Source organism: Fringilla coelebs (genome assembly GCF_963513975.1).
Source record: "Fringilla coelebs genome assembly, chromosome: 20".
Classification (NCBI taxonomy): domain Eukaryota; kingdom Metazoa; phylum Chordata; class Aves; order Passeriformes; family Fringillidae; genus Fringilla; species Fringilla coelebs.
The window spans coordinates 9910706-10053731 of NC_140046.1; the positions used below are offsets into that span (position 1 = coordinate 9910706).

Below are 143026 nucleotides of genomic sequence, written 5' to 3' on the forward strand. Positions count from 1 at the left end.
AGGGAAGCTCTTGGACAAGAGCAGCTGTGCTGTCCAGTGTTTCAAACCTGTCTCTAGAGCAAGTCACCCTCATCACTGCATAGGTATAAACAGTAGGTATTGTGACACAAACACTTTATATTTCATATTGAGTCTTTTAAATTCACTCCTATTTTTAAATTCTTTTCTTTTAAAGGGTCACCATTGTCTAGTGTGCTGTAGGGATGAATGACAGGAACAGTTAACTCAATAGACTTGGATATTTAAGGCACTTGGGAGGTGGGTGTGAGCCAAGGCAATGTGACACTGATGTATTCCCTGAAATCTGGCTTAGGGAGAGGAACCTGGCTTCAAGGACAAATCCCACACTTGGAATGTTTCTTTCCACTCTGTGGCTGACTCTGGTGAGCTGCAAGGCCTCATCAGCCCTGCCAACAAGCCCAGGCACAGAGGCATTGGGCTGCTGCAGCTTTGGTGGACACAGGGTGACCTCAGCATGTCCTGGCCATGTGGGATGGGGATCCTGGCTCCACCAAGGCATTTGGAATTGTCTGACACCAGTGGTGTAGAAGAAATGGGGTGAGTTAGTACTAATGAGAAAGATTTAATTTCACCTGGGCTTTAGACAGGAGAGGATTGGGCTCTGTTGTCAATAGTGACACATTTGAGGAGGGTGATTGTGCCTGCTCTGTCCAAAATCTGACTTACTGCTCTTTGAGTGACTCTGGCCTGATCACCAGATCCTTGGATGTGCTGAGCTTTCTTCATTTCCATGACTCCAAGTGCACAGTGTGGGACTTGGATACTCTCCAGGGAGGTCCAAGCAGTAATTTAGGGCTGCTGTATCTGTAGCATGGTCAAAAGCAAGATGTGTTCAAAAGCCCAGGAGTAAAGCCAGTATTGTGGTGCTTTTGCCCTAGGCAGGTGCACAAAGAATGAGAAGTTTCTTGCTGAGTGTTTATTCCCCCAAGCAGGATTTTGCAGATGTGGGTAAACTGAATCCCTTCTTTCATCTGCTTAAAAGACCTATAAAAGAGCTGTCTGGTGTTTTACAGAATTGCAGTGTAATTCCAAATCTGCTGCAGACATGCTGCATCCTCTCAGAAGAGTTTTATCTGGTGGTTTAATGCTGGTTTACACCCAAGTGTGATTTATTTCTAGAATCAGAGTCACAGGATGGTTTGGGTTGGAAGGATCCCATCCCACCCCTGCCATGGCAGGGACACCTCCCACTGTCCCAGGTGCTCCCAGCCCCGTCCAGCCTGGCCTTGGGCACTGCCAGGGATCCAGGGGCAGCCACAGCTGCTCTGGGCACCCTGTGCCAGGGCCTGCCCACCCTGCCAGGGAACAATTCCTCATTCCCAACATCCCAGCCAGCCCTCTGGCAGTGGGAGCCATTCCCTGGGTCCTGTCCCTCCATCCCTTGTCCCCAGTCCCTCTGCAGCTCTCCTGGAGCCCCTTTAGGTCCTGCAAAGGGCTCTGAGCTCTCCCTGGAGCCTTCTCCTCTCCAGGTGAGCACCCCCAGCTCTCCAGCCTGGCTCCAGGGCAGAGGGGCTCCAGCCCTCAGAGCAGCTCTGTGGCCTCTTCTGACACCTATTTGATGCATATCCAAGTTTATAATGGCATTCACATACACACACAGATGAATATCAACGAGATCTAAAGGCACAGAGCAAATCCAACCCCAGCTCAGCTGTAGCCTGCTGGAAATTGTTGAACTTTTATAGAAAATCAGTCACAGCTCTGCAATTTCATGCTTTATCATTTTTGTTACTTGTATGAGGGAAATTATAAACCTTGTAATTTCTCTCTTACTATATAAAAAGCTTTAGATAACATCAAGATATGGAAGTAATACAAAGTAAGATGCCTCGATACATTAATGAACAAGATCTAAAATAGACACTGTTCACCTCAATGACATGGAAAGGAAAAGAGAAGAATTCAGCTCTGAATGAGAAGATTAAAAAACCTGGGTGAGGGGAGAAAAAATAGTATAAGGAAGAGGCTTGGAAAAGAGGCTTGGAAATGTAAGGCAAAGCAAAATATGCTTCAAATACAAGACTTCGTTCCCATCGTATTTTAAAAAATGTAACAATTGGTAGGTGGTTTGTGGCAGGGGGGATCCTGCCTTCAGCCACCTGCAGAACTGTGTGCCAGGGCTGAGGTCTGACCCCAGCCAGGGCATCTGTGTGTCCCTGTCCCCACTGCCACCACCACCAGCTCCAGAGTGTCCTACCAGCCAAACCCGAGCCCTCTTCTTGTATCCATCTCATCCAAAAAAAATGGGTTTATTTTTCCAACCCTCCTATTGGAGATCTAAGCCTCATACAGGAATATTTACATGTGTGGAATATGTGCCTGGAGCAGCTCTGTGCTGCCATGTCCTTCTGGAGCCATGCCCATGGTGATGCTCCAGAGGCTTGGCTGCTGCAGGGTGGGATGTGCCTTCCCTGGCTTGTGTGTTCTCATCTGCCCCTCCCTTCTCAAAATGGGAGTCCAGTATTTGAAGACCAGGCTTTTAAAACTGGCATCTAATTCAGTTTTACCTGCCTAAATTAAACCACCAGATCAAAGCCATTGAGCAAATCAGGACATATATTTGATTCTTTAAGATATGGATTATCTGTTATCAATCTTTGAAGTACAGTGATGTTTTGGTCTTTTCCAATGTTAATGATCCTGTCATTCTATGTTTTGCCTGGTTTATGTGCAAGACTTTCTGTGCTTAAATTCAGCGTGTGAGTTTCTAGCACAAGGCCTGTAGATTCATTTCAACTGCTGTTTTTTCAAAAGTAATGTCTAAACTTTACCTGTGGTAATTCATTAGCTCAAGCTGTACCTTTCACTGGCTAAACTTCCCTTTTCAGTCACGTTTTAAAGATGCATTGTTTAATCACAAAACAATTGATCCTGTTTGTATTTCTGGTTCTTTCTGACTACTGTTCCCTCTGATGGGCTAAGCAAAGAGATGCTTCTTCCCAGAACACCAAATTATTGGAGTGGGCAGCATAAACTGTGTGTTAGCACACATGGGAAGCTAGGATGAGGGAGAAGGAATAATATTTTCAAATACCTGCAGCCTACAGGAAAGCTGGAGAGGGACTTTTTACAGTGATAACACAAAGTGGAATGGCTTTAAAATGAAGAAGCAGAGGTTTGAATTGGATATTAGGAAGAAATTGTTCCCTGGGAGGGTGGGCAGGCCCTGGCACAGGGTGCCCAGAGCGGCTGTGGCTGCCCCTGGATCCCTGGCAGTGCCCAAAGCCAGGCTGGACAGGGCTGGGAGCAGCCTGGGACAGTGGGAGGTGTCCCTGCCATGGCAGGGGTGGCTCTGGATGGAATTTAAGGTGCCTTCCAACCTTCCAAAATCTTAGGGATGGTGGAAATGCAGGAGAAGAGAAAAAGCAAAGAGAGTTTTTAATTAATTAGCTTTAGCCCTGTGGGTCTAAGCTGGTAGCAAAGCTGAGGGTACATCCCTGGGAAGTACCAAATCCTCAGGTGCCCAGTTCTCCTCCTCTGCAGAGCTGGGAGCTGTACACACAGCAAAGCCTATTCTGTGAAGGCTCCACTGCCAAAAATAAACCTCATTGGGATTCCTGAGATGGCTGCTGTCAAGGAAAGTCAAATTTGGAGCTTTAAGCATGTGAACAGTGTCATTTTAAAAAGTCTGTTCAGCAAGGAGATAAACAGGGATTAGCCTCACAAGCTGCTCTGAGTCCCCACGTGCAGGGGGGCAGTGCTGGGGCAGCTGGGGCTGGGCTGTGGCCACTTGGCCAAATCCCAGAGGAGCTCCTGGAGCAGCAGGAGAGGGCACAGTCCCAGGCACGGCCACCCTGGCAGCGTGCAGGCTCTGCTGTGCTGGTGGCCCTGAGGACAGACCCTCCCCAGAGTGCTCCTGAGCCATTTCCCCCAGTCTGGCTGTGCTGAGGTTCCTGGGGGCAGGGTGGGAAGGGGAAGCTGTGCTGGGCTGGGATGAGCATCTCCAGCCCAGGGGTTGTGCCAGAGCCATGGCACTGACTGGTGCACCCTGAGTGCTAGGAACTGCCTGTGGCCTGTTACCTCACACCAGCTGAAAAGGCAAAACCAAACCAGCCAAGCCAGAAAACTGCCATGCAATTTATCCTTGCCATAACAACCTTATTCTTTACAATTCTATCACCTGAAAAACTCCCTCTCTTCAGAAGTACTTTGTCTTACACTATGCAGGTTCCTCTTTTTGTAATTCCTTCCATCATTATTTGCTCCAAGTTTGCTTTGTGGGTGCAAACCCTAAGATTTTGGTGTAGTTCTTGGATAAATTGTTGGAACCTGAAAGAACTCTCTGAAAATGCTTCAACAGAGACAGTAAATCAGCAGCAGCCTCTTGCCACTGCAAAGAATTGCCAGGTACATCCTGAAAGCAGTTCCTTCCTCTTGTACAGTTCCAACAACATCATTAAGGAAAAAATCTTGTCCTTTGTACTTCCTCCCCCCTTCATACATGCACATATCTTGTAGTAAATTCATTTTTCAGTCTTGACTTTGTGCAAACACAATGTTGTGCTGCAAGCATTAAAAGGCAATTTAGTACTCAAAGGATTAAAAGCTCATGTTAAATTGAAGACTACACTTGGCATAAACATTAAAAATTGACAGAACACCCTACACATTAACTGCACCAGGGCTCCATAATTAGCATTTAAAAGTAAAACATCATTTCCTTACTGTTTCCTACTTACTCATTTATAATGCATTTATTATAATTCAGATGTGAATATGAGGCTTTCCACTATTGTCAGTTAGTAAATAAATAAAAAACCCCTACTCCTTTTGGAAACAGGGGCCTGCACACAAGGACTGGGGGATGAATGGTTTGTTAATCCAAATCTCAAATGCCTGATGAATCAGCAGTGACTAACTAACCTCATTCCAGGCCTAATTCTCTTCCTGAGCATCCATGGAGAAAGCTCAGGCTCAGCAGCACCAGCTTCCACTGGCACCAGCACAGGAAACATGGGATAAACTCTACTTCTTGGGATTTGGATGTATTGTGTTGGATCTAGTGCTGTGCAATGTGGGAAAATAGATATATGGTTCATCCTGTAATGTGGAAAATTCAGTGCAGATTGAAATTTGAATGCAAAAGGAAAAGAATAAGGAAGCCAATCTCGTTAGGGAAGCGGAAAAGAGGAAATATCAGACATGAAAGGGATAGCACTTTGTTGACTTGTGTTATTTTGGGATGAGATGGTGTTTTGTTCATCCATACTAGTCCAGACCTTTTTTGCTCTTTTGGGTTGTTTGGAAGGCAAGGTGCCCAAGTGCTGGGTTCCAGTGGACTTCTGTGCTTGATTTAAATCGTGCTCCATCTCTGGCTGACCTGGCGCTCCTGTGGAACACACCCTGAGGCTTTCTTCTCATCCCACATCCCCTGAAACCACTTTCCTGTACTTCCAACAAATCTATCTGGCTTCAGCCAAACCTTCTCTTCCATAGCTCTGGAAGAGAAAGAATTTCAGTTAGGCTGTTTAAATCAGCCTGGGCACTGTTTGGTCAAGATCCCAATTTGCCAAAGAGAGTCTCCAGCTGCAGGCCTGGCTCAGTGGACAGAGGCTCTTCCTCTCCAGCCCAAAGGAGGTCTCTGCTCTGCTGTTCACAGCAGCCACCCTCAGCTGGGTCTGGCTTTCCACTGGTGCTGCAGATCAGGTCCAACCCTGCCCCAGGTCTTGGGTTTGCAGCTGTCCCACGTTCAAAGCCACGAGGAGGGGGCCGGCCACACTGCTGCTGTGAAAGCCCACCACCGCCTGCTCACCTCCAGAAACGTGCCAACATGCAAATGATCTCGCAGAAGCCTCAGCACTGCCTCTGCATGGCCTGCTGACATGATGAATCTCTTTTTGTTCCTGCTCTGAAGCCTCACATCATCTCCACGTCCTCCGGGGTCGCTGCTGTGTGGAAGACAAGGCCGCGTTTTGTTCAGGCCTTGTGAAATGCAATTAGAAGCCCCTCCAGAGCCAGCAGGAGCTGAAGTTAAAAGGAGAGAGAGGGGAAGAAAGGGACCTCCCCGCTGGCCAGCAGTGTGCTGGCTTTGAAGTCCTGGGCCATCTTTTGTGTCCCCGCTCCGAGGGCCTTTAATCAGGACCTTTGCCTCGTCATTCGGGGGGGACAAACCCCACGCAGTCGGTGGGGCTGGCCCTGTGTGTGCCAGGAAGAAAAGTCTTTGTCAGAAATTTCCACTGACCCAAGCACTTTGTTTCTTTGTCTCTCCCAGACGACGTTTGAACTAAAAAGAAGACCAAAACTCTTGGCTGTGCTAACAGTATTTTAATGGGGAGCCCCAGTGACTTCTCGGAGCCTCCCTGCCAGGCCCAAGGCGGAGACCAGGCCTTTGGTCTGAAGGCCTCTTAAAATAAAACCAGCTCAGGCAGCTTTTTATAACCTTCTTCTCTGTCTATGTCCTGGGTGATACAAAGAGGCTCACACCGTAATATTGCTGCTAAGGAAAAATACTTCATTCTCATATTATGTAATGTTGTATAGACAGAACCCGGAATGGTGAACATCTTATTTTTTGTTGTTCGCACAGCAGCGAGTTACAGATCAGCTAAAACTCCCAAAATAAATGGCCATAACCCCAAGCATGAGGGACATTCTATAAATCTGACAGAGCTGGAGGCACTAAGGTGGCCAGGCCCACGTTGCAGCCCCAGTGATGGACGGCACAGCCCCGGGGCAGCTGAGCTGCTGCAGCTGAGATGACACAGGGCTGAGTAGGAATGATCTATACTCTGTTTTCTGTAGCACTTTACAGATGAACAAAATGCACCGCTGAAATGCTGAGAATCGTACTAAAATTCAGGTTGCCAGTGTTTTACTCATGAAGAATCTATTTGAGCTACTTTTTAAAGAGATTTTTATGTATCTGTAGCAGTCTCACTTTACTATTGAAATATGTACACCCGGACTCATAACTATGACTTTTATTCCTCAGGAAGAGGCATAAAATAGTACTCAGTGCTTTTTAAATGATATAAAATATTTCTAAAATAACTCTTCCTTCCCAGTTAAACATTATCTCCTTACCTATTTTCCCATGCACTTTTTGATATGCTGCAGCTTTTTTCCTACCTGAAATCAGTTCCACTTTAGAAAAAGTAAACTCCTGAAAAAGGAGGGGGAAATGAGGAAGTTTTAGAGGAACAAATAGATTAATAACTAATGGTGATGAGATCTGGCAGCCTTTTTCACAGGTGTGTGTGGAGTAGAACGTTACTGCATTATCAAAGCAGGTTAAAGTTTTATCACAGCTCTCGTGTGTTTTATTAGATTCTCAGAGCACACCTCCTCCAGTAATGCCTGGAATAATCCAGGCTGATCCCATAGATCAGCTGATTAGCTGAACCTCAGCAACAATAGCTCAGCTTTGCTATTTTTTTTACTCTTTCAGCTTCCTCTTCATGAGCTCCCCATCATTCATTTGGATTTGTTTGTTTTGTGTTTGTCCCTTCCTTCTTGTAGGATTGAACGGTGATTTTGAAGCAAAGGCCAAGCCTTTATCCCTGCAGATCCTGCAGGTGTTCCATCCCAGGGATGGAATGTTACCTTAGAGCAGGAATAACCCTGCCTGCTCCTGCTAACACAGGAGCAACAACACAGGGATACCTGCAACTGTAATTCCACTGCTGAGATGTTAATTACTGATGGAGAGACTCCCCAGTTCCCCTGTGGCTCAGCTGTACTGCCTCTCACCTGGTCACCTGTGTGTTTCTGGCTGGTTTTGCTCTCTCAGTAACTGAGCCTTGCAGAGGTTCTGTCCCTCATCCAGCCAGATTTATACCATGGTGCTGAAGTCTGAATGCCAGAGCAGCCCCATTAGCTTCAAAAGGACTTATTTTTGTTAAAAGTTAAGCAGATGTTTAAGTGCTTTGCTAGCTTAGGGTCAAAGTGTTCAGCACCTTGTTGGACTGTGTCTTACCTACCTCCTCATTAAAGATACATCAGACCAGTTGGCTTGTCTTCATCAAGCAGAGAGGTGCAGCCAATGGACTTTATGTGACAGCTAAAAGTGAAGGAGATCAAGGAAGCCTGAGAGACAAAGAAGTTAGGTTTTGTTAGAATCTTAAATGAAAGAAAAATAGCATTTGGCCAGCTGCTGAAAATTGTTTCTTACTGAAAATTGTGTCAGAAGGATTTTATTTTCCATGGACTTTTGACCAGGACTTTTGGAGAGATTTGGGTTTGTGGAGATTGGACTGGACAGAATCGACCTGCTGCCTTTTTTGTTGTGAGTGTGGTGGCCTTGCTCAGAGCTTGGAGTGCAGACTCCTGCAACCCAAGGTGAGGATGCACAGAAGAACTGGTGTGTTAGTGAGGCTTTGCATCATTCTTACAAGGGATTAGAAACAGCAAAGTGCCTGGTGGACTTAATACTGAGTGCAGCTAGGCAGGCAATTTACAGGAGATCAGCTCTATGGCCTGAGTCATCTCCAGAGATGACCAGGGAGGGATTTTCTCCTTTAGCTGCAGCATTAGCTTGATATTTCTCACAATACAAATTATAAGGTCATTTGCATTTATATGCCTGCTAATGATTATATGAGGAAATCATTTGTTTTCAACACAACACTGTGCCTGTGCTTTCCCTCATGCTGTTAGGTCAGCACCTGTGTGTGATGGTTCCACAGCTGTGAGGTCCTGGATGGGGTTCTGCTCTCACCAGAGGTTTGCACAGGGAGCTGCCCAGGTTCCTCCCATCACTTTTCCCCAGAGGAGGTGACTTTTCCTTCCTATGCCTTCTTTTCTACATCCCGAAGCTGAAATGCAACCAGAAATTTCTTTTTTTAAATAAAAACCCAGCAGGAATCTAAACTGTGCAGGGTCAGGTTTACATTTTCCCTTCTAAGGCCCATCAGCAGTAGATGGGTGTTTCTAGCAGCCCTAGCTATCAAAGTGTTCTGCAAGGAAATATCCCTGGTGTTAATTTCAGGCTCAATGAACTCCAGCATATATTTGTGATTTTCCCTGTTATGATGACATCAGGGTGGAAACACGAGGCTGGGGACTCAGTGACAGCAGGCAGCTTTCCTGCCACTGCTCATTTACTGCCTTTTTGAGAGCCAGATCCTAAACACTCGAGTATTAACATGATTTCAGCTCTTAAGTAAAACTAAAGAAGTCTTTTCATCTTCCCATTGAGTGACGAGCTCCTTAAGTAGATCACAAGCTTACTGCTGCTTTGTCTGAGTGAGGAGAAAAACTTTAATTGTTCCCATCTTCTAGTGCAGGTATTGATTAATTAAATGTATTAGCAAAGATCTTGGCCTACTTTTTTGCACCATCAAACAAGTACTTAATGACTATATTACTATGAAAATGGCATTGCTTTAAAGCATTGCATTGGAGCCCCTTTGTACTTTGCTTTCATTTCTTTTTTTTTTTTTTTTCCTTATCCCATTATGAACAATAAAGTTTCTCCTGTTAGTACAACACAGAGGAAGGGAAGGGAAGGGAGGTGGAGAGGAGCTCTCAGTTGAGGGATCCCATCTGGACCAGGCTGGAGCTGTGGCTTTGGGATGTCCCCAGGCAGGAGGATGTGCTGCCAGCTGGGGAGGCTCTCTGCAAGTGCAGGCAGGTCAGGGAGCAAATGCTGGATGGTAAATCTGTATAATTTACTCTAATTTAGCATTTGGTGGGTAGAAATATGAATATGACTCACATGCTAAGGGGGAGAAGGCAGGCTTATGAGGAGCAGAACTAATAGGTCTGTGTGAGATAAAGAACACTGCCTCCCACCTCACTTAATCGCTTTCTTCCTTTGGGTCCCATTTGGAGAATCTCATTTATTTGCACTTTTATACCTACCTGTAGGTCTGCCTCCTTCCATCTCACAGCCCTGTGCTCACCAATGTGTATCACAGAATCCCAGAATGGTCCAGGTTGGAAAGGAGCTTAAAGCCCATCCAGTGCCACCCCTGCCATGGCAGGGACACCTCCCACTGTCCCAGGCTGCTCCCAGCCCTGTCCAGCCTGGCCTTGGGCACTGCCAGGGATCCAGGGGCAGCCCCAGCTGCTCTGGGCCATCCATTCAGCCCCTCACCACCTTCACAGGGAAGAATTTCTTCCTAATTTCCTGTCTAAACCTACCCTCTTCCAGTAAAGCCATCCCCTCAGCACATCCTACATCCTGCACAAAGGCTCTGCATTTTGCACACTTGCTGAATGGCAAATCCCCATCAATCTGCCCCAGTTCACACTCACTGTCAGGACTCCATAATGCCACCAGGTTTGAAATGCATCTTCTCCTATTCTAGGAGAATCCAGGAGTTCTTGGCAATCCTACCTTTTCCTGGTCTCCAAGTGCACCTGGAGTTGGTGTTGCCCAGCCTCTCCAGTTTGCACCTAGCCAGGCTGTGAGGTTGTATGAAATGCTTTCATTTTACAGCACTCTGAGCATTTGTACAAAGTTGTTAAGATCTGACACCAATCTGACTCTTTCAATCTTAATGCTTTTATCCCACCTGTCTCTGCCTGTACCTGCCAACATGTGCCAGCCAGGCCAGCAACCAAAGCCAGGCAGGGCTTCACTGCCTGCAATGACAAAGCATTTCTTGCTGCAAAAAAAGTGTTATTGCAGAACACTTCATAAACTGTAAATTTGGAATTAAGGCTTAACATTTTATAGTACCAGCATTGGGAAGTCCCATGTCTATAACTAAAATATGTGCCATGGTGACAATAACACTTGGATTTTATGCAACGCTGAAAGTTGAGGCACAGAGAAATGAAATGAGAGCCCAACTGCCTTCAACACCAGGGGAAACCTGAAAATACACCCACAGCTGGCTGCCAGCCCACAGCTGCTGGGCCACACTCATACCTGGAATAAAATGCATATTAGCAACCTCTGCAGGCAGGTAGGTTGAGGGGTGTGCTGCACAGGAGTGACTCGGGTCCCATGTTTGGGTAGGAGGAGTGGAGAAACACAGCTGAGTTGCTTAAAATAGCCAGAAAAGGACCCTTAGTCCTTTCTTGCCTTGTTCCCTTCACATTCACAAATGTTCATCTCTGTCTCTCCTTTTTTTCCATCCTTCCTAGGGGCGATGACTGACAGATTAATATATGTCTAGCTACGTGTCTTAGAAATCAAAAGGAAGGTGCTGTCAGAATCGCTTGTCAGAAAATGAGATTAGGCACACTTGTCATTTGCTGAGGATTGCAGTCTTTCAGAGATAAGGTTGCATTTAATGAGTGTAAAAAGCCTCCTTGTGAAAAAGGGGGTGGTGCAGGAGAGAGAGAATGATTATTTTTCTGGTGTCAGCTGAGTGCTTTATCATATAACTTGATAGCGTGGCACCCTGGCAGGCACTGATAATGGCTGCTGGGGCTATTGCACCTCTTCAGCTGCTCTGCAGCTTCAAAAGTGATGACTTGTTACCTGCTTTTAAACTCCTCTTGGATGTCGAAACCCACTATCCTGGGGGAAAGAAGCAAAAGCATGTACAGTGTGTTTTAAAGAAAGACCTGTGAAAACACACAGCATAAAGGGAACGTGCTAAATGTATAGCCACTTTCCCCAGCAAACTAGAAAGAATACTCAGCGGGTTTCGGTGAAATATGGAACTTGTCTGACAAGTGAAGGATAACTAATGAGAAACAGAGCTGTATCCCACTGAAACCAATTGTGTTTTGTTATGGAAAATATTTATCAAGCCTTTTTTTTTTGCATTTGTTGGTTCTCCTAACAGTGCAATAATAACTCCTCTTATGTATGTGATTCGGTTTCTCTCATATGCATCTCAGTTATTTAAATCTGCAGTGGGGTGGGTGTTTTTTGGTTATCAATTGGATATTATCATCTTGTACATGAATATTTTAGGTGAATGTTTCATTCATCAAAGTAATGGTCATTCTTTTGCCAAGTTAATGTCTTTGCATGGTTTAGAAGCTGGCTAAAGGTACAGATTTATTGTTCATGGTCTACTTTCTAAATATGAGCTGACAGTCAAAAATGGAATTTATCTGTTCAGCAGAAGAGCCCCTACATTAGCTATGTTTTTGAAACACTATTTCTTGCCTTGGCACACCTCTTTGAAAATTATCCTTGGAAGAGGAGATTTCTGTTGTATATTCTTCTCATCAAATGAGATGTGATTTTCATTATTTTGCTTGAATGTTAGAAAATGAAAGAAATTACTTGATTGGTTTATGGTGCTGATTCAGCATTTTCTGGACTAAAAAATGACCTGGACGACAGAATGGGATTACAGCACGCAATAATGGATGCTTTATTTGGTGATAAGAAAGTCTTTTCTTCTGACTGAGAAGAAGAGAATGAAAAATATTTCTCTTATTAGGTGATTCAGTACCCAGATATTGACAGACAAATTAATTTTAAATACTTCTTCAGTTGAACGTGCTAGCAGGCAGAAATTAGGGGAGGATAATGGCCACAGCTTGAAAGTGGTGCATTTATGAAGTGCACAACAGAAGTGCTGCTGGATGGGGAAGAATTTATATTTTATCCTCTTACCCAGAGACAGGATCTTATGTTCCTGGTTAGACTGCAGGGTGGATAGCAGCTCAGAGCCCAGAGAGGTCTCCAGGAGCTACATCCAGCCAACCCATGCTCCCTGGTCTCTTTAGTAACTCGGAATTCAAGCCCCAGGAAGGGTTTTAGAGGAAGAGATAAAATGCAGGCATTTTCTGATGGAAAAGTTACAGCCAGGATTCTCACTCCTTGTGGTGGTTGAAGGGAAGGAAAGATGGCTGTGGTGTTCATCTGAAGGATTTCATGTTGTTTGGAGAAGCCTGGGGGAGAAATGGCTTCACACACGTAGGGCAGTTAGGATTTGTCTTTGGTACAGTGCCTGGGTTCAGAAAATTATCCACCCTCCCCAGGTGTGCAAATCTGGGCTAAATTCTGCCCTCGGAAGCAGTGGAGACCACTTAGTATTTTATAGGGCCAAGCTGTAAGGATAGGGAAGAGAGAGCAGCCCTATTGTTCCCCAAGCCCCAGTTTTTATCTTTGTTTCCATTTGAAACCCTAATCATAAAACTGCCTGCAGAGCGGTTGCCTTGCTGTTCCTCTAAATGAGAATTCCAGCTTTTATGCTAATTCAGTTTCAGGTTTCTTTGAACCTGCAGTTTATGGGCCTCTGCTTAAAACTGCAATCTGTTCTGCATAAAAGAAGGGATTACAAAGGGGTTTAGTTTTGCAAATGCTGCAGAAAAATAAAAATAATAAAAAAGTTGCACTGTCATTAATATGTTCCTGCAGAAGTTTTCTGCTTTGTCAAATGAAAAGCATTACTTACACGGGGATTTACCCAGGGATGTTCTACATCCAGAGCTCTGCTCCCTCAGAAAGAGACACTTGCTGATTGTGTCCCCCTCTCCCCGGTGCCCTGTCCCTGCCGGAGGGGACACTGAGGGAGCAGCGCTGTCATGTCATGTGTTGGTGCTTGCCCCGGGGCCAGGCTGCTCCCAGACATCTCCCCAGATCCAGCAGAACCTGCTCTCACCACCAGTTCCTTCTCCTGGCATCTCTCATGACCTTTTTACGGCCACACCAGCGGTGATTTTGCTGTTGGTGAGGAGAACAGGTCCTTCTCCTGCACCTCTCACAGTGCTGGAGTTTAAGCACCTTCTGCGTGGGACATCATGCCGTGGCTTGCTGTTCACAGCCATGAAACTCTGCTGATAACTCCATAAATTCTTTTCTTGGGGAAAGGATCCTGCATCTCTTATCCAGTAATAGGCAAAATCTTGTATGTTTTCAAAGCATTATGGAGGCCTTTATAAGGCACCATAATCACGCTCCAAAGTCAGATATCTTGGTGTCTTCTGGGAAGGTTTGCAACTTAATGGAAACATAAATGTTTCCAGGCTTTGACAGAATACCAAAGAATTGGAATATCCACTTTTCATGTTGCCAGGAAAAAAGCTGCAGAACCTTCCAGGTGAGGTGAGCTTTGCCATAAATAATTTAATCCAATATAATCTACTGTAATTTCAATATTCGTTTGCTTCTTGTGCCAGAGATGGATAATTCTTCTTTGGAATTACTCTATGACTTGGAAACGAATGTCTGCTTCCCTGCCTGCTGTCTGGGCAGCTTTAGGTCATTTTAATAAAATACTTGGATCTGAAAACCTCTTCCAGAGAGTGAAAGATCTTGAAATTACTTTTGATCCAAGTTCAATGCACTTCATTTGGCTGTTGTTGTGGCAGAAACAAATGTCGACGCTGACAGAGACCACAGACAGATGAAAAAAATTCTGGCGAGGTCCCACATAGATAAGAGACAGAAGGTTTCAAAAACCTATCCAGGCATAACCTAAAGCACAGGAAAGTATTGTCAGGAGGGGGGGAAGCTTGATCCAAAGGCATTCAAATCACTGCGGGGAGGAGGGGTCCCTTTGATTTAATTTGGCTTTGAGTGAATTTCTGAACTCCAAATTTCTCATTCAGAATTGAGGAGGGGTCCCTTTGATTTAATTTGGCTTTGAGGGAATTTCTGAACTCCAAATTTCTCATTCAGAATTGCACAATGCATTTTGTCCATGTGTAATTTTGTAGCAGGAAAACAGAGGTCCTCAATTTATCTCTAAGGTGCGAATAATGAACATAATGAGGCCCAGAGCCCTGCCAATAAACCCTCACAGCCCCAGGGAGATGAGCAGGTAAATGCATTTCTGATTCTGTGTGTGCTGAGATTTCAGGTGTGGCATGTGGTTAACATTGGAAAAATCCAGTACAGACAAGCCTGTTGTTTAATCCAGGCTAAATGTATCAAATTAAAGTCTTGTGAGGAACCTGGGCTTTAATTAGATCCCTTCTTACCATGTCAGGATGTGGAAAGTCTTGACCAAGGTGCTCATAGAATACATGAGCTGCCACACCTTGGTACTGTGCATTTAATTGCTCGTTCAGGTACAGCCTCACCTCGGTCCACGGAGTCCCCAAGTGCTGATTGTACAGAGAACACTCTGCCAGCTTAATGCCTTTATCAATTTAATCTTGGTGGGGACTGGAATCTGCACTCAAGCAACATCCATGGCCAATAGGCTGCAATGGCTTTTGGCCACTGCCCACTCTCGATTCCAGATACCAGACCTGAAGCCATTTCTGTTTTGTTTCTAAGAGGAGATGAAAACCCTGCAGTCTAACCAGGAACATAGGATGCTTTCTTTGTCTCTGATAGCACAGGATTATCTTTGCAGTATATATTTATTGGATGCAAATGCATATTTATTAGATGTAAAAACCTGTGAAAGTTTAACAGCCAAAATCCATGCGTGGTTCTGATGTGGAAATGTGGGGATAACCTACTCAGCTGGACAGTCCTGGAGAACTTATTTTACCAGGATCTGAGGTTGGCCACAATTCTTTAATTTTCCAGTAGAGACCACTTGTCCCAGTTTCACCAAAGTGTTCCCACCCTGCACCAGCCGTGGCACAAAAGCACTGTGGTGTCTGTGGCCACGGTCTGACTCTGGAGCTGTGCTGGGTGTGTTCATCTCCTGTGAGGAATTATTGCCATTTGTACATCTTCCCACCCCCCTGTCCCAGCAGAAACCACCAGAGTCGGTGGGGCTGCACCTCAGATAAGAATCTTGGAGAAGCCACTGAAGGGGAAAACTTAAATGGATTCCTCAGTGGATCATATGGTGATGGAATGAGGAATCAAGGGGAAATACTTCCATAGAATTGTGTTGTTCTACACGGGTAACTGGCAGGCGTTCTTTCTTAGTTATGGCACTTGTGCTAGTGTGGACAGTCAGGTCCTGATTCCCCCTTCCCCTCACATGCTGTGGGATTTGCTCAGGGCCACCAGAGCCACTGCAGCCCCCTGCACCCTGTCACTGCTAGGGAGAGCCCAGAGCACCCTGGGTGCCCTGGGGCCAGGAGAAGGGCAGTCCCTCATCACCCCGAGGTGAGCTTGGAGCTGAGCCAGGACATACGTGAGTCTTTCCAAGCTGCCATTGGATTCTGGGCACATAACTAGAATCCTGGCTCAGGTGGGGCCAAGCAGGCATACACAGCTCTTGCTCTGCACTTGTTTTCTGGCTGGTACGTGTAGTTCCCATCTTTTCCTTAGGAGAATCACCTCTTCCAGGCTGAGCTCTGCCACAGGAGTTGGAGTGAATAGGACTTGTCAACCTTGTTTCTGAGGATTTAGCTCAAATTCAAGTGGAACCCACGGGAGTTTAATTCCATTAGCACTCCTAGCCCGGTATGGGACTGAAACCCATTTCCAGGTTTGAAATCTTGAACGCACTCCCTGGGCATGGGCTTGGAAGCCTGTAAATCTCCTCTTAGCACCTATCTCTTTCCCAAGAAACATCACACTGTATGCAGCTACCGTGCCAATGTGCATAACTGCCTCTCATCTTCCCAGGAAACATCATTTGGCTCCGAGTGCTGTGCTTCAGAGAATAATCATTTATATCATCACGTATCTGTGCGTTTATTTTTCGCGGTGGCCATTACTAATGGTGTGCTGCACTTAAGGAAAACCTGCAGCGAGCGGGAAATCCACTGCCCGCTGACAATAATGTTCAGTGCTGGAAGTAGTCAGGCGAGTCTCTGCACGGGGGGCTCAGAGAGAAGGCACAGCTCAGCGAGCAGCCGGGGTCCCCGGCAGGCCACCCTGCCTGCAGCTGGGGACACCGGCTTTTCCCGCTTTAAAGAAAGAAAATAAATAAATAAAAAGAAAATTAAATTTCCGTTAAAACCAAAAAATTGCTAAATGCAATGCGATGTTTTCGATCGTGTTTTCATCCCGCGGAGCTCTAGAGAGTGATGTTCGTGTAGCTATCGCGACCGATGCTCGTGAGCGTGTGCCGCCATCCCGGGGCAGGGGGGGCTGTCCGGCTCCGCGGCTCCCTCGCACCGCACCGAGGAGCCGCTGGCGGAGGCTCCGCGCAGCTCGGCGGGCTGCTCGGGGCCGGCCGCCGGCGGATCCCGCGGAGCCTCCCCCGCCCGGCCGGGCCGCCCCCGCCGCGGGGACCCCGGCGGAGCGCGGGGCGGGGCCGGCGGAGGGCGGAGCCGGCGGGCGGCGGCGGCGGCTCCGGGAGCGCCGCGCAGTGCGGAGCGGAGCCGGGCGGGAGAGGGGTCCGGCCGGCGCCTGCAGCCGGGCCGGGCGGAGCGGAGCGGAGCGGAGCGGAGCGGAGCAGAGCAGAGCGGAGCAGAGCGGAGCGGCCGCCCCGCGGGGATTACAGGCTTACGAGGCTGTTTCGGCGGGGCCGGAGGAGCCGGGGCCGGGCCGCTGCCTCTCCCCCATGGAATTCACCTGAGCGCGGCCGCGACGGGAGGGACGGCGCCCGGCGGGAGCCCGCTTTGGCTCGGGAGAGGACGGGCATGACTTTTTAACCAAAACAAAAACAATCAGCCCCTCAAACGCCCCGGCAAACAGCGGAAGAGAACCCAAAAAGCCGCCCGAAGGAAGGGACGCGCAGCCGCCGGCGCTGGAGCCGCGGAGGGAGGGAGGAGGCGCCGCGGCCGCACCGCCCCGCACCGCCCCGCACCCGGAGGTGCCGCCGCTGTCCCCGGCCGCCGCCGCACATGGTTTTCTTTGTCCTGCTGCCGCTTCTGTAGCGCCCGCTCCGCGCCCGCCGCGCTCCCCGCACGCCGCGCTCCGCTCGCTCCTGCCGGGAACCATCTTGCGGGAGCGGGGAAGGGGTCGGCGGCCCGGGAAGGATGCCCGCCCGGCGGCCCGCGCGGCCGGCCCGCGGAGTCGGTTCCCCGCGGAGGATTAGTTGGGGTTTGGCCGCGGGACGCTGAGAGCCGCGCTGGATCGGAGTTGCCGCACACGCCCGTCCCTCCCGCACCGCCATGAGCCGCGGGCCGGCCGCTCCGCGGAGCCCCCGGCCAGCAGGTAACCACGGGGCGGGGGTCGGTGCGGCTCCTGGGGGCCCCGCGGCCGGAGGGAGCGGCCGCCGCGCCGGGGCAGCCCGGGACGGGCCGGGCAGAGGGGGCGGCGGGGCCGCGCTGGCTCCGCGGGCAGGTGCGGGGCCGGTGCAAGTGCCGCGGCGGGGCCGGGCCGTGCCAGCAGTGAGTCAGGCTGCGCTGTCTGGACAGGAAATGTTTTAGTCATACATCCCCTCGAACGGCAGCATATTCCTTGGTGAGGGAAAAATACTCTTTAGGTCATTTTTTTCTGTGTGGTTTGTTGGGGTTTTTTTCTTTAAGCCCAGGGATTGCTGGCTTGTTTCATTTCGCGGTGAAAAGGATTAAGCTGCGCTTGGTAACAAGGGGATTTGGAAGGGAAAACGGGCAAAGTGCGAGGAAGGGAACTGTGTGTCACCAGCTCCGGCTCCGGCAGGAGGAACCGAGGGGGCTCCTCGGGCAGCGCACCTCGGGTAACCCGGTGCTGTCCCTAAATGTCACGGTGCCAGCAGACCTTGCTCATCGGCTGCTCAAGTGAGACCTGGGAAGATCGGGATAAAGGGGAGCCAAGGAAGAGTTGTTGGTGGAAGGGAAGGGAGAGCCGGGCTCCTCTCCGCCGCTGGAGCATCCAGGTTCGGTCACATCGCACCCACCGTGCACATAAAGGCACTTTGTTGTCTGCGCCGGTTCCTGTCAGTACGGAGCGGGGTTTAGTCAGCGCTGCACAGGCACCGAATTTCATCCTTCTGGGGTTGTGCTGAGTTGTTGCGGGTTTTTGACTCAGTTGGGCTTTTTGTTCCTCTAGTGTTGTTGCGTGATGTGACTGCCTAGCTGTGGAAAAATAATAGTTGTATGGAAATTGGTACACTGCGTGTGTGCTGGCAGAGATTGTGTTCGCCTCTCTATCACCGGTACATCGCCTTAGTTGCTATTTTGTATTTAAATCCCAATTTTTGTGTAAGGAAACAGGCAGGCCAAGTTCATCTCTCCGCTCCAGCCAGCATTTGGGATATTTTCACAGTAACGCGGGCAGTGTGTTTATTTCAAGTTGCTCTTCCATTCGGTTGTGTGTGGTCAGTAATGCAAAATGAGCTTCACTCTTGGACGAGCTTTGTCTTTGTAAAAGAATTCCTCTTATAGATGTATGTTAGGTGGATAATCATCTGCCAGGTTGCTCCGGAGCAGTCCTCGGGCAGGCTGCGTTTTGATCGAGGTGTGCCACTTCCAGGCGGCACAGCCCTGTTTGTGACTCGGGTGTGCGATAGCACAGGAAAAGATTGCACCTGAAAAACCATGGCTTCAAAAAACATCTCTTGGTTTACGCTTGGCATTAAAGCAAACTTCTTAAAAAAAGATGTTTTCCTCTTTGTAGTGCTTGGGAAAATCAAGCGAATAGGAAACGTGGAGCTTCCCTGTGCTGTTCAGTTCTGAAACAGTAAAATAAAGTAATAGCTGAAACTGTAAGAAGTTTGTTTGGGTTTTAAAATTGGATTTTCTTTCCAAAAAGAAGGACTGGTTCAGAGAGTTTTGACTTCAGAGAAAAGCTGCATTTGAGAAGACAACAACAGCTGAAAATCACTGGGAAAGATTATTTTTAAGCAGGCTGATTGGCAAGGGTAGGAAAGCATTAAGCCTCTTGTTGGAGTAACATTGGGCTGCTCTTTAAAGCACATGGCCTTCTTGATCTCTTCAATTTGTGCATTATTCACGTATTTTCATTAATTTAGAGAAAGTCGTCACTGCATAATAAATCCATCATTGGGTAATAAATCCAGTGTTTACAAGGTATTTAGTTGAGGCGAAATTGCACCAGCTCGGCTTTCAAAAAAGCCAGCAGTAATCTTATAAAATTTGTCTAGAAGTCTGAAAAAGAATACAGCTTATTTTTAATAATTAATCCTAGAAATCTTGTCTGTCGCTAACTTGAGGGCAAATTTTTTCAGTGTATTCCTACACTGTGATGCACGGTCTGAGCCATGTCTCACTCATTTATCTGGAGTTTCAAATCCAAGTTTTTAGTGCAGTCGAGATAGCGACGTATTTGTTGATTGTCTGGTGATTTTTATCTGGTTTTGAATTGAGAAATTCCTCCCCTTTAACCAAAAACCCCCACAGCCCGTTTTCCAGTGTTTTCAATTATTGTTCCTGAATCCAGCAAGAAAGCAGTTTCTAGGGAGAAATTAAAATCTTTCTCAAGTGTTACATTTTGACCCTGTTTGCAGTGTTCTGCTCCTGAGCACGTTTTCCCTGTATTTTCCAGGAGCAGCCTGGTTCTCAGCGGGGCTGGCTTCGGAATGGAACAGCTCTGTGCTTTTTGTGGGTGCTTTTTGTGGGTGCTTTTTGTGGGAGAAGTTTGAGCTGTAGCTGCCTGTGTGTGTTTTGTGTGTGTGTGCCCAAACACAGCAGCACACAGCTGGCAGAACCTGAGTGTTTGGTGCTTTTGGGCGAGGGGTGTTTGCAAAATGAACATTTTCAGTGTTCCTTCCCTGCCTGGTTTTGTGCCGTTGGAATTTCTGAAAGGGGGAGATCACTGGTTTTGTGTGAAACTGAAATGAAGCTTTTTAAATGGGTAGAGCTGGGCTGGCACCCTGGCATAGAAACAGCAGGAATAGACAAGCTACTAACACAATATTAAGGGGAAAAACCTCCCTGGATAAAGGTGGCTTGATGAAAAAGAGAAGGTTTATTAGTTTACACAGCGAGGTGTCAAGAAGCAGTTATTCTGAGGGAGGCAAAGCTGACGTGGAAATATTCACTGATCCTGACGCTCTCTTTCTTTTTCAAAGAGTTTGCAACAGCAATTTATGAAATTACTAACCTAAGTTATCAACGCTGCTTTGAAGGTGGTAAAAATCGAATGTTCACACAGCAGGGATCCCAAAAATACTTTAAACATTAATTAAGAAATCTGCAGTTCTGGAAATTCCTGAGACTGGGCTGTCTGGTTCGAAATCGTGACTCTTCTGCATCGCAGAATCAATGTCGGAATGTATTGGATAATGGCAGTACAAAGATACACTGTCTGTGCAGCTAATGTTGAAGAAAAACCCCATTTCTTTATGAAATAGAATCTTTCCAAAGAAATATCTGCACTGCAGGGCGGCGAAGCACAGCCAAACAGCACCACCTCATGGACACGGCCTCTGGAGCCGCCGCTTCCAGCGCCCCTGGTTTTGTCTCCTGATTTGTTTCCCTAAAATATACACACCTCTCCCTGTGCATAAATACCCCGTGCCTTGGAAATCTATCACTGCTAGAAAATGTAACTTCTTTTTTTTTTTCTTCTTCTTTTTTATTGGTCTTTCAGGCATCTGATGCCAGCTCTGAGAAACTGTTCAACGCTGTCACAAATAAAGGTAAGGCTGCAATTCACATCCCAAACAGATTTATTTTCCTTTTTTCCCCGCACGTTTCTTTTCATGGCAATTTCAATGGGAGATGAAATGTAACTTGTCTTGCAGAAATGTCGCAATCAGCTTGTTAGTGCTTTTTATGTTTCTCTGGGTTTCAGACGTTTTCTGTATGCTTGGTAATTGCTTTGCTTAATATAAAATATAGGCTTTAAATAATGCATTGCCTGCCAGGTCAGAATTAATTTAAATAACAATATTAGGGAATAGTTTATTTTACAAATGGCTTTAATTTAAGCTCATTTAAATAACTGTAAGAGTTTTCAAAATGTTTTAACTTGATTGTTACTCATCAGCTCCATGATAGACGTGGAATTATGAATAGCCAATTTGCACTGCTGACAGTAATAACCAGCCAACGTTTAGTATTCACAGGATAATAGTCATAAACCATGGCTTACTGTGCTGTGTGCTTTCTGTAGAGTTAATAAATGATAGAGAGGGCCACATTTAAATATTCAGTATCCCATTAATTTCTTCCAAACAGCAATCCAAAGACAGAGCTGCTAATGATATAACAGCACATTAAGGGAAAGCTTGCCCTAAATCAGCGCCCGTGAGCTGCCGTGTGGAGCTGGGCCCTTGTTAGAAACCTTTGGGGATCTTTTCCATGTAATTCTCCTTTTTGGTCTGGTTGGTGTTTTTGCAAAGAGGGTGGAGGGAGCAGCTCCAGGCGTGAGTTGCACAAACAAGTATCATTCAAATCCTTGGAAACGTGGCTGGTTTTTACCCCAGTGTCCTGCTTTTCTCCGGCAGCACATGGGGAGTGCCTGGAGCAGGGTGAGCTTCTGGCTGTAAACCTGGGTTTTATCTGATGGGGTTTGGAACACTCTTGGCCTTACAAGAGGCAGATTTGACTGGTTTGAAATTCAGGTGTGTTCTATTGGCCGGGTGTGGGTTTGCTCAGAGTTTGCCCTGTGTGCTTCTCCCCGTGTTTGGTTTGTGTCTCCGGTGAGTCATTCCAGTGTTTCTCTGTGCTTTTCAATTCTACAAAGCTGGGATGGTTGAACTGGGGACAGAATGTGACCCTGTTACCTTTGGGATTCCCATGCTGATCCGCTGCTGCTTCTGAAGGCTTCTGCTGCATATTGAATTATACCTGGATTTAATTGCATTACGGATCCATAGTCCTGTTTTTCATGTATTAGCATCCTCTGGAAGTACGGTCTGGATTATTTCTGTGGTCTAACCAGGTTATCTCAGTTGGCAAGCTGATTTATCCTTCGTGATTAATGGCATTTACAGGTTCCCCAGGCCCCTCCGGAGGCTGAGAATAGGTGGCACAGCCATAAGAAGGGAAGAGCTTCGTGTCTGGAGTGACCCCAGGCCCCCAAACCACACGTGACTGCATCTTTATTTTGCTAATTTGCTGTAAAAAGCTTTGGCATTTGAGCAGCCCTTTCTTGGGGCTGGGCCAGGGCAGGAGAAGCCGGGTGAATCCACATTCCTGGCGCAGGCCTGTAACCAGGGTGAGGGGCTGCTCTCCTCCCCGGGAGGTGGCTGATGAAGAGTAGGCCCCTCTTCCTCTTCCTTTGGTTTTCTTTTTTGACTCAAACACATTTCCCACATTCTTATTGCTGTTTACTTACGGAGCTTGATTCGTGGCATCCCTTTGGATGTGAATACCCATGCTTGACAGGGAGCCTTTTCTTCAGAGGTACTTTTCTTTGGTGATTTAGTTCCCTTGAAAGGATTAGGGTTTCTTTGTGTAGCCTAAAATCAACATGGGCTTTTCGAAGCTTTGCTTGGGAAACCGTACACAAATAAGCTTTTTAGTTGATGGTAGATTATTCCTTTGCCCCTTATTTCCATCAAAATGGCATCTTTCTTTTCTCCTCCTGAGTTTCCCCTTAAAGCCATATGCTAATTCCTGTTGGTAACATGAATGACAAGGGAGGAATCAATGCAAATCCAGGTGCGGCCAAACTAGGCTGGCTGGTATTTTCTTTTTTTTATTTTTTTTTTCCTTACCCTCTTTTTTTTTTTCCTTTTTCCCCTGGGAGAAAGAGATTAAGGGGAAAGAGAACGGAAAAAGCATAGGGGACAGTTTTGTCAAAAGGATTAGCATTCAGACTACAAAATATCAGGAAAAGAAGCTCAGAAAAGCTCCCCTGTTTGGAGATAATGTCAGTAATTGCTGGCAGGCAGGTGCTGGGCTCTCTGCCGGGCTGGGGGGGCTGTTCCTGCTCTGAGTGCAGCCCTGGGGAGCTCTGAGTGCCCAGGGGCTGTCAGTTTGATAAATTCCGAGTTCAAGTTCCCTCTCCACAGCTCAGGCTTTCCTTCCAAGCCAGCTCTTCCCCACTGTGTTGTCCACGGCTGCTTTTGCCAAAAGCAATAAAAGTCACTTGTAAGAAAGGTCAGATTTGCATTGGGTAAATCATGATGAAACCTGCCAGGCTGGGAGGGCTGGGCAGGCTGACAGCATCCAGCCCTCGGTGTCCATGGCCACCCCTCCTGGGTGTCCCTCAGCCACCCATGTCTCACACACTGCTTGGGTTTTTCTTGCCTTTTAAAAAAAATTTTTTAATATTATTCCTAACTGAAATAGCAGAAGTTACAGAAGTAATGTATTTACAGAGCAGGTTCAAATCCTGAAGCATTTTACATCTCATGTATACATTTTGTCCCCTTTCTGTCATTTCGTTGTGGACTTCAAGGCTTAAGATGTACTCAGGCTCAAGGAGTGATGGATTAGTGTGGATGTGCAATGTGGAACAGTTCCTTCCTCAGAAACACTAAGAATTTAAAAAATCCAGAGCCAAGTGAAATCCCCCTCAGCCCTCTCTAGAAGAGCTGGTAAAACCCCTTGAGGAGAAGCCTCAGCTCCCATTTAGGACTTGGCTGCCCTTGGAGCTGAATGGAAAGGTGCATCACAGAATCCAGAAGGGTCCTGTGAGCTGTGGGGGGCAGCCAGGGGATGTTGGTGTCCCAGGGCTGTGGGGTCACCCCTGTCACCTCCGTGCTGCCACCACTCCAGAGGTCTGCAGCAGGGCTGGGAATGTGGGAGGGATGGAGCTCGGTCCCCAGAGCAGGAGTTGCTGGAGGAGTGGTCCCTGTTTGTGGATCAGAGCCCTGCGTTCCTTGGCTCTGGCAGGAGCACCCTGTAAGGCTGAAATTTCCCAGGGAGATGGCTCCCTTGGGAACCCAGGTGGCTGTGCTGGAAGCTGAGCACCCCGGGGTCTGGCCCTTGGTGATGCTTGACAAAGGAGCTGTCAGTGTCTGAATAAATGAGCTGGGGAAGAGCTGGCAGAGGAGAGCATCCCCCACCTGCAGCTCCTGCTCTCCCTCCCTCGCTCCCTGTGGGATGGCCCTTTCAGTCAGGACTGCTGTTGTGGTCTGTGTGTCACTGAAGGAGCAGGGCTGCCCCACACCCTCTGAGAGTTTCACCTCAGCACCATTAATCCCAGCCAAAGTACAGGGTTTGTTCATGAATTTTTGTAACATGACTTCTCAGCGTAATTAAATTCCATTATCTCTCAATAATTTAAATACACACATCTGAAGCTGCAGAGCAGGCAGCTCTTACTACGACTGTGTGGTTCATTTATGTTAACTCCCTCCTACATACCCTTGGAAAACAGCTTTTCCTGAAGGGAGAAATGAGTCCCAGAGTGGTGAAGTTTTCATTTGTGCTGTATATTGAAGTTTGCCTTTGATCAGAAGCACAATTGGGCTGTTAGAGCTTTTTATGTTCAAATTGTTTACAGGATGTTCATGTAAACTTTATGAATCCTTCTGCTGCGTGGCACCACCAGCTGTCAGGGAAATATTTATACTCTCAGCTGGAGGTAGATCAAGGCATCTGGGTTAGGAGGCTGCACTGGTGGCTGAAATACCAGTCAGATCAAGGCCTGGCTTTTTAGGTGCTTCTACAGCAATATCCTGCCCTAAAAAAAACCCAGGCATGTTGATGTTTCTCCCCTTGGCTTCTGTGGTGAAGCATTTCTTGAGGATCCTCTACAACATCTGTTTCTGTAAACAAGCAGGGAGCTAAAGCTGGCAATTCCTTCCCTGCTGATCCCTTCACGGGAGATCCTTGGCTGTGGAGAGGTGCTCTCACTGGTGAATAAACCATCCCCACGGCTTCTCAGGGGGATGTAAGTGGATCCAGCACTCTGCAGGCAGCACATGTGCACTGTTAATGTGGCCAGTGTGCCAGAGGGCTGGCTGGGGCTGCCTCCCTCCTTTCCAGGGTCTGGAGGAATCCACAGAACATCCTCACTCACCTTTGGGGAGTGTTCTCAGCCTCACCTGCAGTTTTTGGGGTGACTGCTCACTGAAATGCCTCTTCCTGCCCTGCTCCCGGAGCTCTGGAGCAACCCCAGCGCTGCAGGGAACTGGCCCCGGGCCAGCCAAGCTCAGGGACTGCTGAATCATCCCTGGTTTTGTGGCAGTTCTGATGTGAGCCCACAAGTGACACCCTGGCAGTGGCATCTCCTCCCCTTTCTGGTGGAGGCTTCCCTGGTGGCTTTGAATCACTGGTTTGCTGGTGTTTTGTGGGTTTCCAATGCCTATTCAGTATTTTCCATGGGGAAGTCCAGTGTCTCATTAGGGAGAGGCTGAGCACTGGAAAAAAGCTGTGGGTTTGGAGAGCCTGGGTTTAGGGTACCCCTGAGTTAGATGAGAAGAGCTACTGGGTCACTTCACTCTTGACTTGTGAGTGAAGCAGAGAAAAAGGTCAATAAATGTCTTGCAATGGTGCTTTGTTCTGCTGCACAAAAGAGCAAGGCAGCTGTTCTGTGCCAGGGAGGCTTCATCTGAGCAAGGAATTGGTTCATAACACCCCTTATGGCTGCACCTCCTAAGCACAAACCACCCCTCTCCAGTCCTACAGCTTCCATGCCCTCTCCTCCATGTGCTCGAGGTTTTTTGGCTGGACTCTGGCTGCCAGCTGAGCTGGGGGTCCCAGTGCTGTCCTGAGCTGCAGGAAAAGGTCACTGGATAATGGGATGTGCCCAGAGGGGCAGGTGAAAATCTGAACCTTAAGTTGTTAAACTTTCAAAACTGGAGCCTGTCAAGGCTTCCCAAGGAACCTGTAGGTCAGCAATTCAAAACAAAAGCAGAAAGCATCCAGCATGGGACAAGCCCCTGAAGGTGTTGGCTTTTCCTGACCAAAACAGCAGAGGAGAAGTTGCAGGTGTTGTTCTGGGCATCCCTGCCCCCTCGGGCTGGTGTCAGGTACCCTTTGTGCTCTGTTAGTGATCACATGCACCCAAGAGTTCATTTAAGGCTGTGGGTTTTTGCAAAGTCAAGCTATTCCAGGCCAGGGAGCAAAATGGCAATATTTGCCAACACAATTGTATCTAATATGGAGGGAGTATTTGTTTTGTAGATTAGCCTGTACTTGATTTTCTCAAAAAAGTCATCAGTGTTGGGCTGTAAAATTGTGCTAATTGGCTCAAAAGAAGGTGGAAAAATTCTGGAGATAGGAGTGTTTTGGTGACAGAGATCCTGCCTTGCCATACCTGTGGTTGGGGGGTCCAGCCTGGAGGCTGCTGTGGGATTTGGGGAATGGAGCATCCTGCAGACCTCCCCTATCTGGCCTGCTGTTAGTCTCTCCCTTGTAATAAAATGTTATTTTCTCTGAAAATGTATGTTTATTTAACTAGGTCTCTTTTTGCTTCACAATCTGGATTCCATTCAGTCAGTTACCACTCCAATTAACTAACAATTATTTAACATTAACAGTAATTACAGACGCCAGTTAAGCGCCTACAGATGTCAACTGTTAGCTTTGTACCTAATCACTCAATGAAATGGAGAAAGTTCAACAAACATCAATTAGCCAAGCAATTAGTATGAGGTAGGAAAGAGCATGTTATCGTGTGTGAGCTGATTCAATTTATTTTATTTTGTCAGTAAAACACACACAGGCAGACAAGCAGCAGTAAGTTGCTGAGATTAGATAAAGCTGTATTGTTTTGCTGCTTATACAAGGGTTTTTTTCCCCCCTCCTGTTCTCTCCCTTACATAGCTTCACTGTGCTTTGCCAGGCATTTGTTATCTTATCAAATGCATTTCATTCCCATTGGAAAAGCACAGCAATGTCACAGCAGAGGGGCCATGGGGTGTCACCTGAGCAGAGCCACTCCTGCTCAGCCCTGCAGTGGGTTTAACCCAGGAGTTGGGCCAAGGACAGCACACAATGGATCTGTGGTTGTAGGTCAGCTCCTTCACTGCATTTGGCATTTAATGTTGGTTCTGGATGGACTCTGGTTCCACAGCCCCTTGCTTGGGTTGTGAGGGGACCACAGGGCTTTCCCAAAATGTGCCACTGTCACCCCCAGCCCTCCAGGGGGGCAGTGCTGCCTTCAGGGGGATTGTGTGCCCTGCCTGGCTCAAAAGAAAATAAAATTAAAAAAAAAAAAAAAGAGAGAGAAGGAATGGGATAAATTAACTTTAACTTTTACCCAGGGAAAAGAGGTTGATTCCCAGCCACCAACCAAGTTGCAGCACCAGCCTCTCTTCTAAGATGAAGTCAGGAGAGCAGTGCAGAACCTGCTCAGGGTGTGGCCATGGGGTGCTCAGGGTGTGGTGACTCAGGCAGTGGCCGTGGGTGCTCAGGATGTGGCTGTGGTGACAGTGGCTGTGGGTACCCAGATTGCCCAGGCTTCCCAAACACCCAGCCGTGCCACCAAGCCCCCAGGTCACCTCCCAAGCCCTTCTCCCTTAGGATCTGATGCCTCCTCACTTGGCACAATTACACAGCCTGAGCAAGGGCTGTTAGACAGCCACTGTAGCTTAAAAAAGAAAAAGCAGCCCAGAATATTCCACATCCTACAGGCTTGACACTCTGGATGTCAGTAGGAGTTTTGCAGGGACGTCTACAGGAATTGTGGGTGGGGTTTTTTGTTTCTTTGTTGTTTTTTTTTTAATAAAGTCTTAAAAGGTGCTTAAAACCAAAGCAAAAACCAGTTCTCAGCTGTCCCAAACAAGAATTCCTTTTGCCTTCAAATATGTTGGACAGGGTTTGGAGCACCCAGGTGTGGTGGAAGTGTCCCTGTCCACAGCAGGGCTGGAATGAATGAGCACTTTAGGGTCCCTTCCAGCCCAAACCATTCCATGATTAATCACCACCCTGACGTATTTTAAATGTTTCCCCACACAAAAGGATCCCACAAAGTCAGATGTTATTTTATCATGCAGCCTGCCCACAAAAACCCATGGAGTTCTATGAATTAGTCCTTGTTTTCCAAAGTGTGGGAACAGGAGTGGAGAACCACAGGCAGATCTCACTATTGCTATCCAAAATCTCAGCTCTTTTTTCCTAGAAAAACACAGAATCTGAACATGGGAAGGAACTCTTCAGTGTGTGACCTGTATGCAATAATATTTGTCTGAGTAGGCAGAAAAACTGAAATCAAGGTTCCCAGTGAGAGCTGCCACATTGCTTCTGGTGGCAAAGAAGACTTTGTGAAGGATGACACTTTAGTCTGGTGAATTTTTAGCTTTCTCAGGGCTCAGCACAGATTATCCAAAGGAAAAGGCAGGGGCTGATTATGAAGGGGTGCTATGAGCCTCAAGAGATGGAGGGGGTTGTGAGAGAGCATTTCTGGGCCCAGGGGGCAGGATAAAAAGGCTCTGATTTGTCCTTGTTTAGGCTCTAGCTCTGTCTTGTGCTTCCTTGCTCCACTGGCTTCAAACCCTTGTTAACACCCAGCATTTACCTGAGTGCTCTTCTGGACGAGAGTCACAGGAATAAATCCTGGGGCACCCTGGGGACTCAGCCCCCCAGGATCCCTGAGATGTCCTTTTTCCTTATCCCTACTGGATGTTGGTCAGTGAGGGGCACTCAAGCCCCTTTTGCTGTCCCTGTCCCCAGCAGGTCCCATTCTCTTCCCCCACCTGGCTGCTGAGTTGAGCAGTGTGAGCTGAGTGATTGCTCACTAGAAACCCAAACACAGAAAGGAACACAAAAATAAAAGTAGGGTGATTTTGCAGCTGAGTTGCTCAAAGGGAAGATGGGTGGGAGGAGGCAGAGCCTGGGCTGCCCCACCAAGGTGCAGAAGGATCAGGACAGGGCTTCAGCTGCCTTCAGCACTTGTCCTGCTGGTGTCCAAGGCATTCATTATTCAGTGGAACAGAAGCTGTTTTCCAAGCTGGATGTGACTGACTGAGAGAAGCCTCAAGTGTGTCTTGCACAATGTTCAAGTGGTTTAAAAAAGCCAATGTCAGTGTATACTTAGAAAGTGGCAAACAGAGGAGCAGATAAACTGCGTGCTCTTAGAGCAGTTAATGGCCTTGACTTACACGTGCTGGGAGAGGGAGGTGGGAGCTAGGAGGGAGCTCCTTCTGTAATTATCATAGAATTGCACAGTCCAAGAATGGATTGGGTTGGAAGGGACCTCAAAGCCCATCCAGTGCCACCCCTCCATGGTAGGGACACCTCCCACTGTCCCAGGCTGCTCCCAGCCCTGTCCAGCCTGGCCTTGGGCACTGCCAGGGATCCAGGGGCAGCCCCAGCTGCTCTGGGCACCCTGTGCCAGGGCCTGCCCACCCTCACAGGGAACAATTTCTAAGCCAAAAATGTTGTTCCCAGGAAACCTTTTTATTTTCTCTTTTCTTTTGGAGCTGAAGACCTCAGCTTTTGCTGAGGCTGCTCAGAGTGGGGCCAGGAGAGAGGGCACAAGTCCAGCAGCACAAGCCCCAAACCCCACCAGAGCTGGAGTCTTCTAATGCAGCAGGATTCCCCCTGGCACATGAAATCCTGGCTCAAGGCACACTCACAGCTTGCCCCGAGCCCTCCAGAGCCACCTGATTTATTCCAATCTCCTGTTCACAGTCAGAGGAGCTGCCCAGACCTCCTGTTCCCCCCAGCCTGTACTGATTCAAAAGTCATGCATGGCATGGGCCAGTCCACCTTCTCCTCCAGCCCCCTTGGGAACCTTTCCTGGGTCACTTTGTTCTTCATGGGGTTTCACAAACACTGGGGGTCTGGAGAGCTGGGCCAGCTCAGGCCTTGGTGAGGGAGATAGGGAAGAAGCTGGGAAGAGGGATGAGGTGAAAGTGCTGCTGAGCTCCCACAGCCATTTGCTGTACTTTCCAAATACTTCAAGTTCGTGGGTACTTTTGGAAATTAGAGGCAAAGGAATTTGAGTGGCTGGTAAGAGAAAACAGCTGTTGTAGAGCAAGCTGGGTCCTAAGGAAAAATGACTCCATGGAAATGGGTCTGCCAAGTAATAAAGCCACAAATAAATACTTAGTTCATTTACTAGGTTGTTGGTCCCATAAGCACTGAAACTTCATTTGTTAAGAGAAGTGGCATTTAAAAATCAAAAGCAGATGAGCAAGGTCCTGGTTTGCTGCTGGCTGGGTTTATTGCTGGAGTTGTGTGCCTGGGCCTGTGTAGCTTTCAGCAGGTGTGGGAGCTGCCTGGGGACCTTAGCACCAGTTTGTTTTGTCCTGTAATAATAACTGCTGGGTTTTTTCTCTTCTCCTTGCCCATGTTGCTGAGATAAATGGTTATTAAAGTCTGACTTTGGCAGTTTTTCAGCACCAGGCAGGACCTGCTGCCCCTGGGGAGGAGTGGGAAGCTGTGCCAGGAGTACAGTGCCTTCTGTGGATCTCAGCCTCAGGGCTGGGTCAGCCATGGAACTTCAAATAGCAGCTCCCCTGGCACCCTGGGGTAGCACAGAGAGACTGCTGGCATGGAGGGAATTGCTCTCCCAAGGCAGTTGATCCTCAGGTGTTTTGGTTAGGGAGGCAGGCAGACACTTCAGGCTGGGATAGATGGAAAGTCTGGTGCTGAGTTTGTGACATTCCCTGAGAGAGAACAGCTGGAATCTTTCCTCTTCCATCTGATTGCATCTAAAGGAGCTTCTTCAGGTTCTCCTGATGATCTTCCAGAGGTCTAAACAGGTCTCACATAGTTTTCAAGTGGAGGAGATGGGCTGAGCTCTCCTGGGCTCTCACCTCACCTCCTCATCAGGAAAGACAGAAGAATGATCTTGGTCTTCATTCTGGTCTTTATTCATTGCCAGGAGTTCAGCCCTGTGTTCCTCACAGTCTAGTGGGTGTTGGTTTGGAGATGAGGATTGTTGCTGTTTGAATGCACAGCCTGCAGAGCCTTTGGGATCTGGGAAAGATTTACCATGTGGGTGGAAAGATGGAAAGCAGTCAGGGTTTTGGAAGGAGCAGTGTGGAAGGGTTATGCCAGGCTCTCTGAACACATTCAGGGATGAGAGCATGCTCAGGAGCAGCCCTAGAACACCAAGTTCCACCTCTTTCACCATGCCAAGAGAAATCCCATGGCTGCATCAGACACATCTAAGGCCACTCCAGCCAGAGTCATTTTGAAGACATTCTTGAGCAAGCAGCTCTTTGTAACTCAGTTCATACTTGAACAGTTGTGTCTGGCTGCAGACAGGGTGAGCAGCCCTCAGAATGCAGCAGCCTGTAGTGCTCAGAGGGATGAGCTCACCCTGCTCTGGGGATGTTCCTGTGCCTGTGGGGCTGCTCCCTGTGCAGCTGGAGAGGTGTCCTGGCATCTGCAGCCAGCCCTCAGCCACAGCCATGAGCACACAGCTCCCTGAGACTGCTCAGTCCAGGCTCCAGGAGAAATCATAACCTTAGGCTGCAGAACCTCGTCCTTGACCACTTGGAAGGGTAGAGCAAAACCAACTGCCTCTATGGGTTGAATTAGAAAACTCTTATTTCTGTGTTGCAAAGGTCATTTTTCTTGTCCAACAGCTTTTTTCCATGCTGGAGGTCAGTGTCCCTTCCTAAAACTTGGCTGTTGTACCTGCTCTTGTATTTTCCCAGTGGTTTCTCTAGATATGTTATGGCCAAATTAGTGACCTGTGAATTTGTACTTGGAAGGGGCTTATCTCTAGAGGTAGGTGTATCTGCATAAATATTTTACAAAAATAAATATCTTCTAAAAGTGACCCTCTGGAAGTGCCCAAGGCCAGGCTGGATGGGGTTTGGAGCAAGGTGGGATAGTGGAAGGTGTCCCATGGAAGAGGGGTTGGAATGAGATGAGCTTTCAGGTCTTTTCCAACCCAACCCATTCTATGATTCTTTAAAAGATCAGGGCCATCAGATGCTGTGTGCACTTCTGTGATGCACTTTGGGCAGATAAAGCCCAATTTGATCAGTCAGACAAGTCAGAAGCACTTCCCACAGTGAGAGCTCAGCTGGTGCTGAGGGTGTCCCTGCAGAGCCCAGTGCAGTGCCAGCTGTGTGTTGGGGGCTCCCTGGGTGTGACAGCATCACTGCCCAGTGCCAGGGACACCAGGGGACACCCACAGAGCAAGGGGAGGACTTGTCCCTACCCTTGTCCTCCTCAGGTCACTCTGTGCCTGCCTTGGGGGGGGATGGGCCTGCCCTGAGCTGGTTTTCCATCTGCCTCTGGATCTGCTCTCTGTGTCTGATGCTGACTCCTAGCCTGAGTTATCACTCCCCAGACCACCTTTGGCCCTGCCTGCACAGCCCCTCACTCTGTGCACGCCAGGCTCACAGCCAGCACTTGTGGGAATCTCTGTAATACAATTAAATGGTGATAACAATCATCTGGCAAGCTGTTCCACTTGTCTGCAAAGGGCTGGGCAATGTGTGCATGTGGGACAAGTCTGTGCATCTTCTGAATTAATAAAAAAATTAAGTTTGTCGACAATCCAGCCTGCAGTAAATTAACACCTTGCTTAAATAGCTGACAACTTGAAGGAGGGGGTTGGTGTTTTCATACTTAAGCTTGTTTTCTCTGTCTTCACATGCCCTGTCCAGCATCTCCTCTTACTCAAATAACCTAATTGCTCTCCAGCCTTTCAGCAGCACATCAGCTCAGTGCCTTGCTGCCAGGCTGGTTGTTCACCTCAAGGCCTCATTATGTTTTGCCACTATATCAGGGCCAAAAATAACTTGACAATACCTGCTCGATGCAGAGGTCTCTCAAGTGACAAACAAATAATTGGGTGAAGCAAACCCTGAGCACAGTGAGCTGCCACAGCCTGCAGTGTGCACAGCCCCTGGTGACAGCAGCCACCACGCTTCAGAGAGTGCTGGGACACGGGGGACAGCTGGGGATGCTGTGTGGGATCTCCTCAGCAGCCCAGGGCAAGTCATGGTCATTTTCCTGCAGGTACAGGGCTGGCAACTTGGAACAAAGGCTTAACAAAGGCATTTGATGAAATAATAATGAAAAAGCAGCAGCACTCACACTCTGTCATCTTTGGGGGGTCAGTGGGTGTGACAGGAAGTGATCCATCTGTGCCTTTTAGTCTGATATTATAATTAATTTAAAGCTGATTGCTGTGCATATTTAAAAATTAGGTTAGCTGGTAACTTGTCTCTAATGATGGTTTTGATTGCTCTGACAGTTTACACAAAAGCAATGAAACCTCTTGTCTGTGGAGAAGGCAGTGATGGCTGCACCAGGGTCCCCAAAATCAGGACAGTCCCTTTGGGGCAGTCACTGTCCTGCAGCCCTTTGAACAGCACATGGCACAGGGGCACAGCCCCACATCCTCAGGGGGTGCTGGCTGCTGCCCTTCCCCAGGGGCTCTGGGGTGTCCAGGGAGCTGCAGGGAAACAGCCTGGAGTTCACAGCTGGGCCTGGGGACACAGGGAATGGCTTAAACTGAAGGAGGGCAGGGGTAGGTTGGATGTTGGGAATGAGGAATTGTTCCCTGGCAGGGTGGGCAGGCCCTGGCACAGGGTGCCCAGAGCAGCTGGGGCTGCCCCTGGATCCCTGGCAGTGCCCAAGGCCAGGCTGGACAGGGCTGGGAGCAGCCTGGGACAGTGGGAGGTGTCCCTGCCCATGGCAGGGTGGTACTGGATGGGCTTTAAGGTCCATTCCAACCCAAACCTTTTGGGGTTCTCTGAGTAGCTGATACTGCCAATCCTGTGTGACTTCATGGATATAATAAAATAGGTATATTCACAAGTGTGTGAGAGACTCTGTAACCTGACATTTCCTGGAACTGCTCCTGTTTAGCAGTTTTGAACTCCTTTTTGTGCTTGTGAGTGAGCACCAAGTTGGGATTTTCTGCCAGCTCAGTCCCAGTGTGTGCCCAGCAGCTGAGCAGGGGATGAGGATGTTTCTGTTCCTGCTCCTGCTGTTTGCTGAGCTCAGGCAGGAAGGTTTGGTGGGCAGAACGTGGGGAGGAGAGGAGAAGCAGCATTGTGATGTTACTGGAAGTGATTCAGAAGGATGCTACAGGGGAAATGTTACTTGTTTTGGCAAAGAATCTGTAGCATTTTTCTGCAATGTTTTATGATTCTTCTGCTGCTAGCAGTCAGAATGAGGAGTGGCCAAAATAACCAGGACAGCTATGGAGACTTCAAAGCTCAGGGATCAGCCTGGTTTGTGGGTAAAAGTCTGCTTTCAGAATTTATGTGTTCATATTGCTTATTTTAGTAAACATATTATGGATAAAGTAATTTCCAAATGCAAACAGGAGGCAGGGAATAGGATTCTGTCTTTGAGCTGCTTCTTCAGGAAATGATAAACAGACTTTAGCAGTCTCCATTTGAATATTTAGGTTTTATTTGCTTTCCTTTGGCTAACCATGGAATTTAAGCAGTGCTTAAAACCCAGATTTTATCACTGGGCTTTCATTTTCTATCTGCAACTTAAACTTTGCCCTTTGTGGATGGAGTGAATCCATTCTGTTGGGCTGTGGTTTTAATATGGAAAAAGCAGGCAGAGAACTTGCTCTGACAGGAAAAGGTAAATGATTTCCCTATGTCTCAGGCAGGTTAGATTTTTTTTTCTTTTTAAGAAAATTGCTTATACTCTATTTACCTTTTCCCCTGAGGAGTAAGGGGAGGTGGAGGCAGCACATACTTTCTGACACGGTGTGTTTGAGATTTCTCTTCTTTCAACAACAACACCTCAGCCAGGAGTGAATTTCCTGAGGGTGCTTTGCTGATGGACGTGCTGAACCTTGCCTTGTCAGCAGCACATTCCTGGCATGAAATCCCATTCCTGGGATGAAATCCCATTCCTGGCATTTCATGCACCAGCAGCCCTGGTGTGAAGTGGGAGCTGCATGGAGCAATAATTCACATTTATTGGGCAGATTAGGAACAAAACAGCAGCAGGATCAGAGATGCTTGTGTTTGAGTACAGGACTTGAAAGGTTGGGATGAATCCAGAGGAGGTCATGAGATGCTCCAGGGGTTGGAGCTGCTTTGCTGTGAGGCTCTGGAATGACCTTTTTGTGGTCTTCAGTGTCTGAAGGGGCTCCAGGAGAGCTGGAGAGGGACTGGGGACAAGGGATGGGGGGACAGGACACAGGGAATGGCTCCCACTGCCAGAGGGCAGGGATGGATGGGATGTTGGGAATTAGGAATTGTTCCCTGGCAGGGTGGGCAGGCCCTGGCACAGGGTGCCCAGAGCAGCTGTGGCTGCCCCTGGATCCCTGGCAGTGCCCAAGGCCAGGCTGGACAGGGCTGGGAGCAGCCTGGGACAGTGGGAGATGTCCCTGCCATGGCAGGGGTGGAATGGGATGAGCTTTAAGGTCCCTTCCAACCCCAACCACTCCATGATAAACCTTCAAATCCCATTTTCTCAAATATAAAAATAATTGTAGATTCAGGCATCCCTTGGAGAGCTGCAATTAGTTCTGAGAACAAAAGGCTTTAGAGTTCCACACCGTTACAATCATGTTCTTTAAAAGTAAACCAAAATTACACAGCCTCCTTTTCTCCCTGAGCATCTGCAGGAATGCACTTTCAGGTACATAAATATATGTATGTTCTTAATAATGCTCCCTCGTTTGACATGGTGTCTTGCCAGAAATGAAATCATTACTGAACTCCAGAGGGGATTTATGCAGATCCAGAGATGCTCATTACATCTATTTTTAAGTCTGTTGCTGCACTGAGGGCAAGGGGAATTTGTTGGAACCTGTAGAGTTAAAACTTGTAATTTTGTTTGCTAACACTTGCAGAAGATTACAGCTGTGATCCCAGGCCCTTTGAAGTCAGGGGGAGCAGGGGGATCATTAGCACAGGATTATCCCTGTTTTCCTAATGCAGTACACCCAGAGCAAAGCTCCCTCCCTGTGTCCAGCTCCTCCCACCTGGGGAAGGCACACACAGGGATGGTGTCTGGGGATCTTCCCCAGCTGTGGCTGCCCCAGGGGATGGGGGTGTGGTGTGTCTGTGCACTCTGTGTCCACAGAACACACAAAGTCTGTCACTGATAATTTGAAAAGAAACAGTCTAAAGTCTTGTTCTTGGAGCCAGGGTTCTGGATGTCTGCTGCTGTGCATTTTGAGGAATCTCCATCTCAGAGCCTGAGTGTTCCCATAAAAGGTGTTCTCAGAGGCCTCTGGTGTCAGGGTTTTGTCTGGGAGCCCCTCTGCTCTCGGATGAGGGATTCACAAACATCTGCAAGCAGCTGGGACAAAGGTGCATCAGGGCCAAATGCAAGGGCAGCTTTTAGGAGGAAAGAGCCTCTTGTGGCAGCAGGGTAGAGACGTGGAAAAATAACAGAAGTGTCTGCAGAAGGCAAGGGGAGTGTGAGGTGGCTGCTGGTGTTGGGTTCCCTGCAGGTATTTATGGGGTTTGCTGTGACATGTCCCAGTTGGAGAGCGGTTCTGGAGCTGACAGACTGTGCTGAAGGCAAATTCTTTTCGTTAAAAAAGGATTTAATTAATTAGAGCTGACTGTTGGCTGACAGGTTAACTGACAGAGGAAGTGGGCCCCAGAACCTGGAGGTGAGATTATACTGTGACTTAAAATCTCTGCAGTCTCTGGTAAAACTTGGCCTTCCACTGGAATGTCAGGGAAATCTCACTGGCTGTTCTGCAGGGCTTGGTGCCTGAAAAGATTTGCAAGAAAAGCTGCAGTTTCCTAAAATTCAGTTTTCATGTAAAGATCTGATCTGGCAAATTTATTCTAGGCTGAGGCTCATTGAACTGTCTCAGTGGCAGCTTTGCTCACGTGGAATGGGTTGGGGCTGACAGGGAGCTCACGTGGAACTTCTTTAATTGGCTGAAATAAAACTTACTGCCTCTTCTTTTTAACTGCTAAAATAAGTAACCACTTGCTCCAAGAAATGGGAGTTCTGGAACCACTCTTTTCTAATAATTTGCTTTTTTAAATGGAAATGAGTTTGGGAGTGGGTTTAGTGATTGATAGGAAGGTAACTGAGAGTAGAGTGAGATTGAAAATCCCTGGCAGGGTGGGCAGGCCCTGGCACAGGGTGCCCAGAGCAGCTGGGGCTGCCCCTGGATCCCTGGCAGTGCCCAAGGCCAGGCTGGACATTGGAGCAGCCTGGGACAGTGGGAGGTGTCCCTGCCATGGCAGGGGTGGCACTGGATGGGCTTTGAGGTCCCTTCCCAGCCAAACCCTTCTGGGATGCTGCAAAAGGGCAACACAGGGCTGAGTCCATCCTGGGACCTGCTGCCGGATCTGGGCTCAGTCATTCTTTTCCAAATCCATCTGGTGAGCACAAATGAGAAAAGGGAAGGCTTCTGGTAGTTGTTCTTTGAGCCATATGGAAACCATATTTACAGGGTAAAGAGATAATAGAGAAAATAGTGAAAATATAAGTAATAGAGCAGGGTCTGGAAAAATGCAGCTAGAAGACTTGTCTTGACCTCCACCAGAGTCCACCAAAGCTGTACAAGGAGGCTGTGGTGGGGAAAATCCATTCATCCATATTTAATCCTTTCTGTTTTGTCCAGGTTATTCCTTAGATCTGGATGTTAATCCTTTAATTTGTGGTGTCCAGAGAACACCTCAGCACTGGCAAGGCTGGATGATGGTGTGAACATCAGGGGTGTGTTTGGCAGGAGAGGTCAGAGCAGGGTCAGCTCCTGGGCAGGAAGGTCCCTGTCACTTGTGCTGCTGTAAAAACCTAAGTATAATTTAAATGTAGTTTTTGGCCGTGTTTCTAAGGAAAATCACTGGTTTAAGAAAGGTGTTTCCTGGTAAGCTGAGAGCAGCACATCACTCATCGGATTCAAAGGAAGAAATCTCATCTGTTACAAATGAGGTGATTTACACTGGCTAATAATAGCTGTGACTGTTCTGTGGGGTGAGTCCTGAGGATTTGCCATAATGGTTGTTTTCATTGGCACATGAATACCTGGCTGCAAGAGCTGAGACACTTTGTTACAGCCCTTTCCTCTTGGGTAGAATCAGATGCATGGATTGCATATATCAGTATAATCAACCCTGCTAAGATGTCAAAACATCAAGTGTCAATCCTATCATAAAATCTAAACCCATCTTGTTTTCCTTTCCCTTTTTTCCCCCCTGTGCTCCATCTAAAATAAATAACTGAGAAATAACTGAATGAATATAACCCATTTCTCCAAAGAAAGAAAAATAATTGCCTCCAGACTTCTAACTTACCTGCCAAATTGCATCCTGATGTGAATTGCAATGGACAAATTATAATCTTTTGAGACAAGGGAGGAGATGATGGAGTCTGTAAGTGACCCTTCCCTGGTAGGCACAGTCAGACTGAAGCTAAACTTGGCAAGTGATTTGCACTCACATCCGGGGAGGGTCGGTGCCCAGGTCACCCTCCAGAGGCAGGAACTGCAGAGGGTGAGGAGAGGAGCTCCAGGGCTGGGCTGGGGCAGGAGCAGCTGCAGGGCTGTCAGGGTCACACACTGCACCAGCTCTGTGTTCCACCACTGCAGGGAAAAACCCGACCCAAGCTGCCAGAACAAAACAAGGACAGTGAAGAGCACAGGGGAGGAGGAAGGTCCAGGCAGGGAGTCTCCTGTTAGGTGACCATCAGAGAGATTGGTTCCAGGGACCATCAGAGAGATTGGGGCATCTCTCCTCAAGAGCTTTGGTATTTTGTGGAGGGTTGGAGCTAGATGAAGTTCAGTATGTGGCAGAGGGGTGTAATGAGGTGATCTTTAGGGCCCCTGCAGCCCAAACCATTCAGGATTCCATGGTTCTGTGGTTCTGTGCCCTCCAGGTTCAGCCCTGCTCAGACATTGGCACTGCTGGGGGCTCCTCGTGGTTCTTGGATGCCTTTTCCTGCCCCAGCCAGTCCTGGGCAGTGGCTTGGTTTAAATCCAGCACCATGTGGAGCAATCCAGGACATGCCTGTGTTTAGGAATGGCCATGAGAGTGCAGAGGATTCCTGGGCCTTTAAAGACAGAGAGATTTCTGTGATGTGCTCAAGACCTGGCTGCAGCTTTTATCCCATTTCACTGCTGGAGTGGCTTCTGTGTGCCTGGGGGCACAGCTGAGGGTTTAACTCACAGGAGTTCATTACTAAGGGGTGAGGACAGTAATGCAGAATGGTGCAGGATGTAAAGGTTTACTTTGAACTCCAGAAAATACCAGTGAAGAAACAGAACTTAATTTTCAGCTGGAAGAGTGTTTTGTGAAAAATCTTTCCACACACCCCACTCAAATCCCCACTTTGTCTGCAAACAGGGAACCTCAACTTGCCTAAAAAAAACTTTTGTATAAAATCTTGAGAACAAGCTCAGTAAGAAACTGCAGTACACACTGTAGCATCAACTGTGTAAAAAACCCCAACGACTGAGGAGGATTCTGCTGTGAATTCAACAGGAGCAGTGGGCACAGGAGTTTCAATCAGCTTAGTGGCTTCAGTGAGTACAGGAACTTCAGCAGCTGCAGTGCCTGCTGTGGCTGAGTCTTGCAAGACACATGTAAAAACTAAAATGAAAAATTGTCTTCCTTTTTTTGAACCATCTAGATTGTTACTTCACCTATTTAGATGCATCTGCATATGGTTTTCTGGCCATTTCAATGCTGTGATTAGCTCTGATTTTTTTTTTTTTGTGACTTCTTAATCTGTTGTGGAGAAGTCAGACTATCTACAGCCTTTGGTGAAACTCAAAAACCCTCTGTTTTTTTATCCCTCACTCAATGCTGTCACTGCCTGTGCACATTGGGCTCCACTGAGGTGCATCCTCAGAAGGTACAGCCAAAATATTTGCTGTGCAAAGGCTTCAGCTGGGTTTGGATGGGGTCAGTGGGTTGACAGATCTCCCACTGGTTGAAGCTGGGAGTCAGAAGCCAAGTGGAGAGTTTTGTACCCAGCTCAAGTCACCTGAAAGCTGATCTTGACCTCTGGAATGTCTTTGGCTGTGTGAATGGTGCTGCTGTTGGAGCTGCAAACAAGGATTAAGACTGGAAAAATAAAGGAGGGAGTAAATCCTTCCAGCCTTGGCTGTGGGGAGCAGGAGCCACTACAAAAGGAGGTCATGTCCCACTGCAGAAAGGCTGGAGGAAAACAGCACTGCCCGTGATTGTGGCAGGTTCTAGGGCAGTTGGGATTGGTTTTTTTAACCTCAGGAATGGTAAATGGCATTTGGTAACTTGCTCTGGAAGGCGATAGCAGGACCATAAGCGTTTTCTGAGGGAGGCATGAGCTGTAGAGGTTTATTAATAGGATGTAAAACAATTATTTGTTTGTGTGCTTTCTCCCCTCAGGAATTTTTTATTTTCTGTTTTCTAAATAACACAAGACATCCTTGGCAGCAGAATCCCCACAGTTGTTAATGTCAGATTGTTATCAGATCTGGCAGTGATTGTTTTCTAATAATAAGTATGTTTTTCCCTTGCTGCCCATGTAAGAGTGACAGTTTGCTGCAACTCAAGGCAAGATGAAAAAGAAATTCAGCATTTGCCACTTACATCCCTGAAAACAAATTATCTACTTAGTGCAGATCCTTTTCTATTATTTATCTGCCTTTTAGTTATCTAAGAAATGGCTTTCCAAGAAGCAGATGAGAGGCAGGGTTGGAATTCCTCTGCTTTTTAGCTCTTGCTTAGGTCTTGTTCACGTTTGGGCTTGACTGATAACTCTCCTCCACTCCCAAGGGAAAAGCTTCTGAAACTCATTTCAGTTCTGGTAATATTGGTAGGGTTTGTTGAGATGTTTTAATTTAATGAGCTTGACAACAGCCTGGGTCAGTGATCAGATTTCCCACTTGGAATCTCCTGGTGAGCCAGGTGTTGCTGTGGTTTTGTCCTGGCTGGGATTCATCCCTGGGGCTGCCCAGCAGACCCAGAGGAGCTAAATCCTCCTCCAGGAAGGCACTGCAGAGGCTCAGAACAGGTCCAAGTTCCTGATCTTTCTCATTTCCCTCTGCTTGGTCACTCGGGCTGAGCTGTCCAAGGAGTTGGAGAAGGGATTCTCCTGGAGTCTGCAGCAGCTGTGGGATCCCCAACCAGTCCATGGCCCTTTCCCTGCTCCAGCCCATTCCCCAAGCAGAGCTTTGTGATGGCTGTGCAGTGCCTGTGTCCCCTGGGAGCCCCAGCCCTGGAGTGGGGATGGGATGGTGATGGGATAATGGGATGGGGATGGGGATGGGGATGGGGATGGGGATGGGGATGGGGATGGGGATGGGATGGGGATGGGGATGGGGATGGGGATGGGGATGGGGATGGGGATGGGGATGGGATGGGGATGGGGATGGGGATGGGGATGGGGCTGGGGATGGGGCCAGCCTGGTCCCAGGGCAGCAGTGACAGCCTGGGGTGTCCAGCCAGAGGAGACTGGGCAGCACTCAGAGCTCCACTCCTCTGTTATGGCAGCAGCACAGCAGAGGCAGGTGCTGAAGCCCAAACACGAGGCCCCCTCTTTCAGAAAGGGATTCAGTAGCTGAAAGCACTTTTTTAGCCTGAAAGTGATACTGTGTTAAGTATAACCCTTCTGGACTGTTCCTTCCTGGGATGATTTTGGGAAAGTGCCATGGCCCTGTGTCACTGAGCACCCCTTGGTGCTGGGGGCATTAACCACCAACCAGAACATTATTGGAGCACAAGCTGCTGTGAGGGCTTTTTTTGTCTTATCAGTCTTCATTTTAAGATTCCTGGCAAGATCCTCTTGTCTTCTCTATGTGATATTCTTAGCTGGAAGATTAACTGATGTTCAGTTTCTAGAGTGATTTTAGTCTTATTAGTGAGAACATTTGGTAGTGTGTACTTTGTTTTAATTTAGTTGGCTGTATTGGAATTTAAAGTCTGGAAGATAACGTGTTCTTCTGTTTTTGAAAAAAGTGAAATCCATTTAGTAGGAGTAATTTTATTCTTTTAGTGTGGGACAGGAGTTGTTTAGCAAAGAGGAGGCTATACATGGTAGCCCAGCCCCAACTCCCAGACTTAATGAGACCTGACTGCAAACTGTGTGGGAAAAGACTGGCATCAAGAATCTCTTGAAAATTAAATTTCAAGAAAATAGACCAAGTGAAGAAAGTTTTTCTTGCTCTGTTTTCCTTTGCTGTGTTTCTTGTGTATCAGATATTGCAACCAATAATCATTGCACTTATTTGGGTGAAATATTCCTCCCTAAATAACTCTTGCTTCAATGATCTGCTTTGTTGCCATTCCTGATATCCAAAATTGGAGTTCTGGAATGGATACCCAGGATTATTTTGGGAATAGGAAGATTAAAAATTTTCTTCACACTTTTCCCCAAGCCCTTTGACTGTGAGAGTGCTGAGATCTCACCCTTGTGTTGCTGCTGCAGACAGTGGTGCTGTTCCTTCTGAGTCAGTATTCAATCCACACTCACTCCCACATGGTGTTTGGGATCCTTTGAAGCTGCACATTGGGTGGGTACTTGAAGATTTGGAATGGTAAAGGGTCAGGATGGGAACTGGGCCCTGTCCTCACACTGTGCTGTGTGAGAGGGGATGTTGTGAAGTCATTTTTAATGGACTCAATGATCTTAGAGGTCTTTTCCACCCTTAGTGATTTTATGGTTCTGTGACTCAAAGGTGGCATGCCAGGAGCTTGGATAAACGTGGAGCTGAGCATTTATGATCCTGAAGTATTTCCTGGTATGTTTTAAAGCTGATGTCTCCTAGCTGCAGCAGCTGGTTCAAATCCAGGTGTGGGTATGGTGCCTCTGCAGTTTCACACAGGTGAATAAAAAAGCCCTGCAGAGATTCAGCTCCTCATGGTGGCACTGACACACATTTACACCATCCATTCACCGTGGCACAGCTACTTCATTTCTTCCTTTTGTGGGCTGATGGTTACTTAAACAGAATAAAGTTCATTCACAATATTATTGCATATGGTTTGGAAGAGTGATTTTTTTAGTGTGAAAACCTGTAAAATGCAGAGATAATGTTACCTTGCCAAGTGTGGGGACCTGGAAGATGCTGCTGCCTCACAGTTCCATCTCCTGCATCATTAGCAGAGCTCAACAGCAGCTCTTGTCTGCTCTTAGAGAGGCTCTTACCACTACTAAGAGAAGCTGAATTACCATGGAGTGGTAATAAGATGCAGCATTACTGCCTTTCATGATTTTATCTGAAGTCTCATCATCTTTTTTTTTGTTGTTATCCTTAGGTAATATCATTATGTGAAAGGCATTCCCTTTCATGAGGCTAAAAACTGCAAGGCAAATAAAGAAAGCCCTGAATATACATCCTCTGGTTTTTGAAGCAGGTTTCTAAGAGGGGGCATTGACTTGTGGTAGGTTTTACACTTGAGACTGAAAACACTACAAAGTTTTATCAGGCTGTAAGAGCAGTGAAGGATCTCCTCATTGTGACCTTCTGGTGTCTGAAGGGAGCCAACAAGAAAGATGGAGGGAGTTTATTTACAAGGACAAAGGGAAATCGCTTCAAATGGACAGAGAATGGGTTTAGGCTGGATACAAAAAGAAATCCTTCCCTGTGAGGGTGGGCAGCCCTGGCACAGGGTGCCCAGAGCAGCTGGGGCTGCCCCTGAATCCCTGGCAGTGCCCAAGGCCAGGCTGGACAGGGCTGGGAGCAGCCTGGGATGGTGGGAGGTGTCCCTGCCATGGCAGGGTGGGTAAGATGGTCTTTGAGGTCTCTTCCAACCCAAACCATCTGAGATTCTGTGATCTCACCTAGGCAGAGATTTACACTTTGTGCATATTTGCCATTAGTTAAGTGAAGTCCTTGTGTCATCCTCTGTGTCCTGTCCCTGTGTTGCTGCTGTGGCCACAACTGGTCTCTTCCTTCTCCCGAGGCCTGGTGACCTCTGGGGTCCCTCAGCAGTGTCACCCAGGGGGTGACAGATGGCAGACATTCCACATCTCTGGCATGAAAACATTTCCATGGGAATCTCTGGGTGCTGCACCTGCTCTGACAGGCTTTGGGAGTGTTTTATTGGGCTGTGTGTCAGTGCTTGGTCCTGGAGAGGGAGGGAGGTGGATGTCCCCTGATCCCAGCAGGGCAGCAGGATTGCAGTGCTCCCTCCCAGGGCTCAGCCTGTGAAGAGCCACCCCAAAGTGCAGCCAGGGGCAGGGACTGCTCATTCCTCCCCTTTGTCCTCCACGGTGAATGGGGGGATTATCCATTGCAGCAGCTGGTTTGGGAAGAAAGAATGTTGGGATGAAGTAATCAAATCCTGTCAGGGATTGCACCACGTTGGGAGTAAATCTACTGAATAAACATAGTGGAAGATTTTCATAGGATTGTTGTGCAGAACCCCCTGCACCTTCCCCCTCCACACCCTCAGTGATGCTGCCAGGAGCAACTGCAGCTGCTCCCACTGATGTTGAGTGTGAGCTCTATCTCCTGGTAAATCTGGGGTAACCACACAAATCATTCCCTTGAAGGTTTTGGATGCTTTGGCAGCTGAGTTGGCAGTGTTGAGATAAAAGGGCTGCCTGGAGCACCCTGTGTTATCAGAGCATCCCTGTGAAGTGCTTCCACTTGATTTAGGGAATCTTAGCAGCTCCTTGCCTTTGAACAAGACCAATTCTTTTTTTCTTTGTGGTTTCTTTAGGTATAAAGAAACTGCTCCCATCCAATGTCTTCAGGGCGAAGGTGGCTATAAAATTGTGGTGGAGCACATTGGCTTTTAGCTGTTAGAAAGATTTGGCTGTATGGATCTCATCTGGGATGCAGCAAGATCCCAGAGAATGCTGCTGTTCCTCAGCAGGAGTCTGTGGGCAGGGAGATGACAAGCTCAATTACAAAAGCACAATTATCTGGGTTATTCAAGAAGAGAAAAAGCAGCCCTGAGCATCAGGTGAGATGTCCAGGCCACTGACAGCCCCAGCCTCTAAATGCACTGGGGTGATTCAGGGCAGTGACCTGTGGACAGCTCAATAGATATTTGAGTTCACTGCACCAAAACTGTCCAAATAGATGTAAATAATTAAAAGCTGAATAAAATCTCAGAGCCTGGGGTAGAAACCAGAGCTGTTCAGAGCAGCTGCTCAAGCTCTGAGGAGCAGCCTGTGCTCCTTGGGCTCCGTCCCCTAAGAGCAGCTGAAGTCAGGGTTTGTGGGTGCCCAGGGGATGCTCACACCTGGGAAAGGGCACGGTGTGAGAGCAGGGCTGGGATTGCCTTGGAGGAAATAGTGAGGACATCAGAGGGACCAAGATTAATGCTAGAAATACCTGCTGAAGCAATCCCAGGGTGCCCAGAGCAGCTGGGGCTGCCCCTGGATCCCTGGCAGTGCCCAAGGCCAGACTGAACACTGGGGCTGGAGCAGCCTGGGACAGTGGGAGGTGTCCCTGCCATGGCAGGGGTGGCACTGGATGAGCTTTAAGGTCCCTTCCAACCCACTCTGTGGTTCTGTGATCTCCCCATGCATAGCTCAGTGGCCCAATCTTGATTTTGCTGTGCTCTGTCTCTGTGGAACACCATAATAACCCTATTTCCAAGCACTTTTGGTTTTTTTTCTGAGGTTTTTTTTTTTTTTTTTATGCAACAAAGATAGGCTTTTGGTCTGTACTTTGCAGAACCGTTTAATGTTGTTTGTTTTTAATCTGTTGTGTGATTAAAATAGATTAATGTTGTAGTAACATAAAAACCCTCAGGGGGTTTTGTTCTCTTTGTAAATATTCTCTAGGATCTCTTCTGTCTTCTAAACTGTGTGTAGGGAGAGTGTTTAATGGGACCTGGGGAGAAAAGAGACACATCTTAAACTTAATATAAGAATTTAATTTTTAATAAGTTTCATTTGGGGTTAGAGTATTCATATTGGAGTGGAAATTAAAGTGTCTAAATGCTTTGTGCGTAAGCTGTTGGAAAATCTTTAAAGAGACATTCAGGAGAAAATCTTCCTTTCCTTTTTTATCTGATGTTAAAAATACAAAATTAGAGAAGCCAGTGCTTGATGTCATGCACTGATATTTAACCTGGTTTTGCAAACATTGCTTTGAGCTGTCTTCAGGTGATACAGAGAGGGTTTGTGTGCAGAGAGTGACGGGTCCTGCCCTCCTCCAGCAGATCCTGTGACCCAGGGATGGGTCTCTGCAGGGCTGTGCTGGCCACAGGGACTGGGACAGGAGTCAAGTGCCTTGCAGTGTTCCTGGCTGTGTGGAGCAGAGGAGGGGTGAGCCAGGCTGGATGTGCCACTGTGGGTTTTACCAGGGTCCAGCAAAGGGCCTGTGATCTCTCCAGGCTTGTGGGTGAAAAGGGTGAAAAGAAGATCAGTTGCTTCAGAAATGTGCTCTGGTCTTTGGCTGGGAGCAACACTTTGCTGTTTTATTGAAGCTTAGGGAGATTTTTACTTTGTGTTTGGTGAGAGCAGCACCAATCCTGGCAGCCCGGAGAGGAGGGGGAAGCTGGGCTGCAGGCAGCTCCTGGTGTGCTCTGGGCTTTGCCAGGCCAGAGTCACACCCGAGGGGAGCCATCCCCTCTCCAGCCAGCACAGCTGCCTGTTTGGCTGCCACTTGCAGGGCCATGGTTTGGGATGAGAGGTGGTTTGCTCCATCTCTCCCCTCTGTGGAGCTGTCTCTGTGGCCACAGGCTGCTGCAGAGGCCCCAGCATGGCCAGCGTGGGTGGATTCATGCCCTGGGCTCCTGTGGCTACAGCACAAACTGAGCTGATTTCTCTGCAGCTGATAACTTGCACAAGTGTGTCACAAGTCCTTCTAGAGTAGGAGATGTCACTCAGCAAATTCCAGCTGCAGGCACTGGCCCTGCTGCAGGCACATCCCCAGGCTGGGCGTTAGTTTAACACCCAGGATTTATCTTGGCATTGCGGGCTGCTTTCTGTCTTCATGGGGAGGCATCAGGATGTCCTCAGGCTCTTTGTAAGATTCAGACCTTCCCATGGCATCGTGACAAGGAGGAAATTTAAGGAACAAGAGTGTTTAACTTAGAGCTAATCTGGTCCTTGTGAAGGAGGTGGATTAGACTGGTAAATTCTCCTGCTGAGCAGATTTGTGCCATGCTGGCACCAGGAAAAAAACCTCTGTGGAAGGAGCTCCAGCCTGATGGTGTGGGGAGCTGGGAGGAGGAAGGAGAGGGATTTTGAGTCCAGGAATGAGATGTGAAATGGCCACAGAGCTGTTCTGTCCTTAAGGAGGAAGAAAGGAAATGGATGGAGTCCTGTGGGAGAGGAAGGGGCACGCACTGGGCTTTGCTGGGGTCACTTTGCTGGGGTCCCCAAAGCTGAGCAGTGCCAGCAGAGTCCTTCCTCACAGACAGCCACAGCAGAACTGGAGAGGGACTGGAGACAAGGGATGGAGGGACAGGACACTGGGAATGGCTCCCACTGCCATAGGGCAGGGCAGGGATGGATGGGATATTGGGAATGAGGAATTGTTCCCTGTGAGGGTGGGCAGGCCCTGGCACAGGGTGCCCAGAGCAGCTGTGGCTGCCCCTGGATCCCTGGCAGTGCCCAAGGCCAGGCTGGACATTGTGGCTAGGAGCACCTGGGACAGTGGGAGGTGTCCCTGCCATGGCAGGGGTGGCACTGGATGGGCTTTAAGGTCCCTTCCCACCCGAACCATTCCATCATTGGAATGGTTGTGATCTCCTCCTGTGCTTATTGTGATCTCCTCCTGTGCTAATTTCCCGGGCCACAGAGTTTTGTGTCTCCTAAACCCTTCTGGTTATCTCTAAACTCACTCTGTATCTAGAGTTAGTTTTTCAGCCTTGCTGGAAGAGGAGTAACTTGAAGAAAACCCTTCATGTGTTCATAGTAGCACCACCTCACCCCTCCCGAGGATGAGCTGTTGAACGTTTTCGGCAGTTTCCAGTGAAACTGGTGGTAGCTGGTAATCGTTAAACAGGTGTTTTTCCCCCCCTTGTAGTCAGACACAAACTTTAGGAAGCTGGAAGTGAGTGCTGGAGAGTTTCCAACACAAAAGTCAGGCTTGGTATCTCCTGGGAGCAGGAGGGGTTGCATCCCTCCAGACGTGGAGGGTGAGGAGGAGCAAGTGTGGGTCCTGACCTGCAGCCAGAGCCATTTGCTTGTGCTGCCCTCCCTCCTTCCCCCAGAATCAATTTGACAGCCTTGTTTTGATGATAATTATAATAAATCCTCCCCACAGGGCCAATGGCCACAGCTGTGTATGTGTACCTGTGCACAAGTGTGCAAGAATGTGCACACACCTGTGGGATAAATGTGTGTCTCACACTGGGTTGTTCTGTTGAATGGAGCCACCACAGTTTCTTAAGTATTAATGGGCCCACATGATCTTCTGTGTATTTATATTGATTTTTGTGTCTTTATATTGATTTTTGTGTCTTTATATTGATGTTCTGTGTATTTATATTGATTTTCTGTGTATTTGCTTTGTTGCACTGGAGATCAGTAGAGTTTCAGCCTTCTGCAGGTTGTGGAAGGATTATTTATTATTTGATGTATCAGTGGTTGTCAGGGCCCCATGGCAAACCAGGTACATGAGCTCAGGACATGATTATTGAATGCTCATGGCTGTCAGCTTCACAGGAAAGGGAAAAAACCCAGCAAGGTACTTCTCAAACATCTCAAACACAACAGGGAGTAGTGCAAGGAAATAAATTATTTTATCTTACATTTACTTACTCAAATGCTTTCTTTGAACCACAGTGAGGAGTTCTGGCATTCTGCCAAGCTTGAATTTGACCCTTTTAAAATCCTTATTATTATTCTCATGAAATGAATACAGAGAGGCCTTAAGCAAGAGCTGATTCTTGTTTTACACCAGCCCCTGCCCTGGAAAGCTCATCATCTAAATCCTGGAAAAGGAAACAGGGCCAAGCACTGACCTAACTGCATCTTGAGGGAGCTGGAGCAGAACTTTAATCTTCTAGTCTAGTGCACTGTCCCTGAATCACAGTGATTTTCCATAGTTCACATCATTTTCTCTCTATATTTGAAGGTGTTGCAAGATGAGTTTGCCCAACACATCCTCGAGGGTTATTGCTAAAAGCTCCTCGTAGCCTTGCAAGAAGGATGTGCTTGGGCATATCTATTACCTATTAATACTGGTGAAATAGTGGAGCTTTCCCATGTCATAACAAATCACACCCGTGCCAAAATAGCTGCAAACATTCTCTAGGACTTAATGAGCTCCTGCTGGTTCACAGGGGTCCAAACAAGTTGTTATTGTGGCTGTTAGAGAGTGCAGAATTATATTATTGAAACAGTCTCATAAAAAGACAAGATGGGTGTCAGGGAAGCCAACCCCACACTGCAGGGAGGTGTGGGGGCATACAAAGGCACTTTTTCCCCATGGAAATGCAGTTTATAGATGTGTAATCTTCTGTAATTCTGGCATGATTAAACAGACGGTGTTTTTCTTCCTGAAGTTCCTTCAAGCTGTAAGAGAGGATAAAATGGAGAGAGGGAAATATTTCATATTTCCATTATGCATAAAGCAGCCCTGGATCCCAAAATGAATCAAAAGAGGGAATTTGGGGAGCTAAAGTCCACTCTGAGTTTCAAGAGCTTCTCTCAAAGAAGCTTCCACACACCATCATAAAAATGTCAGTGTGAAATATCTGAGCAAGAGCAAATTGAACAATCTGGTGATTCTAGTGCCTTCATCGGGAGTCTCATGCCTGCAAGGGTGTGCAAAAGTCAATAAGTGGAATTGGAGGTTATTGATTATTTCACTGGGCTGCTGTTGAAACATCATATGTGCTTGATTTGGTCTTCAAGCACCCGGTAAATGCTTGGGTTTAGTTTTACCTCCCCTTGAGAAAAGAAAATACTATAAAACTGAAAGTGTCTGCAGTTTTTTTCCCCAATTTTGAAGTATTTTTCTTAAACTTCAATAAATGTTATTTGTCAAGGTTCCCCTCAATCCAGGATGGAGATTTCATACCACAGGTGGGGGCTATTCATAATTTATAAGGGATTCAACTTTGTGTTGGACACTGCCACCTGCAGCCCTGTGGATTTTAGGATGTTTGGATTAGATGTCTCTTCCTGCCTCTGCTTCTTGGAAACCAAAACTATTACAGAAATGCCTTTTTTCTTTTAAGCTGAAAGAGAGTAGGTTTAAGTGGGATACTGGGAAGGAATTGTTCCCTGTGAGGGTGGGCAGGGGCTGGCACAGGGTGCCCAGAGCAGCTGTGGCTGCCCCTGGATCCCTGGCAGTGCCCAAGGCCAGGCTGGACAGGGCTGGGAGCAGCCTGGGACAGTGGGAGATGTCCCTGCCATGGCAGGGGGTGGAATGGCTTTAATGTCCCTTCCAACCCAACCCATTCCATGGTTCTGTGACCCAGAGTGCTGTAGCCCTGGGAAAGGAGTCAGGCTGTCCCTGGGAGTGTGGGAGGACAGAATCAGCTCCCTTTGATCCAGCTCTGCAACCCCTCCTCTGTGCCCTGATGAGCCTGGGAGCTCAGCACAAGCTGCAGTGCTCCCATGGGGTGATGTGTGCCCTGATGGAAGGTCCTGGAGAGGATCAACAGAGAGGGGAAAAATAAAATGAAATGTGAGTTCTTCAGCGGTTGAGGTGAAAACAAAAGTTGAGCAATACAATCTCTCTCGACAGGTTACCTATGCTGGATGGGAGAGGTTGGGATATTGCATTCCAGGCTGACTCTGCAGAGCATGGATCCAGTGGAGGGGCTGTGGAGTGGTTGGGAGATTGTCTTCTTCCCTCTCCATACCAGTCACCCAGACACAGTGGGAATTCCTGGTGGGCAGTTTTGCAGTGTTCAGGCTGCTTGTTCCTTGGCTGCAAGGCTGAGGGAGCTGGGGCTGCTCAGCCTGGAGAGGAGCCCCAGCTGAGAGGGGCCCTCAGCCCTGGGTGTCCCTGAGTGTCCCTGTGTGTCCCTGGGTGCCCCTGTGTGCAGGGAGGGGCAGAGCAGGGCCCAGGCTCTGTCCCTGGGCAGGGACTGAGCCCAGCACTGCCCCTGCCCAGCAGGCACAGCTCCTGCCCTGGGCAGTGCCCAGCCCTGAACAGGCTGCCCAGGGAGGGGCTGGAGTCTCCCTCAGCGGGGATCCTGCAGAGCCCTCTGCACACCATGCTGTGCCCTGTGCTCTGGGATGGCCCTGCCTGGGCAGGGAGGTGCCACAGGGACCCCTGGGCCCCCTGCCAGCCTGGCCCAGCCTGGGGTTCTGGCACACAGCCAGCACCATGTGCTGGCCTGGGGAGAGTGTCCACCACCCCCACCAGCTGCAGGACACTCAGTCCCCCAGTCTGGCTGCCAGGGGCTGCAGCAGCAGCCAGCAGGGAGGTTTGGAGGCACTTTTGATGCCCTGACTGGAAGATCCGAGCAGGTCCATCCCCAGGCCCCAGCAGTGCCAGCTGGTGCCTCTGAGCCCAGGTGTCAGTGTCACATTAATCCCCAGATCAATCAGCTGCTGCCTAATCAGGAGGTGACTCCCTTCACATCCAGTTAAATATGTGCATAACTGGAGGGAGGCTCTCACACTGAGCCGTGGTGGTTTAGGACCTGCAGTGGGTGCTGCTGTGCAGGGTGAGGGACAGGAGCAGCTCTCCAGCAGCAGCAGCACCGGAAGCAAGCTTTGCCAGGTCAGGCAAAGGGTGCTTTTAGAAAAAAGAAAATGAAGAGGGCAGAGGTTACTTTCAATTCCACCTGTTTCCCCAGAGCAGCTTATAAAACAGCCCCACATCAGGAAAAGGCTGGGCCAAGGGTTGGGGCCTCAAGCACTGGTCCACAGCACCACTGTTCAACAGGTTTTTTTAATTTTTCATGTAAAAGAAATTTTATGAAGTTAAATTGAAATATTCTAGCAAATTTGTAGTGTGGGAATAAGGAGATGGGTTCTCGTCTCCCTGCCTCATACATTCCAAGGAAGGTTCAGGTTGGATATTAGGAAAAAATTTCTTCACTGGAAGAGTGGTTAAACACTGGCAGAGGCTGCCCAGGGCAGTGGAGGAGTCCCCATCCCTGGAAGGGTTCAAAAGACAAGAGGAGGCAGCACTTTGTGGTGTGCTTTAGTGTGCATGGGGGTCAGAGGTTGGGCTTGATGATCTCTGGAGGCCTTTTCCAATTTTAATGGTTCATTGATTCTATAAAAGGAAGAAAAGGAAATTGTAAGTTGAGTTGTAGAGCTCCCTGGTGGAAGGTAATGTTAAGGTAGAGAGCTTAGGAGGGTTCAGAGGATTATTAGATGTTTACAGAAATAATAAAAAAGTTATCACAGTTCTGCCAGGGGGATATCAGTTTGCCAGAAGAAGAAGCCCTCAAGGTTCCTGGTGTGAACCAGCCTCGTGGTGGGAGGGCTTGGAGAGGTTTCCTTGTGTGTGGGCTGTGGCTGAGAGGCTCCTGTTGTCCCACTGCATCTGCAGCTGGCAGGAGCGAGGAGCAAATCCCAGGTGGAATGGACCACTGATGCTCTGCACCACTTGTGAGCTCTGACTCCTGATTTCTGCTAAAATGTGGGTTTTGCTGTACTGACACTCACAGGTGCCTTCTGCAGAGAGAACAGGAAGGTGAAGCACTGCTGGTGAATGGTACCAATTGGAACCTTTGGTCTCAGTGCTGGGAAGCAGCTGCTGCCAGCCTGGGGCTGCAGGGTGAGCACCCCGGTTCCTTCCCAGTGCTGAGGATGCAGTGGGGCCTGGGGCTGGGCAGGGGTGAGCCACACACCCCAAATATCCCAACTGACAGCTGAGCAAACTTCTGAGCTCCCAGCTGAGGGTGGTGATATTGGCTCTGAGGATTAGCACAGCAGGTAGCTGTGCTGGCACAGGGCAGGGTTTGGGCTGAGGGATAAGTACACATTCTTTTATTATTGCAGCTAATGGGAATCTGCCAGCCTTTGAGGCACAGAAAGGCTCACTGGCCACCTGTGAGCTAATCACAAAGATTTGCCTCATTCTGTATTTCAGCTCACTTGGAGCCTGTAATCTAATTTCCAAACAGAGATGAGAAGAGTGAACAATTCATTTTCTGCTTTACATGGCTGTGCTGGTAAACTTTTAATCCTTTTAGAATTACAGTTCCCTGTCACATGGAGGCAACACCGCACAGTCCTGCTCGTGAGGCTGGAGGCTTTGGATTCATCATTGCTGGATAACAATTAGCCTCAGCAGCAATGCACAGCATGAATCAAAATTAAAGTGAGGACCACAGGACATTTTTCAAATGCTATTATGAATCATACACAGGCTAATGATTCCAGTTTGGATAGAAAATCCCCACGTGTGGGGCCATCCTCAGCCTCAGCCGTCACACCCCAATGTTGGTGTCCTCTTGGATGTGGGACACTGCTGTGCCAGTCCTGTGTCCTGCCAGCTCATTACCCACATCCCAGGGACAGTGTGGGGCACATCTGACTTTAATCTCCATTGCTTGCCATTTATTGTGGATATTCAGGTTATGAGTGAGGCTCTGGGCTGAACTGAGCTGGAGGTGCTGTGTTGGCTGTGAGCCCATGTTCATTCCCGCTGCTGTGTTCAGGATGTGCTCATCCTCCCAGACAGCTCCTCCTTCATAGCAAAGCCACCCTGCCCTGCTGCTCTGCTGTGTTCACTATGGACAGGTCAGCTGGTGTGTCCTGAAGGTGAGCACTGCTCATGGTGGTGTGCAAAGGCATTTTTACAGGGTGTTTTTAGTGATCTGTGTGGGCAAGGCACAGAGGATCCATGTCTCTGGAGTCAAACACCTCAGTTGGAGCTTCCCTGAAGATGTCTGCCTCAGGAGTGAGGAGTGTCTCCCAAGAACCATCACACTGACTTTGTACCTTTGCTTGAATTTTGCTTTCAGGTGCCAAGAAATTCAGACAATTTGCAAAAAGATGGGTGTTACTGGACATATATAATTAACACATTTAATGCGACAATTTGTTGACCAGAAACAATAAAATCTCATTTCTGCCCTTGTTGGTACAACCCAGACCAGAAGAATGCTTCCTGAGCAGTTGGAGCAGAGGGTTGGATAAGCCCTGGCACAGCTGCCCAGGGCAGTGGTGGAGTCACCAGCTCAGGAGGGAGTTAAAAGGTGTCCAGATCTGGCATGTGAGGACATGGGTTAGTGGTGGCCTTGGCAGGGTTGGACTCAGTGATCTTAGAGAGCTTTTCCAACCTTAACAACTCTGTAATTCTCTGACATTAATCTTTTTCTCTGCAGCATTGGAAACTCAAGGAAAATAGTGCCAAGCATGAGAAGAGTATAAAGTGACCCTGATGGAGGAACTGGGATGTGGAAGCTCAGCAAAGTCTCCTTGAGCTGAAATAGTTGTAATTGAAAATGGGAATTCTCATAGTCGTGCTGAGCTCCATCTTAGTGTTAGCAAGTGTTTTTAAGCTCTCTGCTTATATTGGCATCATGCCTTTTAAATCAGAAACTCTTTGGCTGTAAAGAACAAATTCACAGAGGAGCCAGGTCTGTGTGGCTGGTGAGCTGGGGGTGTGACACCTCTCAGGGGGAACAGATGTGTCATTTTGCTGTATAAACATATCACACACATCCTTGTGGTCCTTGGTGTATTCAGCTGAGCTGTCAGGTTACATTCCATCAGTGTTCACAGGGTTATACCTTTCAGGCTGCTTTTGAAAGCTGGTTTTGTTCAAGCTCATTCAAGTAATCCTGTCACACACAAGTGGAATGAGCAGATGTCATGGGCATTTCAGGGAATATTGTGCATCTGTAGCCAGGGCAAATCAATAAGTAGGAGGGGCAATGAATAAACTCAAGATATTTTCCTCTCCTTGTCCTCTCATGGGGTTAATCCTGAGCTGAGGTCATGTTCCTATTGATAATTGAGAAAATTACCTAGTCTTGCAGTGTTTTCTGGTTTTAATTGATTATTGTCTTGTACTGTCACCTCATCTCCTCTGGGCAGGTTTGAAGTGCACTCCCACCCTTCTGCTCTGCCCACTGACAGGTCACAGGGTGCTGTTGTGACAGCCAAAAGAGGAGAGAGGAAGGCAGAGAGGGGCTTTGGAGAAAGGGATGGAGGGACAGGACACAAGGAGTGGCTTCCCACTGTCAGAGGACAGGGATGGATGGGATACTGGGGAGATATTCCACCCTGTGAGGGTGGGCAGGCCCTGGCACAGGGTGCCCAGAGCAGCTGGGGCTGCCCCTGGATCCCTGGCAGTGCCCAAGGCCAGGCTGGACGGGGCTTGGAGCACCTGGGACAGTGGGAGGTGTCCCTGCCATGGCAGGGGTGGCACTGGATGGGCTTTGAGGTCCCTTCTAACCCAACCCATTCTGTGTTTCTATAAGTCTTGAGATTTAGGTGCATTAAAAGCCCCAGGTGTTTGCCACAATTCCAGAGAATCCTGGCAGAAACTCCCAGGTGTTTGGGTCTAAGACAGTTTTGAGCAGAGATCAGGAGCAGAGCTCATGGTTGGGCAGGTGGGATTTGTATCCTGCCTCCAAGGTTTGTGCAGCAGTTTGGGAAAAGCCTTGTGCTGGAGGGGTGGGAAGCACAGCCTGGGCCCACAAGGGCTTTCTGTGTTTCTAGGTGTGTTTTAGAAAGATTGCCATGACAAAACCTGAATGTCTTTGATTAAAACGCAGAATTGAAACGGGAAGGTGAAACTCCTTGATCACAAACCCATTATTAGTAAAGAGTATTCCCCAATGACTTTGTCAGCATCACTTCCCACCTGGGAAGTGTTCCAGCCCCTTTGGGAGCCCCCTTCAGTCATCCCTCAGGGCCTGGCTGTGGAATACTTTGGGGCTGTGTAGTTAATGATGTCATTTATTGATTCCCAGCTGGATGGGTTAGGAAGTCAAGAGATTTTATTGGAAATAAACCTTTGGCTGTGTGTGTTGGAGCAGGATTGAGTTCTTGCAGGGTCTGTGAGGATGTTAAACCTGTCTGCAGCTCCTTCTTATTTACTCAAGTGCCAGGATTTCCTGACAGACAGGTGTTTGGATATTCCCTACTTTCTTCCCTCTGGAAAGCTTTACCCCATCTCTTTGTACCAAATCAAGAGGTGCTTTAAAAAAAATGAAATAAGTGCTGTCATATGCTCCCAGTGTACAGCTAGAGGAGTTACATTTATGGAGAGTGTTCTCTTTAACAACAGCTGGGTGAAATAAATGGTTTCATTGCAGCACTGAAGAACTCTGCATTCTCAAATCAAGGCCAGAAGCAGCTCAATGACTGAAGAATTGTCAGCATCTTGTGCAATCCCACTAAGTGCTTCTTTTCATTGATCTGCAACTTCACTGTTGACAATTAAATCCCTTTCAGTGCAGAGGATAAACATTTTTAACAGGAGGTAGCAAAATCTTTTGTCCTGAATGATTTTCTTCTCTGTTTTATAATTAAGTACAAAGTGTGTCACCAGCCTTGCTGTTCACTTGTGCTAAATACCTGCTCACTGTGGAGTAATTGCTATCAGCAGATGACAGAGCTGCAAGGAGCTGTGCTTTCGAAGGCATGTTCTTCATTTGCATAATCAAATGCTTTGTTAGTGTCCTTGGAAATTAGGATGAAAGATGACTGTGTGCTAAAAATGAGAAATTGTTTTTAGCAAATTATGTGTATCCAGTACAACAGCTGAGCTGCTCGGGGGCCTGTTTGATGTGTGTTGGCTGCTGCACCCACAGCCTCCTCCCTCTGGCAGTAACAGCTCCTGGCACCTGCCTTCCCCATCCAGATACTGCACTGACCAACGTCTCATCAATATGAAAGGGACAATCAGGGCTGCAATCTGATTAATTATTTCAAGCCTATTTCAAGCCTTGTAAAGTGCTTGTAAAGAGCTGGTGGTCTGTGGGGAGATGAGTCCTGCATTCCAGGACTCCAGAGATGTCCTGGGGGTTTGTATTGGTTGTGACAGTTTGTACCAACTCCCCACTAATCCATGGTAAAGCTGGAGAAAATGGGTTTGAAAGATCTGGGTTTTTATCTTGCATTAAGAAGTTTGGAGAAAATGTGAGTTAGGCAGATACAGTGTGTCAAGAGTTCAACTTACCAAAGCAGTGAAAGAAAATTAATGCTGTTTTTAAGTTAACTGATGGAATAAAACATTTCTTTGGTAGGCTGAATGCTCAGTCCCAAAGATAATGCTGCAGAACACTGAAAGCTCCTATAATTTTCCCACTTGTGCAGTAAGGTCTTTGAACTTAATCCTAAACTTTCCTCTCAGGAAAGTGGAAAATTTAGTGCTGGTTCTGAGTTCTGAAGTTGCCCGAGGCCAGGCATGGAGGCTGAATCTGGATGCGGGCAGGAGGATGAGGACAGGGTATGGTACAGCCATCCAGACCTGGCTGACTCACACCTGGACACCGAAAAGTTGGATGATTTTATGTTTGGGAAAAAAGTTTGGCCACTGTGGGTTTGACATGGTCCTGCAGTGGTGTCCCTGAGGGGATTTCATTCCCCAGGCCAGGGATGCCCAGGGCACTCGGGACTGGCCAAGCTGAGGGTGGCCATGGCACACCCTGTGTGGGCTCTTGGCACCTCCTCTGCTCTTTGGTGCTCCTGGACCCATCTGCAAACACCTTGGCCAGGCACAGTGAGAGGGTTCTGCATTGATTCTCTGGGAATGTCACATCTGGCAATTCCAACAGGGCCTTTTTGTCAGTGGAGAGCAGCTGAGCTCTTCCTGTGGCTGTGATGTTCCCAGTGGCCACCCCTGGCCAACCTTGGCCTCTTTGGAACCACACAGGTGGGACACGGGAGCCAGAACGCAGAGTTTGGGTCAGATTTTCGTGATTTGCACATTAGGAAGAGAGACAGCGATGGAAAGCTGCATATTGCCTGTATTTATTACACAAATTCATGTCTCCAGAGGGAAGTGTTTGCTGGCCCTCCCAGGTGCAGAGTCTCTCTGGGTCACCTGAGTCACCTGGGTTACCTACAGGTGTCCCCACGGTGGCCTTGGCTGCTCCCTGGTGTGATGATAGTCACATGCACAGCAGGGTCACGTGGAGGGGACTGGAGTTCTTTGTCTTGAGTTTGTGTGTTTGAGTGAAAAACAGAGGAATTTGAGATTGAAGGCACATCAAGGGGCACAGGAGTGGAAGATAGTGAAAGCTGCATTTCCTGTCTGGGAAATGCCAATGTTCCTCAGTCCTCAGCATGGAATTCTGGCCCTATTCCTTTTTTAGTGGAAGATTGGCTGCTGGTGGATGCAGTATCAACCCAGTGGAAAAAGAGGAGCCTGTGTCAGCATGGAAGTTTCATCACAGTCACTGCTTTCCTGAATCCCAGTGCAGTAATTCCAGTTTATCCAAAGCAGAGTGTGGAGACTGCCAGCAAATGAAGTTAGCTTGGTGCCTGCTTAGCTGTTGGGTGGAGATGAATTCCTCTGATGATAAACAACCTCAGAAAGTTGGGTTGTCAGTGTCATAGTGACATTAAGGGTTTTTTCCCCCAGAGTTTTTGCACTGAGACAGTCAGGGTAGGAAAAGAGCAATCTTGTCTGTGTGACCTTGAAGTGCTGTTGATGGGGACTGGAGCCCTCCTCATGAAACCTGTGGTTGGTAGTGTTTATCACTGAGGGGGGATTTTTCAACTCCCCAAATAGATGCAGTGGGCTGGAGAATTGGTTCTGATTTACCCATCATGGTTATCAGCAGGCAGGGCTGTGTGTGCTGGGACTCCTGCACAGCTGGGCTGGGCCACAGTGTGGGTGCACTGGTGTCACACAGGAGAGGCAGAACCCAGGGGCACGGCTGCTGGGAGACTGGGAATAACATTCATATTACTGCAGGCAGCATCTCCCAAGGGCAGACTCACAGGGATGGCACTGAGGGCTGTGCACTGGGGGTGTGAGCAGCAGCAGGGAACACCCAGGAGACAAGGGCATCCCCAGCCCCTTTCTCCTGGGGAGGAGGAGCAGATCCCAGCACTGAGCTGTGCTGAATAAATGTGACACATGAGAGAGGCTAAAGGAAAGGATTTAATGAATGCGCTGAGAGCGAGGTGTTCCCTCTAGGTTTGGAAGTATCACCTCTGCAGGATTTCCAGACCACCTGCTAGAACTAAGTAGTAAGTAGGGTGACAAGCCTGAGTCCTCAAAGCCATTGTGTAAAAAACTCCAACAAACCCAAAAACTTGTAACTCCTACAGCCATAAGGACTGGAACATAGATCGTCCTATTCCTGAACAAGCTGTTGCTCATTCTCTCCTCCTGGGGGACCTGCCTTAACATGTGTGGATCACACTCTAACTTGTAATATTGTTTGATCAAAGAGGACTGATCCAAGGAGTTAATGCAAGCAAAGTTTCCTTTACCTAGAACCTAGAGTTTATTGCAGTGGGATAGACCTTGGGCATATGGCAGAGTAATTGTTTTTATCCCTCTGGAGTCCCACTCTTCCCCCCATAATCATCCCATCCGAGTTGATGGAGGAGCCTCTCTGCCTGTTACAGGTATTCCACGAGTGAATAAAGAAGGTCCTTATAAAATAAGCCCTTTTTCTTGCTTCCTTTTTCTCCTCTTTACCTCCCTTTTGCCTCCCTTTGTCCCCCTTTTCCCTCCTATCTACAACCTGTGAAAATCCTCTGCTTCACCAGGCTTTTCACCCTTGCACTGGTCCTGTAAAATACTTACTGAGCAGGTTCTGGTGTGGTTTATTTTTGGTCTGTTACTGAAATTAAACTCAAATGATGCTGTGTTTGTCACACATGGCTGCCAGGCTGCCTCCAGGGAAGTGATGCTTGGCAAACAGGTGCCCAGGCCATGGGCTGGCAGAGTTCACTCCCCTTCCTTTGAATTTCACTCCTTTACTTCAGGGTTTCCACAAAGGAGTTGTCAACAATTTTCTCTGAATGGATATTCTTTCATTATGCATTTAGTCATTTTTCCTATTAAAACTGGCAGAAGGAGGAGTAAAGCTGTCTTGTCTTAGGGTTATTTAGAACACTGGACACTTTTTTAATTCTTAGCTTGTCCCAAGCCCTTCAAACCTTGGATGTTTCCTTTGGGCTGTGTTTCTGTGGTTGCTGAAGGTCTAAGTCAGCTCTTCCAAGCTGTTGTGCAATATGGCCCTAAATGGCTTCCTGATCCCCCACCTGCAAAGCAGCACCTTTCCCAACCTTGGGTCAGCAGCGTTCCCCTGGATTTGTTCCAAGGGCTGCCATGGATCAGATCCACACTGGCAGAAGGTTTGGGGAGCAGTTCCAATGGGAAATTGCTGTGGAGCCCCAGTCAGCAAAACTCCAATGTACGGATGTTAAAATTATAATTATATTCATTATTATTATTAAAGAGTTGGGAAATAGAAGTAAGTCACTCCATTAGCCAAACCAAAAAAGGCTGCTGCTAGTGTGTGTTCTAAAGTTCAGATCTTGTGTCATGGGGAAGGGGCTGGAGCCCCAGGAGGGGCTGAGGGAGCTGGGAAGGGGCTCAGCCTGGAGCAAAGGAGGCTCAGGGGGCCCTTGTGGCTCTGCACAGCTCCTGCCAGGAGGGGACAGCCAGGGGGGGTCGGGCTGTGCTCCAGGGAACAGGGACAGGAGGAGAGGGAACGGCCCCAGGCTGGGCATGGGGAGGGGCAGGGGGGACATCAGGAGGAATTTCCCCATGGAAAGGGGGCTCAGCACTGGCAGGGGCTGCCCAGGGCACCAGTTCAGTCAACAACCATGGAAGTGTTCAAAAAACATGTGGATGTGGTACTTGAGGCCATGATTTAGTGGTGAACATGGTGAGGGATTGAACTTGGCCATCTTAAAGTTCTTTTCCAACGTTAACCATTCAGTGAGAAGCACGGAGCTCAGGTGTTGGTGGCTCCCTCAGGGTCAGTTCCCTCAGCTTGTTCCCTCAGTGAGGGATTATGATGAGTAACAACAATGGAAAATAGCAGCACTAAACAGGGTCTGTCTTCTCTGTCATGTTTTATTCTGAGGAGAGTTACTGGGGCAGGTGGATTTGATTCAGTTTCACGTTTGCCTGTATGATTCTTGATGGGAACAAAATGGAGCTGCCCAGTCAGAGTGCGAGTGGCCCAGCAGTGGCTTTGGCTTGGCCTGGCTGTGTCATGTTTAAGCATTTTCTCTCTCCATTGTTGTTGTTGCAGATAAAGAGGTGGGAGTTGGCGCACTTGCTGACAATGACGACTCTGGTGCTAGGGGCCCAGCTGTCCCCAAAATATCAGGACTAGAAAGGAGCCAAGAGAAGAGCCAGGACAGCAGCAAAGACCCAATACTTGAGCCTGTGGTGCCTAAAGACCCCCGTCCTCAGGTGACGCCGCCGCCGCTGGAGCCGCCTCCCGAGGGCCGCTGCCCCAGCCCCGCGCTCGCCTCACGCCCGGAGGCTCCGGCCCCAGCGCCCGCCCCGGCCGTGCCGGTGCCCCCGGCCCCGGAGGAGCCCGGCCGCCCTCCTGCCGGCCAGCCCTGCGGCCAGCACTCCGGCCAGCCCTCCGGCCAGCCCTCCGGCCCGCCCCCGGCCGGCCCGCACCCGCCGCGGCCGCAGTCGCCGCTGCCCCCGGCGCACCCGGCCCTGCCCGCCGTGCAGCCCCATCCCCAGAGCCTCTCGCAGCCGCTCTCTGCCTACAACAGCAGCAGCTTGAGCCTCAACAGCTTAAGGTAGGTGCACAGTCTGGGATGCTGGGCTGAGCCTGGAGGGGAGGTGGATAAAGAAAGGACAGAGCAGCCCATCCCATCCCTGGGATATAAAGGGCACTTGATGCATTTAACCCCGATTCCTCCCCTGAGATGAGCAGGATCACTCTCTGTGACCCGGTGATCCCATAAACTGGGTATTTAAAGTTCATTTGCTTTGGATTTTTTTTCCTGCCATACTTGGGTTCCTGGAGGGAATTCTGCGTAGTGTAGATTGGGGAAGAAAAGCCCAGTTCCTGCACTGGGCTGCTCACTGAAGGCTGACAGTTTTGCCCTCCCACCCCTGTAAATATCTGTTTTCTCCAAGTGCTGCCATGCCCCAGGGCAGGGAGCCCAGGAGCCCCTCGATCGAGGTGCAGCTGGTGACAGCCCAGCACCAGCAGTCACACACCAGGCACTTCACAATTCCGTGTTTTCCTGCACTGCTGACACTTTGCAGGCTTCAGTGTTTTTCTCTCACCTGGCCACGGTGAGATCAGCCTCACCTTTTATCTGTGGATAACAAAGATGAGCAGTGAGATTAAATCACCATGTGCACAGGAACCTGTGATGGCCTCTGAGTCAGGGACCTCAGGTTTCCCCTACTCTAAGCTGGGTTATCCTTCTCCAAATCCAAGCTCCCAACAGGCAGGTGTGAATTTCAAGACCTGGGGAAGTAGCACTGTGGTTGCTTCATGGTTTGACTAAAGACTGGGAGGTGTTTAAGACCTGGATTTATTTTTAACCAAGCTGGTATTGCTTGTCTTTAAAAGTCACTGCAATAGAAGCGTGTTGTTACTTGAAATAAAGAATTAAGCCTTCCATGAATGTATTTTAAAAACTCATAAGTAGGAAATGAAACCTGAAAAAATGTAGCCGGTGTAATCACAAACACTTCTTTTGTTGACTCGTTTTATTTCATTTTGTTGTGGGTAGAGAGAGACATTACCTGTACAATAAGCACAAATCTATTGTTGCCTTCTCAACTTCATTTCACATTTTCTGCAGTCTTTCATCTTAGTAATTCACTTTAAAAAATTAAATTTTTATTAATGCAGTGATTTTGAGCTTCATTTGCCTGAAAACATGAACCAGGAGCAGTCATGTAGAAAGGACCTGATAATTAAGTCACGAATGCACAGGGCTGATTACTCCTTTGTGCTATTGTGGGACAATAGCAACCTCTTGCAGCAAAGGAGAGCCCAGCTCAGGGGTGTGGGGACCAAAGGAAGTAAAAGATACCAGAGCAGGTGTTGGAGAAGGGGTAGGATTGGAAATGGTAACTGGGATTTGTAACGCCGTTTGACACGAGGGGCTGCTGAGGTTGTGTTGTGTGTGTGTGCCGGGGCTGTTCTCTCTGCTGAGGTTGTGTTGTGTGTGTGTGCCCGGGCTGTTCTCTCCCCTGACAGCTCCTCCTCTCGTTAACAGCAGCAGCAGGAGCAGCACCCCAGCCAAGAGCCAGGCGCCTCCCCCGCACATCTCGCACCACCCGTCGGCGTCGCCGTTCCCGCTGTCCCTGGCCAGCCCCAGCCCCCTGCACAGCTTCCCGCCCGCCCTGCAGCCCCCCGCACACCCACACCACCCCAATATGTTTGCCCCTCCCACGGCTCTGCCCCCGCCACCCCCGCTGACCTCAGGGACGCTGCAGGTTCCAGGACACCCAGCTGGGAGCACTTACTCAGGTGAGAGCTGCGAGGGACACTCAGCTCTGGGTTTGGTCAGAATAACTGGGGTTTGGGCCTTGTGGTGGGGACTGACTGCTAAGCACAGTGGTGGCAAAGCCAAGCAAACACCTGGGCACAGCCAGGGACGTTCCCTCTGCCCTGGGAGTGACTGCTTTGGGAAGGCTGTGGTTCTCCCAGGTTTGTTTTGTTCTACCCACAGTGAAACACAGCTGAGTTCACGAGGTGCCCACATGGAATCTGTGCCCCCCACAGCAAAGGGCTTCATGCAGTTGTGGTCTGTGCCCAGCAGAGTTTCCCTGGCTGCAGGGAGGGTCTATGCTGGCTGAGCTCACAGCAGTGCTGGGCTCAGGTGTGTTCAGAAAGTTTGGGTTGGAGGGACCTTAAAGCCCATCCAGTGCCACCCCTGCCATGGCAGGGACACCTTCCACCATCCCAGGCTGCTCCAAGCCCTGTCCAACCTGGCCTTGGACGCTTCCAGGGATCCAGGGGCAGCCACAGCTGCTCTGGGCACCCTGTGCCAGGGCCTGACCAGGTCACTGAGGGGAAGAAAATGGAGCATTTGTGTAGTGTCATTTTGTGTCCATCCACCAGGATGCTCCTGTGAGCAGAATCCACTTGTTTGCTCACTCAAGCTTGCTCGTCCACCCTCACCTGTTCAGGACTGTGTCTGTGTCCATAAATACTCAGAGAAATGGGAAAACAGACTTGGTGAGAGGGGAAATAGAAACTTTGTAATGCTCAGGCTTTTGGGATCTGGTGGAAGACCTGAGGGGGCTTTCTTACCCTGTACTGTGTCATGATTATCCACAGACAGCAAAGGAAGTGGCACAAGGCCTGGAAAAGCCCCAGAGCTTGGGGGAGTTGTTTTATTGTTTGTTTTCCCCGGCACTCTCCAGTTTGGGCCCCCCAATTTAGGAAGGACATGAGGGGGCTGGAACGTGTCCACAGAAGGGCAGCAAGGCCTGGAGGGGTCTGGAGCACAGGTCCTGTGAGAAGCAGCTGAGGGAGTTGGGGTTGTTTATCCTGGAGAGGAGGAGGCTCAGGGCAGACCTCATCACTCTCTGCAACTCCCTGACAGGAGGGTGCAGCCAGTGGGGGTCAGGCTCTGCTCCCAGGGTGAGAGCACCCAGCCTTAAGCTGCACCAGGGGCAGTTTAGGCTGGACATTAGAAACATTCTCCACAGAAAGAGTGATGGGGAATTGGAATGGGCTGCCCAGGGAGGTGGTGGAGTCACTGTCCCTGGTTGTAAAAGGACTGGATGTGGCACTCAGTGCCATGGTCTGGGTGGCAGGGTGGTGTTGGGTTACAGGTTGGACTCATGATCTCCAAGCTCTTTTCCAAGCCCGTTAACTCTGTCCCTCTGTGCTCCTGTGTTTCAGAGCAAGACCTCCTGCGCCAGGAGCTGAACACGCGGTTCCTGGCCTCGCAGAGCGCCGACCGCGGGGCCTCGCTGGGCCCGCCGCCCTACCTGAGGACAGAGTTCCACCAGCACCAGCACCAGCACCAGCACACACACCAACACACCCACCAGCACACCTTCACGCCCTTCCCCCACGCCATCCCTCCCACTGCCATCATGCCGACGCCAGCACCGCCCATGGTGCGTACCCCAGGCAGAAATGTGAGGATAAGTAGAGCACAACTCTATTCTTTATTACAAAAGTGTTGTGGAGAATTTACCAGGTTGTGGGGAAGGGCTCCTGTGTTGCCCAGGGGTGTCTGGGTAGGCGAGGCAGGGCTGTCCCTCTGTCACAATGTGAGGTTCAGGTGGCAGCACAGGACTGAGGGGTGAGACTCTGGCCAGTCTTGTTTGGAGAGTTTGCTCTGGGGCCTCCTCCTTTGTCCTGTCCCAAAAAGATCTTGATTTACTTTGAAGAAAGAAAAAATCCCAAACAGTTTAATTGGAAACTATTTTTCTGCATATTTTTTCCTCTCTGTTGGTTGCTGAATAATAGAGAAGTTGTCTTCTATTTTGCCAACAGAAGTAAAGCAAGGAAATATAAAGTAACTAGTTTGTGCTTTGATCCCTTTGCAGTTTGACAAATATCCTACAAAAGTTGACCCCTTCTACCGTCACAGTGTGAGTTTTATTGCTCTGTTTCCAACTGACTTCACTGCTTTTCTGTGGTGGGTTGGGATCACCACTCAATCAATGGCACAGTGTCGAATCTCTCCCTAATCATCACTCCAGGATTTACCATTACCGTCCTTGGTTGCTTTGGCTTTTGAAGGCTTGCATTCGTGGTGCTTGTTTCTGATAAAGATGCAGTATCAGCTTTTCCAATCAAAAGATCTCTTGCTCACACACCATTTGGATCCAGGTTTGATCTGAAAAGATGAGACAGAAGGGCTGACTGTTCCGTGAAGCAGAAGAGAGCAGTGATTCCATCACGATGTTTCAGTTGTGCCACAAACCCTTGGGCTGATATTTTTGCTAAGGAACTTAAAATGGGCTGACAAACTATCAGACAAATCCTTCAGGGATAGATAATCTAATAGTTTTCCCAATCTATCATACTTTGTTTGATAAAATCTGAAAACCTGTCTTATTACTCAGATTTCAAAGCTTCATCTGATCCACTGGGCTTGCTATGTTTTGAAAGCTCTGTGTGATGACAGCAACATGAATCCAACTATGCACTAGATGTGTTTACCTAAGCTACCAAAAACATTACTTATTGAGATGAACCGATGTTTAAAATTCCAGTTACATGTAAAGCTTCTGCTCCTAAGGGTTTGAATCTACTGATTGGTTTGCTGCTGAACTCTGAGTTACATTTTCTTCATCCTATTGGCAGAGGCAGGTGTCTGGCAAGAGTTTCTTAATCCAAGAGCAATATTTTGATGAGAGAAGGAGTACTGCATCAGCACTCAGAAATCTGCAGAGCATTTGGCTTTATGTGTTGGTTTTGCTTAGAAGTGGAACTGGGCAAAAAAAACTGGTTAAGACAATGGTATCTGGATTAAACACACCCTCTGCTCACAGCTTGTCCTGCCCCTGAACTGTCTGTCCATGTCTGGCACTTCATTTGAGGAGCTGGGACTCAGTGTTTGCAGGCTCAGAGCTCCAGGAACAGTGGGCAGATGTTGCCACCTCCACTCCAAAGGGCACTGCTGCTCACCTGCACCAGTGTCCAATTGCACTCTGATTTGCTGAGCTTCACAGGGCTCCAGGACATTGTCATCACTGTGGCCTGTGGATCTCAGCAAGAACATGGAATTGGGAGACAGTGCACAGAAGTTGGCAGTGTAGGATAGGAAGCGTTGCAGAAGTCTCCAGCTTTATCTGCTGTTCAAATTCAGTCAGATAATCTCAGGAATCTGGGAGTTACCTGGATTGCAAAGGTTATGGCCTCACCCCTCTAAGGTCAGGAGAACTCCATGCTGTGCTCCCTTAGCCAGGGAGCTGTGCTGGGCCAAGGCATGGACCTGGTCTCTCCTGCCTTCCCTAGGGAAGGGTTTGTCCTTAGGAAGAGGCTGCCCCATGGTCACTGTGGGACAGCTGCTCCCAGGGGATGCCATGGTGTCTGCACTGGGGTAACAGCAAGGCCAACTGGGTGTCCCCTGGACCCTGCCCAGTGAGCCAGGCCAGGCCGGCTGGATGTCCCCTGGTCACTCCCCTGTGAGCCAGGCCAGGCCAGGCCAACTGGGTTTCCCCTGGTCACTCCCCTGGGACTGGTCAGGGCACAGGGAATGGGAGCTGTCCCTTAGCTGGGCTGGGGGCACACCCACAGGGCAGGAGAAACGCTGTCAGAATGTGGCACTTCCAAGGAACTGTTCTAGGGACAACAGCTCCCGCTGTAGATCCACATCTGGAACTCAGATATCTTAAAGCTGAGTGTGGGTGAACTTTGTAGGAGAACAGGGTCTGTTTGAGACTTATAATCCATCTACTTTGGAACAGGGAGTGCAGCTCATATAGAAGCTAATGTTGAGTTTTAAATCAGTGTTAGTTCTTCTGTTTTAGCACAGTGAGGCTTTGCTTTTACCTGCAGCTGCTGCCAGGTCTAGTTTAGCATCACATACACCTGGCCAAGGTGGTCACTGCATGTTTCCCCAGGGAAAGGTAGAAGGGAAAACTGCTGCTCAAAAGAGAAGGAATTCTTGGGAAGAAGGAAGCATTTGACTATGAAATGTGAATTCTGAAAGCTGGAGGAATTTAACTGATACAAATTAATCATGGAGATAAACTGTTTATATTTAATTAATAATTCTGACCTTGAGGAAAGGCCACATTTAATCAACTTACCACTTGTTATAAAACTGAGGAAAGAGTTCCTTATTATTAGTCATAGCCAATAGAATATGAAGTATTACATCTTTTGCCATCACTTAGAATTAGTCCATTACACAGAGAATTAAAGACAGAAGACACTGGAGAATTTAAAGCACATTTTACCCATTAAAAGTTATTGTAAATGAGGACAAATGTCTCTTAATGGTTTCTCAAATGCCTATAGTTCAGTATCAACTAATCTCAAAATGTTTTCTGCACCATTGGATGGAGCAGGTCCAAATTAAATAGAATTAAAAACAACAGCAGCAACAGGAACAGAGCCTCAATACCAGGCTTTTAAACTGAGAAAATCTTCTGATACCTCTGAAATGTTTTCTCAGCTTTCAGTAAATACAATATGGATAAATGACATTGCAAGATAAGCTAGTGGAAGGAAAAATGATGAAGAAAAGCACATGTGAATGCCTGGCATATCCAAATCCATCACAACTTTGTGGTACTGATTTACTCTGGGATGGGATTTGCTCTGTGTTTTTCCACCCTTCCTGTCCAGTCTTTGACTTTGCCCAGTCCTGCTTCTGTTCAATTGGCCATTAACTCATTTATTTTGATCTTAAAAGTAGCACACAGTAGTTTGACTTCGCTCAGCCATGATCAGAGGGGAATTGGTCTCAGCCAGAGAACCCCATTAGGTTTTAGGGTGGCAATTCCAGTGGAGCTGGATCCTCTCTTAGATCCATCCCCTCCTAGATCCATCCCCTCCTAGATCCATCCTCTCCTAGATCCATCTCTTCCTAGATCCATCCTCTCCTAGATCCGTCCCTTCCTAGATCCATCCTCTCCTACATCTATCTCTTCCTAGATCCATCCCCTTCTAGATCCATCCCCTTCTAGATCCATCCCCTTCTAGATGCGTCCCTTCCTAGATCCATCTTCTCCTAGATCCATCCCTCTGAGATCCAGAGGTTTCACAGCAAGAATGGGTTTGGAGTGTGATGTTTTGAATCCCTGACTCCCACCAGGAAGTAGTTTGGTGTGTGCTAGCAGCATTTTCTTGAAACTGGGAGTTTTCTGTCGCAACAAAAGCCAAAGGTTCACTGGCAGAGCACAGAGACAGGGGCAGATTGGGATGTGATGGTTTATCATGGAGTCACAGAGTGGGCTGGGCTGGAAGGGATGTTAAAAACCATCTCTTCCATCCCTGCCATGGCAGGCACACCTTCCTCTATCCCAGGCTGCTCCCAGCCCTGTCCAGCCTGGCCTTGGGCACTGCCAGGGATCCAGGGGCAGCCACAGCTGCTCTGGGCACCCTGTGCCGGGGCCTCACCATCCTCACAGGGAACAATTTATTTGTTTAATTTACCTGCTTGTTTCCCTTGTGTTTGTCTGCATTAGCACAGAGCAGCATCTTGTTTGTTCCCAAATTCCCTTAGGACAGAGCACTGGGCTCAGGGAAGTCAGTGGAGATGGGCACATTTTTGTGCTGAGCATTCTCTCCTTACAGAAAACTCCCATCCATTCCTGAGAGGTTCTGCCTTAACATTTTGTTTAAATACTAATTTTTAACAAATCAGATTGTCTATCTGCTAATATTAGATGTGGCAGGATATCCTCTCAGACAGACTAATGAAGTAAGAATTGTGCATATTTTCTTCATTTCCTACAGATACCATTAAAATCCCAACCTACTAATGGAGTTTTAATGATACAATATCCTAGAACTCGTAAGGGTTTTTTCCACTTAAACAGGAGATTTCTGAGTCTCATTCAGCTTAGGATTCTGCCTTTGCTCTTCAAACAAGTCACAGACTGAAACCATTTAAAACCTCTCTCCAATTTAAAAATTAATAATTGAGGAGCAAATGTCTCCCTTATGCTCTGCTGGCCCAAGGCAGGTACAGGTTGCTGGCTGTCTGATTTTGGAACTGCTTTTAAGCTCTAAACCTCATGACATCTGTGAACATCCCATCGACTGCTTTAACTAACATTGTTGCAATGAGATCACTTCAATGCTTCTCAGTTTTCTCCATGTAACATTTTCCTACTATTCTGCAGGAATGCTCTCTGTGTCCTTCTCAGCTGCCTGTGCTGGTGGTGACCCGGTGTTGATGTTCTTCTCTTTCTGTTGCAGCTGTTTCACTCCTATCCTCCAGCTGTATCAGGTATTCCTCCCATGATCCCTCCTACCGGCCCCTTTGGCTCGCTGCAAGGAGCTTTCCAACCCAAGGTAAGGCAGGAATTACCTGGGACTGCTCAGGGCAGGGCTGGGCTTAGCAGGGGGTTCACATCCTGGAGAGGCTGAGCTCTGACCCACAGCTTCATTCCACAGGAGACAATTGACCTTTTCCAGATTTACCACAAAGAGAAGTTATTTCTCATTAGGTTCAGATACATCTACAAACATTTTTTAAAAATTATTTATATAAAGGCATGGTTAACTTTAGAAGCAATATAATTAGTTCTGAGATAGTGTGCATTAATGAAAGGTCATGTAATAATCAGGATTTTAAGAAATGGTGCTCATTCTTGTTTACTCATTCCATAATTACCTCCCAGCTCCAGCACAGTGCAGAACACTGATTTGGCTCTCCTCTTGGGTGATAACTGGGGGAGAGAAATGTGGAGAGTTCAGGGCTTTTCTCTTTTGTTTTTATGGAGTCACTCTTTATTTATCAGTGGGAAGAAGTCAGTCTGTAGTCTTTGCAGCTAAAGACTGAAATCAGGAGTGGAATTTCTGCAGAGGAGACACCTTCTGAAATTGGCCCATCCACTCTAATGACTGAATATGTAAATTGCAGTTCATTAGTGAGATTCTTGTCTGTATGGTAATCAGACTGTTAACAACTCTCTTACTTAATTGTCAGTTATGCTGGAGCTGATTTCTATTTTCTTCACTTTGACATAGGAACACGCTCTGTCTAAATGTAGGGAGGTTGGGTGGGTTTTTTTTTGTTGTTGTTTGGGTTTTTTCCCCCCCACAAAACTGCATTTTATTAACTACTGACATTCAAATAATAGGAAGGGCTTTAATTTTTTCCAAGTGGATGTTTTCCTGATGCCCATATTGGGGCAGTGCCTGTGGATGGAGTTGAGGTCCTTGTGCAGTGATGCTCTGTGTGCTGAGTGCATCACTGATAATCAGCAGAGCAGGGGCTGGGTCCTCCACATGCTGCTTTTGTTGCTGTGTCATAAATGTGTTCCTAATCAGGTTTTTCACATTAGAAGATTTTCCAGTTTAAAAAGTCACTGTTGCCTCACTGGTTTTGATTAAAGTAATGGGAAGTTGGTGGATAATCAAAGTGTGGATATGGAGATGATAATACTCATATTACTGAGTGGATTATAATGATTCTCCTTTGCTTTTTAAAAAGTTTATCTCCATTTCTTAGACAATGTAATGATAAAGAACTATTATTTTGCACGTTCTGTTGCTTGTAGGCATTGTTACTGGTGTGCAGCTCATTAATGTTGTCTCTCCTTGTGGAATTTCCAGACTTCCAATCCTATTGATGTTGCAGCCAGACCTGGAACGGTCCCACATACCCTTCTACAGAAGGATCCACGGGTCTGTAAAAACTGCTTTCTTTTTCTCAAGTAAATCTGTTCCTCCTGAAAACCTTGAATGCTAGAGCTGCCATCTTGAGAAAGTCCAAATTTACACCCTTAAAACCAAAGCTGTCTGAGCTGTTTCATCAGGGAGGGCTGCAGAAGTTCTGTGGAAACATTTAAAACAGCCCCTGTGCACTGGCAGAGCTCTGTCCTTGATGGCAGCTCTCTCCCCCCCAGGCCCAGGGGAAAAGGCATAAAAGTCCAATTCAGCTTAGAAAATGTACAAACCTCCCCAAGATTTGTGTTTGTACTCTGTAATTGTTTTTAATGTGTGTAATGACAGCTATTCCCTGGGTTACTGTAGCATTGATTGCCCCAGTGAAATACGGATGCACTTTATTGATCACTTGGTGCCTCTGGATTTCTGAGTTCCAGGGGATGTGAACAGCATTTATTGCCTCAGCACTTTGTCCCTCTGCCCAAGGGTTGTTGGTGTGTTTGAACTGATGGCCATTTTTTCCACGAGGAACTTCACACTCAGATATTTTTAGGAGAACTCTCAGAAAAAAGCACTGAGGAGCTCTCCCTAAAATTCTGAGTTGTGGCATGGCTGAACCTCCAGAGCTGTTGTCTTTGTGTTAGGCTGAGTTCCAGTACTTTGGGTTGCTCAGTGGAGCTGAGGAGCTTTACACCAAGAGGAACCACATTTCTGTTTGTTTGTCTAAGTGCAGAGATAACCAGAACCTCCCATCAGGAAGTCATTTAGCTTTATGTTCCCTTTCAACTGGGAGCAAGTTTCGATTATTTCAAGATGATGCATTGTGCCATCACTGCGCCTGCTAAATACCTTCTGCACCTATAAATCTCCCTTAGTATTGCATTTCAAAACAGAAAATCCAAAACAAATGAGCAGTACCCAATAAATTGAATTATTTCCCAGCATTTATTGATGAAATACGAGCAAAAAAAAGGGGAATAAGAAAATAATCTACTCCAAAAAAACCCGCAACACGCAACATCAAAAATAAAAATGTGAAAATTGGGTTTTTATATGGGCCCTGTTTACCAACATCTGTTTCAGTGTGATAATAATTAAGGCAAAGCCCATTTATGCCAGAGAGCAGCTCGGGCAGCAGTGAGGCACAAGGCCATGACCTTGGTTGGTGGGTGGGCACAGTGCTGGTGTGCAGGGCATGGCTGACACCCCATTCCAGCCATCCCAGCCCCTCTGTGGGATTGAGCCCTGTCCATTATCCAGCCTTGCTGTGAGCTGAGGAGCTCTGAAAGATGAGTGCAGGAGTTTGCCCAAAGGACAGATCTGTGCCTCCATCAGTGCAGTTAACCAGCCATTTCTGCAGCATTAAATCAACAAATTGCTGCTGCTGCCAAGGGCCAGAGCTCTGTGTGAGCCTGGTGGAGCTGCTCGTCACCACTCAGGTGCCACAGCCAGGGGGAGGGGACAGCACAGAGATGGAGGCTCAGGACTAATTATTATCCAAAAGGGCTTCATTTGAAAGTAAAATTTTAACATTTTAATTTAGTCTCTTAATGAAGCCATACAGATTTGTTAATTAGAGCAATTGTTTGAGTGACAGGCGTGTAACCAAGCTGTCATTTCTTCTTCACAGTTGACAGATCCGTTCAGGCCCATGTTGAGGGTAAGAAATCTTACTGTGCTCCTGTTTGTCAAGCTTGGCTCAGTCCCACCAGGTTGCAGCACAGAATCATTCCAAATGAGAGCTGCCAAGTGTCACCTGGGCAGTTCTGCCCTGCTTTTGGGGAGGGCACAGGCACTCCTGCAGCTCCTGATCACTCAAGGACAAGGCAGAGTTTCACAGTTGGAAGTTTTGCTCTTTTCATGCAACCCCTCACATGAATACTTGAGCTTAAATATTGCTGATCCTTCCTTCCATCATGGTTTCCTGAGGCAAATCCTAGAGATCCTGGCAGATTCCCTGTTATTTCACTGCACTCTGAAGGAGTTTGCTTTATTATTTTACTGTGTGTTGTCTGTGTGATTCAGTGTGGTATGTCCCACCCAGGTATCTCACTGTCCACTGTAGACAGACAATCGCCTTCAAACACAAAATATTTTTTAAAAAAGGATCTAAAGATCCAGTTCACCAGTCATCCAAAAGGAGTTTTTCTTAATCTTTCAGCATATTAAAGAGAAAGGTCTAGATTTTGCTTTAGTGAACTTACTAAATCACTAGCCCAGCCAGTTTTTGCAAAGTAGCAAAAGGCTTGAGTTTAGGGTAGTATGTCTGTGAGATAGAGTTTATTTTTTTAATGATGTAATTATTGGTTGATACACAGCTAGAAATAGAAGACAGACCATGTGCCATAGTTTGTGAAACATTTAATTTACAAGTAGCTTAAGAAGACTCTTGAATTCCTTTGGTAATTTTTAAATCTGCAGGAGTCATTACTTGTGTAGGTAACTACAGACCCCTGAGTAACAAAATTGAAGAAAGTATCTCTCAAATGAGTCTTTTTCAGACAGTTTCCAGCTGTGCTGGAAATGGAGTACAAACTCAATAGGAGGCCTAACAAGCACTATGATTCCTGCCTCCCTCTCTCCTTCCTGTGACTTGGGGGGACAGGGAGGATGCAAAGACTCCCCCCAAACAGAGTGAATTGAATGACCTTCATTGTTTTCAGCACATTTATGAGCTGAAGTCGTGGAGGGACACACCAGCAATTACATGAGGGAGTCAGATGAATTTTGAAAATCAGAGTGACCTTTTAAACCGCTTCCATTTTCATCTTTTGGTGGAAATGCCAATTGTGGAAATGACCTGAGTGTGCAGCTGTGAACAGTCCAGCTGTGCAGGGCAGCTGCTCACAGGGACACAGCCTCCCAGCACACAAGCTGCACTCTCAGCCAGTGGCATCAGAGGGTTACAGGAGTGTGCCCAGCTGGAGCATTCCTGGAGAGCCAGATAAATTCCCTAGCTAGGGACAAGGCTTTCCAGTTCTGGCTTTCCAGGAGGATGGAGAGGGAACCCTTTGCTTTCAGTTGTATTGGTGTGGGGATCCTCCAGACCAAAGCAGACAGGGCTCAGGGTCTGTTTTCTTTTAGAAATAGAATAAAGCATCTCAAGTCTTTGAAAGTTACTGATTCATGTCTTGTTTTTCCAGAAACCTGGCAAGTGGTGTGCTATGCACGTTCACATCGCCTGGCAGATCTACCATCACCAACAGAAAGTCAAGGTCAGTGCCTGGGAAGCCTGGGCTGGGGTGGGGGGCACAGAGCAGAGCTCAGAAGGGAAGGGCTGGCTCTCACCTGGGCACTTCTGTGCCATGGCCAGTGCCTTGCTAAAGTCACACACACAGCACTGAGCAGAAGCCTCCTTTCTGAGGGTTGGTGTAAGGGGGAAAAGCTGAAGGCAGAGTTTCAGAAGAGTGTCTGGGATGTGCTGGAGCCAGGACAGCAGATCCGGGGTGAGAGCTCCCGGTCTGTAGCTAGGAGGGGGGAAATGGAGGTGAGCTACAAGGAGGCGTTTGTTTGTTTGTTTGTTTGTTTGTTTGTTTGTTTGTTTATGGCTGAGGACACAAATCTATCAAGTGGAATTTTTTTCTGGAGACCCTAGGCATGTGTATCTATTTGCTCTTATTAATGTTCTGGTGCAGGAGAGGGTGCAGGAAGACTTCTCCTGTCCCTAGGATGCTTTACCAGTGTGGCTGCACGGGCTCCCCTCAGCCTTCCTTCACAGCCCCTCATGGCTGGAGGGTGGCACCTGGATGTGTCCAGGCTGCCCAGGCAGGCACAGCCTCTCAGGGATGTTGTGTTATCAGACACTGCCTCACTGCACTGAAGGTTAGGGGATGGAAGTCCTGTCTTAATTATTTTTCAAGCTCTGAGACTTCAAGGGTGAAGGCCATGAGCAGTTTTCCTTTCTCACTGTTACTGAATTTCCATTGCATGTGGACTCTGGGAAAGTTTCTTCCCCTTTATGGTATTTGCCCTGTACCCATCACTTAAAGATCTTGTGATGCTCCTACAGTTTTTCAGAAAGTCAGGAATGGTGGCTGTTCTTCAGTGCTCATACTTCAGGAATTGATAGCTTGTGTTAGAAACTAAAATTACCAGGGAATCCTTAGCACCTTGCAGTTTGTGTGTGCACCTGAATTGTGTAGGGTAATGCTATAAGAATATGAAGATGTTGAACAACTATGAAAACCTGCAGCTAATAGGGTTTAAAAATAACCCTTTTAAGCAAGGTTGACAGGTTAATTTGCTGCAGTAGACATATCTCTCTTCTCTGCTTCCTTATGTTTCCCCTGCTAGTGATCTTCATTCATCTTCCCATTATCAAAAAAGACAAGATTATAGACCTAGAGAGTTATATGTCCTTTTTTTTTATTTTATTGTAAAGGTATTTTCTTGAAATGAAATTATTATTCCCATGCTATCTGTGTCCTTTGAATCTTGCTTGATTTGATATTCAGAGAGAGGTCAAACCAGTATATTTATAACTCACAGTAAGTGCCATTTTCATGCAGCCATTTCTTTTACCTCATACTTTTCCACCTTGCATGTTAAAAAAAAAGCAAGAATAAAACCCAGAAGCACATGAAAGGATGTTGCTCAAGTTTTTGAGGCTGTGCATGATGATATTTTCAGGAATAATAGGGAAGTGTGTCTGGTCAGTAAGGAGAGTTGGGGTGTCCTTGGGCACACAGGAACTGTGTCCCCTTCCTGATGTGGCCACAAAGGTGAATCTCTGTCCAAAGGCTCACACAGGACAATTTCTCCTTCTCCTTACTCACTGCCATGGTTGTGAAGGTGCCTTTTCTTCTGCACAAGCTGCAGGTGCTGCCTGACCACAGAGCAGGAAATCAAAGGGGCTGGTTTCCAGTTTGCATGTGGTGCCACAGGACTGCTGTCAGTAATGATCTGGCCCAGTAATTGCTTGCAGAGGGCAGCAGCAGGCACTGAAGGAGCAGGCACAATGGGAAACTTCAAAACACAACCTTCCTGACCTCAGGAAAAATTGCATGCAGCTGTGGATGCTGTTTGGCTGCCTGTGCCTCTGCAGCAAGACCTGGGTAACCTCTGCACACCTCAGGGATTCAACAGGGCTGCACAGCAGTCAGGGCACAGAGCACATTTACACCCTCCTTACACTGCCCACTGCTCAGGAGAGGATTTATGCTCCATAATTGGGCCTCTCTCCTCTAGGAAGGGCCTAACAGCCTGATCTAAGGGCAGTGCAGACATTTACATTGATTTTTGTGGGCAGCACGCTCAGGTGTTACACATTTTCTGGAAATACATTAGGAAGGATTGGCATCCAGGGGCTGCTCTCCTGAACAGCAGCTGGGGAGAAAAATCTGACCATTTCCCTGGTACTATTTTAAGGTGAACCAACACATTCAGAAATCTTTTAACACATCCATAGTATTCCTGTTCCTCTTCAGACAGGGGATTTGTTCGTTATTTAGAGCAGCACCATTCATATGGCTGCAATTAAAGCTTCAGCCAGCTTTTGCTATTCTGAGTAATGCCTGTCAGGGTTTATAACTTGGTTGTTAAAAAAGAATAAAAAGAGTTCACAGCATAAAAATCTGGCACACAGGCTTCAAGTGAGGCATTTGTATTTTCTGAACTCCTTTTAACTTTTAAAGCACTTCAGTGTTACTTCCTTAAAAGACTTGACCTTGACTTGGCAATTTCAGTATTCTTGCAGGCCATTATCTCCAGACATAGATAATGCCTTTGTTTCCCTTTTTCTTTCTTGTTTTCCTTCTTTTTTTTCTTTTTTTGTTCTCATGACTACACAGACGTGTTTCTAGCACTTGAAAAACAGCTATGAGGCACGCACATTAATTTGATCATAACTTTTTAATATGCATATTTATATCATTGTAATAGTCTGTACTCGGGGCTGGCACAGTATTAAATACTGATTTATAAAGCGTAGCCTGCTCCAGAACTACTGTTAAGATCTCCTGGTTCCTTGTTACCCATTTATAAATCCTTTCAGCTGCCCTGCACAATTAATCAGCAGTCTGCATTTAGGGAGTTCTGGCAGCACAGGTAATTGGGAATTTGGTTTTCTTCTTTAATTCTGTAAAACTACTGAAGTGGGCACCCCTGAAATGGGGATGTGGCACAAAGAAGAGCACATCCTTCACCCACTTATCACTCACAGTGCAGTTGCCTTAGCAAATTCCCCTCACAAGAGGGAGGCTGCTGACTCTAACACATGTAAATAAAGACATGCAGCACTTTGAGTGTGGAGTAGGAGCTGTCCAAGTGGGACTCAACCACTCCTGCTCTGCACTCTGGTTCCTTTCAGGCTGAGGGGCACTGGAGGATGCTTTGCATGCAGCATTTTTTTGTGGCAGCTTTCCCTTGGAAATGAGTGGTTCTGGTGTCTGTGTCTGTTCCCTGCCCAGCTGGGATTCCCATTCCCATTTATTATTGTGGGACAGACCTGTCCTTACAGCTCAGCAAGTGTCTGAGGCCTCTTCAGGGAGTTTTATGTTTGTTGTTGAAGGCAGCACTGTGCTGAACATCCTGGAGGGGTGGGTGTGAGCATATGTGAAAACATTGGTGAAATTAGCAGGAAATATGCAGCAGCCTGAGCTTTTCCCTCTTTGCCTTACATCTCCCTTCCAGGAAAACAGCTCTGCACCTGTGCTCAGAGTCCCAAAAGCCAATATTCTTGTTAAAACATCATTATGAATGAACTGCTCTACCCATATCATTCTGGAAGTACCTTTTGCTGTTGCCTTTTCAGGCAGTCTCTTCCAAGTCCTGTTTTCCATTTCAGAAACAGATGCAGTCTGACCCACACAAGCTGGACTTTGGCCTGAAACCAGAATTTCTGAGCAGGCCACCAGGCCCCAGCCTTTTTGGAGCCATCCACCACCCCCATGACCTGGCTCGGCCATCAACTCTCTTCTCCACAGCCAGTGAGTACTGAAAGTGAAATCCCTGTTTTGCTCCTTGCTCATTAAAATGCTGATCCTTACCATGAATTTCCCATATGCTTTGGCTTATGAACTCTCTGCAAGACATGCCAGGGGCTATTAGTCTATTTGATAAATATTTAAAAATGATTCTGTATGCTTTTATAAAAAGTGTAACCTGCTGGAACACTGCTAGGTAGTAAATGAAGGAGCATTTCCTCACAGAGTGATGTCTGATGCATCGTGGAGATCGGATGTTGGAAATAAGGTGTATTTCACATGCATTTCCTTTTTGTTTCTGACCTGAAACATTCATTCTCCTGCATCCCTTATCCTCTAACTGGGTGTTTCTGTTTGGAAAAGCAGCTGCTCTTTGCATAGGACCCTGCGAGCCCCGTGCAGGGCACAGCAATGTCAGCTGACACGAGCTGTTAAAGAAGGGCAGCCCAGAGCACAGCAAGTCCCTCTCTGAGCCTTTGCTGGGAATTGACCCCTTTTGCTTTGTTTTGGCAGGTGGGGGGCATCCAACCGGGACCCCTTTTGGCCCACCACCCCACCACAGCAACTTCCTGAACCCAGCTGCTCACCTAGGTACGTCCTCTCTCGGCTCAGGGGGATACAGCTCAGACATTGACCCCTGAAAAATGACAGACTTCCTGTGGGGAGACACTCTTGAGTATTCTGCTTACTAACCTTTATAAATGGCACATTTGAGCTGTTTAATTTTAGTCTTCACCCAGGTAGAAGTTCTAAATATACACAGAAAAGTGTCACTGACTGCGTTTTGAAGTACTTCTGGGCATTAGAGGAGCAGAGTGACAGGGCTGGCTGGGTTTCATTTGAGTTATGCTTAGAACCAGTCCAAAAAATGCCTTAAGGGCAAGGCTTCAGATCACAGAGACGTTTCTTTTCCTAACTCCTACTTAGATATCTGTTTTTCCATTAAAGTGAATAGGAAACATAGCTTTAAAATCTTGTGATCTGGCTTCATGTGTCAGTTAGTGAAAATTGGTGAATACCCATTTAAAACCAGAACTGCCCGAGTTACCAGATGTTATTTCTTTTCTAGCTTACTGCTTTTGTAATAAGGTGATTTGCTCCTTATGGGAGCATCCAAGACCAAGACTTTAAATTGGTATCTTATTTTGCATGGGGAAGTATTTGGGAGGGTCACCAGACTGGTACAGCAAACAGACAGTGCAGGTTTATCATTCTGCTCTTGGCTGCCTATGGAAAATGCTGGTTTTGAGCTTCTTTGTCTCTGTGCTGATATTTATCAGAAGCAACTTCATCAAAATTGTTAGACTGCTCCAAAATAAAGTGAGAATTTGCTTTATATGATTTTCCTGTTGCCTGTATGCATTAACTAAAAAAATTGTTCCAGCATTTTTCAGTCCATAGTAGTTTTTTGTGTAATATGAGCAATAAGCACCAAGGGAATCACAGAATGCTCAGGCCAGCATGACATATCAGTGGAACAGGACATTTTATTTATACCCTGGCTCTCGTTTAGGAGACATGTCCTGATGGTGTTTGGAGCACAGTTGCCAGAGTTAATGGTAGTCTGACTAGCAAGGGACACTAGCAAGGGACATTTCCTGAGGAAGGATATAAAAGGCAGTAAAACTGGAGATGTTTGCAGGTTTCAAATGAAGTATCATGTCCATTTTAACATCTTGGTTTTCTTTAAGAGGGATTTTTTTAGTAGATGATGCCATGGGTATGGCCAGGAACAAAGCCAGTGTTTTGTGTCCCAGCCCCTCAGGACCCTGCTGTGTGTAGGGGGACGCTGTTCCAGCACAGCTGGGCACAGCTGGGGTGCAGGGGGTGCCACAGTGGTGCTGGAAGGGAGCTGGCAGCCTCAGGGGTTTCAGCTCTTTGTGTTGGTTTGCAGAGCCCTTCAACCGGCCGGCGTCGTTCAGTGGCCTCACCGCCGTGGGCAGCAACGCCTTCGGGGGGCTCGGGAACCCCACAGTCAGTGAGTACCTGGGCCATGGCCCTTCCTGCTCTGCAGCCTGCCAGAGCCACTCAGGGACTCTTGGCTCTCTTTTGTACTGGTTGGTTACATCACCTACCACTAAAAGATGGGAATTAGGAAAGCGACCTTTTCCAGTAAATCGTTTTTTGTTAATTACTTAATAGTTTGGGTTCAACCTAGTGCTAAATGTTACCATTACATTGTTCATTAAAAAAAAAAAATAGAGCCTTTGAGTGTTTGTGAAATTTCCCACAGTTTTGTTGCATGTTCAGAAGTAAGTAATGTGTGCAGCTAGGGAGCTGTGGATGAAGACTTTTTTTTTCCTTTCTCACCAGTACTTCGGGCCATGTGCCTGGAAAAGATCACTAACCTGCATTTACTGGTCCAGCTTCATCAACATTTTTCTAAATTTAGCCAGTCACAGAAAATCACAATTTTAAAAGTCACTCTCTTTCTTCATACCTCAAATCTGGCATGATTTTGGTCACATATTATTTTATTTTGGTTCAGGATCAAATGCAACAAGTTCCATTATTTATAGCCCCTATAATGGTCATTTTCTGCTGTCTCCAAAACATTTGGAATAAGGATCATTGTCACTTTTATCTTACTCCTTCATCCCTTGTCAATTTTATCCACAGCATTTCCCTTTCCAATTAAAAGAGCTGTCAGATGCCTGCCCATTTTTAGGAATGAGACCCTCTAATGAATCTCTGTTAATTTCCTTTCCTTTTCCAGCTCCCAATAATATGTATTCATTTTAACTCTGAGTGCTGTAAAAGTTGTTTTGGTAAGTACCTTCACTAGAGCATACCTTTTTCTTAAACCTTTTTGTTTTCCACTTCACCATTTCAGCACCCAACTCAATGTTCGGCCACAAGGATGGCCCCAGTATGCAGAGCTTTAGCAACCCTCACGAGCCCTGGAACCGACTGCACCGAACTCCTCCTTCGTTCCCGACCCCTCCGCCCTGGCTGAAGCCAGGAGAGCTGGAGCGCAGTTCATCTGCTGCAGCTCATGACAGAGATAGAGATGTAGATAAACGAGACTCATCTGTTAGTAAAGATGACAAAGAAAGGTACGAAAGAACACTTCCAAGAATTGTCTAGTTCAAAGCTTGGGGCTCCGTTCCGCTTTTAACCCTCCCCAGCCTGGCACGTTGTGAACCCAGAGCTTCACCAGAGGCACACCTGGAGCTGTCCCCAGGGTGGCACCACGGAAGAGGCAGGTTTGCAGCTCAGCTGTTCCCCTCTGCAGGGTTTCTCTTCCCACTTGCACCTCACACTTCACCTGAAGGAGCTTTGCTGGAGCCCAGTTCAGGCAGTGTCAAGTGGGAATAGAATCAGACCCACCCACTCTTACCTTGTGGATCACATTGTCATAGGTCTCTTGAAGGGTTAACATGGAGATAGTGCCTGACAGTGTGGAAGAAAGGATTCTGAGGTCTATCAGATGCTTATCTGCACCTTCAAATACTTAAATAACTTTGTAAATCAGACCTTGTCTGCAAAACACTTCCTCCCTCCTCAAAAAACAGCCTGACCAGAGGGACCAGTGTTAAAGGTGTGAGATGAGAAGACTAAAATGCACCAGGAATGTCATGTGCCAAAATCGTAGCAAGCTTCAGAGCATGCAGTTCATGAAAAGCACCTTCTTTCCCCTCCAAGAAGCCCCTACACTTGCACTGCTGTTAACATACCTTCCAACACAGTTTCTATTCAGTGTTTTACATGGACTTGCATGCTCATATGTCCAGGCTGGGAAGGGTTAATGGAAAGTAAAACCTGGTCATATTTATTTTTTTGTCAGGACTGTTCCCATTATTCAGTTAACGCAGTAAAAATTCCTCTTAACATTGAAGCACCAAATTTATAAGAGTTTGCCATTCAGCAAGTGTCATGCCTTCCTTGAAAACTGTAGAGAGGCTGATTTCAGCTTTTTCAGTTGTGGCTTGATGGCTTTCCTGTTAAGTTTGCACATTACTTTACTACAAAATGGCTATTTGTTTCTAATATTTTAATCTAAAAGAATATTCAGGAGATGTGCTTTTCTGACTTCTCTGTCACTAACCCAAAGATATGCATTAGTAGCCTTTTCTAAAAGAAGTTATGCTAACACATTAGATATTCTAAAACTACATGTAAGAGCTTTTCTACATTGCTCTAAAAGAAAGGCGAACTACAGATCTTTTCACCTACATTTTCCATTTGGAATATTTTCTGTTTGGTAGCATAGCTTCATTATTTTCATGTCTGATGTTAATGCTTCAAAAGAAATTGCTGTTACAAATTGGGTTTTCTGTCCTGCAAAAGGCTTAAGCATGTGAGTAACTTTACTGGCTTGAATGGCAAAGCATTTTAGTTATTATGATCTGGGTAGTCTATAGAATTATGTGATTATTTTGTTTGCTGTTTTGTTGTTTTCTCATGAAGTGTTCTGCTGAAGAAAATCCCTTACTGAAAGCATTCATTGCAAGCTGCTTTGGCATTGCCTGAACTCCATATCATAGCTCAGAACATATTTCTTTTCAATAATTTGAGAGCTTAGCAGTAAGCATCATCCATCCCTCATACTTGTGCACAATTCCAGCTTGCAGTGAGTGCAGTCCTGGTTTCACCCCTGCAGCACTGCTGTGTGCCCAGCTCTGTGGGCTGGGACATGGCACTTTGCAGCATGTTCACACTGTGGGCTGTGTGAGGAGAGGCTGAGAATCCCTTCCCAGAGCTGTGCTCCCTGTGCAGAGAATGTCTGGGGAGTTGAGAGCCTCTCCTACCTCCTCTTTAACATGCAGTGGCACCCAGTGGAGTGAGTACAGAGCTTTCTAGTTGAGGTCCCAACCTTTGTTATCTATTTGAAATTAATTTCCCCAAGCAGGAAGAGCTGGGAATCACACCTAGAGGTTTGATTTCATCTCAAAATCACCTGGTCCTCAAGGGTCTAACCTTACCAACCCAGGAATGGCCCAAGTAGCCAAAAGCATTGACCTCAACTCCTGCCTGCAGTGGAGTGGAAAGTGGAAAGTGGAAAGATCCCTCTGAGCTTGGAGCTTCCCCCCTAAGGTCGGTGTTGGATGGGGTGGAGATCCCTGGTGGCTCCTCTTGGATCAGCTGCATGGCCTGTGCAGCACAGCCCCTCCCAGGCAGACTGAGAGAGGTGAATCCTCTGACAGCCCAGAGAGTACAGAACTGCAGCAGTGACCCTTTCCTGGCTGGGAGTGGCACTGCAGAGCCCTGATGGCTCCTGGAACATTGCATGTCCCTTCTAGCTCAGGATATTCTGGGACTCTGTGATTGAGTGCAGTTGTGGAGGGCTTTTTTTAAAGACTCTTCTATTCCAGCCCATAATCAGGGGGAAAAAAAAGTAAAAATAGCAAGTGCGAAAAGCAGGATTTGTTCCTTCTCAGTGGTATTTTGTTTAAAAGATGGCACTGAACACTTCCAGTATAATAATGGCATTTAAGGGTCTGCAATCCTAGAGCATTAAATCAGACCAACCAAGAATCTGTTGATCTTTCAATCAATATAAATGAGGCACACACCTCAGCATCAGAAATTCACTATTTTTCAGTGTAGCACACAACCTCAGAACTTCTCTTACTTGGTAATAAGTTCATTGGATAATGTGATTTTAAGTTTCTTCTTAGTGGAAGCAGTGGCTTAGAGCTGTTCTCATGTTATCAACCTCAGGAGCTCTTGACAAATGTGAGGATTAACAAGTTATTCCTTCTCTGTCCACTGGACTATGTGCAGCTCACTTAAATGAGCTGGATAATCAGGAGCCTCTTGAGATGTTAGCACAACACTGTCATTGAAAACGGTGACATTGGAAAAGGAATTTGTCATTTTGGTTGTACATATATTTCTCCTTAATTACAGAAAACAGCTGTTATTTTTTCTAAATTTTATGTGTCATTTAAAGTACATCAATTATATGGAAAATTGATTAAATATCAACAAAAGGACTGAATGAGCTTTCCTAGGGAAATAAAACAATTAAGGGTACCCTCTGAACTAGTCCCATGAGCAAAATAAATAAAAGATTAGGTATTGCAGTCCCCACAAGCCAGTATTTTCCCAGCAATAGAAAAGAATTGAACCTTCATGTTGAGAATCCTTCACTGGAGGGCCTTGACTTGGTCTCCCTGTGTCCAGATCTGTTAAATGCCTCAACTCTTGGTAGAAAGCAAGTGGAGGGAAATTAGAGCCAGGATGTGATTTCCAGACTGTTCAGGTCCCATTGAATGAAGGCAGCACCTCTTCCCAAGCAGTGAAGTGCTGGACAGTGCAGACCAGGCAGGGCTGGTATCAGATGCTCTGTCTTCCAAGTTTTCCAGAAGTCACATTCTGGACTTTGGAGGTCTCTCAGACATGGAATGACAGTTTAAACAGTTCAGTCTAGACACAGCACCTGGTGACATAAAAATGAGAGTTTCCATCTCCCAGGCATTTTTTCTGCATTTGCTGCAGTTTCACTGTCCAAAAGTACCTAGAAGTACAAATTCACACAGGTCAGCAAAAGAAGTAGGTAGCAAAAATTGTACTGGTGAAGGAGCAAGTGTTCACCTTGGAGTTACCCTCTGAGCTGCCCCAGTACTGCTCATCTTGCCCAGAGTGTCACCTGCTGGTGACACCCAGCCTTCAGGTGACACGAGCACCCAGAGAGACACCATGTCAGCTGGAGCTCAGGGGATGCCTCACTGCTTACCCTTTCCACAGAATCCCAGAATAGCTGGGGTTGGAAGGGACCTCTGGAGATCATCCACTCCAAACCCCTGCTGAGGCAGGGCCACTCACAGCAGCTGACACAGGAATGTGCTGGGTGGGTTTTGTCTTCAGAGAGACCTCCCTGGGCATCCTGTTCCAGTGCTCTGCCACCCTCAGTGGAAAGAAGTTCTTTTTTATGTTGAGTTGGAACTTCCTGGGTTTTAGTTTCTGGCCATAAAAAATTGCTGCCTTTAACAGCACATTGTCCCTCATCCCACATGGAACAGAATTTCCATACTCAGCAAACAGCACGTATCCAGCACTGAATATGTGGAGCTGTCTTTATGGAGAGACTTCAACTCAGAGGTCAATTGAAATTACTAAGAGGTTAAAATCATTGGAACTGAGGGATTAGATTCACCTTGTGAATTTGATTAGTTTTAAATGGGAGAGCTTTTTCACTTAGCATTGCTGATAACAACTCTTGATCAAACTACTTCCTGAAAATAATTGATATGGAACCCATTTCCATATTTAGATTTTTGTTCACTGCCAGACAACAATTCCCCAATCTTCTGTGTACCAGTACTAGGTTTGAAAGATGGAATGAATTCACAGTATTTTCTGACTTTGTAGCATGAGCACTGTCCTGCTCAGCTTGTTTTAACCTAGAAATGGGAAGGGGTGGTCATCTGAGGAGCAGCTGACTCCAGGCGTGATGTTTTCAGAGCCAGTCTGAAGGACTGAGGGACAGAGCAGACTTAGCTCTGCTGAGGAGGTCGGCACAAAATCTGTGTGATGGCAGCTCTGTTAAACACTTGCACTGGCTCACTGCACACTCAGGGAAGTGCCTTCCTGTCAGAGGGCTGGGTTAGCACCATCAGCACTGGTGGTACTCAAAAGGATTCTGCCTCCCTTTGAAGTAAAGCGAATTGCAAAAAGTAAATTGAAAAGTTAGACATTTGAAAAGAATAGAGAGAGAAATTAGTGTACATACTACTAATGTACACTACTAGTAGTGTACATAGGTCTGGAAATGTTTTTAAAAGCCATTTGAAAAATAGTAATCTATTCTCCCAAATGTATTCTTAATAGAAGAAGTAGGTAGAATACTATTAACCATGTAATTTGTATTTAATTGCCTCACTTTTTGGATGAAATGAGTATGTTTTTACTTTTCTCTCTTTTCTTTGCAATATTTAAAGTCTTTGAAATACATGTCCTAGAGCTAGATTCTCATGGGAGCCTTCTGTGGAGTTCAGTGTTTGAGATCTCAGTCAGATTCTTCATAGAGCAGCTTTGGAGATCTGCAGCTGCTGCGATGAGATAACAGAATAGGCCAAGTTTAGAGATGGGATGTTCTGGAGTTTTGGGTGTGCCAAAGGCACAGTGCATTTACTGGTGCACGTCACCAGCTCTCTGCAAAGCCATGAGTAGAAAGCCAGGCACTCTGATGCTTTGTTTTCTTTGCAGAGCTTCTCATGCCTTCATTTCACACTTCTCTTTCTTGTAGGGAGAGCATTGAGAAAAGACACTCCAGCCATCCTTCGCCAGCACCTATCCATCCAGTAAACTCCCTCGGACATAACCGCAGCTCAAGTGAGCAGATCAGGAGCCATCTGAATCCCGAGGTTCGAGAAAAAGAGAAACCCAAAGAACGAGAGAGGGATCACTCCGAATCTCGGAAGGAAATTAATGTTGAAGAGCACAAGGTGAAGGACAGCTACGTTTCGGAGAAAGAAGGCCTGAGCCATGAAAGCCGAGTGGTGGAAGAGTCTAAGCAAATGCCCAGGGTTCCTTCCCCCTATGCCAGGCCCCCCGTCGTGGAGAGCACCAGGCCCAACAGCACTTCCAACCGCGAGGCCGACAGGAAGAACGAGCCGGCGTACGATAACCCGAAGAAAAGCAACGAAGTCAAGGTGAAGGAAGAGCGAAAGGAAGACCATGATGTTCAGCCTGAGGGACCTCAGACTCACAGGTCATCTGATCAGCCACCACCTATATCCACATCCAACGTCCACCCAAGTCCTTTAGTGTCTATGCCCATGACTGTAGGTGTGACTGGTATACATCACATGAACAGCATCAGTGGCCTGGACAGGACTCGCATGATGACCCCTTTTATGGGAATTAGCCCAATTCCTGGTGGAGAACGTTTCCCCTATCCTTCTTTCCACTGGGATCCAATGAGAGATCCCTTGAGAGATCCCTACAGAGAGCTGGATATTCATCGGAGAGACCCCCTGGGCAGAGACTTTTTGCTAAGAAATGACCCCCTCCATCGCCTCTCTACGCCAAGGTTGTATGAAGCGGACAGGTCGTTCAGGGATCGGGAACCTCACGACTACAACCACCACCACCACCACCACCACCCTCTGTCCGTGGACCCGCGCCGGGAGCACGAGAGGGGCGCCCACCTGGACGAGCGGGAGCGGCTGCACATGCTCCGCGAGGACTACGAGCACGCGCGCCTGCACTCGGTGCACCCTGCCGCCCTGGACGGGCACCTGCCCCACCCCGGCCTCCTCACGCCAGGACTGCCCAGCATGCACTACCCCCGCGTCAGTCCCCCCACGGGACACCAGAACGGCCTCCTCAATAAAACTCCCCCCACAGCAGCTCTCAGTGCCCCTCCGCCTCTTATCTCCACGCTGGGCCCTCGGCCCGGCTCTCCCAGAAGGACTACTCCTCTGTCCACAGAGATGAGAGAGAGGCCTCCCTCTCACACCCTCAAGGACATCGAAGCTCGATAAGCAGAGTCAGACTCAACGAAAACCAGAGCAAGAGGGACAAAAACCTTGTAAATGAACATAATATAAAGACCTTCTTACTAGTCATTGATACAGACTGGGAATGTGACCCACTGTACAATATGTATAGACCTGAGTGCAAAGATTTTGAAATGATTTTTTTTGTATATTATATGTTGAAATTTTCCAGATCTTTTAGCCGATGTTCCATATGTTCCTCGTGTCTCCTACTCTATTTTATTTCTAGCTTAAAAATTTCAAAATTTGAACTGAAGAACAAGACATCAGTCTGAGTGATTTGACTAGAAACAAGCCACCACCAATGTCAACCCTACAAAGCTCTTACAAACCAGAAGTGAAGTCAATTGTAGATATTTATGTAAAAAGATTGCTTCATGGATTAATGGTTCATATATGCAAAAAGGGTAAGATGAAAGCTTTACTTTGTACAAATGTAAATAGATAAAATTAAGTAACATAATACATTAATACTTCTTAAACTGTGCTATTTGCAAACTTAATATTGATCAACACAGTCTGCTTATGCTGTGTTACTTATATTGTTATAGACAGCTAAACCCCTTCAACTATGCAATGAATTTTAAGGCTTTTCACAAAAGCCTTTATAACTCAAAGGAGCCTTTTCAACACACAACATAATTAAAGTCATATTTTCCCTGAACAAGCTCATTTCTAATGGAAGCCTACTTCTCTTGTTTTGATGAAGAAACAGCCCTTCAGAGGTGTAGTTTTCTGTGTGAACCCTTGCATCAGGCTGCTGAGGTCACTGTAGCTCGTGTGTCCCTTGGATGGTGTCAGGATTAATGCTCTGTGATCACTGACACGGAGTCATGGCAGATTGGGTTTCAGTCATATTAATCTGGGTTAAATGGTAATAATAGAATGCTGGAGATTTTCCAGAACTTTTGTCACTTAACATGTCAAATTTATTTTGGGGAGAACATCTGCTTATAGCCATTCATGTCTGGTTTTATTGCCAGTGTGTCGTTTTTATCTGTACACGCATTTTTTTGTGTTAAGTGATTTTTAACTACATTGAAACAAATCCTACAAGAAAGTGAATACTTTTCTAAATGATGGATATGTTTTCACTGTGGATCAGTAGTTTTAATTAATGAGCTCCATTGCAGATTTCATAATGGAATTTACTGTATTTCAGTTGGTAATAAAGTCTGTGAATAGTTAACAGGTCAGCCTTGTTGTTCCCTAATCATAGAAGACATGAAATAACCTGAAGAACGCAGTCCTTTTTAAAAATATGCATCAATCTTCTGAAATCTGTCTTTTCATAACACACTTTTTTATAATGTGTTAAGTTTCTTGTCTAAATATTTGGAGAGAATATGACTTTATCAGAGAGAATTCAATATCTTGTCTACTGGACTGTAAAATATATGTATGAAATAAAATTAGTTCCATTGGTCTTCTAGTGTATTAAAGTGCTATCTGAAGTTGTTACCCTGTTTTGGCAAAAAAAAAGAAAAAAAAAAGAAAAAAGTTAACTACAAACAGTTGTTTCTAATGATCAGAGATCTATTTTAGTAGTCAACTGAAGGTTTAGTTGTGAGCTTCAGATTTTTGTGAACTCCAGATGTTGTGCAGTGTTTCTTTTTTTCTTTTTTTTTCTTTTTTCTTTTTTTTCTTTTTTTTTTACAAACAAAAGGAAAAATACAAAAAGTCCCAACCCTGAGGAATATGTACACTGGAACCGTAGTGGTAGCTTTCAGTATTGTAAAGAGATTGTTATATACAAACCTTTTTGCTGTTTATCCTGTATGTAATAAAGTCCTTTCTAGATCCTATGTGAACAGAAAAGTGAAGCGGCTCTCAATCTTCAGCATGTGTCCTCCTCAGCGAAGACTTGTGTAATGTAAATTGTGCCATGTTATTAAAAAATGTGAACTAAACTGCTAGGTGCTTCTTTGTGTGCAACACCCCATCGTTGCTATGGGGAGGAAGTCCTTTTTCCCAACAGTGGGGTTTTGTTCAGGAGTAGCTGTTAAAATTCTAAATGAAATGGCAGGCTTTCCCAAGCCTTCTTACTGGAATCCTTAGAGCTATCAGGAAAAAGAAACAGAAAGGAGACCAGATCCTTGGCTTGTCCAGATTCTTGAAAATACCATAGGACTCTGCTTGGATTAGATTTTAATTAGACCATAATCTTGGTCTGCTGGATGCACATCATTAAAAACCTGAGTTGCTGAAGGAAGGCAGGACTGGATGGCCACAGAAGGATGTAACTGCTGGAGCCAGCGAGTGAGGCCCCATGAGGCAGGGTCTGATTGAGAGCATCATCTTCCAGGCTCATCTCATCCTTACAGAGGAGCCTGACAGCTCCGGCAGCATCTTCAGGAGGGAAGAAACATGGTCTTGATTGTCCAGGCTCTGATCCTTGTCCTCCCAGGTGCTGAGCAAACTCTTGTTGATGGTCCTTAATTCCCAATTAAGCCAATGAGCCCTTGCTCCCAGAGTCCAGAAAGCATCAAGGCATTTCAGTCCCTTTTACTTCAATTTCAGTGCTCCATGCCTCTGAAGATCCACGTGTCAAGTCTTCTTGTACTGGTGATGCTCAGAGGAATATGCCTGAAAGGTGTAGTAAGAGATGGAAAAAGATTTTTAATGCTTTTAAACTTCTTCAGGTACATTCACTGCTTTTCAGAAGTTTGATATAGGGATGTTAGCTTGCAGGTATAGACAATTTGATCTTTTTTGAAGCGTTTTCCAGTCAGGACATTTGTCTTAAATCTTCTATTTTTTGAATTCAGTTGTGTTTAAGAAATGAATTTCATTTAAAGACCAACCCAGCTACCATCTGTAGGAATGAAATGAGTCATAAGGGTATTAATTCTGTAGGTTGTGTGAGATTTTGATGATAGAAAAGCCTCAGTGTGCTTTATAGCAACCAGGCGTTTGCTTTAGGTTTTCAAGTCCCATCTTCCCAAATTCCAACTAATTTTCCACAGAGCAGCTTCCTGTCACTAGCTGAGATGCCAAATACAATGTTTAGGAAGGGAATCTTTGAAAACAGTCCTAACATTTGTTTCCCAATATGTTGTTCATTTTATGCCCTGCTTGGTCTCTTCTTTTTTAACTTCCTATGTTTGGATCTTTGGTTTTCCTTACTGAGACTTAGCTCCAGCCTGGTTTTCTGCTTTTCATACCTTACTGCTCCCCTCTTTGCCAGTCCTGTCCTCTTTCATGGCCTAGGACAGCCAAATCTTACCAGATTTTTTTACACAAGTCACAGCTACTGTACACCACTGTTCCTTTTTACCTTTGCCTGTAGGAGCTCATGAAAACTGTAGTCCTTGCTAGACTGGAAGATAGGTAGACGGAGGTTGGGGAGGATTTTTCTGCAAGTATTTTCATTTGCTGTGGCTGTGCCTTGTTGAGGAAATGTTTAGCACGGTTCTTGCAGATTTGAACTCTCATTATGGCTTCACATGTGCAGGTGACTGCTGAAAGGCTCTGGACATGGACCAAGGTCACAGAGCAGTGGTGCTGCACTTGCAGAGGAGCTCCTTGGCTCACTGCTTGGTTTTGGGCAAGGAAGAAGAGTGAGCAGTGGTTCAGAGATCAAAGACTCCAGTTATACAGGGTTTTGTTACTGCCATGGGGGCTTGGTTAAGTCCCATCTGGATAAACCAACTTCCTTCTTTGGACTCCACCTGCCAGCTTTGGAGTGGCAGTGCTTGAATTCAGGAGGTGATCTGGAGCTGGATCCCAGTTAAATGGTCAGAACTGCCTTTGGAATGTGACTCTGCCTGAGCTCTGGATGGAGGCTGGCCTCTAACTCACATGGTTGGGAATTGCATGCAAACGAGTGGTGGGCCTGCCTCCTGCCCTGCTGATGTCCTGGTCCCATCAGATCCTTCCTGCACATATAAAAACCCTATCCTGGCCATTTCTTACATGAAGCTCTTCGGGACACAGTCTGTTCTCTTTGACTGCACTATGACTGGTGCCCTTGGCTGGGGCAACTGAGCATTGTCCAGTGCAGCTATACTGCAAAAATTCTTTTAGTCATACTAAAACTGAAGGCTTCAGTGAATTAGCCATGGAAATCTGTATGAAGAACTCCATATTTTTGCTAGCCAAGGAGAACCAGAGCTGCAGGTGAGGACTGACTGTTCTCCCTGTGCCCTGTCTCCAGCTGGAGGGGCTTGGACTGTTTGTGCCTGTGGGCAAGGTGAAAGTTCCCAGCTGGCATCTGTTGGGGTCACACCCCTTTCTTGTTTCCACTGGTATCTTGCACAAAGATATTTCCTGGTCATAAAATAGATCCCCCCTCCTCATTTGTGCACTGTGAGGCTGCATACAGCAATAGGTATTTATGGACATCACATGTGCTGTCAGGTACAGTACCAGGGAAGAAAGAAAATCAATCCAGCAGGGAGCAGAGTGTAAAATCCTGGTGCCACCCTACAATATCGCACATCTGTTTTGCTGCCACCTGATGTTTGCTGGTCTGGTAATAGAGACTTCAGTACAGCATTATCCCCATTTTATAAACAGGAAAAGTGCTGCTGGGAATCCCAAACACAGAGTCACCGGTGTGATACCAGGCACCTACTGCCCAAGTGATCTCAGGAGTCACCCAGGGCAATTGGGTTACTGCCTGAGCCACTGGGAACAGAGAAAAGCCTGAATCAGGTGATGTTCAGAGTCAAGGGTGGCAGGAGAGGAGGAATTTCTGAGTTCCTCCTTCAGTTTTAGAAAGTACTTTTAGCCCTCCATATTAACAAATTGTGGCATCTCAGCCTGTTAAACTTACCTGTGAAGGAATGGGTTTTACCTATTTGTTGATAAGTAGTTCAAATATTGACCCAAGCTGATAAGGGCTGTGGTCATTCTGGTTACTAAGGGCAGATAAGGGTGGTATTTTACCACTTAATGTGGCTTGTTTGATCATCATATTGCCCAGTACTGAAATTCACTCTGAGTGCAGCATTTTTCTTGGTTGAATTTATGTTTCTCTACTGAAAAACTTGAATTTAGCCCTAGGAACTGAGCCATCCACCTCCAGTACAATCATCTTTGTTTCAAGACAAGATAATTAAGCAAGAATTGAATCAGTTTATTGCATAAAGATGTTACCTATCAAATACACAATATGTTTATTAAATGTATCTTTCGCTTTGCATCTTCAAAGTCCTTTAATAGTTTCCGTTGAATCAGTGTCATTGTGGGGGTTTGTTTTATTCAGGAGAAATTCCATTAGCATCAAAAGCTTGGGATTTTTTTTTTCTTTTACAGACAACTAAAAATGCAAGTATAAACTTCTGAGGATTCTCAGTAGTCCCTGTTTTGGGGCCTCAGTGTATTTGGGGTTACCATGGTGTGTTTGGAGTTAATGTGTTAAAAAAAAGAGGGGGAGGTATCAAACAATGTTCGGTTATTGCCAGCCAAAAGGAAAGTTTTGTCTCCATTAATCCTAAAACAGTGAAGCAGACCTGGATTTGTTTTAGCCCGTTAGATAAAGATGCTGTTCTGCAGCGGTACCGCAAGAGGGTGGTTAGAGAGCCTGAAACACGTGTAGGCTGTGCTGGAAGAGGGGACGGCTCTGCTGTTCTGGGCAAGGTGAATGTAGCTGTAAATGGTTTTTATGAGAATCTGCTCTGTGAGGAGCTCTCCTGTTCCCCTGCTTGAGTTACAGAAATCCCAGTGGTGCAGTGGCAGACGCTGCTCAGGCTAACTAAGGAGTGACCTTACTTTGTCACATTTAATACCAGGGACTAGAAGTGGTCCGTACCCAGAGCACTCTCCACTTGATAGAGGCAATTGTATTTTGGAGAGTTAGCTTTAAATTGCATGGTGTTACAGACCAGCAACAAAGCACATTGTGCTTGTGTTAAGGGAATAAAAGATGCTTCTCTATAGCTAATAGTAGACATAGAATGAGTTAGTGTAAGTCAGCTCAAGGAGCTGGACTCAATGATCCTTGTGGGTCCCTTCCAACTCAGGAGATTTTATGATTCTATTCTATGACCTCCTCAAAGTCTCAGCACATCTGTCTGTTTTTCCCATTACCTGGCTTTTGAAAGGAGTAGCCAAGGACTAAGCAAGATAATTGCTTCATTTAGAGATGGGGAAAGAAATTCATGCCAGGTTTTCTAAGGATATAGATTAAAATGGTTTATTGAAAATCCCCAGAGCTGTCTGCATCAAACCAGCAGAAAGCTTAGCTCTGTTTTTCCCTTTTCTACCCTCACTGCCCTTGCCATGTGAATGGAGTGCCAGCCCTTCCCTGGTGCTGCTCTCCTGACTCTCTGAGGGACGAGGGACGCGCGGTCCGAGGAGCGGCAGAGCACGGCCCACATCACTCCGGGGGCTGTCTGGCCAGAGGAGGGGGCTGCTGGAGCCTTCCTCTTCCTCCTCACACCAGCCATCCCCACACTGCCCACAGCAAGTGCCGACAGCGCTGTGTCTGCAGGGCCCCAGCTGGGTGTCCAAGAGGAGCCAGTCCCCTGCTGGTCCCAGGGCACTGTGCTGTGAACTCGGGGCTGCTCGGAGGAGAACTGAGCTCTGCCTTCTCACTGCCTCAACCTGGGGACCAGCACTGCTCTCCTGGAGGCACAGCAGCAGGTAACAGCAGCATTTGCCATGACCCGAGCTGCAGTGAGGTGGGAAACTGTGCTGAGGAGATGGGGGCTCACACCTGAACCCCCCAGAGAGGGCAGGGGCACCTCAGCACCCCAATACTGGGGAGACTCCTGGTTGCAGCACCTGCCCCCAAGGCAGAGCCTCACAGAAAGAGTGATTGGGCATTGGAATGGCCTGACCAGAGAGGCAGTGGGGTCACCATCCCTGCAAGTGTTTAAGAAAAGACTGGTGTGGCACTTATTGCCATGATCTGGGTGACAAGGTGGTGTCAGGTCATAGGTTGGAGTCGATGACCTCAAAGGTCTTTTCCAACCTAGTCAATTCTGTGATTCTGTGATTTTGTGGTTCTGTGGTTCTGTGATTCTGTGGTTCTGTGATTCTGTGGTTCTGTGGTTCTGTGGTTCTGTGATTCTGTGGTTCTGTGGTTCTGTGGTTCTGTGGTTCTGTGGTTCTGTGGTTCTGTGGTTCGGTGGTTCTGTGGTTCTGTGGTTCAGTGGTTCTGTGGTTCTGTGGTTCGGTGGTTCTGTGACTGGCAGCCCTGGTGAACATGTCTCATCCACCTCGCAGCGTTATCGCTGGGGCTCGTTGTCAGCGGAGTCATGCTATGATAGTCATTATGGTTTTAAATGACTCATTTTCCACTTAACTGTATTATTGTGGCTTACAGAGCATCTGGAGCTTTGCAGCAGTAAATACATCACTGACTACTACAGCAATGTACTAATCTGAGGCTTTGAAGAATCTCTTTAACAAAACACAGCCGAGGCAGGCAGGTGTTGGTGCCTGTGTGGGCAAGCCCTGCTCTCTGGGGCACCTGTCCCATACTGGACCAAAACACGGCTGATGCTGATGTGCTGGAGCATCTTTAGTGCAGTTTGGTACCGCCTGAATCTGGCATTTTTGTGAAATAAAATGAGAGCTTGTTGTCAGATGCACACAAGAGACCCTGCGCTCTGCTGAAGCAGCTAGGCCTGTGAGTTTTTGCCATACTGGGGAACACCGTGGGTCTGCCCTGAGCACTCCGTTGTGAATGACCGGAATAATTCCCTGCTAATATAAGTCAGGACTCTTTTCGATCACATTATTTTATGTTTTTCCTCCTCGGCTCCCGCAGGCACGGCCCGCGATGGAGCTGCAGAGGGCAGTGTGGGAGAGGGAAAGGCCGCGCAAGATGGCGGCGCGGCCGCGCGCTGTGGCACTAGAGGGAGACAGCGGGCCGGGGAAGCGGCTGTGGGGCCGCTCGGGCGGGCTTAGCCCTCGGATGGATCCTGCCTGCCCGGAGCTCTCCTGCCGTGCCTCGAGCCCTCCACACGCCTCGGCATCTCCCGCCGCTCGGGTGGGAGTCAGGCTGGCATTCATTTTGATAAAGGCATCTTGAGAAACGCAGCAAGTTGAAGCACAGGCTGGGAAAAAACCACACCGGCTGTAAGTTCATGTGTCGCCTGAGGTGATGGAAAAATGAAGTGGGAAAGGAGCAGGTGTGACAGGCTGGGTTTTACATGTGTTCATTTATTTGCCGTAAAATGAGTCATCAAGCGCGGTTCTTTCTGTGCCAGCACCTCCGAAGGACGGCCCCGGGCTTTGGTCGCGGCGCCCTCAGCCCTCGGAAGGACAGACTGGAGACAGCACCAGAACAACCAGCAAAGGTCACTACCGGGGACTGCAAGCCCACATAAATCTGGATAAAAGTAAGAATTAAAGAAAGGAAAAGGGCTTCTTTAGGGAAGAGAAGGAATCCCCCTACAAATCCTCTCCTTCTTTTGAAGTTTTGTCACCCACATTCACCTTGTTGCCTCTTCCCCAATAACCTGTGTAATTTCACACTTTTAACTTTGAAAGAAAGTGACATGCTCGGGTATAAGGGAAATATTTGATATTTGGTGGTTTATCTCTTCATGTAAGTTGTATTTTGTTAGGTTTGAGTTGAAAATGTGGTTTTTTCCCCCTCTAAAACCATCCTAGCACATTTGGACAGTAGTTCTGGAGTGAGTCTTGGGGATAGTGCAGGGCAGGAGTTGGGCTCTGATACCTGTGGGTCCCTTCCAACTCAGCCGACTCTGAGTGCAATTTAAAGCCTAGCTGTTTGTAACAAAATAATTATATTTAAAGCCTGGGCATAACTGGCTTTTGACTCTTTACTGTAGGAACTGGACTGGATGGTCCTGATGAACCCCTTCCAACTCAGTGCATACTGCAATTCTGTGACACGGACTGAGGCAGCCTGTGGGGCTGGATGGACAGCAGGACAGCTGTCCTGGGACAGGCAGTGGCCACTAATTTCTGACCCATGGTGGGCTGCATCCTCCACCTGGGGTGGAAGAACAAGAATCTCCAGCTTTTTTGAACAGGAAATTGGGTGTGCCCCATTGCTGCGTACATTTACTGTGATGGTGGGACTCCTGAGCTCTGGGATCACAGGGATACAGCCAGACTGTGTGGAATTAGACATAAAATTTGTTCTCACACCAGTTGTGAGCAGGTAAATTGTGTATTGTTCTCTAGTGTGTTTATTCAGATGATTGCATGTTTTAAAATTTGATTTCAAATCAAAGGACCAGAGGCTTCAAGTCTGAGATCTTTTTCTGTCTTAAGAGGAATATTGAGAATCTATGACTTTGGTTTTTTCCTTTTAAAGAAATTTTAATATCTATTATTAGGAATTCCATATGAGAAGTTTCCTCATGGTCTTTTTGATTTTTTTTTCCCAGTTACAATTTATAATGCTCATTAGCAATGTAGTAAGTCTATTCTGAAGATTACTTAGTTTTAACTTGAATTCAGAGGGATTACAATCAAAGTGGGCATCGGATTTTGAGAATTATCCTGTAATGAATGCAAGAGCTCTATATCATTGCTAATTCTAAACTCTGTCAGCTTGTTCCCTGCCTCTGCAGCTTTGGCTTAGCAAACTTTGCTCTGAATAGTCCCATGACTACTTGATGAAACAGAGAACAGTCTATTTCTAGTAAATCTCACATAGAGTAGGTGGATCTCTGTCTAATTGATCATTTGCATGAGTTTCTACAAAATTCTGACATCTGGACTACTGTGGGATCAAACTGGGCTTTGTTTTTGTGCATGTCAAATGTACAGGACTGAATTTCCCTGTCACTGAAGGGCCAAACCAGGAATGCCCTTGACTTTTCCTTCCAATTTACCTTGCACACCAAATGCCTGCAGCATTCTGGTGTGTGAGCTCAGCACTTTGCCAAACCTGAGAATCCAACAGAAAAAGAAGAAGACAGCCCTGCAACACTACACTTGGTGATTCATGCTTTTGATTTTCATTTTAAATGTATCCCATCAGGGAAACTTCACACTTAACTCATCAAGATAGCAAAAGGCCCTCACAAATATGTATTGGTGGGGACAAAGACAAAATGTGATGATGAATTTTAAAATTGTAGGGTTTTCTTTTATCTAGAATACTAGATTCAAGTTTTGGCTCTATAGAGGAAGATTTGATTTTGGCATGTGGCTGTCTTCAGGAAGTTCAGGTGGATTCTTTGGATGGCTTTTCTATTGGCAAAGAAAAGTCACCCAAAATATGCTTTTGGAGGAGCTAGCACCTGTGTAATATCTGATGTGTAAAAACCAGTGCCATGACTTTAGGCCAGGGAAGGATTTTGTGTGGGGATTTTATGCTTTGGAGGAAGGGACCCAGGATGGTCTAAATTGGAGATGAACAGAAGATCTAAAAAGGAAATTAATAGGAACTCTGCTGTAAAATAAAAAAAGGTTTTAATGTGCATTTTTGAACCTGCAAGTGTTTCAAAGACAGAGGCTGATGATATTTGTGAATCTTTTCCTTCTGTAGGTAGCGGAAAACATGTTGAAAGTTTCTGTAAACTTTCTCATTGCTGAACATCAGAGAAATCCCAGGAATTCCTGAATTTGTCACAGGTATGGGAAAGTTTATTAGACATGTTCTGGGAAAAGTTAGGGCAAAATCATCTATTTTGATTGATTCAGTAAAGCTGAACAGGCTGTGTGCCAAGAGCACCATTTTGGGGTTGTGATGCCCTAGTTTGCCTTTGCAGGTCAGTAAAAGACTCTCAGATTTACATAGTCTTTCCAGTACCAAAATGAGCCAAATTATCCAGATTTTGTGTGTATTACCTATTCTATCTTCATCCTATAGATCTATGAAAACAGTAAACATCCCTCTTCTGGGTGAAGAATGACATTCTCCTGATAATTTTTAAAGACTAAACAGGAAATGTAATTTTGAAATGTTTACCCACAGTGAGGTAATAGTTTCTAATGTCCCATCACAGCCACAGTCTAAGGTGTGGCTGTGCTGGGACATCTACACTCTCTACATCCACACTCTAAACAGAGCTGGGACCATACCAGCTTCAGGAAGCAGAGTTCAGGCTCTCTGTGGATCCCAGTTTTCCTGAGTGTATTCCAGAGCAAGCCAGGCTTCCCTGGACTGCTAAGTCAAGAACTGGGTCTGTGCAGTAACCAGACTTTCAGGTTCCCAAAATGCTGACATCTATCAGACCAGAGGATCCCAGAGAAGTTTCTACTGAGAGTATTTTCCTTTGAATTATGACCAAAGGCTCCCTTCTCATGTTTTCCCTGAAGGGTGCACAGACCTTGATTTTGAAAGTTCTGCCAGCTTCAGTAGACACAACTTTCCTAAGGCTGGTGCTGCAGAGTTAAACCAAAAGCCCTTCAGGTGATTTATGTGTCTGCTCTGCCTGTGATGTTGTGAAATCCCTGCAGCCTGAGAGTCTATGGGGAACTGGCCCCTGTTCTTGGGAGGGAGTATGTTCCAGGAAGCATTTTCATTTTGATTCATTGCCTTTTTCCAGTGTTTTCCTGGAAAATTTTCATCAGCTCTAACTCTGCCTTGTGTGCTTTGGTGGCAAAACACCTCAGGGCCCAGCCTGGCACACAGAATGTGTGTGTGGCACTCAGGCCTGGTTTGGGCCAAGCCTAAAGGCCATCACAGAGCTCCAGCTCCTCAGCTGTCCCTGTGTGCCTGGAGGGTTGTCCTGCAGCACAGGTAGCACATCCTATGTGTCTCAAAGGGTTTGGTGCTGTGCTTAGGAGCTCACAGAGCTGCCAGAATGGGAGTGAAGGGGAATTGCTGCCTCACCCCAAAGCAGCAGCTGCATGTTGTGCTATGGTGACTCAGCTGTCCCTGTGGAGCTATTGCACTGTTCAGGTTTGCTTTGTTTTGGGTCTGAGTCAGCTGTGCCAGGTTCTGGAATGCAGGAAAAAATGGCCCAGGTATGGAACAGCCAAGACTGTGCAAAGACAAGGCTCCAGCTGTGTTGTAATAGGATGGGCTTTGATGCCAGAGTTTTTTCAGTGGTTTAAGGGTTGTAGTTTTTTCAGGCAGTAAAGAAGCACTTTAGGGTAGGATTTGATGGATGCTCAAACCAATAGCTTTCAGGTGAGCTTCTCCCACAGGTGGAAGGTGATGGTAGGGGAGGAACTGTGCAGGTGTTTGCTCTTCTGAACATCAAACCTGAACTGGCTTGGAGGGAGGGGGGCTGGAAAGTTTGTTCTGTTCCTTCTCTTTCAGCTGTTCTAAACCAGACCAGGATAATAAATTTAGTATTTCACTGGATCTAGAGAGTAGTTGAAGACTTGCTGGTACACACTGAGGACAGAGCTTTGTCTGTCTTGTAGAGATTGTTTTTATTCCCCAGAGTCTGGTAAGTCATGGGCTTTGCTCATACCTTGTATGTGTTGAGCTGATTGTTTAATGGTCAAAGTGGCCTGTTTAGTATCTCTGTATCTCACAGACTAAAGTATTGTTTGGGATTTTGTCACATCTCTAAGAGCAGTTTATGAATGGGGAACCTAATCAGAGAAACATGAAGTTCCAGACTGTATAGAGCTGGTAGAAGAGGAGGGGATGAGCTTTCCCCTGTGGTTCCCCAAGTCCATCCTTGTCACCAGCCTGGCTGACACCACTGTAGTGCTGGTATTTTAAGTACCCAGGTGACTCAGGAGTTAGGAAGGAGAGGAGGGATGCAGAGTGACACATCCAGCCCCAGAGCTGGTCACTTCAAACCATGAATGATTTTAGGGTTTAAGGAATTCATTCTAACACTGCAGGTGCTTAGGCTGCTCTTTGCAGCAACAAAGACTTATCCCTCCTGGGTTTCACTGTAGCATTTTTGCCTGCCCTAAATTCACTTAATTTTAACCTAATCACTGCATTTTTTAGTGTTTCTGTGCAAGTACCACATTGCTGTCTCAGCAGTAGTAGTAAGGAGTTGAAAGGAGTTAATCGTGCTTTGTAGCTTAATGCCTTATGGTTTATTATTAAGAATAAAGACAAGCGCTCCACTATTTTATCTCTAATGTGCAGTTAACTTAATTCCTAATCCTCTGAAGAGATGGTGTTCTTCCCAACATTTTGGCTTCTGCCTTGCTTTCAAGCTGCACATGAAACTTCAATTCTGAAATGCTCAGTGCAGAGAGAATTTTAATACATGCATGCATAAATCAGGCTTCATGAGCTTCCCCTTAACCATTCAGGGAGAGTTTTCCTTTCCCTCTGTGCTTACCTGGAATTATTGCTTAGCAGGCTGCTTTGCTGTTCCTTGTGTGTGCAGTGGCCACTGAGTCGTGGTGCTGTGCACACATGGCCATGGGCTGATGGGATGTGAGCTCAGTTCTTCCTTTTCAGTGTTGGGAACTGTCCAAAATTCCTGTTCCTCCTCGCTGCAAGTCCTTCTTACCACGGCTGCCACCTCCTCCCTGTTATTTCCACAGCTCCCTGCTCAATCTGACTGCTGCAATATTCACTGAGGACAAGGAGGCTGTGCTAGGAGTTAATAAGCTTTTGCAAGTAGATACAGTGTTAGAAGGATGGGTTTATTCCTTGTCAGTGTATTACAAAGCAAAGGTATTTAGCAAACAGTTTAACAAGCAGAATTTTGGCATTGTCCTCTTCACTTGTGGAGAAACTTATCGCAGTTGGTTCTCTGAGATAAATACTCCAAAAATTCCAAGATGACATCTGTGCTCAGGTTCAGTTTTCAAACTTATATAGTCACCAAAGCCCATTGTTAGAGGATTGTTTTCATTGCTCCTCTCTCTTGGGTACATTTCATTTTAGCCTCTTGCAATCTTTCTGTTCCACCAGCACATTGATCTTGCTCCACTCAGCTAATTGGATTAACTCATTTGCTACATTTATTGTACAGTATTGATTTGATAATACCAATCTTCCATCTCAGTGTAATCTCATATTTTCTCTGGCCTCATAGCAACTCTGCTAAATGCCCCTTCTGCCCCACCTTTGCACTTGGACTTCATATAAAATCACAGCAGTGATTAAAAGCCCTGAGGCTAATCAGGCTTTTCCCTGCAGGCCTGGTGTGCTTTGCTAAGCACTGAAGGCTGAGGTAAAGGTGTTGGATGATGTTCCCACATCTCTTAATAGCTGCTCCATGCTGGCACAAGTGACCTCCCAAAACCTTGTGTTTCTGCAAGTACTCAATCTCTTGGGTGCTTGGCTTTGGTACCTTTGGGGGAGGCTAAATACCTCAAATATTTGCTTGCTTGTGCTCACTCCTCAAATGTTCAAACTTCTGTCAAGAGCTCAACACCCAAGTTCCCTGGTGGCCTGTAAAAATCTCCAGCTGTCTAAAGCATATAAGTCTTCAGCTTTCATAAAGTCCAGAAATGCTTGCAATGAGGCAAAGTTTGAATCACTGAAATTAGCAGCAGCTTTTCAGGAATTGTGGCAAGACAGAATCTGTGTAGATCCTATTTGTAAAAAAAGGGGTTTGCTGTTTGACAGTCAGGTGAGCAAGTTCAAGTACTTATGGATTCTGCAGACTTTGAAGCTTCGTGTGCATCAGCTTTATTTTGATTCCTGAAAAAGCATGTTTGTCATGTCAGCTGCATTCTCTGAAAGCCTGGAATTGTACCCCTGGGCTGGTCAGTGGATTTTCAAATGAACTGAGACTTTCTCCTGCCTCACCTGGTTTTGCTTGTCTTTGGGTGGCCGCATCTTGTGGGAGACTCCAGCCACCTCCTCCAGGTGAGGTGGGAACTGAGTGACCACCAAGGCTGATCCTTTGCAAGGAGCTCCTTGGGGTCCTGCTGTTTGCTCCAAAACAGGACTCCAGTAATGACTTATTTGGGCACAGGGTAGATAGGCAGGCAGTGTTCTGCCTGTCCCTTTTTGCTGTTGATTCTCAGGGCTTGTTCCCACTCAGACTGGCTGTGCAGTCCAGAGCAGAGGTTGATGCTCACACACAGGGACTGCAGCTTCATTTTCTGTCTTACTTTGCAATTGTCACAGGGTTTTAAAGAACATTTTCATTATTCTGTGGCAGTTGTGAAACACTGCCATGGTTTGACAGCTTCTATACCAAATCACTGCTCATCACACAGATGAATTTCTCTTTCAGTTTCAGTGTCAATATTTCACTTTCCTGAGATCCAAAGCTGCAGCCTAAGTGAGGAGAGGACAACCATCAGAAATTAACAGGCTGTAGACATGAGGGGTGTGTGGATGCTGTCACAGGGATGCCAATAGAAGATGTGATTGTGAGGGATTGAGGGATTTTTTTGTGCTACTTGACATTACATTGACTGAAAATTTGGTTATTCCCTTAAGAGCTTGGGTAGAAACACCTAGACTGCTAAGAGGGTTGGGGGAAACACAGCAGAAAACCTGCTAGTTGTACCTGCTCAACCTTAGCTATTCCTTGAGAAAATAAGTCTTTTTCACTTCCTTCCCTTGTGACAGTTTATCTCTGACTGAGGTTTTTCTTGTATTTATTAATAAAGAAGTAACCTTACACCTCAGAGAAAGTTAGAGTTAGTAAGTACTAATCCTAACTCCTCTCAGCTGTTTGAAGGAGCAGTGCAGTAGCTGACAGCAGGTTTTGGGAGGCCCAGCCCTGGGCTGTGGATGGCTCAGGGACTGCACACAAATGTGTGCTCAGTCTGGGACTGTCTCCAAACATTAGTGCAAGGCTCTTGAGATGGGAATAGAAATTATTTAGGGCAAGACTTAAAAGAAGCAGCTGAGGTCACTTGTCTTGGTCAGCCTGGATAGGAGAAGGCTGAGGGGGCTCTCTGGGCAGGCTGCACCTACCTTGGGGGTCAGTGGAGGGGAGGTGCTGGTCTTGCTCTGCTGACCCCAATGGGACATGAGGAAATGGAGACTGGGCATTGGGAAGGGCTCTCTGCTGAGGGGTGCTTAGTCCTTGTATGTGCCCAGGAAGTGCTCATGACACCAAGCCTGCCAGAGTTCAAGAAGCTGTGGAGGACATGTCTAGGAGGTTTAGGTTTTGGCAGTGCTGCAAGGGGCAGGGAGTTGAGTCATGCTTGTGGGTCCCTTCCAACGTGGGGGATTCTGTGATTCAGAAGATCTTCAGATTCTCTTGTTTAATGGAGTAAACACTGCCAGACAAGCAAGCACCTCAGCCCAGCTCAGCTGCCTGCACCCTGTGGAGGTACACTGGGGTGGAAGTGTCAGTCAGGTGTTCCTGAGTTGGGTAGAAACAGGCTCATTATGGCCTGGACACGTTCACATCATGAGACAAAAAGCCTCTGCTGAAAGGCTGTTTTGCAGTGGGTAACTTTGTTTTAAAAAACTTCAAATTAGGGCTTGTTTCTGCTAGTAGCTTCTCTAGAATTCCTGCTTGGCAACTACCTGAGAGGCATGGATGTCCTCTGGTACAATTTAGCACTGTCCAACACAGCGTGACAGGAGTCTGTTACTTCATCTCAGAGCAGCTAACAAGCAGAGAGTGTTTGTCAGTGTTTGATCAGGGGATTGATGTTAAAAGCCAGATTATTATAAAAATGGGGAAAGTTTATAGACATGGAAGTGTCTGCTTGAGCAAAAATAACAGCTACCAGGTGGCTTGTGCTAACCAGGTAAATAGGACTAAATTATGGTTTTGATGCAGAGCTTGAGGAGGATATCCAACAATTTAATAAGCTCCAGGAGCATAAGAAATTCCTAAGGGCCCATTCTTGCAATGCACTCTGCAAATGGACTTAATTGAGTTGTAATGAGGCCAGTTACAGGCAACTGTTCCACCTGCATGCAGCTCATTGCAGGACTAGGTTCAACTCACAAGTGCAGCATATGTTAGAGCAGTATGTAAAAAATGTAAAAAAAAGTTGATAGAAAGCATCAGAACACCTTATTTCTGCTTTAATTCACATTGCCTTGTAATGCACCTCCCTGCAAAGGGGCAGCTGAGAGGAGCTGGCTGAACCCAACCTGCACCAGGAATGTTTGGGATGAATCTCCTAAGGTGTTCATGTTATGATCTGGCACAAAGTGGTTCCTGCTGAGAAATTACGCATCACTGTGTGACTAAAAATTACCTGGGAAGGAACTGCCATAGGAAAAGGTTTGTGATTGCCCTCTGGTCTTCAAAAGCCATGGAGCCAATAGACAGTTGAAAGTGTGGCATACTTGTGTGTTCCTGCTGTAAACAGTTGGTTTTGTTAATAAAAAGTAATATGTTCTTACATCCTTAAATGTTAAAAGCCAGCTAAGTACAGGAGAGAGCATTCTGATCAAGATTAAATTATTTTTTTTTAATTCCTGACAGTATTTACACAGTGACCATTGAAAAGAGCAGCAAATACCTTTAAACTTTTTATTTAGAAATAAAATTGGCTATGGGGCTGACTAATACTGCTGAGGATTGGGTTCCAATTATGGGACATATCAGAGGGGCTGACAAGCACAATTCCCTGAATGGGATATTGGAGGGAGGATGTGGTGCTGCAGTGATAACTTATGCCTTACAGTTTTCATCCCAAGATGCTTCGTCTGGAGGTGAGAGAACCATGTTTGAGTAAAATGCATGACTTGATTTCATCCCATTTGGAGTGGAAATTAGGCAAAGTTTGAGGTTCCTTTATTAAAAGCAAGCTGAGATTATTTAAACTGCATCCCACACATCAAGTGCTTTTCTCCACACTGCTCCTGTCCCATTCTATTGAACTTGCCCTGAGGCTTACATGTAAGTCTCTGCTGAAATATAATAATTGCTGTCTAACCATGTCTTAAATAGGTAAAAATGATTTATCGATACATAATAAACAGATAACGAAATATTTAATTCATGTTTTCTGAAAGTCTCAATTATTTATATGTGGGTATCAATTAGAGTTTGCATTTAAACAGAATTCAGAGTAGTAGCATTCCATTCACTTACTCTAAATTAGATGGCAGTATGTTTCACTTAATATAAATTGTGTGTGATTACTTACAATCAGTTTAAATCAATAAGTTTGTGATGGATTTTTACCCGGTGCTGTGGTTTCTCAGTAATAAATCCCTTGTTTAGTCCAGAAGGCATTGCTTCTTTTGGCAGCTTTCCATGCATTTCAGTAATGAGTATTGGATAGGCACAGTTTCAGCAAATCAGCATTTAAGAAGGCAAAAAAAAAAAGCCCCCATAGAGGATAAACACATTAAAAAAATCAATTTACCTCAACTAGTCTCAATTCAAATTAATAGAATACTCTGCTCCGAGAATCTTAGAGTCTGTTCCTTGTAGCTGAAATTTGTGTATATCCTGGCTTAATAATGTGAAGGCAGGGAATGGGAATGTGGTCTGTGATTCAAGGCTTGTAAGCATTGTTACAAAATCCTCAGAGGACAGGTGCAGGATATTATTTTGCTTGGTTGAACAGAGTCACAAGCTGGCTTGACTTGTTCCTGAGGTCGTGCCTCCCATCTGCAGAAACCATTCTCAGCCCCAGAAGAGAAGACTCCTGTGGCCTGGAGGAGGATGCTCTGGAGAGCTTGCATGGTGGTCATGGAGGGCAATAAGAGATATCCCAGCTGCAAAGGCATGCTGGGGTTTTAACAGGATGGAGGAAAAGAGCCCCAAGGGGCAGCAGGCACTTGGGGATGGTGACATCCTGGATGCTGCTGATCACCCTGAAACATGACTTGCTGCAGAGATGGGTGTGGAGGTTGTTGGTGAGTTCCTTGAAGATGGAAGGAAGAGGTCAGAGAAGAGATGAGTGAGAGGGGACCTCAGCAGGGAGGGCCCAGGGTCTGCTCCAGGCCCAGCAGTGGCACCAGAGCCACGGGCAGAGCCCAGCAGTGCCCCTGCCCAGCAGGCACAGCTCCTGCCCTGGGCAGTGCCCAGCCCTGAACAGGCTGCCCAGGGAGGGGCTGGAGTCTCCCTCAGCGGGGATCCTGCAGAGCCCTCTGCACACCATGCTGTGCCCTGTGCTCTGGGATGGCCCTGCCTGGGCAGGGAGGTGCCACAGGGACCCCTGGGCCCCCTGCCAGCCCAGCCCAGCCTGGCATTCTGTAATGTGGGCTCTAGGGATGATGGAGCCCAGTGACAGCCAGCCTGGCTGTGGCACCTCATGGGTACAAGGGACACTCTTCACCCCACTTACTGGTGAACTTCTGACAGAAAATCTCTTAGTCTAAGGCGTCTTGCCATCTCAATCACAGGGGGATGGTGGCAGTAATTAATTGAGTCAGAGTGGAGAAATTGGTTTTCATCTTCCTGAATGGAAAGCTGCTCCTAGGCCAGGAAGCTGTTCCCCATCTCTCCTGTGGGCTCTGTTCCCCACCTCATTCCTGCTCACATGTGAGCATCTGGATTGTTGGGCTCTCTCCCATTTCATGCCTGAGCTGCTGGTTAGAAAAGGCACACACTGGCACAGTGCTGCTTCCCAAGCCTGAGCAGGCTTCACAAAGGGATTCTGAGAAGAAATAAAGCATGGAAATGAATTAGGGAAATCCTGAGCTTCAAAGTGTGCCAAGAAGTCAGGGAATGCCAAGTATTGCATGGGATGGAAGAAGGGAGCAGTGTAGGGAAGGGTCTGTGGGCAGAGAGCATTACAGTGTAAAACAAGCCTTTGTTTTGATGCAAACACAGTTCAGAGATGACTTGCACAAAATCACTGAACTTTTATGCAAGCCTTGGAGTTAAGGATTTGTGCTGTCATTTGCTGGGTGCTCTGTTTCTCTGTAGGAATTGTCTGTCTTTTCATTCTTTCCTGGAGCATGAGGTGGTTTGGGAATCAGCTTGGCAATTGTGAGGCTCCAGAAGGGTGGTAAAGGGATGTTTAGAAGCGTGGGTTGCCTTTTATTGTTTGAGCTTCTGCAGATCTGCTGGCCATTTTGGTAAGAAATAGCAGCTGTTGGTGGTTATTTCTGTTAAGCAGAACAAAGTGTACTGGAATGGGTGTTGTGGTCCTTCACCTGTTTTCACTGTGATGGCACAGAGGTGCTTCATTCATGTTTGTTAACACTGACTTGTGACCTCCATGTATGTACTGTGTGTGTGCTGGCTGGAGTTGTGTCCCTGGCCTTTCCCTGCTGCTTTTTCAGAAATACATTATTAGTTCCTGAAGGTGAAGGATTATTTTGTGTCTGGGCTACCTGACTGCTCTAATTTGTCAATAAGAGGCCTGGATGCAGGCCTTGCATCAAGGCTGGCACCAGAAGAGCTATTCAAGGTGTGCACACAGGTGTGCCATTTTATGGTTTAAATTCATTTGCTTTAGAAGATTTTAGAGTGGTTTGGGTTGGAAGGGACCTTCAGGATCCTCAAGTTCCATGTCCCCTGAGAGTGACCCAGCTGTCCCCTTCCTTCAGACTTGCAGTGTAGGAGTCAGTCACTTCCACTGGAATGGAAACTTTGAGAAATCCTTGCCTGTGAGCCCAGCTGAAAGTGTAATTATAGCACAGGGGAGACAGGGTGCTGTAATTGAATTGTTGCTGATAGACAGTGAAAAATGACTGTCCTTTGAAGACTGTGCCCATCCTTTTCTCTCTATTGCTATATCTGTTTCGAGATCAGTTTGTGGTAATCACAATAGTTGGCATTTCTCATCCCTGGAGCCTTTCAGGTCTCATCCCTTCAACATAATAACCACTTGGACTTCTTGACCTGTGCTTTAAGCCCCTCTTGAGGTGTTCCAAGGAGATACTTTAGGGAAGAAATATGTTCAGTGCAGTCACAAGCTTCCTTCTTCTCTGCATCGGGATACCACAGCAATTGCACAACAGCAGGAGCTGCTGATAAAGTGTCCTGTCATTGTCAGTGAAGGCTCTGATGTTCCAGTGCTGGGGCACACAAGTTGCAATGGTGCCTCAGGGGCTGTGGTTACCTTCAGCACATTTACCACATCCAAAGTAGGGCAGATGGAAGTGGCTTTCTGTGAGGAGTGTTCCTCTGGCATAGAGCTGTGCACTTGTTTTTGATGTGTGTTATTGGTAAAGACCATTTGCCAGTGCATCACAGTCCTACATGCTTGCTTTTTTTTTTTTCCCTGCCTTTTAGACAAATATTTGGGTGCCTGCAAAGATTTTGCATAACTGCTGGCAAAATCCCTCCCCATAACCACCTACACTCCTGCTGAAGCCTCTGCCTGAGCAATCCTACTCTCTTTAGTAGAAAAGGGTGCTGCAGGCAGTGGCTGAATCCTGGGTTTTGCGGGATGGTTTGGGGTGGGGTAGGGAAAGACATTCTCAGTAAAAGCAGTTCCTAAACTTCCTCCTCAGGAATGGGAGCTGGTGGAGCGGGGGTCTTCTCTCCTATCTCCCAGTGCAGACTGGTGCAGAGCAGTGTAATTAGCACGTGCCTCATCACTTGAGTCACACACAGCTGGTCACTGTAAGGCTGTGTGAACAGACTTGATTTCCCCCGTGCATGTGAGGTGGGGGTGGTTGTGGTGTAGGTGTGTTTGAACACCTCAAGGTTTGCCATTTGCAAATTTGGTTTCTTCCCTGCCTGTTAGGGCAGCAGTGCTTTCCTGCAGTCATCTGTGTGCTGCTTTTCACCTTTGGGTGGCTGTGCCCTCTGCTTCAGGCTTGCTCAGCATCTTTGCCACTGTTACAGATGATCTGTATTCCTGTGGATGATGATGATGCAGTTTAATGTTGTGAAATTTTGGAGGGGACTTGGACTTGCCTTGGCCTTACCTTGTGTTCATGAGTAATTTCTGAGAAGATACTGACTGAATGATGCTGAACCCTGACAGGTAATGAGGCTGCAATCAGAGGAGGCAAAAAATGTTCTCTGCAAAACTCCTTCCCTTTGTGCTCATTTCTCTGAGCAAGAATGTGTAAGTTGATAAATCTGAACAGCAGAAAGTTTTGGTTCCTCTCCTCTCCTTGAGAGAACAGGACTGTCAGACCAAACTCCCCTGGCTTGCTGGGGAGTGCTGTGCAGCAGCCTGGTGTCACAGGCAGGGGATTCCACCCAAACCCTTCCCATGCCATCATCTGACACAAAGTGTTTGTGTGGCTGAAGTTTGTGTGAAGGCAAACTGGCTGCAGAAGGGACTTAGAGCAAATGGAAGTGTTGCTCCAGCAGGACCTGGCAGGTCCCCACTCACTGCTTTTATTTCTTTCATTCAAGGAATGGATGGGGAAAGTGAGAAAGAGGGACACACTCCATTCATAGATAAAATCCTGCTGTAGTTTGGAAACCCAGACAATTACAGAAGGATTCATTTACTGCAGGGCTACTGAAGAGTCTGAGAGTCAGTTGCAAGTGCATTCATATTTCCCTTTCTCCAGTGCTAAATGGTTTCTTCTCTCGCCATGAAGACCTGGAGACAGTAGCTTCTCAAAATACCTGCTGATGAACTGAACCATCTGCTAAAGAAAACAAGTTTCTTTTACAATTCTATTTTCTGTCGTCATGTACTGTTGTGTCAGACTGTTTTCTGCAAATAACTTGCAGTTCTTTTGGCAAGAAAGGGCCCGACAAATGTGCAGTCGGGTTAAACAAAACAACTTCTTAGAAGCTGAAGACTTTCCACACATAGAAGGGACGGATTCCACCCACCCCCCTGCATCCCCATTGCATTCTTAGGTTAAGGAATGAATCGTGGACTTTGAGCAGTCTATATTAAAAGGGATTGTGAACATGTTTCTTTTATTCTCTCCCTCCCTTTTTGCCTTTGACTCCCTGTTGAGGTGATGGTAGTAGATTTTTCTAGCCAGTAAAGATGTGATGTGGGGCTTTACCAGCATGCAATGATCAATGAACTGGTGTTGAATGCAGGGGTTTTGGAAGCTCAGGTGGGAGTTTGTAGGTTATCTACAGACAAAGCTCTTTTTCATAGCAGCAATGTGCTCAATGAAGATGCTGGGGATTTGCCATAGCTCTGCTGCCTGACATTTAGCAGCTTGTATCCCATCCCTGCCCCCTGACTTCCAGAAAGGATTGTCTGCGTGGTTGCTGCTGTACCCTGGCTTCATTTCAATTGCAAACGGGGGCTATTAGTATTCCACAAATACCCGGTTAGGCACTTGGGTTTCTCAGCAGAAGGGGAACTTAAAACAAGAAGAAACAAGAATGGACGTGAGGCTCGGGATGGATGTCTCCAGGAGAGCTCCAGGCTTTGCCCAGAGGCTCGGATTTTGTCACTGACCTGGGCGTCCTTCAGAATTGCCCCCCCCCCAGTATTCTTCCCACGCACTCTTTCCCTTTGTTCAAAGGCAGGCTTTGAACTGGTGTTTTATTCTCTGCCTCTCCTCTCTGCTGGGCACAGGGAGGATTCCTCTGCTGCGCTCCCAAAAAGCAGAACAGAACGGAGAGCTGGGGTAGTGCCTGTGGGTACTCTGGGGATCAGCAGCTCCGGGGCTGGAGGGGGGATACCGGGGCGATCCCACTGCCCTCGGGGTGCCTCGGGCTTTGTCCTCCCGTTTCCCCTCTGTCCCGTCCTTGGCTCCAGCTGGGCCGTGTCAGATGGGCACGGATAAAGCTGCAGTGCCGAGTCCTGGGACCGCTGCAGGCTTGGGATGGAGCAGCGCCGAGGAGAGCAGCACTTGGCTCTTGCCATGGCTGAGTGTGGCTGAGGAGCAGAAATGATTCGGGATGCACAGCCTGTGGTCGCTTTCATCTTGCCAGGGGATGACCCTACAGTGTCCTTTCTGGGTGCTTTGAAAATTTTCTGGAGTAAAGGGTGCTCTCCTCTCCCCTCACTTGCCCTCCTGTTCCAGTGAGAGAGGAAATTTTAGATCTCTGGACTCTTAGCTTGACTGTGCTTTTTATGCAGAAAAGTGGCTTGATTTGGTTTTTCCCCTTTCCTTTCTATTTTTTTCTGATAGTTGATTTGAGCTGGTTCCAACCTAACTTTAGACCAAAGCTTTTCTCTCTGTCCTGAAGGGCTGAAGCCATAATCAGTACTTGCTCATTTAAATTCTAAAATTACCTTTCAACTCTTACCTTTTCATTTCTTTTGTGAAGGTCTTCTCTGGCCTTTTAAGGGATGAGCAAACACAGTTTCAGTCGTGCAGGGTAGGTAAAAGGCCAGAGGCAGTGCAGGTAACTTTTGACATCTTAACTACACGGGGCTGTAGAGTTGGTTCCATGTCCACGGAGTTTTGGAGGTTCAGGCTGGGGAATGTGGTTTGCTTGTTCACTCTTTGTGGTTTGTTTTATTTCTGGAAGCTGTGCTTGAGTAAAAGAGAGCAAGGTAGTACTCTGTTCGTCCCTGGAATGATGTGTGCCACGGGGCTGATTCCTGCCTGGAGAGCTGCAGTGCTCAGCTGGGAGAGACTGAGGTACAGGGCAGCACCCCTGAGCAGCAACAGTGAGGATGGGGAGCAGCCCCAGAGCTGAGCCCCAGACTGGGGAGCCCTGATCCCTAGAGAGGCTGAGAGGGAGGTGGAGAGAGATGAGGTTTATCCCTGCCTCCCTCCCTGCACGTTCACCTGGGAATGGCAGTACTTGTCTCAGACCCTTTGCTTTGGATCTGGCACACCTGCTGCATTTATGTTTTTGCTGTTGCAGCATTTAATCTGCTTTGGTTTGTTTTCTCCTGAGCAGCTCTGGAGGTTCAGTGTGCTCCTGGTATTTTTGCTGTGTTCACTTGAAAGGGAAGGTGTAGGCAGCTCCATCTCGCAGCTCTCACTGACGCAGGATCTGTCACATAAATCCAAGCATCAAAATGTGTTTGCTGTGGAGGCAGGGCTGTTTTTGATTATCCACCTTATTACCAAATCCATTGCTCTAAGGCAAGTGTGGGGAACCTTTTCCTTGCTAAAGGCTGTACACACCGTTCAAATAACTTGGACAAACTACACATTAAACCACACAGTTGTGGTTATTCCCCCTTCTGCTACTGTTGGATAATTTTGCTGTGGGCTCTATGAAATGAGTAGGTAGCTGTATTCAGCCAGAGGGCTGCAGATTCACCACAAGGCCTTCACAGGCTAATGAGCTTTCTCTTAATGGTGTCATAAAGCTGATGCTGCTGGAGGTGTAATGTCACTTCTCAGCTTGAAGTCAGATACTTGCAGATGTGCCTGTCATGTTTCCCAGCTGAGTTAGCCCCTGCCAAGCAGCTGGACCTTGCGGGAACTGTTGATAACTGAGGCTGTGCTTTGTAGGAGGATGACCAGAAAGTAGCCCTGGCCACCAGGCCATCCTGTGTCCCACGGGGAAGAGACAGCTCCCAATTGCATGTATCAGGCCTTGGAAACTGGGAAAAGCAGGGATCCCTTGGTGAAAAGAAACTGTTTTGGCAGGTGTCCTTTGTGCCACGCAAAATCTCTTGAAAGAATTTGATTTTAGGTTTTTTTAACAGAGTCTTGAGCAACATCAAAGGACTTAAAATGTGACAAAGCTTTTTTGTTAATGGCCAAGTTAATGAAGACCTGAAGTGATTTGACTTTGGAGGTAGCAGCATCTTCATCACTGGTGGCTGCTAAGGTCACATTGTGTAAACACCTTTTTGGAATGGTTCCAGCTGGTCCTGTCTGAGGCAGGGAGACAGATGAGAAGGATTTATGCTCTTCATGCCCCCCTGTTCAGTGTTCAAACTTTGAAAATTAACCATGTACCTTTATTGTGGTACCTTCTGGCCCTGAGCCTCAACTGTTTCCCCTTCCCAAACTGGATTTTGAGCAATGCAGTCCACGCTTGTGGTGACTGGTGTTGCATTGTGAGGGCATCCCAGAGCACCTGAAGGTCAGAGGTGCTGTTCACTTTTGGAGAGCAGTGCTGGAAAAACAGGACAGGACTTAAGACTCTGAAGGGACTCCTCCAATTCTTTGAGGTTTTGTGAGTTTGTGATTTATGGGTGAAGTCTGTGTGAACCTCATCTCCCTCAAAGTTTGAAGAAAACATCCCTGTGCAATCTGGTTTAGTGGAAGGTGTTCCTGCCCATGGCAGGGGGGGTGGAATGAGATGAGTTTTAAGGTCCCTTCCAACACAAACCATTCTGGGATTCTGTGCTCTCCCTCCCTCAAAAAGTGGCAAGTTATATAAAGGAGGGGGTGTGTAGGAAAACCCTAATGAAAGCATACAACAGTTTTTGCAAGCAGTTAAGTAGGAGATAGCTTTTTTGGCTCTGGAAAGAGTAAACAATTAGAAAATTATGGTCATTTGACAGCAGGAAATCTATTTTTTTGTCATTACTGTATATTGGATACATCAGTGAATGAGACTGTTTAAACCCCGATCAGCCACCAATCCACACAGGATCACTTTTTTCTTTCTTCTTTCTTTTAATTTATTTTCATTTCTGAGATTGACAGATTCAAGTATGAAAGGCTTTAAATAGGTGATCATTCTCATCTCAAGGCTTTGCCTGGCTTTTTAGTTTTCAAATCTCATTTTGGAACACATTGCATTAAATTACATGAAATTACCAAGCACTTTAATTACTTTCTTTTAAAAGCTCAGGCCATTCTTATCTGCTGCTATTGCTTGCAGGCTGCAGCACAGAAAAGTGATTTGCTGATGCAATACCACGTCCCTTAATTGTATTGTGCTCCAGGAGATGAGGAGGAGTTCCCAGCCATGGCTGTGTGAACTCTGGGAAGCACAGCACCCCAATTCCAGCTCGCTGCAGGGCTCTGACAGTGCCCCACATGTGAAGGGACTGAAGAGCCAGCTGTGTTCTTGAGTTGCTTTTGCAAAGAGAAGAAGCCCATCATTGATTTGGAGATGGAGATGAATGGGTTGTTTTATCCTTTTAGGTGTTGCTCCTAATGCTGTCAGCATTGCTGCTGTAAAGTTTTGGTACCTGGAAAGGACAAGTAAAGAAAGGCAGAGCAAAAAGGAGCAAGGGATGAATTTACAAAGCTTCTAATTAAAAAAATATCAAAGAGGAAAGCATTTTTGTTTGTAATTGGAATGGACTGTGGGATCTTCCCATACAAATTACCATTTCTAATTGACTTGTAGGAGAGTGCTCTCCCTGGTTTTCCTGCAGTGGTGTTGCTAGGAAGTGTTGCTAGGCAACCCCTCAATGACTGAACCGACCTTTAAGATAAATATATGTATTTTCTCCCCATTTTGATGCTGGAAAGCAAACCTCTATTTTGTCTCTGTGCTGGCCTTTCTCTGGGCAGGAGGAGTACTTTGGGCAGGGGGTTGCTGAATAATAGTTCTGCTTAAGATTTGGCAAAGCTTTTTTGTAGGCACAACCTTTTTGTCTGTAACATCCTCAGGAGCTCAATTTTTTCCTTGCAATGTGAGCAGCAAAAGTTGACAAATAATATCTTGAATTATTTATCTGATTAATGTAGTGATCTTTATTGAATAAATCATTGAAGAAACCCTTCTCACTGTTCCCTCAGGTGAGCAGGAGCAGGCAGGGCAGAAGCAGAGCATGAAATGGCTGTTGGTGCAGTGTGACAAAAAGGATTTAAGCCCTCCCACGTTGCCCAGGCCTTCTCCTAAGAATCCTGGTGGCACAGTGCAGAGCAGCCACTGGGACCTGTTGGGAGTGGTTTGCTCTTACCAGCTGTCTATGAAGCAAATCTCTTGGTTTATTATTCTATTCAAATCAATTGTGCTTATAATTTTTTGAATGCTTTGCCTCATGAAAAATGTGTCAACTGTTTAATTTTTTTCTTTCCGGGGAACAGCTGGAGTAATCTGTACAGCTCTAATTTAAAAGTACCTCTAGTTAAAACTTACAGAATAGTATAGAGATATTCTGTGTTTTTCCTTGGTTGAGGCTGACAAATCAAAATGCCAAGGCTTGTTGAGGAGTGTTGAGTGCCAGCCATGTAGGGGTTCTGAACTTTGGTCCTACCAGAGAACTGAAATGGAGCTTTTGCTCCCCAGTACCCCCAGGCAGAGGTGGGCATCCCTTAGGAATCCCTCTCCAGCTCAAAGCAGGGAGCAGGAGGAGGGTCCTGGGCAGACCAAGCTGTTATGGTGCTGTTCCTCTTGCAAACCCTTGGCTGAAAGAAGAGAATAAAGTCAAGGTGAGGGCAGGCATGGACCACCTGCAGGTTCTGAGAAGGAGGGAGAACAGAGCAGCCAGGGGCTGCAGGGAGGCAGGATTGGCTTGGCCAGTGCTCAGCAGCCACAATCTGCCAGGTCCTGGGTCCTTCTGTCCCCTGCTTTCCTCCCTCCACCAGGCCTGGGAATGAGGACATCTCTAAACTTCCCAGTAACTTCCCAACTGTCCCTGGGCCTGAGTGTAGCCAGTCTTGGAGGATGCTGTGCTTTACTTTTGGAACTATTTTTGCCAACCTGCTGCAGACCTGTTGAACTTTAGATCTCTTCTTCCCCATCCATTGCCCCCCATCTCTGCTCTCTGCAGAGGAGACCCCTGGCTTCTGGCAGTGTTGTTGATGCAGTGCTTGTTCTGGAATAAACCCAGTCCAAATTAAAATAAGCCCTGGATTTTGCTTTTCTAGAATTTAGGCATTCAGCCACTTTGTATATGAAGGACAGACTGTTCCTGCTGGTGAGTTATCCACCCTCTGTACAATATCTCCTGTGGAGGGGTGAGTTTTCCTTCTGCTCTGGCTGCAGCCAGGTTGGGGTAGCTGTGTCTGAGACAGCAGTGGAGGTGAGAATGAGCCTGCCAGGGAGGAGCAGCAGAACCTTACAGTGAATAATGCTGCAAGATTTTCTGAAAGAAGGTGGCTTTGGCAGCTCTTTGTGCACTGTAGGACCTGTTCCTACTACATGTAGCAAGGACTTGGGATGATTAGCATGAAATTGAATTGTGTTAATCAGTCTCAGGCAGGAGTAGAGCACAGAAGTGATGAGCCTGTAATTTCATTCATTCCCATCCCTTAACTAACAGAGCTGCAATCCCAGCTCAAAGGGGAGCAGCCACTCCTGGTAGTCCTGGGAGAGTCAAGGCTCTGAGTGCCCTCTGCAAGGGAACAGGATTCTGATTCACTGGAGCAGCCCAAGGCTCCCCTGGTGATGAAGTGGAGACTGGGTCATTAGCATTTGGTCTTGTCCTTGCCCTTAGCTCAGTGTCTAGGAACAACAGTTGTTTTAAAATAGGCTGGAATGGAAGCATTAGAGGACTGGGCCAGGGTATTGTATGGATGTGAATGAGTTGTATTGCCAAATTTAAAAATCCAGTAGCATACCTGATTACAGTCATCAAAAACTGCTGTCCTGCATCAGAATGGGTGTCTTTACTCCTTGTTCAGAGGAAGCATCGAGGGTGCACCCAGCACATCACAGAGGCATTAAAGTCATTAAGTTGTTTGTAGAAAGTCCAGATCCTGCAAATACTTAACTTTGGTACATGTGTAGTCACAATGAAATTGGGAGGAAATCATAGAATTAAATAATCTAAGGTGAAAGGGACCTCTAAGATCATCAAGTCCAGCCATGCCCTTAACACTGCCAAGGCCACCACTGTCCCATGTCCCCAGGTGCCACATCCACAGGGCTGTTAAACCCCTCCAGGGATGACGACTCCACTCCAGCCTTTGCCAGTGCTTGACCAACCTTCAGGGGAAGATGTTTTTCCCAATATCCAAATCTAAACCTCCCCTGGCCCAGCCTGGGGCCGTTCCCTCTCCTCCTGTCCCTGTTCCCTGGAGCACAGCCCGACCCCCTGGCTGTCCCCTCCTGGCAGGAGCTGTGCAGAGCCACAAGGGCCCCCTGAGCCTCCTTTGCTCCAGGCTGAGCCCCTTCCCAGCTCCCTCAGCCCCTCCTGGGGCTCCAGACCCTTCCCTGGACATACTCCAGCCCCTCAGGGTCTGCACTGTCCTCAGGGGCCCAGGGCTGCCCCCAGCACTGAAAGTGCTCCAGCAGTGCACCTGACAAGCCCTGCCCTGGTCCTGCTGGACACACTGGGGCTTGTCCAAGCAAATTTATTCTTCTGAAATTTAATTTCTGGAGGAGAGAAGCTTTCATTGTTTTTTAAGTGTTTAATGGCAGTCAGTTGCTAAACATTTCAGCAAGCATTTCCAATTGTTTTCAATTTATGGAGACATAGTTGATGTTTTGGTTTGGAGACCACTAAAAACTTGGACATTACCAGCAAATAAAACATAAATTTATATTTGGCTTTACAGTGTTGAGTAACTATACTATACCTCAATCCTTCCTGCAAGCCACTGTCCTCTAAAATAGGAGGCATTATTGTGGTGGTATTCAGAAATCACTGAACATTTACCGTGTGTTGTTCAGAAATTACTTTTAATTGAAATAGAACAAAACTGGCAAAGCTACGTAGCTGGAGAAAGTATTCAAAATTCCACAGCTTGCCACAGACTGCCACAGCTTTTAGAATATATTGATTTTGCCACATTAAACACGATATGTGATGCCAGAGCCCAGACTGAGAACTTGTAGCATGAATAATTTACCACCTAGATGAGTGAGCCTGTCTCCAGCAGTATGCAGAGAAACAGCCCTGTGAGCTGAGGCTCTGCTCTCAGAGCCAAGAGCTCCCTTGGAGGGGGGAGCATGTCATGTTCAAAGGCCTCTGGAGGGTGAGAAGTTGTGCACAGCAAGCAAGAAATGTCTCACTCATCTCGTGGCTTCCCTTCCCTGCCTGAAGATGTGGGAAGTTCTATGGATGCATGTCTGACCTGGGCAGAGCTCCAGGTGCTTGGAGAAGTGAGAGCTCTGCAGGGCAGGGCTCAGCCAGGAGAGGGGGATTTGCAGAGCTCAGGAAATCCTGCTGCTGCCCCTTGTTCAGCTCTGGGTGCTGCTGCAGGCAGTGAGAGGCTGTTAGAGAGCCTTTGGGTTCAAGGATGGATCTGTCTGGAACAGAGGGTTTGCTCACACAGAGACTCTGAGCCAGGGATTGTTCTGCAAAATGAATCAGGAGAACTGCAGGTGCTTCCGGTTCTGTGGAAACATAAAAACTTGGTACCTCACAGGACTTCAACACAGATGGTTTTCCACAGAGCTGCTCTCACATGAGAGGTTTCTGACTTGCCCATTTTAATGGCATTGTTATTTACAAGCTAACAATTCTTTTGTCCTTTTTCCTCACCCAAAACACCCAATACTCTGCCTCCTTTCATCATTCCTTCCTGTTTCTTAAGGGGAGGACAGAGAGAACGAGCCAAACAAGTGAAAATGCACAACAGCTAATGTATATTTTGAATAAACCAGCAAGCTGACAGTGTGACAAGTGGAGGGGGAAATTGGAAGTTGATAAACAGAAATTGTTAACATTTTTCTACAAGGAAACTATGAGAACATAGATGGTGGCAGAATGTAATTTCTTCTTTCTCATCTTACATGTCTCCTTAGCCTCCCTTTGCATGGATTTATATGAAAACTTGTGGTTCAGAAAGTATCACATGTTCCTGATCAGATCCCCAAACCAAGAAATCTGCGGACCTGGGCTCATCCCCTGCTCTGCTGTTGTTTCTGAGCTCTTGGTTTCCCTGCCCTGGGCTTTCAGTTTCCCACCCTCTGTGAAAGGGTTCCTCACACATCTCTTCACATGCAGACCTGCAGGAAATTCATGGAAAGAAATTTCTGTTTGCACACTGGATTTGAATCCCTGAGTGGGAACCTGACAAAATTTTTGAGGTTTTTCTAACCACAATTTTACAAAAATGTGCTGTCTTTGGAAACCCAGACACAGTGTGGGAAATCAAAGGACCATGAAACCCTAGAATATGAAGAAATGCTAATAAAAAGTGATTGTACTGAATGGTTCAGGTTTTGGATTTCCAGAACTAGCCATGCCAGCCTTTACATTGATTTGGGCTTGGTTCTGAGGTACAAATTCTTTATCATGACATCAAAGCCCAGATTATTCTAATTACTGTTGTCAGTGTAAAACTTGAGTTCACTCCTAACTTTGCTTGAAGGAAGCCTCAAATGAATTGAAGTTCTGGTCTGGAATCATGGTCATGCCTGGATACAAAGAGCCTCTGCTTGTAGATGTTCAAAAAAAAAAAAAGGAGCCCTGACTGTGGTGAGTGGTAGAGCAAAAAGGTGGTGTTTGGGGCAATATTCTGACTGAACAATTTAATCAAATGTTATCTTGTCAGGGTTGTCAGATTTTGTAATTTTTTCTTCTGTACTAGTTTGAAGACAAACAGTGGGAGATTGCAAATCAGAGTAACAATTGAATAGAAAAATTAAAATAAATGCAGAAAAACACTGTCTTAAACTGACAGAGTTAGGATACAAGCTGACACCCTGTTGGTAAGGGTGTTGGTAACAATCTGATTAAATGGTGGCTACAGTCCTACTGGAGTGATGAATGTGGTTCTGTTGAAGCATGATCCTGTAGAAGGGTCTGGTCTTCCTCTGAAGGTGCAGTGGTGGTTATGGAGCTCCTGTCCTCTGGGAATGCAGTAGGTAAGGCTGCCTGTGGTGTCGCAAGCCTCGGATTATATCCAGGTAGGAATGCTTGGTTCCTCCCCCTGGGTGGAGCATCTCCCAATGGGATGATGGAATTTAGGAGTCATGCAGTGAGAGTTGATGGCCCATTAGCAGAGACAGACCCCAGAGTTATCAGGGATGGCTCATGGAGGAGATAAGGAGCACTGCCCCACCTCTTCTAACAGCTTATGAAGGTGGTAATACAATATACATACTTTTGGTTACATCCTTGTAATCTCAGACATCTTCACATCAGAAATCCTGGCTTTTGGGATTTCTTACTTCCATTTTACTCTTCCAACCCAGCTGAGAGGACAAGAGCAAAAGCTGGGCTAGGGGAGGGTCAGGCTGGACACCAGGAAGAATTTCCCCATGGAAAGGGTGGTCAGGGGCTGCTCAGGGAGGTTTGGAGTGCCCAAGGAAGGGCTGGATGTGGCACTCAGGGACAAGGTGGGCATCAGGCACAGGGTGGACTCAATGACCTTGGAGATCTTTTCCAACCTTAATGATTTCATTTTCCAGGAATTATTTTATTTCCCATGTTTCCACTGTGGTGCTTAGTACAGGATCTCTCCCAGAGCCTTTCAAAGGCACCAGGGAGAGGAAGCTGTCCTGGGGCAGACCTGTGTGGGGCCACCCATGAGTGTCTGCTGTGATACTTGTGGTGGTTCTGCTGCCTGGGAACAACACATGGGGCTGCCCCAAGGGGCTCTGTGGCTCATTTTTGCTCAGGTTTTGAACATCCAAACCCACAACCCCCAGTGGAACTGCTGAGGGCTTGCATGACAGCACAACCTTTGCCTTTTCATTTAGCCTCAGACCTGATGTAATCTCCATTCCAGCAAGGAGGTGTGTTCTGAAATTAAAACAAGCTGGTGATAAGTTTAGAAGGGTGATAAGTTTAATAGTTTTCATGAGTTTAATCTCTCCTGGCAAACTGAATTCACCATGATAGTGAAAGAGGGGCGTTACCAGGCAATTAAATTGTTTTGGGTTTCAGACAAGGACTTTAATGGATGCCTGATACTGTGCTTTAATACTAGATGATACAATTATTTCCTGTCAAAAACTTTCTAATAGTGGGAAACAAAAAAAAACATCTTCAAGCTTAAAAATGTTTTTTATATGCTTATTAAAAATTATTGGAGAAATGCTAGAGAGCATATTGCTAACTCCACTTTTCTTTTTAAATGAGAAGTCTTGTTCGTTGGAAAACCAAGTCTTCATTTTTCTGTTAAAAATTAAAGAGGGTTTTCCACACTGGATTAAAGAGGCTTTTGGGTTTAGAAGGCCTCGCTGAAGCATTTAAAATATATTGGTTAAAACTAAGGAGCTGGCTGTGAGCCTCCAGCTTCAACATCTGTTGAAGAATGAACAGAATAAAAAAAGCGTAATCGCCGTGAACAAAGAGGGAGATAGGATTCTTGAATTGCTGAATGGGGCTTTCTGGTACCACAGTCAGCACAGAAACATTTGAACAGTCCCCAGCAGTAAATTCAGCAGTGGAGCTAACATCTGTATTCTTTTATCTGCTCTCAGATTGCAGGGAGTTCCCATGTGCTGGGTACAGCCTCGCTGTCACACGGCCAGGGCTCTGTTTGCTTCTGATAACCTCGTTCCCAGCCCTGCAGGAGAGGGGCAGGACAAACACCTGCAGCTGGGGAGGTCACAGAGCACACAGCTGGGGCTGCTGGCATGTGGGTCTGCACCAGCCTCTGGCTCTCACCTGAGCAGGACCTCCAAAAAGGATCCTCCTCTCAGTAATGTCAGAGGTTCCTGTTAGAGCTGCTCATAGACACAGGTCTTTGTGCTCAGCAACACAGAGAGGAGAGCACAAATGTGAGCTGAAAAGCACCACATTCTGGGATGAGAGAGCTGCAGGTATGTCAGGCTGTAAGGGGGAGAGCAGGGTGTCTTCAGTCACCTCCTGAAATGTCAGTGGTGTACAGAGCCACAGCAGAGCCAAGGTACAGCCTGCAGCTCCTCCCGAGCTCCCATCCCTGTGTCTGGGACAGGCACCCAGGGAGCAGCTGGGGCTGGGCCAGGGCAGGCTCAGGGTGGATTTCAGGAAAGGTTCTTCCCCAGAGGGTGCTGGGCACTGCCCAGGGAATGGGCACAGCCCCGAGGCTGCCAGAGCTCCAGGAGCTCCAGGGATGGCCAGGCTGGGATTGTTGGGGTGTCTGGGCAGGGCCAGGGCTGGACTGGATAATCCTTAGGGTCCCTTCACACTCAGGACATTGCATGATTCTACTGCTGTTTATGTGCTCTTGAAGAGCAAGAATTTTACATGATTTTCTTCTGCTTCCTCTTTAATCCCCAGGGAGACACATCAATGCCAGTATCCACAGTGTATATAATAATTTACTGTAACACATCAGATTCATCTTCTGGAGTCTATATGGAGGAATATTTTAGGAGATGGAGGAAGTTGCACATGTTTTTTTCTTCTCCACAAGGGTTTCTTTGGCCTCTGGAGAGGATGCTTCCTTGGTTGAAAAAGAGACATTCTTTGGATGTATTTGGATAATGTTGATTGCATAGACTCTGTGCCTTGCTTGTGAACGAGCATGAAAATTAATCTCCTTCTTAAGAGGGTATATAGACAAGGGGAAGCTTGAGAGATTGTTACATCCTGTTTGAGGGTATATCAAGTGAATAGAGCATAATGTTATTCATAATGATACATTTCTATCTGACATTAGCATATTATACCTGTATAGAGACTTAAAAACCTATTGCTTCATTAGTGAAGGGCATGTGCATGTTTGCTGTAATGCTTCAAACTGTCACTTTGGGCTCTGCTTAAAAGGACAAATTAGGCACTTCTGGGTTTGACTGAAGGTAGCTGAATATATTGCTCATAAAATCTGGTGTATTAATTTGTCTTTCTGAGAATCATCCAGGGGTGCAGCTCCTGTTTTGTGGCCTCAGGCACACATCTGAGCTGTGGATAGAAAAAGCAGGATGTGTCTCTGTTTGCTCAGAGGGGCTTCTTGGCTCCATGAATTAACAGAGGCTTTCCCTTAAGTAAACTGAGGATGTGAACCTTTGGATAAATGGCCAGATTTATGCCTCTGTCTGTGTAAAAATAACAGGGACAGCCATAACCTTTGTCTTGTGCTCCATTGTTTGTCTTTCTAGTGGTACTGTCAAACCACACTGACAAAACCCACCAAATTAAGAATTGCTCAAAATGCATTTGGTAAATGTTGAGGTTGTCTTGGGTATTCTGCCCTCTTTCCCAATACTAAACTGAAATAATAATTAGCATCTCCAATTCTGCCTTCCTCTCATAATTAAGGGTTTGCATAACTGGGAATCCACAATTGTTGGGAAAGCAGCCTTTGGAATCCCTCAGGATTTCTTTTCCATTTTAAAATCATAAACAATGTTGGTGTTGACCTACATAGCCTCTGATTTTTCTTTTTTTAACCTAAATTGCTGCAAAGGCTACTAATTACAGCATACTCAAAAGTAAATTACCAAGCCATCAGTAAAAATTACATTAAAAGCAGCATTATTTCCCATAACATTAATAAGCCCTTTTCGGGTGTGATTTATTTTTGCAACAATTACTGTACAGTCTCCTGGAAGATGTATTTCTGTGTAGTTAATATAATATACATGTATGCAATTTTCCATTTTAGTGCCTATGGATTGCTTCATTTTTCATCTGTATTAGGCTATTCTTATAATTTCCTCTGGGCTCTCAGGAATGGCAGACATCAAGGGAAAATTGGAGTGCTAAGTCCTGTGGGAAATGCAAAAAAGCAAATAGATCAGAGTCGAATGGAAGGACTGAGTTCAAGTGCACTTGCATCATGAGATTTTAAACTGCCTTCCAACCTTTTAGAGATCTGAAAGTATTTTATTGAAGGAACTTTGCTTTTATGTATTTTACTGGGAAATGAATTGTAATTGTGAGCCAGGTCCTTGTGCATGTAAGAGAAGTGTGTCCATTCTGCTCTGTTTGACAGCCTCCAAGCTGACAAGGTGAAGATGAATGTGTTTTGCTCTCAGCTGTATCATTTAAAAATCATTTGAAAACTTAGGTACAAGTTACAGTAGCTCAGGAAGTTTTGTATAATGCAAGCCTAGTTCCCAAAATTCAGAGTTGCCACTTCAAATGTCCAGGGTTGCAAGGCACACTGCTATCAAAATATAAGAGAATTTGCTTTTATCCAGCACATGTGAAGTGAGAAGCACCTGGTTTAGTTCAAATCAAGAATGTGTACAATTAGAGTGAGTCCAGAGGAGGCCACAAAGGTGATCAGAGGCTGGACCCCCTCTGCTGTGGAGGCAGGCTGAGGGAATGGGGATCCTGGAGAGGAGAAGGCTCTGGGGTCACCTCTTTGGGGCAGTTCAGGGCCTGAAGGGGCTCCTAGAGAGCTGGAGAGAGGCTTTAAAAAGGGCATGGAGGGAAAGGGCAAGGAGAGTGCCATCAAACTGAAGGAGAGCAGGGTTAGATGGGATATTGGGAATGAATTTGCTGCTTCAAATGTCCAGGGTTGCAAGGCACACTGCTATCAAAATAAAAGGTAAATTTGCTTTTATCCAGCACACGTGAACTGAGAAGCACCTGGTTTAATTCAAAGTAAGAATGTGTACAATTAGAGTGAGTCCAGAGGTGGCCATGAAGGTGATCAGAGACAGGCTGAGGAACCCTGGCAGGGTGGGCAGGCCCTGGCACAGGGTGCCCAGAGCAGCTGTGGCTGCCCCTGGATCCCTGGCAGTGCCCAAGGCCAGGCTGGACAGGGCTGGGAGCAGCCTGGGACAGTGGGAGGTGTCCCTGCCATGGCAGGGGGGCACTGGGAGGATCTCTGAGGTACCTTCCCACCCAAACCATTCCATGGGCTGCAGTCCTGGTCCCTGTGGTGAATTGTTCCTCTTTGCTGTCCCCTCAGGCCTCCCTGTGGGGCTGTGCTCACAGGGACAGGCTCTGCCTTCAGTCAGTGTTAATTACAGATGTGAATTTATCTTCACAACTCTCAGTGAGATAATTAAAAATCATCTTATTAAATAGCCTGAGTGCTGCAGTACCTGTTAGCAATACAGACTGGGATAATGGAGTTAATTTATGTTCCACTGGCAGGGGTAGCTATAACTTTTTGCTGGTTTAATGGTTACTTGTGCTTTTACAACCACTTGACAAAGAGAATCAGGCTCAGGATTTGGCTGCAATTGCAGAGTGCAGGAACAAAATTGGAGCAAAGGAGCTGACACACAGTCTTCTAAGACCACATTATTCTGCTGAAATCAAAGGTGTTGAGCAGGGACATGGATGAGAGAACTCCCAACTAAATTCATTCAGAGCTCAAGTTAAATCTCCATCCTGAGCCAAGTCACTTAATCCAGTCTGTACCTAGTGGGGGGAGAAATATTACCCAGGATGTTTCACCCAAACAATTTTTGAAAGTGCCCAGACTGGGGTGAGTGAGAGTCAGAGAGAGAAATCCAGTCTGTCCACGTCCAGCTGGGCACCTCTGTGAACTCCTGGAGTTTTGTTACAGAAAATGGCAGATTTTAAATGGGTAAACTGGTCTACTTGTAAGTAATATTAGATTTTCAGAGGTGCCCATGTGAAGAATTACCAGATCCTACTTAGCCTGTTGGAGGGTTTTGCACACCTGGCCTCTAGCCTACACTGCTGGGAGCTGTAACTGCTCCACAGTGAGGACCTGTGCAAGTTCCCTGGACAGTCTTGTGCCTTTGTCATTTTTTGCATTGCTTTTCTTAGTGCACAGAGCAAAACACTGTAAAAAAGTGTTTCCTTGTGAACATTTATTTGGAGGTTATATTTATGCCCTTCCAGAAAGCTCAGGTTTAAACATGGGGTCAAAATCAGATATTGAGCAAATACAAAATTTAAGTTCAGCTCTTTGCTTGGAATGAATTGAAAACTGTTGATTGAATTCTGTTCTCTGCTCATGATTTGGCACTCAGTGCTTTCTACCTTTGCTAAAACTCTTCCACTAGCACTTCAAATTCATGTGGGTCTTCCAAGGCCACCAGCTCCCACTGTCTTGAGGAGGAAAAAAGACTTCTAGCATTGACATCTTTCACCTGAAAAGGAGAAAATGCAATCTTTTTTATTGTGGGCTTCTCTTGAGTGAAAGATCCTTTTCTCCCTTGATCACCCCTAGGCCCTGCAGATTCTCTAGCAGGCTACTTCCTCAGCCATTTGTCATAAAAGGTTTATTATTAGATGTTACAGCTTTTGCAAGCTGCTCCTCCAAAACGGCTTTTTTGTAAAAAGGAAAAGCCACCTGGTTTGTAGTGGCTGTACAGTCAGCCTGCTGGACTAGTACAGGTGCTCTTTATTTGAGGTACAGCTTCACCTTGAAGCTTCAGTGTGGTGTCTTTACATAACCTTTCTGCCATCTGCAAGGAGTTTGCTCTTTGCATTTCTCAGGGTTTTTTCTGAGCTTGCTTCGAGTTGTTCTTGATTGCAGCACGAGTCTCTCCCTTTTCTGTTAATCCAGGAGACCTTAAACACCAGGGGACCTGCAGGAAGAACTGAGACCTCAGTGCTTGCCAGGGCCATGTCAAGAGTTGCTTTTTCTGTAGTTCCCTAATTAGGAATATTCCTAATAAATATTTCTTCTTAGTGGAATAATCATTAGTGATATGGAAAAATCAGTCTTAGCATTATGCTGTTAAATATGACATTTATTTGATGCACATGGGGACACTGGATTCGCTCTTTACAGCTGCAGTTTTTGCTCCTGTGTTTCTTTGGTCTCTCTGAGGCAGTTGGCAACATAAATCTGGTTTGTATTTCTCTTTTTGAGGCCTGGAAGATGCTATTGCTGCCATATGTGCAAGAGTGAGTTTGTGCTGAGAGCTGCAGCTGGGACCAGGGGCTGCCCAGCTCTTGGGGCAGTGTCTGTGCACAAGAGATTTCTTAGTCACTACACTTGAAACTCATCCTTCTTCCAGGTCCATGCTTGTTAAAAGTAAGTTCATGCACAATATCAAATGTCCTCAAGGAGAGGGATCTTTGCAGCTAAGACTGGGGGGATGAAGCACTGTAGGGCACATTTTGTATGTACCAGCTTTGAAATCCTGATCAAAACTCAGAATTCCCCACTCCTGGATCTCACTGTGCCATTGTCCTAGGTTACAATATTAAGATATAGTCTATTCCCATCCTCAGGAGCTGCTGAAACCAGGAGGGGCATTGTTTCTTCCTTATCTGCTGTTACTGGGCCCATCAATGCCTTGACTCAGAGATAACTAACTCCCTCCAGGAGCCATCTCTGTTCCATGGACCCCACATGACTCAGAGAACGATTTCAGCCCACTGTGAGATGCTCTGCCCAGGGGGGAGGAGCTAAGCATCCCCCCCCTGGATATAATCTGGGGTTTGGGACAGAGCAGGCACTCTACCCACTGCATTCCCAGAGGAACAGCTGTTTTTTCCACTGGATCTTCAGAGGAAGACTACACCCTTTCTCCTGGATCCCTGCTCCACCAGACCCACCCCTGCCACTCCAGGAGGGCTGCAGCCACCAATCCAACTGGACTGCTCCCAGCACCCTGACCTACAGGGTGTCAGGTTGTGTTCTGACTTTGTCAGGGATTTTTCTTTTGTATTATTCCATGTATTTTGGTTTTCCTTTTCCCTTTGCCTAATAAATTGTATTTCTGACTTGGAGTCCCTCACTGGTTCTGCTTTCAAACCAGAACAGCCATGCATGTGATGGAGGTGGCAGCTGACCCTTTTGGCCTCACTGACTCTCCAGGTGTTCCCCATTCTGCTGCAGTGCTCAAACCTGGCTCCTGTTCCCAGGTGTGTCACCCTGTCCCTGCCTGGGTGGCCATGAGGAGCTTTCCTGATTTCATTTTCTTCCTGATTTTCAAGCAAGTCTCCCAGAGAGTTGCACATATGTCCTGTTTGCTGGGGTTTTGGGTGTGATACAAGTAAGGAAGGGTTTTCTGTTGAGGAGGAGATAAGCTCAGAAGACTTGAGGATGAGAAAATCTAATTACCATTCTGCTGTTGCTCAGTGTGACCTGTTTAACTTTCAGTCACTTCCTCAAAGGTGACTGCAGGTAAGAACTGAACCATGAGTCTGGTTACTTTGCTGAAGCAACTGGGGCTATCAAAGCCTGGCATCTTTATAGGCTACTGTTCTGTTTTATAGAGGGAAAATACAAATTTTCTAAAAATTTAATGTGTAGGACAAAATTGCTTAAGTCAATTTGCTGAGATAAGGCTGGAGTGTTTTAGTGATGAGTTTGGAAGGAGAACTAAAGAGGAGGGTGAGGCACAGAAATCTGAGCAGGCAAACTAAGCCTTGTCTGAGCTGATGCTGCTCTCAGGAGTGCCCAGACTTTCTTTTAGCATATGGGAAGTTTTATAAGGACACAGACTGAGGCAAAAAGCCTCAATTCAAAGATCATCCATCTCTTCTAGCGCTAATAATTTCTTAGCTTTTATCTCTTGTGAATCTAAAAGCACTTACACAGGAATTGGTATAAATTTTCCCCATTAGCCTGTCGTCACCTAATAGCTGAACCAGAAATGGAACTGGAGTGCTGGTTGTCAGTCTGGTGAAGCAGTGGGCTCAGGGTCTGTGCCAGGCTCTGACTGACAGAGCTGTGGGGGTGGCATTGCTGTCACCTCTGCCTGTTCCTGGCATCTCAGGCTGTTCCAGACTGGTGTTCACAGCATGGTGGTCTCATGTTCACCACACTGCCAGGGAACACAAGGATAACAGCAGGTTTGATTGTTGTTTTTGGTCTGGGCAAGAGAGAGAGGAAGGCAGGTTTTGTGCCTTGGCAAAGCAAGGCAGCCTGGGAGGTGGTTGTCTCAGCACTGTTATTGTCTTCCAGGGGTGTTGAGTGGAAAAATCTAGGTTTTTGGTGGTGTATTATTATTGTTGTTGCTATTATTATTTTAAGTCTTCTGAATCTATTGTTCTAAGATAAATTCCTGTTAGAGATCCTAAATGTATTTGAGAAGTCTGTAAGGGAGCACTTGTAGCAACTTGTGTGTGTCTGAGGCATGGGCTGGCTGGTTTGAAGCAATGGAATATGACAGTCAGAAGCCAGTTAAAAACAAGTGATTTCAGTCCAGGAGCTAATGTCCCACTGACTCCAGGCTGATTAGCTGCCTGCTCTCCTGGATCAAATTACTTACCTGCAAGTAAATAATTTCTGAGCCCTCCCCAGGCAGGTTCTGATGTTCTCAGAGGGTTTGGGCAATGTGAAGTCCTCACAGTGATCATGAAGAAGGAGGTGCTCTGTCTTCACCCAGGCAGCAGATAAAACCTTCCCTTGGTTTGTGCAGTAACACAGATGTGTGTCATATCTGCTTTCCTTTTATATCTCCTTATTCCAGTTGACATCAAGAGTCAGATGTGCCAGATATGTTTAATCTGGAAAAGAGTGTCAGCAGGATCAGTGTTTCTCTGCTTTCATATTTCCTGCCCTTTTAATATTCAGAGCTGCTGATCTGATTTCTCCTGGCCATACTTCTCTGTGTGTTTTTGGGTTTTTTTTTTCCTATTTCTGTTTCTCTGACTTTGGGTGTATAACTGTATAAACTTGGTTCTTCCAGGAGGTACAATAATAAATGAAGTCTGGTAGGTGGCATGAAGGTGGAAATAACGTTGCAGGGAACATCCTGTCTGTGACTGTAGGGCATTTGTGAAGGTCTGTGTTTATTTTAGAAGTGCCTTGGTTACTGCTAGCTTGCTTTTGCTTCTTCCACACTTAAAAAGCACACAAAGAATTTTCATGCAGTAAACAAAAAGGTGGCACTTTAATGCTTTAAATAGAGATTGGAAGAGAAACCATTTTTCCACAATGAAAATATTGCATAATGACAGTAATGGTGATAATATTTTTTCATCAGAAATAACACTTGAGATCATAATACTTCAATACTTTTGAGAGGAAAATCTTGTCATTTTAAATGCTGCATTGAAATTTTTCTTCTACATTTAATGCAAGTGCCTCAGTTTCCAGATTGCTGGGTGGTAGAAGGCAGGGATAACACCCTCTCTGCTCCTGGAATTTATTCTCTTTGTGCTGTTTTGGGTAAATCTCACATGTGAGTGAATCCACTCCTCAAACAGGTGTCAACCACGCAGCTGCCTCAGCTGTGACTTTGCAGCAGCTTTGTGAAAGGGTGCAGGGACCTTTCCCAGGGCTGGGAAATGGGAATTGCAGTAGGGAGATATTGGTTGCTGGCCTGACCAGAGTTTCAGCCTCACTGGTCTGTCTCCATGGTGATATCTGAGCTGTGGCTCGGCAGGCATTTGCTCTGGGTTGTTTTCTGGAAGGTCAAACTGAAGCTGATAGCCAAGCCATGAGCCTGGGGAGGTGGGGTGGGAGGCTGAGGCTGCCTCCAGTGGAAATGGGTCTGCCAGCTTGGGTCTGTTGTCAGGCAGCTCCAGGGAGGTCAAAGCCCTGCTCCTGCAGCAGAAGGGCACTGTGGAAAGCAGATCCTGGCACAGCAGATCCTGGTACAGCTTCTTGGGAGGAAGTGCCACTTCTGATGGCTCTGGAAAGAAGAGTCTCTCATGCAGATGGGCTGACAGACATTCTAGACAGACACGAGACACAGGCAGAGGTGCCCTAAAAGAGAGGGTGGGCAGGACCCCTGGGGAGCTGCTTGGCTTGGGCAGGCTGAGCCAAAGCTCCCAGAGCAGCGAGGGAGGGTGAGGAGAGCTCCAGGCTTGCCCAAGAGAGCCTGGCCCAAAGTGCAGTGCCACAGAACCCTCAGCAGTGCCACCTCCCATCACCCCTTCCACCAGTGCTTGCTTCTTCTCCTGGGCTTGGGAATGAGCCAGCAGGGAAAGGGAGTTTTATTTGTACCTCTCTGAACCTCTCCCCAGACTTAAACTGGTACAAAGGAATTGGAATCATGATGAATTGAGACACTCACTTCTACTGAGGGCTGAGCTATTTGTTTCTGAATGGAGGGGAGAGGATGGGTTTTTGGGACAGCTTTCTGTTGCACTGGTTTATAATGAAGCAGAACTCCATATTTACATAAGAACAAGGAACTGAGATGTTTTAACAGTGGTATTTTGCTTGAAAACGAATTTTTCATGTTAATTACACATCTGCAGAACAACTCTTGTATATGGCACTTGGTGTTACAGATGGCACGGGCTGGCCCCTGAGAGCTCTGGTTTGAATCATTGCCCCTCTGTAATAGACTGTGAGCCAGCCATGTGTGATATTCTTGACAAGGATAAACCCAGCTGGCTCATAGTAGCAGAAACCAACATTTATTTCAGTCAGTTATTGAGTGATAGTCCTTTCAGTGTTGCTCTTGTTGCCAAGTTTGCTTTCCAAAACCCCTAAGGACGCTGCTGAATATTGTTGGGAGCAGTGATTTTTTTCACACTCCTGCTTTTTGCCACCATCTCAGACTTACCTTTACTTTCCAAGTGTAAAACTGTTTTCTTCATTGCTTAACAAGAACATTTTGAGAGAATGAAAAAAAAAAAATTAAAAAGTGGGGTGGGGGAGGGGGGGAGTAAAATAAAGTAAAATTAAAAAGTAAAATAAATCTGGGAAGCTCTTCCGGACTGTTCTGGAGAAAGCTGCATTCCAGAGGTCGTGGGATGGGTATGTGAAAGGGAGAGGAGTTTGCTGCATGTGATATGTTGAGTGTGTTGTTTTTTAAAACGGCCAAAAGAAAGTTCATGAGCAAGAATGTAGAATTTCAGCTCATGAGAACTGGAAACTGAAATGGCTCCAGGATCTGGGTCAAGAGGAAAACTTGGTGAACTTCTGCATAGAGCAGATACTTCCCTAGAGCTACACACTGTGCTTTTCACAAGTGCAGGAGAAGCCAGCATGTGCAGGGGCTCTAAGGAGAGCAGAGAAAGGTGAGTCAGCTCTTGTGGGCAGTGGAATGGGGAGGGGACAGTATGGGGACAGCAGCACAGCCTGGCTGGGCCAGGAGGACACTTCAACCTCTGGTGGAGAGCTTGGGCACAGGGCTCACCTCACCTCGCCCCAAAAATTCTACAGACTTGGCAGAAATGCTTTTTACAGTAACATGGAGAAATATCTCTTTTAAAAAGCATGAACTAAAATATGTAGGTAACAGAAAAATACAGAAATGGATATGAAATATATGAAAAACTTGATTTGCCTATGAACTTCTTAAATGTAGGCTTTGATTTTTGAACATAAGAACATTTGTACATTACAGTTAACTTAGTTTGAGTTTGTTGTTTTTTCCTCTTCCATGAGTGCCTGGATTTTTGTTTTCCTTTCTGACAGTCAGTGTCTCATTCATTCCCTCCTGTTGGACCCTCATGATCTGTGAGCACATTTGGATTTCATTGTGCGTGCAGAATTCCTGGTTATTGCATTTGAAACACATCCTGGATGGAGCAACTGGAAATGTAAACCAGGTGCTGAAAGCTGAATTGTGGATGGAATGTGTGAGGAGTCTCTGAGCCCAGGGACATAAATCCACCCCCAAAGAGAAAGGAGCAGCATTGCAGAGGCTATAATTGCAAATCCCTTGCATGCACAGCAGAGCTGCAGAGGACAGGACAGGCAGGGTGATTTCCTCTTTATGCTTCTTTCCTGTTGAAGTCTTTGCTCTTTTCTTGATGTCTCCAGGAGCTGCTGTGTGCAAAGCTGATGTTGCCTGAGTGCCAAAGGAAACTCCTGCATGGTGTAAATGTTCCTTTCCCAGAGGGGAGCCCCGGGGCTGGGAGCAGAAAAGAGGGGGCAGCCAGGTGTGTGTGACACCCAGCCTGTCCCTCTGTCCCCAGACAGCTGCTGTGGCTGCCTGGGGAAGCCTGTGCCACACCTCCAGGGCCTGGGGAAGGGGCATGTCTGACACCTGCCCCCAGCTGCCTCCACTGTGTCCGTGCCAGCCGTTGTCTGTCTCTGCCCTGACATGCGTGAGATGGGTTCTTCAGATCGGGCTTCAAAGACAAGGCTGGACTCTCAGGATTTTGGTCTTCAAGGTTGTTTATTATTTCTTATCTACAAGATTTTCTCTCTGCCCAGCCGGGATCTGACCAGCAAGGCAGCCAAAGGCACTCTGACCGCCCACGGGGCAGTCGTGTCTTTTTATAACAAAAACTACGTAAATCTTATTTACCTTTTGTCCCCAATACCTTTCACCCTTGTTGGCAAGTGTACCTTCACCAAGAACCAATCCACAAGTGCCAACATCACACAGAAAATGGATGACAAGAAGAAGAACCACGAGATAGGCCCTGATTCCTCCATCTTGTCTCCATAACCCCCCTGTACCAAAACCTTAAAACCTGTGTTTCACCTTGCAAATATACTGTTTTTACACCATTCAAACCCCAGTGATTCTCATATCCTCATACACAGGTGGCACATCCCTAGAAGGATCAAAGTCAAGCCACCAAGTGCTTCTGGCAACATTCCAAGACCTCTGAGCCCCCCAAGGGTTCTCTCGGTAGCTCTGGGCATACGGAGGGATGTGCTGAGTTCCCACACCACTGGGCTGTGCTTCCCCAGGAAGGATTGGTGTGGTGCACCCAAAATAATGACATTCTGGTCACTGTGAAGTTACTGGAATGGAGGAGATGGCCAAAGAGTAGCTAGGAAAGGAACAGGAGCTTAGGGGATTTGATTAATAAGGAAAATCACCCCAAGGTGTGGAGGATGGCTGAGAGAGGAATGGAACATAATCCACTATAAATATTTGAAGAACAATATTCAGGACAGAAGAGGGGTGAAACTAGAGAGGCATGAAATAAATGCAGGGGGTGTGAAATAAATGCAAGGCAGGTTCTGACAGCAGCAAGGTGTTTCAGTTTGAGGAGTCAATACCTCAGAGGGACTCCTGCCCAATGGCTTGTCTAAAACCTGAACCAAAGAGACAAGGAATGACACATCCAGCAGGCAATCCCTGGTGGGGAGGCAGGAGGAGATGCAGTGGCTTAGATATTCCTGTCAGCACTCAGTGCTGATACTGTGGCTGGTGCTCTGAGTTGAGGCAGCAGAAATGGGCAGATGAAAGTTGAGCCCTTTAGTGCATGGACCTGGTGGAAGGTAATAGCTGGAAAGTGTAAATCCTGACATTTCTGGAAAAATTGTTTCTGACTTCTCCTTGAATTAAAGAAATGCCCTCTTGTGATGTAGAATGGACTGTTAATTGTGAATTGGACAGCTGTGACTGTGTGTTAGGCTGACCCAGTTCTTGCAGCTGTGGGAGGTGTGTGAGATGTCCCAAACCATGCTGGAGGAGGAACCCTGTTCCCAGGTCTGCACAGGCAAACAACACTTGTGTCTGTCAGCACACCTCCTAAAAATCATTTTTTTAAAGCAATTCAAACAACTTCAGCATGCAGGCCAGCAGGATTGGAGGGACTGAAGCAGAGTTACCTGGCACTGTGTCACTGCTCTCGAGTGTTCTCTGCTTCTGGCTGGGGAGTGAAGGCTCCTGCTGCCCTGGAGAGCCACAACTCTGCTCTTCCCTCCTTAATTACCTCTCAGTTAATCCCATGTTAACAGGCAACCTACAATGAACTGGAGACTCAGGTCTCTGTGATAGGTCTCTGTATTACAACATTTCTCAGTTGTCTGAAATCCTCTGCAGGAGCACATCCCAGTAGGTCTATATAAGTGTCTGCTATATTTAGTATAAATTCAATATTGTTGGCAAGAAAGATCACTTACAGCACTCCCATTGTATTTTAGTTTTAGTGAAGCCATTACTGGAGCCATGTCTTTTATTTATATTAACATGTTGTTAACTGTAAGCTCATAAAGATGTAAGTGCATGAAATCAATTAGGTACAGATTTAAGGAGTGGACAGAAAGGAAATTTTCTGATTTACCTTCCCATTTGTTGAATATAGACCTTGCATTACTTTGAACATGAAAGGAATCAATTGATTCTGTTTAATTCCCTTAATTAATTTCTGTTATCGTTTTCCTTGCCTCTTTACCTCCATTTAAAACTACCTGGATCCCAGTTAGAAAATTCCTTGAAGTCATAGCAATTTGAAATTAGAAGGTTTATTTTAAAATATCCTTTGAGCTCTAAGAGCTTATTAGTTAATAACTATGTTCCAAGGTAATTTTCAACTTCACATAAGGGTTTAAGTTTTAAAAAAATATTTTTAAAATGATTTAAGTTTGCTTTTATAAAGTTTTCTTTGTTTTTTTTATTAATTTGTAACTGGAGAAGCATGGAAAGCCTCTTTCTCAGTAGTGAGAATTTTCTAAACATGCCCAAGCCCATGGTGTGTTTTTTTAGCAAGGGAAAAGCCTATCAACTAATTTTTTGCAGTATTTTGTCCAAAATACTGAGACCTCTATATATAAATGATAATCAAATTAGATTTGGCAGGGATACAGTTTTTTCAGTGCTGTCTACTTGTGAACCAGATTTCCATAAAGTGCTTTTGATGTCAAAAGCTGCAGCTGAACTGCAGAACCTCAGGACTGCAAATAGCAACAACTGCCAAGCTGTTGGGAAACTTCTAGGGTGGACTTTGGTTGGTCAGGTTGGGGTTTGTGCTGGCCATGGGCACTATAAAAATTTGGTAACTTCAGTAACAAAAGAAGTGTAAATTAGTCAATAAATGATCTGGAGACCAGCCCTGTGAGTTGTGTGTGAGATGCTGCTCCTGTTTGGGTTTGGATGTAACTCCAGCAGGCTGGGCTGTGCTGCTGGCTGGTTAATTAACCTCTCACCACCCCCTGGAGCTAATGAGCAGAGCTTGGCCAGCCTGGTCTCCTGGGGCTTTTCTCCCTGCTGCCCCTGGGTTCCTGCAGTCCAAGGGCCCCCCATTTCTCCATGTGATGGTGCTCACTTTGTGGGAGCCCTGGTGGGACCTGGGTCACCTTTGGAGCCAGGCTCTGCTCCAGGCCCAGCAGTGGCACCAGAGCCATGGGCAGAGCCCAGCAGTGCCCCTGCCCAGCAGGCACAGCTCCTGCCCTGGGCAGTGCCCAGCCCTGAACAGGCTGCCCAGGGAGGGGCTGGAGTCTCCCTCAGCGGGGATCCTGCAGAGCCCTCTGCACACCATGCTGTGCCCTGTGCTCTGGGATGGCCCTGCCTGGGCAGGGAGGTGCCACAGGGACCCCTGGGCCCCCTGCCAGCCTGAGCCACTCTGTGGGATTCCATTTCTTTCAGATTCCTGCCCAGAATCATTCTGTGTCTCCCCAGATGAAGTCTCCTGGTCCCTGTGGAAGGAGTGTTGCTGCTGGCTGAGCAGAGCTGGACCCTCTCCCAGCTGTGCCCTCCTCAGGGCTCCGTGGCCTTGGCATGGAGTGAGGGTCAGGCCAGTGGGACTTGGAGCTGTCAGGAGCCTTTTAGTAAAACCCTGGAAAACGTGGATCTCTGGTGCATTGGGTACTCTGCCTGAATCTCACAGTATCTGTGCCATGTCTAAATTTGGGATGTGAGCCCTTGGTTCCACAGGCTTCACTGGAAGTGTTGGATTTAGTAAATGCTTCAATGATGAGTTAGGGGACTGGAAAATGGGAATCCTGAACAGTCCAGCATTGAACCTCCAGGACAGCTGACAGTCCTACACCACATAAGGGCTGAGCTTTACAATTAAAACCTCAAGTGCTCATGAATAATGTATGTGGTCAAACCAGTTAATCACAGAAGGGGAATGGGCTGTGTGCTCCCCTTTCATGTTCACTGTTGGGAAACAGGAGGGGAAGAGGCCACTTCTGTTCATTCTTTGAGAGGAACAAGCAGCAGCAGCTGGAGTTGGCTGGGGCAGAGGCTTGTGCTCTGAGATCACTCTGGAAAACAGAATTAGTGATGGATCAAAGTTGTAAAGTTGTCAGCTGACCTATGCTTGTGTCACCAAGCATTTAGAAGGGAAGTGCTTTCAAATGTGTCTCTAAATGCTCATCATCTAATGAGACAGAATAAAGAGTAATTCTTTAGGAAAAGAATTGGCTGAATGGAAAACAGCAGCTATGCCCCAGCCCTTGACTCACAGTTCTTGGCCAGAAAAAAGAGGGCTTCTAAAAACACTGGGGGATGTGTGTTGGTGGGCTTAGGTGGCATGTGCCATGCCTGGGATGAGCAGTTTTTGGGTCCCCTGGGGCTCTGTTCTGGGTGAACTCTTTGGATGCTACAATGGTGACAGATTTAAGTGGGGGGTTTGTGCGTGGTTTGGGGTTTTTTGTATTTTGGGTTTTGAAATGAAGTGGATTAGTGGGGCTTCCTTCTGGGAACAATTTTCTGGGTAGATCTTCTTTAAGCTGTAATTACTCTTGGGGCCAGCTGAAAGTGAGGAGCCCTACAGCTGGGGATGTTGTCTCCCATTACAGCTGGAGGCAGGGAAGTCTTCAGGGATTGAGAAAAATCCCACCAGGCCCTTGCTGCATCTTACAAAGCCAGGCTTTAAGTGACTTTCTCAGTTTATGACTGGAAGTCCCTTGGCACAGCAGAGTTGTCATGGATACTCCAACTCCAGGACACTAAAGCCCATCATTCATTACATTTATGAAATCTCCAACACTTTTCAATCTGCTCTCAGTACCATTGCAAGCCTACATCAAAGCAGATGGTGCAGAGCTGCAGGAATAACCTCTTTACCTCCTCGGGCTTGGAGAGGGCTCTGCTGCTCAAAAAGCTCCAGCAGTGCCAATAAAGTCATCACCTGAGCACCACTGGGGTAGCCTTTAATGTAAATAAAAGTACAATTTGTCATGGTTTCACAAGAAAGCTCTCACAGCTATGGGTGTGGGGCTGCCTTTTGCAGCCCAGAGCCCTCTGTGCTCCCTTAATCGAGGTGAGCTATTTTGGATGCATGACATCAGTCAGTGAGCACAGACCTGCTGACCCACAGCTGCTGGGCAGATTTTGGAAGTTGGGCCAAGTGCTGGGATAAAAGGTAGACTCGATTATTTCTTTCTTTGCAATGGTGTGGGGAGAAACGCTCTTCGTGTTCAAGTTGCAAACTGGAGATCATAAGAAAAAGTTGAAAATGAGAGGCATTATGAACCTTCCTTGGCTTTGGAGTGGGTCTGATTTCAGAGTCTGTCAGACTTGCCCTTATTTCCCTGTTTAATTGGCAATTAGTGCAATAGATCTCTGTGTACCCCTTTAGAAATAATTTCAGCTGGGTGCTGACAGATCACAAGGAGGAGGCAGGTGAAGAGAGGTTGAGTCTTGAAAGGCAGCTTCTTCCATGTTTCCTTAATTATTCCTTCGAGGAGCTGCCAGCAACAACAATGCCTTTGTTATTACTTTATTGAACAGATGTAGGGAAACAAATACATTTTTTTTAGAAAACTTAGCTTTTAGGCCTGCTTCTAATAAATTGTTTCAATTGACGTAAATGAGTAAGCTGTCAAGTGCACCAGTATTCACATGATTCCCCCTTTCAGTGCTAAAAATAATGAATTGTAACTTTTGTGGAGCATGGCAGTGATGCTTTGTTGGCTGGAGTGAGGCAGCCAGTGAAGGGCTGCCTGAAGAGCTGGGAGCTGGTGCTGCCAGAGGCTGCTGGCTGCAGCAGTGGGTGACACATCTGTGACTGAGGGTGCTGTGCCACTGCACGGGGAAATCCAGCCCTGCCTCTCCTAGATGGCTCCTGAGACATCTCCAGCTGCTGGGAACTTTTTGATGAGCACAAAGAGGGCTCATCTGGCTGTCTCTGGAGCCAGAGAAGACTTTGAGCAGCTGCTAAGGCAGGTCCCAGCCCCTGGGCTCAGCCCTTGTCCTGGGGCAGTCAGGACATGGGACAGGCAGGGAGGGTTGTGCTGCAGGAGAGCAGAGCTCTGAGCTGAGCAGGGAGGGTTGTCCTGAAAGAGAGCAGAGCCCTGAGCTGGACAGGGAGGGTTGTCCTGCAGGAGAGCTGAGCTCTGAGCTGGGCAGGGAGGGTTGTCCTGCAGGAGAGCAGAGCCCTGAGCTGGGCAGGGAGGGTTGTGCTGAAAGAGAGCACAGCTCTGAGCTGGGCAGGGAGGGTTGTGCTGAAAGAGAGCAGAGCCCTGAGCTGGACAGGGATGGTTGTCCTGAAAGAGAGCAGAGCTCTGAGCTGGACAGGGATGGTTGTCTTGCAGGAGAGCAGAGCCCTGAGCTGGACAGGGCCATCCTGCTGTGGAGGGGAGGGAAGCACAGGGAGGGATCTCTGCCTGTTCTTGGGGACAGCACAGAAAACACCAGGCTGGCCCCAAGCCAGCCCTGCGGGCACAGGAGGCTGCAACTTTCTGTCCCTCCATCCTCAGTGCCAGAGAGCCCAGGGACAGCCAGGGGCAGCCAGGGCACACAGGGACACTCAGGGAAGCCAGGGCCAGCCAGGAAACCCAGGGCCACTGTGTGCTGCAGAAACCACTGAGAACCAACACAGCCTCCTCCAGGGCTGTGCAGGCAGGTCTCATGCAGGGTCTCTAAGAAATACACATTTTTTGTGCCCTCACTGCACTGTTGCTCTGTCCATGCTGTGCAGGTGTGCAGCAGCACTCCCTTAGTTCTGGCTTTGTCCCATTTTCCAGCTGGTCACAGGGTTTTATTCTACACTTTGCTTCACCTCTTTTGCAGAACATTTTTCTGATCTATTTCTTTCAAGTGAAGCTACAATACAATATTGGAGAGAATTAAACAGGGGGAAACCTATCCTTTCTAAAAAAAAAAAAGGTGTTTTTCCTTGGTGGTTTTAAACTGTAAGTGCAGGAATAAACACAGGAAGTTAGTTTTTCTTTGGATCAATGACTGAATTGAAATTGGATGAATCATTGATTTTTTTTTCTTTTTTTTTTTTGTGCAGCAGAGATGTACTAAATTGCACTGAGGAATGCCATAGCTTGGAAGTAAGGGGTTTGTGTGTGTGCTTATGGAAAATGGTCTGTGTCAATCAGGATGAGAGTAATAAACACTGAAAGCTATGAATCCTACCAGGAGAGATGACAACCTGTAAAAGGAGAGGGGGAATTTGTAGGCCCTGCTATAAACCTGCTCTGGTGTTTGGTGGCACCACTGAGGCCAGGAGAGGCAGGGCAGTGTGGCTCTCTAAGGGATCAGGTTCCCAAGGATTTGGTGCAGATTTTGGCAGTGTTGGGAATGGACCAGGGCAGAGATGCAGTAGCCTTTTTACAGCAAGAGGAACCTTTCCAACAGCAGTAACTTTATGAAATAACTCTGTGGTTTGAGATGTTGAGGGGCTTCAGCTTTATTTATGTGTTTGTTTATTTATTTATTTACTTACACATCCAGGAGAAATAGTAAAACCATCCTTGTGAGGGGGATGGGAAAGTGATTATGGTAAATCTACACTTCACTGGCTCTCCAGTCATTAACTGCAGTCTCAGGTACACTAACCTTGCAAGGAGAATAAATCAAAAATGCTTAAAAGGTTTAGCTACAACCCCCACCCAGCAACACCCACCTTCATCATAGTTAAAACATCAAAAAGGAAGGAGGCCTTGATAATAATGAAGTTTGGGAACTCAAGAAATTACAGAGGTCACTTCAGATCCCACGGCCCCTGAGCAAAACCATTTCAAGGCATTTTACTTTTCTGACCTTCTTTGTACATATTTGAAAGCCACAGCTTTTTACCTAAAGTGCTCTAAAGAAGATTAAACAGCTTTTTAACATCTGCTGTGTTCAGTGTGTAGGAAGAGCTCTCGGTTGCTAGCAAGATAGATGAGGTTTTATGTGATTTGGAAAAGGTGTTTAAACATACTTTGATTTATGTTTTTGCATTCTGTTACACTCTGAGAAGGGGTAAAGAAATACCTTGCTTTAATTTGGTGATTTTCATTCAGGAGAAAGAAATGCTTGAAAAACAAAGCACACCCAAATCTAGAGGTCAGTTCTGTTGCAGGCATAAAATGCAGCAGCTGTTTAACAGCAAGTGGTGACTGTGGGTAATGATGTGGAGCAGAAATGCAGAGTACAAAGGGAACCTGGGAGAAGATGGGGGATAAAAATACAGACTGGCTTGAAAGAGCAACTAATATTTAACAATTGTGGGACAAATGAGAGATTTGGTGAACGTGGTGTAAGGAATCTGCCTTTCTTATTTTAGGTGATGAAATATCTCTGATTTTATAGGGTCGTATCTTGCCTGTGTGGTTAATCAGAGAGGACAGAGCTACTCTGAGGATGTCAGGACTTGGAATGTCCATACCTGTCTCTGTGTGGGGCTGACTGGGGTAACTGAACTGGGAAAGGTGTTTGAACTGGGAAGATGTGAGACTTTGAACTGGACCAGGTGTGAGAGAGGCCCCAGAGCTCCAGAGGGCCAGGCTGCCCTGGGGGCTGAGGGAAAGGCTCCTGGAGGAGCTGGGGGTGCAGCTGAGGGGTCTGTGTTGTACTTGAGACAGAGACAATACAAAGCAACACACTCCATTGTCAGAAAGCTTCAAACCTGTTTTTATTCTAACATGGATGCTTTTTATACATTCTTACATAGCTCTGAAGCTTACACTGTACTCATTGGTCACAAGAGACAAAGTGCTCATTGGAACAGGAAGTTGCAGGTTTCTCTTATTTATCCTCCTTTCTTTCTTGGTTTCTACATCAATGACCTTGCTAGGAAATTCTTTCAGGGGCAAAACATGGATCCTCTTATCAAACTTCTCTCACAGAAGTTGCTGTAAAACCTCTTCCACAGGTCTGCACCCACCACATCTCAGGGACAGACATCCCAGTGCCACTCACCCCACACCTCAGGGACAGACATCCCAGTGCCACTCACCCCTGCACGAGGGCATCCTCAAGTCACAGATACCCTGTCCTGAGGTGCTGGCTGCTTCCCAAGAACTTTCAGTAGAGGCTCCTCTTGGAAAAGACCTCAATGAAACACAGCTGCACCTCAGACCTGGGGGAATTGTGAATACTCAGAGTTGGTGAGTGTTAACAGGATGTTCCTGGAGAAAATACCACACACAGGGCAGGTATAAAAAGGACTGGGAAGAGTCCAGAACTACAATTCTCAACCTCATATTGTTATTTTTTTATGCTGTTCTCATTTTTCTTTTTTCTTTTTTTTTTTTTTTTTTTTTGTTCTTTATTTATCTGGTTTCATATTTGGTTCTTTATATTTTTGGTTCTTTACTCAGTAGAAAGCACCTGGCTACTCATGACATTTGGAGTCCTCCTGGAAGCTCCCTGCAGCTGGCAGGTAATTTTTACCCTGGATATCTCCCCTAAAACAGAGCACAGTGTTGACCTTTTGGGGTGGCTTCAGCTCAGATCCAGCAGAGGAATGGGGCCAGCAGCATTTTCCAGCCTTAGGTGTTTGTTTTCTCTCCAGGGACTCTCATTCCAAGCACACATCTGAATTCATGCTGTGCTCTGCTGTCTCAGGTTGCAGGGTGTAGCTGGGGGTGTGCTCTATCCCCCTCTGTCAGAGCTGGGCAGTTCTCTGCTGTCCATGGGCAGTTTCTTTATCTCTCCCACAGCCCATCCTCCCTCCAGCAGATCTCTGCTGTCCATGGCCACTGAGTGTCCCTGCAGGGCTGATCCAATTCCATCATCCCATGGGGAGATGCTGTGCCCAGGGCAGGAGCCAAGCATTCCTACCTGGATACAATCTGCCCTGGAACAGCACAGCAGCCTTTGCCCCCTGCATTCCCAGAGGAGCAGCTTTCTCCTGCCCTGCATTCCCAGAGGGAGAGCAGGCCCATCTCCAGCAGCCCTGCAGCTGCAGAGGAAAACTCCCCCCTTGTGCAGGATCCTGCTGCAGCAGAGCCACAGCTGGCACTGCAGGAGGGCTGAGCCCCCCTGGGATGGGGCTGTGCCCCCACCCTGACACACAGGGGACAGGGCAGGGTCTGACTCTTGGATTTTTCTGTACTATTGCATTTGTATTTTAATTTTCCTAATAAAGAACTGTTATTCCTACTCCCATATCTTTGCCTGAGATCCCCTTAATATTAAAATTATAATAATACAGAGGGAGGGGGTTTATATTTTCCATTTCAAGGGAAGCTCCTGCCTTCCTCAGCAGACACCTGGCTGTTCACACCCAGACATTTGCTCAGCCTGTGAACTCCCCAGGGATCATCTCTTAGGACAGAGCAGCAGCAGATGTGGGATGGGAATGGTGTTTGCAGTCTGCTCTGCTGCTGCCAGTGATGCAGTGCTCTGCACTCAGCCATGCCTTGATGTTCCCATAAATTGCCTCTTGGGGTTTGCACCCCTTGAATCCAGGCTTTCTGCTTGGAACAGCCTCACAGTCAGATCTGGAGAAGCTCCTTTGGAAAAGTAACTGTGGATTTTTGAACTTCAGATGAAAAGCCAGGTGCTGAATCTCTTATTTATCAGAATTTCCCTTGATGTTAATAAGAGATGGAGCTGAGCAGGATGCAGAGATT

At 46.7% G+C, this 143026-nt stretch overlaps 1 protein-coding gene across 1 annotated transcript; it reads left to right on the top strand.

The window, feature by feature from the left end:
* Positions 1–17796: 17796 nt before the first annotated feature.
* LOC311161340 (autism susceptibility gene 2 protein-like) lies at positions 17797–89482 on the top strand (the record flags this gene model as incomplete). The annotated part of the gene is made up of 16 exons (XM_084218847.1): positions 17797–18015; positions 18736–18807; positions 21158–21206; positions 61272–61779; positions 63223–63476; positions 64860–65080; positions 65516–65560; positions 69849–69944; positions 71211–71282; positions 72895–72924; positions 74408–74479; positions 78049–78190; positions 78701–78778; positions 80082–80165; positions 81021–81243; positions 86382–89482. 16 exons carry the CDS (start codon positions 17797–17799, stop codon positions 87619–87621), a joined length of 3405 nt encoding a protein of 1134 aa, XP_084074973.1. The 3' UTR covers positions 87622–89482.
* Positions 89483–143026: the final 53544 nt, after the last annotated feature.